The sequence below is a fragment of the Rhopilema esculentum genome, chromosome 15 (assembly GCF_057945365.1).
Source record: "Rhopilema esculentum isolate cy_ngs chromosome 15, ASM5794536v1, whole genome shotgun sequence".
NCBI classification, from domain to species: Eukaryota; Metazoa; Cnidaria; class Scyphozoa; order Rhizostomeae; family Rhizostomatidae; genus Rhopilema; species Rhopilema esculentum.
In genome coordinates this window covers 1,826,100-1,964,973 of record NC_142829.1, presented here as the reverse complement: position 1 = coordinate 1,964,973, position 138,874 = coordinate 1,826,100, and the positions used below count along the sequence as shown (strand labels likewise).

Genomic DNA, 138,874 nt, shown 5'->3' with positions numbered 1-138,874 from the left:
TCTCTCTCTCTCTCTCTCTCTCTCTCTCTTGACAATGTCAAAATTTCTGAATCGCTTCTACCAGTATTGAAGTCCATGTCCAGTCGCGTAATGTACTTTTGCCTTTGTCTACTTTTACTTCTTCTACCCAAGTTCTTTTCCTGTTAGCACTAAATTGTCCATTTGTTCAGATCTCATCACATTTCCCAAGAACTGCAGCTGTCTTTTCATAATAACTTCCATCGGGATTCTTTCTATTTCTGCTCTTCTTAAAACTTCTTCATTGCTAACTCTGTTTCACTACTTTTAGACTTGAATGTCTACTCTTTGCTAGCTCTACAAATCAGCAGAAACGACAAGATGTTTAATGGTGACTATAGGGACTATAGAGAGTCGTGTGTGATATGACTCAACAAAATACTTTTTTGAGATTTAACTATTGTTGGTTTATTACACACCAAATTGAGGCAATTTTTTAAATTTCAAAATTTTATTCACAAATTCACGGATAGTTAAAGCCTTTTCACGACATAACGCAAAGAAAACTCGTGTTTCACGCTTCACGTAGGATTCTTCCTTCACGAAATCACTCATGACAAATCGAGATTTCACGATTTCACGATTTCACGCACGAAAATATGGCCAATGTCGCATCACGTTCTTTCATGCTTTGACTAATTGTTCAAGCATCACATCCATACAGTATAACTAAACACACATAACATTTTAACACTCTGATCTTAGTTTTAATTTTTAGCTGCCTGTTCTTAAATTCAGCATTCATCCTGTTCATTATGCCATCCCTCATTTGCCATCCCATATATTTTCTGTATTTCAGTTACACGCCTTCCATCCGATGTTATCAAGCCGCCTAGACCAGTAAACTTCCCAACATTAGTTTTTGCTACACCTTTGATATACAAAGAACATTTCGTCGTTGTTTTTCCTATGATGTAATCCTACATTCTGTATTTTTTAAATTAACATTTTAAAAATATTTTAAATTAACATTTAAATTAACAAATTACCAAGACATTTTTTTAACTTTCTAACAGAACCTTGATCAGAATATTTTGTAGGTCTGCTTCATTTTCCGCAGTTAGTACAGTATCATCTGCATATCTCAACTTTCACACCTAGCATCTCCCTCAGAATGACTTGATTGTATAGATAGATTAAAAGGATGTGGGGATAGCACATATCCTTGTCTTTAATCTCTCATAACTGATGTCCACTATCTAGTTTGCGCCGTCAATTCTATTGGCTACACTCTTTTCCCAATATCATTTACTCATCAGTTGTTAATCCTTTCAATCAATGCTTAATGTATTTTCATGTTTTACTTTATCAAATAACTTGCTGTAATCATTGAAGCATAGATATTAATCTTTCTGAACTTCTTTAGCTCTTTAAGCCAGATTAAAAGATTGAAATTGCATCCCTAGTCCCCTTGCCTTCAATGTAAGCATTTTGTCCTTTTCATATCCCCTATCTAATCTTGGATTTTATTCTGTTCGTAAGTCTTTCAAGATTAATCATGTTATATGACTCATTAAACTGGTCGTCTTGTAGAGTTCATATTCACTTGTTCCAGGTTTTTTAGGGATAGCTATAAATACCGATTTGCTCAGGTCGGATTTTCCATCCTGAACAACCGCGTTATATATCGTGTTTGCAATTTCAGTTAGAGTTTTTTGGCGGTACAGAGTTTAAAAATAGCTTTAAAAAGGCAAGCATTTTATTGCATATTGGCTAAAAGCTTTTTGTTCTGACACTCCTCAGAGCATAAAACGTCAGAATAAGGGTCCGAAATTACGCGATGAAAAATATATACCCAGGCCAGTTGTGGAGCGAAATTTTTTCAAAGCCATTTTTAATTTCAGTTACTTTTTGAACTCCGAAACTTTCTAATCCTTTGACCGGCTCTATAGTGATATTATCTGGTTTGTTTCCTTTCAAATGTCATTTGAATCGCATACTGAACTTCTTTTTGCATTATACTTGGCCTGTCAACTTCTTTGTGGGTATTTCTCCTCTGTCATCTGAAAAATGATTCTCATTGAAAGATAAGATAAGATACCTAAAATTCTTTCTGTCATCTATAACCGTAGATAAAGATGTAACGATGACTTTGAAAAGGCAACATTTATGCTCCGTTTGTGTTATAGATACAGTATAGTAAGTAATAATAATTGATAGAGTATAGTAATAATTGTCAACTTCAGGAAAATCACAGTAATTTGCAAAGCAAAGAAACCTTCAGAAAATAAGACTAGTGAGTCGTTTGTTTGGGCAGACGACGAAGTTGAACTATTATTGAAAGCCGCCTATTTTTATATAGTTCATTTGATATGATTATTTATTTCAAAAATTAAAGAATGACTTTTTATCTGCAAGTAAGCTGTCAGGCTTTGCCAAAAAAGGATACCAGCAGAACGATTACTTCACCCGGCATCTTGGCTGGAGATTGTTTGTGTGTGACGTCAGCGTTTTCAAAAAGTTCCTTTTTCGCCATCCACACGTGAACATGAAAACGGCGTTTTCAAGAATTTCCACTCGAAAGAACGTTTTCACAAAGTTGTGTTTTGCGGGACCGAAAAAGCCGGCTACGTGTAGACGGAAGGAAGGTAAAAAAGGATAGAAATGATTGCGTTCTCAAAAGTATCCGTCACTGTGTGGACGGGGTTCTAAGCTAGCTAATACCATAAAGCTCTGAAATCGTTCCTCTGAAAACCAATTGCACTGCAAGATGGAGTTTGAATATCGCATTGCAGTTTTTAATCTAATTGGCCTTCCCTCGTCGTTGAACGTGTTTTTGCTTTTTCCACAGGATGGTGGGCCGGTAAAAGGGGTGCTGCAAAACGACTCTTTGATTTTTCCGCTTTTCACACTCGGTTTCTCTGTTCCCATCCGTCTTCATTATTGAACACGTGTCAGGGTATTATGCTTAGTGAGAACAGCCCCTCTTGTTCCCACGGGGGAGGAAGGATATTAACAACCCCGATGGGAGATGGGTAGCATTGTAAACATGTCAATAGGAAAGCCATGGAAAACTCGAGTACACGTGTTGGCAAGATAAAATGGTGATGCAAGGGGGTTGATGCGTTGTCAGAATAGACCAGTTGAGTAGGAACCGGGGGCAAGTACCCCATACTTCAGCACTTATTCACCCTATTTTGGAAAAATACTCCTTTGCCGAAAATTTTTTCTTTTACTCTTACTATTAAATCATGCCTCTTTTTAACATGCTCCCCAATTTTCAACACATCCCATGGAAACACAGCTGACTGAAAGCTTTTTATTCTCGCAGCCAAAGCCCTGAATTGCCTATTGAATGGAAAAGAACTGTTTATTACAGCTAGAAAAGTTATTGAAATTAACAAACTCTTGAAATCGAAGGTTAAACAACACTTTACCTCGAGCATCATGGAGAAAATAAAAAGCCAAATTAATGATGCAAGCCAAAAATAAAAAGCCAAAAATAAAAAGCCAAAATAAAAACTAGAAGCCTATACGTTATTCAAAACCCTAATTATGTTTTAAAAATATCTTGACACGTATACCAGGTTTCAAAAAAAAGTACACTGGAGTTGCAAAAGTATGGAAACGATGCCACATTGTTGAGGGTTAAGGTGTTTCGGTAAAGAGAGCCTTCTGTAGAAAAATATTTGTGCAATTTTAATTGCTTTTGGATAAAAAAAAATTTAAATGATTATTTTACTGTTTTTAAGGGGAAAATTTCAGAAACTCGTTGGAACAGTGCTTCAGAAAAGTTCTGGAAAACATCAACGAAGGATTCAAGAAATGCAATAAAAAAGGATAAAAATTTTGGAGCAATCTTAATGCGACCACCTTTTACACATTTATACAAAGATATTACTATAAATGCATATTGCTGAGAAGATTATTTTGGCAGAGACATCTGGCTTTAAGTTATTAATTATTTTACCAGGTGGAAAGTTCCAAGAGCTGTCGTTTAATGATGAAAATAGCTGTCGTGCTAGATAACATAGACAGTTCTGATGTATTTATCTTTATTCATTAATTTCAAAAGCACAGTGATGGTAGAACGACTTGATTTAATTTTATGATTACCATGTGCTTAGATAATGAGAAAATCTTGCCACTAAAATCATCTTCTCAGTAATTATTTCATTAACAGAGCGGTTTGCTTGAAATTTAAAAATGATCGTTCACTTTTCTTGAAAAAAATGCTACTTCATGTTTCATCTTATCAAATACTAAGACATTCTTTTACAGAATTGTCTTGAGCCATTGCTTCAAAGAATTTTTTCCTTTGAAGCAGCAAACAAATCATTAAATTTTCGCACTTGCAAAAAGACACCGTTACGAAAAAAGCTGCTTGAGAAAGTTGCTTGCCCAAAGAGAGAAAAGAGGTAAATTATTGTACTTTATTACGAAATAAATAAAAAATGCTAAAAAAGATCTTTCCAAGAGTCTGAACGGCGTGGCCAACAAAATCAGTTTTCTTTCATCCCAGATTTTTTTGAGCTGGCGACGCCACTGTTTGTAGAAAGGAAAAATGCCTACCCTAAAGAAAAACAGACTCTGAATAGATTGTAATTCTATATCTAAACATGCTATAGAAGACATGTTTCATTTCGTAATGCTCTGTTCACTTTTTGTTTCGTTTAAAGGAAAAAATGGTGAAAGTGAAGTGAAAAAACAAATTAAGAACATTCAGGCCTTGAAAATGAATTTGTTTGGTTGATGAGCATACTGGATAATCTTTTGACCCAGCATCCAGGTTCTCCAGGGCTCCTGGTCGAAACAACTGCCAACTTGAAGAAACAAAGAAGATGATTTGTGACACCTTTTCTGCGCATTGATTATGATTATGCCTATAATTCAAATGTCAACCGTTATTTTTTTCCGTTCTACTGATTGGTTGTTTGATTCTTTTGAAATTACTCCGAAACGAGACAACCTGAAGAACAAATTAATTGTCATACTCTTAGAGGTGATTTGATAAAAATTCTTTTACTTTACAGAAAAAGGCTATTATAGAAAGCAGTGGAAAATTGTTCAAGTGATCGAAGCATCATTAAAACTCGCTTGTAGTTAATTTAAATATACTTGCAAATGCCATTTTATACATTTACAAGATTTTCAAATGCACTTTTCTCCACTTATTCTGTGTGAAAAAACCATTAACTGTCCTTGAGAACAATGACATAGACTCGAAACGCTATTTAAATATTGCTTTCTCCTTGATGACTTCAAATGCGAGATCAGTCTCACTGTTGGAAGGGAAAAGAAAGAGCATCAACTTTTCATTTGACAAGGAACACGTCAACTTCTCCTTTTTATCAAGCTACTAGCCTGATAAACAGTCTAAACTGAGTTTGGTTTCCCAAAGCAGTCATGGCTTGTGCGACTCTCAAACGATCATATGATTTCGACCCGTTGATGAGCCCAACACAAAGATCGCCTAAGAGAAGAAGATGTGGTCCCCCAGTCGTGTCTTCACCTGTACAAACAGCCGATCCAAGCTCGTCTCCTTTCCACCAAAGGACTCCAAAAATCTCATCAGGTATTTCTTTATAATTAATCTCTAAGCTTTAGAAAGAAAACCAGTCGTTCTACTCTTTTTATTGTGTGGGTACAACAATCACTTTTCGTGCCAAACCCTAGGCTTGCCTCTTTTGTTTAGAAGCTAAGCCAAATTTTCTGAACGTCTCTCGTATTTAATATAATGAGGAATGGTTCTGAACCGCTGTGTTCTAAAATTTGCTTCCCTTACTGTCTACTTTTCAAAGTTTTACAGACTGGGTAATTGTTATCAGGACTGAACGACAATTTGAAATAGTGGCGTGTCTAGCAGCGGGTACAATATATGGGCCTAACGGGGGTGGCAGTTTAGCCCGACTGATAACATTTTCTAACTCAAATCAGAGACAACTTGGTTCAAGACACCTCAAATATGAGACACCTCAAATGTGAGACAAGTTTTCGAATATGAATTTTTTGACCTTTTCGTGACTAAAAAAATTATTTCGTTGACATCAACATCATGCCTGCTCTCTTGCAACTGTTAAATTAAAATAAAGTTCAAATCTTTTTTAAAGGTACAAGTTTTGATTTAATAAGAGCCCTCTATGATTTAGTACTGCCCTCACAAAAGGTAGTCAAAGATGTCATAACAAGTAAATGGTGGTGGTTGTAATGTTAAATGCATCCATTTCCAAAGGGAGATGAAGAGATCATTTGTGCAACACCATACTACTCCTACTGATGTAAGATTGTAGCTCCTTTTGTTCTTTTGAGGGCTCAAAGTTACCAAAGTGTAAAGTCCCTGTCCTGGTTAAATTAGGCATGCGAATGCATGGGCACGCCTCAACCCATGCCTAAAACTCACCAGTCATGCTTTTTATCACATAAGCCATGCTTTGACTGGCTATTCTTTTTTTATATTATGTTTCTTTTAATTTCTTGTTAATTTGCTAAAAAGTAGTTCTTTAATTTCTTTTGCATGAATTATCTTGAAAGCTTTTCCAGGGGCATAATAACTCTCTATGGCCCTGTTTCCAATACTCCATTTTCGTTTGCCTCTATTTTTAGATCATTCAATTTTGGTAAGCATTTATTGCCATGCCTGTGTTCAATTTGTTTGATATGTAAAAAGTAGCTTCTAAAAGCTACAAAAAAACCTTTTTAGGCATATTAAACGTTTAAGATTTTTATGTTCATGAGATTGTGTTTACTTTCAACTCAGATGAATTGAGTGCAAGTGTATTGGAAGAATGGAAGCGAATTCAAAAACGACAGAAATTGGCATCATCAATGTCTCCACCTCAAAATGATCAGTATCAACACCACAAAATGTTTCAACTCCAAAATCCTGCACCTCAATTCAACATGCCATCATTTAATTTCAATTCTCCTGGAAGCTACCCAGCACCTGCATTTACAGAAAATAAGTCATCTAAAGAGCAGCCAATGTTTACTGCAAAACAAGTTGTTATGCTTTGCGAAAGGTTATGGAAGGAGCGAGAAGAGAAACTAAAAGAAGAATATGATCAAGTATTGCATGAGAGGTTGTCAGGTAGGTAATATTTTATTTCATTGACAACTATTTGATGATATTGCATTGTTTAACCTATATGAAGGAAAAACAATAAGTTTCTTGAAAGTTTGCTGTTGTATATTTAAGTTGTTATAATTTTTGTAGCCATTTGAAGTACAATTTTAATTAACCATTTAAGTTTACAATGTTTTGTTTTGTTGTAGTACATTTAGGGCCTTTTCAGCCTATATATACATCTATTATTTTATATAAAAAAGTAGTCCTTCTCCCTTTGGAAATCTATGCTACACATTTGACATATCTTTTAACACAGCTCAGTTCAGTTCAGTTCAGTTTCATTATTTAAAATTCCACAAATACAATACAATAAATTAAAATACAGTTAATATAATTAAAGAATAAAGAAAGAGAGCAATTAGATAGAAAATAAATTAAACATATTGAATTCTTAAGTAAAATCTCTTAAAGAGGAACTCTCTAAGTAGGTAGACTAACGAGAAGAGCCCCCTACCAGATCTATAGTTCTAAAATATGGAGCTCTTTCAAAGTTAATACTGGGTCAAATCAAATGCACAATGATGAGAAATTTTGTGAAAAAAAAGAGATTAATTGATGACCAGTGTTATAAATTTTCTAGAAAATGCGTCTTCAGTTTTGATTTAAAAGTAAGTTTAGAGTTAGCCGTTTTAATATTATCAGGTAATTCATTCCAGAGTCAACATTTCATTATAAGGTTGTGGGGTTAAACTTCTTCCAAACACCTGGGGCATTGGTGAGAATTTGATCTAAAAATTGATTGAGAGGTTGTTAAAAGGTGATCAAGCTAATTTAATTCTGGCTGTGTTTGGCTTTGTTTTGTCCCTGGTCGAGGCAATAAGCACATCTGCTGATACAGAAGGTCCATAGCCTAGCATCAATTTCACAGCCTCGATTGACACTTCAAATGCTTTACCATCACTTGAACGGAATCAGCAAAATCTCTATGTAATCCCAACAAATTTTCTTGCTAAAATATCTGACTTTGGTGGAAGTAGTTCACTCTGAGATAGAACACCATATTCTAACTACCTTGAACTTTGGTAGAAGATAGCTATGACAATGAAATGCTCAACTAGCATTTACTCAAAAAATTTCATGTAGAAACACATTTGACAAAGAAATCAACTGTCTTTGGTTCAAATCTTTGTCTACATAATGAAATATACATGAAGTAGTCTAGGTGATTTGTTAGACAAAAGAACCTGTCCCAAATGACATCATACCAAAACTCTTGAAGAAGCTCATTTGGTGCACAGGGAGACAAGGTCTGGCTACTAAAGCAGCTCAAAGAGGATAGGGATTAATGCCAGACCTGGTATTTTATTGTTCTGTCAGGTGAGCTGTGAACATTCACCTCATTTCTAGGCTAGACATTTATAGGTTTTTTTCAAAGTAAGGAAAAGGTTAGGAAAGCAAACTTTTATCAATGTAAATATTCTTTCTGAATAGCAATTGTGCATGCTTGTTGAAATTGTTGTGATGCATGTCTAATGTTTGTAAGTTTGAAGAACTTTTGTTTTCTTTCTAGAACAATATAATTCATTCCTAAGATTCACACAAGATCAAATTGTGCGACAGTACAGTGAGCCAAGTTGTAGCTGTGAGTATCTCACCCAATTATGATAATCATTTAGTGAATTTTTTAAGGTTAATTCTGTACTTGGAGGGCTCTTAAGTTATAGCACAGATCCAAATCTTTCAGAAAGCAGTTTTCAGTCAGCTTAATCTCCTCTTCCAGGCCTTACATATCACTTTTTCATATCTTATCATCTATATGTTTGCATGTTTGCCAACTTTTTGGAAAATGTTTGATTGAGACTCTGATATCTTGTAGCAATTTGCTTAATAAGTTTTCCAATTGCTTTGGTAACTACCTACTGTTCACCTGCCACACATATTTAATGCCTCTTGTAAATTTTCTCCTTGTCGCTAACTTGTGACAGGTTGAGGCCACTCCCCCCCCCCCCATAGATTACTGTAAACTTTTCTTTTGTTTAACAACAACACACTCCATATACACTTATTAAAAGCCATTTAAAAGCAATGGTCTGCCATTTAGGGATTGTGATGTCTACACCTGCCAAGTACGCATGATGTTTGTCACTCCTTTCTTTTTCAAGAGTTGACTGTTTTTATGGTTGCATTTTTAAAACATTTTCTAAGCATGTTAAGTTTCCATTTAAAAATTAGAATTTTTGGAAAATGCATTTTTCTAGGACCTCTACAATCAACAATGTTTTTAAAAACCAGTGCTTTAATTGCCTTTGTTTTTCTAATGAATAAATATTTACATTTATTTTCTTAAAACTTCTCAATATAATAATATTCCTTTATTTCAAACTTGCTTATTTTCCTTGTAAAATTCCATGTAATTTTAAAGTTATATTCACAAAAATTCTCATATGTAATAAAAAGCATTGGTCTTTCTTAATTCTGTTATTTACAAAACTTCCAATTCTCACTAACACAGCAAAAGCACCATTGGACAAATTATTTTCTAGTACATTGCAGTAATCATAAGATTTTTTTCCTTTTTAGATGTGTCTTGAGAGATGGAAATCAGAAACCGGCTTAAATTACCTTGTAAAATAATGTAATAATCTTTGAGTATGGAAGATGTGAGGGACCATCTTTTATCATTTAAAGATTTGTTTATATTTCCACAGTTCATTTCTTTCCTTAAGTATATATGTTTTTGGTTAGTAAATATATTATATTGTTGTGTGAATTTAGTTGTCTTTTTTTACTGTTCCTTTTTGGCTATTATGAGTTTGATTATAAAAGTTTTAGAAGGATATCAGGTAGACCAGATGTGAATCATCACTACAAATAACTGTATTATCCTTCCTGAGAGTGTTCTTTTATTTTAACTGTATTTTTCATACATTAATTAGTCTATGGTGCAAAAAACTGCTTGGAAAATTACTTCTTTCCTTTTTTAGATGCAGTTTAGGAACTAAACATTATAAGCCTCATTTACCTTTGAGCTGAAAAAATTATAAGAGCAAACTTGGAATGGGACATTTTTAGCAGGATGGAATTGTTATCACAAGCAAATAGAGAAATTTGGTTCAATCAAGAAAATTTAATATTGTTTAACTGATTTAACCAGATAGATTTTAGCATATACTTGTGCAAGCATATCAAAAGTCCCATCACTTCAAAGATCTGTGAAGTAAAACACCAAAATTTTAATAAACATGAATTGTTTTTTTAATTTATACAACAAAGGATAAACTGCTTTTGACAATATCAGCCAAAATAAATACCTTGTGTCCGATCATTGTGCCATCTGGCAAAATTATTCATTAAAGTCATTTTTCATGATCTGCTCAAGTCATTTTTCCGGAAATTTTTTTATTGATAAATACGCTTTGCTGGTATAGATTTAGTCAATTGAGGATTTAAGACAATTCTTTAAAACAGACTTGAATTAAATTAAAATTATTTCTTTTTGCACAGCCATTCTCAACATGAGTTAAATGCTATCAAATTCAGTTAAATTTCATCTCAGTATCATGACAAACATTATATTTCAAAAACAGCAGGTTTAAGTTATCGCATATAACGTTAGCCTCTCTTCTGCAATGATCCCATTTATATCCCTATTCGTGAGCTGAGCAAACTCAAGATGTATCATATTAATGAACAGGTGCAAAAGCGTTTGTTTCCAAAAATGTGTGTGGGTGTTTGCAATGAAACAAAAGTGACAACTAACTGGATAAATATTGAGAAAATAGAAACTATAATATTTTGTTTAGTTTATGTATCTTATTATGTATGATATGGTAATGGTGAAAATGTGCGCTGTTGATTTTTAATGATTTAGCATTCAAATGATGCAAGCTAATAAGATCCCTCGTATTTTGATAATTTTTGCCAGGTCTTTTATGCCAGGAGTTGAAAAATGAGCAAACTTGACATTGAACAATTTGATCCTAGCAATGTTGCCACTGAGACCCAGGAAAAGAATTATGTCCTTTAAATCCTTTCTTTTAACGGCCCTAAAAGAGATGTACTATTTGATTTGCTTCTAGATCTAGGGATCCATAAAGCCGTTCATAAGAGGCCTCAGCTGGGGGTTCAGACCTTTGTCCTCATCAAAAGGGGGGCATTGTATCTTGTTTTAAGAAAAAGAAGTGACCATCTTATTAAAAAGGGGTAGCTACTGGGTACATATGGGTGTGACACCCCTTCCGAAAAAACGCTCTGCAATTAAACGTTTTGCCCACATCATCACCTCATTACTTTGGTTCAGGAAAAAATGACCGACCGAATTAACGTTGAAAAGACTACCAAATGTTCCCTCTGATTTCCGTAAGAAATTTATTTCGTCATCATAGTCGCTAAAACTGTAAATTTAACTTTACGTAATGTGTTTACTTGAAAAAGGCTTCGTCATCTTTGCATCATTATGAAATGTTACGTCATGAGCTTTTATCAAAACGAGATTTTCATTTCACGGTTATGATTTTAATAAAAGGCAAATGAGTATATTGAAATTTTTTACCAGATAGAGACAGCACACTATAGAGTTAACTGAAACACTTGAAATATTTTTAATTTGCATTTTTTGGGAATTAGGATGTTGCTTTTTGCGTGCTTTCCAGAAACTTCCTAAGTCATCTTCTAGCCTCGTATGAGTGACGAAAAAGCTTTAAATTCGTTGTCTTCTGGAGCATCTTCAAGAACATCGTGTTACGAAGTCGTGGCAAAATTTATACAAAACTTTTGAAACTATTAGCTTAATTAGCATTATATTTCGTGATGCCTCGAAGATCAGGTGGCGGTGGACGAATGTCTGCTCCTCGTATGCCAGCAAGGCCAGCGCCTGCTCCAGCACGATCAAATCTTCCTGCTCCTGCACCCGCTAGGCCCTCTTCTGTTGCTCAACCGGCACCACAGCAAAGCTCACAGCCTGGTCTGTTTGGGCAAATGGCATCAACAGCTGCTGGTGTTGCAGTCGGATCTACGATAGGTCACACATTAGGTATATGTCAATTTTACTTCACTCAATGTTTAACAGTTGCACTGAACTGAAAGTCCTCTCAGATTTAGATACTTAATATATTAGGTATGTCTACCACTTTATTACATAATAGTATTTTCTGTAACTTTTACTATTTTTGTTATGTTATGTTTTCATTTCTATTTATCTTTTACTTGTCTTATTTTATTTACTTATCCTTTATTCTTTCTTGTTGTTTCCTAATGTAAAACTGAACTTTTTTAAATAATGCCCTAACTTAACAATGTGACCTGGTCACATCCATGTCCTAGATAGCTCTATCTTGAGTTCTTTTACATTTATCTGTCAGCTGTTTTTTTCTTTATTCTTACATTCTTCTTGTTGATAAATTGGAATGTGTGGGTTAATAAAGGTTTTAATAATGGGTAAAAATATGTGTAGGCTGTTTTCTTATAATTAACAAATTGGTGCTGAAAAAAAGTTTTGAAAAAATGAGTTTGCCTTTTTGGAGATGAGAGGAAGTGCCAAATTGTCTACACCTTGTATGATGTGTAGAAGATCCAGACATGATATTATACAGGCATGCACCAAAACTTAACTACAAGAGGGATCAATAGTGCTATAAGCAAAGGTATTTGGTTGTTTTAGTAGTGATACTTAAGGATGAAAATTTAACAAAATAATCAGAGCAAAATAATGGTATCAGCAGTACTTGAGCTCACATTCAAAGTATGTAATAAACACTTGATTCTGTTTAAAACCATTGGATGGACAGTATTTATCATCTTTAAATCTGATAAAGAACCATCTTCTCAAATAACTCCCTAAAGCAATTGTACTATTCTAAGAAAATATAACAGACCCTCTGTGCTGACTCTACACCCTCATCCTATATTTGAAATACTTGCATTGGTTATTTGCCTTTCCTTTTCCCTCTTCATTGAGATTCTTTTGAGTTACTAATGCTGAGATCAGTGAATGGTGCATAGAATATGGGATCTTAAAAACAGTAAATTCTTTACCCAGGGTTGTCTTTACCTACAGAAAATAAAAAAATTTAGATTCACTTGCTCAGGTGTTTTTGCATGCATCAAAACATGCATTTGCCAAAAATTAAATATTCTGGCTAATAAGCTTCTACTAAGTTTTACTTATTTAGAATTACTAAGTGCTTTAATGAAACTTGGCCTAGCCAAAAACTAACTGAATAAATTGTCACTATTAATGACAATTGCAATTGATGGGGTTGTTCATTTTTATGCTTACTATTATTGTGCTGTTGTTACCATTGTTAATCTTCAATTCAATTAATTAGCAATGCCTCAAAAGCGGGGCCCTTAGCTTAATAGCCCTTCTTGGAGTTTATTCTAAGGAAAGTCATTGTATAACTGTCTTTGTATTAGCAATTATTGTGATTGATAAAGATTTGGAATTTTTAATGTAATATCTTCACTTATTATATTCAAACTTTAACTTGTATTTCTTGTTGTTTGAAATGAATAATTTTGAACTGTATGTAATTTGCATGGAAAACCCTATGGTAAAGATAATATTGGGAGCTTTCTAGACAATCACTTAGTTAATAATTTGTTTGAGATTTTTGGACCTCAATTTAAATTTAGAATTCAATTTATTTTCAATGTTTATTATGTTTTTTTCCAGGTGGTGCTTTAACTGGTGCTTTCAGTGGAGGAAGCTCACAACCTGCACAAGAACAACAACAAGCTGCTCCTGCAGAGTACCAGAGTCAGCAATACCCACAACAGTACCAACAACAGGCTTACAGGAACCCATGTGAATTTGAAATCAAGCAGTTTTTGGACTGTGCTGAAAATCAATATGATATATCACTGTGTCAAGGATTTCAAGAAGCCATGAAACATTGCAAACTCACAAACAACGTTATGTAGACTTTTAATCAATGTATAGGTATTCAGTGTGCAAAGTGGTGTTTCTTTCTTAGAAATGATTTAATCATAAACTTTCCAGTTGTTGTGAAACATTTTTGGCAATAATTTTCTTGTATGTGAAGGAATCAGAGCTATCAGTATTTGCCATGAAAGAGCAGTTTATTTCTGAAACTATCTGTAAAATCAGTTTCTCATCACAGGGCTTAACTTGGGGCTTACTCAAACAGAATGTTAGAAAAAGAGAAAAATTTGAAAGGGGGCTTAACCAAGTTTTTATGGTAAACAGACAATCAATGAAAGACAAAAGTGAAGCAAATACAACTTTGAACACTAAGAACAATTAATAATACAGCTAATTTTTTATTGTTTTATTCAAAACCAGCATCGATCCATCCTTGTTCTACGAAGTAATCATAAAGTTTTTTCGTCTTATTGACATCAATTTTTATCAAAGGTCTTGCTTGCTGTAGTCGTAGTGAGCCAAGTCTTTTCCCCTCTTTGATCAATGTGCTTTTGTGGTTTAAGTATTGAAGAGGAGGTAAACGTATCTGTGAACATAGAATTTTCTCTTCATCATTAAGTTGCTCTACACCAGGCATTCCACTAAGATCTAGAGGTGCTGCAGGTTTTCTAGACAGTTGGGGAAACATGCTTGGTGCTGCTATTACTTTGTCATTTGCTTGTGACTGTAATTGTTTTCTAAGCCATAGTTGACATGACATTGGCATATCAACATGACAAGAGATCTCACTCACCAGTGTCCGTTTTGTTTTGGATTCTTGTCTTGTGTTATAGAGTTTTTTAAAGATGCCAGCAGATTGCTTTTTTTTCAAGCCAGCTTTTCGATATCCTTGTAATAGTTTTATTTGTTTCATTAGATTACTTTGATGAATGATGCCTTGTAGAAACATTTCACACTTTTCTGGGCATTGAAACCTGGTGAAAACCCTCATGGCCTCGCGTATCATCCTTTCTTGCTTGTTGTACGAAGCCATAGAGTCTTTTAGTATATTTATCAACCCATATTTTCTTATCACCTGTTTCCTGAAATGCCGTTCCTTCAGCCTTGAATAAAATATATCTATTGCAGCAAATTTCAATTCAGTTGACAACTCATCATCATCATCATTAAAGTCTATATCTTTTATGGAGGTTTCAGCAAAATTATCATACTCAACATCAAAATCCCCACGACAGGGCATGTAACCAGCAATTTCAGTTGCCATATCTGACATGGGCATTGGTCTCGGTGGATCATCAGAAAATCTGAATGCAATTTCTCTGCGTCCACATTTAGGTGCCAAGGCCAGTGTCAAAGGAGGCAATATTGTTGCAAAAACATCCTCTGGACTGTCGATGTAGTTGTGCGTGTAATGTTGCTTACATTCCTCTTCGCTTTTCGTTTGTAACTGCTTAGAGACCTCGCTCCAGTTTCCGTAACCAAGATCCACTAGGCTATCTAGTAGTTTGAGCTCTTCTGTTGCACTCCAATCATCTTCAAGCAGAGAGAAATTACTCTGTCGCACTTCATAATCGTGGTCATTTTTATGGGCACCGAATTCCTTCCCTTTTGCAAAGCAGGAAAGACATAAGTCAACCTCTGGAACACATTCTACACACCTGATAAATGGCTCATGAATTTCTGTGCCACAGTATGGGCAAATTTTTCGCATCTTTATAACCTGAGAACTGACACAACTCTTCAGTGCTTACCTCGTGTTTTAAATCCTTATTACAGCCGCCATTATTAGTTTTTTTCGAGGCTAGACATTTGTGCACGAGGCTGTAAAGTTAAAAAAGGATTACAGCAGGAGGGCAAGCTGCCTTGAACAAAAAACAGAAGGAAAACATTAGATTCGATGATCTCAAGCTGCAGTTGCTAAATGAATTTATCGATGGTAGATACATCTTGAATGCAGGAAGCACTTGGGTAGATAAGCAGCTAGTTACGTCGTCAAACAAAGGTGTCATTCGTTTTCCCGCCTTTTGATTTCAGAAGATTAAGTGCTTTGTGTTCAATTTTAATTTCAATCCAAAAAGCAATCAAAATGGAGAAAAAAATGGCAACAACTGTCAAACCACTCTCCAATGACTACAGTTTTGGACCATGGACCATTCACACAGTAAAAGGAACCATAATGAAATCTAACGATATCGAGAGGTGAACTATTTAGATACCTACTTACACTTAAATTTGATATGTAAGAAATGGGCGTGGTAATAAGAAGGTCTCCTTGTAAAACTGCGACTGATAAACTCAAGTTAAAATCTCCTAGAGAAAACGTAGATTTAATGTGTTAAATGTTTGTTAGATTTAGGGTGCATTCCAAGAAAACAAACCCCATGTCACGGCTTCTTATATCAGGGTTTTGCCACTGACTGATGACAGGGGTAATAGAAATGAGCATTTTTAAGAATCACAGAAGTCCAAGCAATCACTTTTCCAAATGTCTCAGTGACCTAAGCTGAAAACTTGTACTGATATGCAGTTACACAGTCTGATTAGCCTCAGCCTTGAAAACGTTGCTGCTTATAATAAGCAATATAAGAAACCTTCCTCGTCAATCATTTTTAACTGCTTTGTAGCTCCTACCTTAGAAACCTAAACTGCTCATGACTGCATGTAGCTAGATTCAATATGTTTCCAATTCTCTAGTGTTTTTGCAGATGCATGTACCATGTCATTGTAGTGCTTCAGACCAGAATATGAAATTCCAAAATAAATTTAAAATAGTGGTATTTTAAGTTCTGTTCACAGGCCCAGTAGAAGGAGATTTGCTGCAGAAAAACTGCCTAAAACAGCTGAAAGATTTCATTTAAAACTGCTATAGAGTGCAGACTGGTGAAAAATTGTGAATATTTGCTTATTGCGTCATATGTGTGATTGCATATAGCCAAAATCCTTTATGTTTTCAATCTCAGATGTAGGTGGCACATCAAAACTATGTGTGCAGGCCAGTATGCAGAGCTTGACAGTTCTGCAATGAAACCCAGCACATGTACAGTCATTTCAGTCATGTTTTGTGAAATTTATAAACCCTATTAAGCTTTATATATAATCTATATGTATTTGATTGTAACAATAAGAAATAAACACATGATTACATTTTGTGTTTGTACAGTGTTGCAGCAGAGCTTGACATACCTCAGTTACCTGAAATGCTTTTTGTGGAAAACAAAATGGAGATTCTGCACCAAAGTGGATTTGGACTCAGTTTCAATGCAACTGATGCATTAAAAAGAGTTGATAACAAACAGGATTTAATGAAAGTTGCAGTTGCAGAAGAATGGCAGAGATTAAGGTATCAGTTTCTGCAGTTCATACTCCTCCAGCAAGCCTTTGCTTGTCATCCTGGTGATCACCTACTCCTCTACCAACACCCACATAAGATGATATTGAAAAATTGTTGAGAATTGATTTTCATCAAAATATGATCTGATCTGGCTAAAAAATTTTGTTTTTAAATTTCGGGTTATCATTTAGTAAACAACACACTTATGTCTCTTTATGGCACCAATGGTTTTCTTACCAATTTTGGAGGCTGTGGTGTCAGAAACTCTGTGACTAAAGGGCTGACAGAAGGGTGATTCCATGTTAAATCAGCAGCAAAACATTATTTTGACACCCACCATCACAGAATTGGCTAATTTTCTGTCTAAAACAGCCTTACCATATGACAAGCACATCTGTAAAAAATTTTCTTAAAATTCAAAACCATTTAGAAGTTATGGGGATTTTAATTTTATCAAAATTCTCCAGAAGTTGGCACATGGCGGCCATTTTGAATTCCGGTTAGAAATTAAAAATAGAAACCCTGAAGGATTATGTGTTTGGATGAATTGGTCAACAAAAACTGTACTATTTCATGTATGGGGATTCTGAATATGCTATTAAATTCACCATAACTATCAAACCTAACCCCCCATAGTATCATTTGTGCCCCCTGTTTTTTAATTGGGTACTTCCAATGTCATTTTTTTACATCTATTAAAGTCTTGATAAAAAAATTTGACAACACCATTGGAGGCCAAATTTGGCCAGGAGGTTCCTGAGACATTGAACTTTAACTTAAATGAAAGCTGTCTTGGTCTTTTTCTTCATTTTCAAGTAATTGGTATCTAAACTTTTACAAAATTCATAATCGCATTTGCAGACTTATGTTAAATTAATCATTGTCTTTCATAGCATAGAACATATTTTAAAAAACGATAGGCTATTTAATATTATGTCTCCTCAGTAAATCTTAAGTAAAAATTCATTGCAGGTTAGATTTTGCTGTGGAAGGAAAATCTAATTATATTTTCTTGAATCAATTTCTCTTCAGTTTCCTTAAATTGGTATTGCCGCCCTGTAGCAGTCATTGGTGCTGGAACTTTGCATAAAATGTCTAGTTCTGGTACATTACATATATCTTTTCTTTTTGGCCACGAATAAGATCTGCTGGGGTAGCTTGGTTGCATAAAATTGACAAGAATGTCTTTATTTTCATTGTCAACTTCCATAACAAGTCCAATCCAGTACTTCCCATCATATGCAGAAACAAAAAAATCTGATTCCTTTATTCTAACCTTTTGGTCATAGTCAATTCTAACCTTCTAAGGGACTAATTTTGACTGCAGTTGTGTCAAAATACTCCAGCCAACTCTAGGAGTGGGTTTCCCTTGTGCAACTCCCTTGTTTCACTAAGCCATTCCCTTGTGCAACTCATAATTTTCTCCCATTCTGATGACCCTCATTACCTGATATGTCAGGTTTTTTTGGTTGCAATAATTAAGAGTTTCAAGGTTTCATTTAAACTTGATATTGATTGCTTCTAACTCCATAGAGCAGATACAGACGGCATAAAAGAAGTGGTTAAGCCTTTTGATTGGACCTTTACAACTGATTACAGAGGAACAATTGTTTCCAAAGATCCTTCTTCTTACAAGGTAGAAAATATTTTTCATTTATCATTCTTTTATTATACTGAATTTTGTTCTTTAGTGTATAAACTTCCCTCAAGAGCAAAGACAAGCAGGCCTGGTCATGCTCTTGTGCCCCTCCAGGCTCTCCTCAAATGCTGAAGACAGTGGCGGCTTGCGGGATAAATTTTTGGTGGGGCTGATGACGTAATATTCAAAATCTAAAGCCATAGACACGGAACGCCAAGAATAATAAAAAGCCTTTCCATTCTTTACTACCTCTACTCAACAAGGCTGTCATCATTTTGAAAGTTTCGATTGAAAAAAAACAAGTGCCACTATTAATCATGTATAATTTTTAATAAGCAAAGTATTCTACTATGTGAAATGTTGGTGTGCTCAGCTTTATATACTCAAGTCCGCTGGACCGTTTCTCTCTTCACAAAAAAGGGGGGTTTATGGGGGATGTCTATAAAAACATAGACAACTTAAATATGGCCAACCCGTAGACGATATCCTTTGCATTGCATATCATGGCAATTAAAAAATTTTTAAAGAACAAAAAGTTCAAACTGTTAATAATTAATTTTCATATGCCGCGAAGCTAAAATTGTTCCAGTTGAAAGCCTGCATTGGAAATATGCTTTATGCCTTTAGAAGGCCTACCGCCTAGCCTTCCCATTATGAGCTTATTTCAAGATCGGCACAATTAATTCTGATAAAGATTTAACTTGTATGCTCTATTTCAAAGTTTTAAAGCTGAAAATGAGAGTCATCGAAAACACGCCACTCTGCTGCGTTCCACTTCAAGATCAACATTGCCTATCACATCACAACAACAAAAATCCAGCTACCGTTGAATTGAATTATTTGGGGCTAGTTGAAACTAGCCCCAAAGGAATGCAGATTCGAGCAGAATTGGCCAATCAGAAGGCAGTCATCAATTGAATAGTTGAGTCATAAGAGGCACTTGATTGGTGCATTCTCTGCTAGTTTGGGGCTAGCCCCAAAAGCTCGGGAGATGGTTTCTGATACGCGTGTTTGTTCAGTTTTCGAAAGAACCACGGGCAGTGGGACCTAAAAAAACTAGGGAATGGACAAACAGTGAAACTCAAAGCAACGAAATTATTGAACAGTGCTAAATTAATAATGGACGTTGATTTTATTTATGTTTATAAATCTAAAACTTATTTTTGGAAATCTTTGGTGGGGCTGAGCCCCACTAGCCCCAATACACGAGCGGCCACTGGCTGAAAAGGAGCTACAGATTGCTCTCTTAAATTGCTCTAAAAAGCAAATTGCAAGCCTTGAAATAAATTTTTCCTTTGTTTCTGTTCATATTCATCAACAAATGGCTCTACTAGACAATTACTAGCAGAGCTGTTTTCTGCATTTTCACATTTTCTTTAGAATTCTGAAGGTCAATCTGCCATAATTGAAGAATTAAATGAAGAATGGAAGTCTTGCATTTTTAAACTTTGGCAATATTTGAACTTACAGTAATACCACTGAGAAATATAATCTTATGTTTTGAATGGGTCTTGTTCATACTTCACTTTGGGATTCAAACTTTCATTCTCTTTTCAAAAGATGATTTATTAATGGCTTTGTTTAAGCTTAACTAAAAAATATTTAACTGAATTTTTAAAAATATCAAGGCTGAAGAAAAATTAAGGTCTCATTTTGAGAAATTGTTACATAATGGAAAACTTTCTTGTTAATTAGCAATCTTTTCACAAAAGATATTCAAAAAACTCAGATTTTTTAAAAAATGTTTTATTCAGTTTTGACTTATATTTGTGCATTACAACTTATCATAGTGATTATGCAAAGGAGCACAATTGTGTTCCATTTCAAGATGAAATGAATTCATCAAGATCTTTAAACTTTTTTAACATGGATTTCCATGTATACATAATAATTCTCAAAGCCTATTTTGACTTCCCTTACAAATGAAAGGGGGAGTAATTTTAGATATTTGCTCTGAGCCTCAGATGTTTGCATAAAATTTCTAATTAATGTCATTCATGCATCTTTAGCTGTCAATTCACCCATCAAACCAAGTTGATCCCAAAGTTGGCCAGTTTTGGATTCTGGCCATACGTTTGACACTGATTCAGGGATTAACAAATGATAAATTCCTAAATAAATAAATTAAGCAATTCATTGTTGCCTGGCTTCTAAAGATTTTCTCTATAGTGCAGCCGCTTAGCAGTTGAATTGTGCATTTTATGATACAAGCATGAAATTTGGTACAAGTACACAGTTTGACACGCTAATTAAGATGAGATGCAGACCCCACTTGAAAAATGCCCCCAAATGCTATTTTTAGACTGGGGTACCTGTACCCAGTCCTTTTTTGGTCTTCCTCCATATCTTCTAAACAATGCAAGTTATAAACTCGAAATTTAGTTTTCTGGCGTAATTTGACATGCTGATTAAGATGGGATGCAGACCCCACTTCAAAACGCCCCAAGAATCTATTTTTAGTCTGGGGTACCTGTACCCAGTCCTTTTTGCCTTCCTCCGTATCTTTTAAACTATGCACGTTATAAACCCGATATTTAGTTTCCTGGCGTAATTTGACATGCTGATTAAGATGAGATGCAGACCCTACTTCAAGAATGCCCTCAAAACTATTTTTAGACTGGGGTACCTGTACCCAGTCCTTTTTTGGTCTTCTTCCATATCTTTTAAACTATGCAAGACATAAATCTGAAATTTAGTGTTCTGGCGTAATTTGACATGCTGATTAAGATGAGATGCATACCCCACTTCAAAGACGCCCCAAGAATCTATTTTTAGACTGGGGTACCTGTACCCAGTCCTTTTTGCCTTCCTCCGTATCTTTTAAACTATGCACGTTAGAAACCCGATATTTAGTTTCCTGGCGTAATTTGACATGCTGATTAAGATGAAATACAGACCCAACTTCAAAAATGCCCCCAAAAACTATTTTTAGACTGGGGTACCTGTACCCAGTCCTTTTTTGGCCTCTCTCCATATCTTTTAAACAATGCAGGTCATAAACTCGAAATTTAGTTTTCTGAAGTACTTTCACATGCTAAATAAGTTGAAATTAAGAGCCCACTTCAAAAATGCCCCCAAAAGCTATTTTTAGACTGGGGTACCTGTACCCAGTCCTTTTTTGGTCTTCCTCCATATCTTTTAAACTAGGCAAGTCATTAACCTGAAACTCAGTTTTCTGACGTGATTTGACATGCTGAATAGGATGAGATGCGATAAAATATTGAAAACCCCCAAAAAATATTTCCTTAGACTGGGGTATTTTTACCCAGTCTTCCATTGGATCCTATTCTTAAATGTGGAAACATGCAAGTTGTAAAACGGGAGTAATTTGACGTTTAAAACAAAATATCTTATAACAAACCTGAACGGTTCTCAGGCCTGGACTCGTTCTATACGGTAAAAACATAAAGAAAGTAATTGTCCTGTATTAGGATTATTCCTAACCTACCACAGGTCAAACTCTGCAACTCTTAAACTATTTTCAGCATATACCGTAGATTTATGATGGGGATACCTTTTACAGTAAACTGTTCGTTTAGTTCTCTGAACACTGACCATCACAACTGCATAACGGTGAGCAAGGGATGTCATATTTTCGACACATACATTTTCCACGGCAGTTCTTTTTGCACGCACAATGCTTCAGTTCTTTCAAGGACTTTGAGGCCTCTGGGGTTATCATCCATACTGGCAAAATGGAGCCATTCACCTCTTTCCATCCCCATGCAGTTATATCTGGTAGGTTTTGGATACATAGTAAGGACTGTCTCCAGACATGGCTGAAAATCAAAGCCCAGTGATTAGTTATCAAGTATGTATCATGCTGTAGCAATGGGCAGTATCAAGAGAAAAAAGTTCTAGTAGACCTATTTTAGAATAAGTGACTTCAACAATAAACAACATAAAAATCTAAAATTTCATTGTATAGGCATGTACGTAGCAATTGGTCACTAGTGTGATCTAATCTTACCCTCCTTGAAAAGCTGACCGAAGTGCATGTTGATGCAAAGCATCCTCTGTTGGTGGTATGCCTTCAACTGTCCTCGATTTCTTTGTAAAGAGAAACCTCCTTGCTTCATTCACTGAAAGACACTGAGAAGACCGATCGTACAGCAAAACCACGTACCTCTGAAGCAACGACATATGTTCATTGGTAACTGTATCAGGAGCATTTGAAAGAGAAACGAAAGTTTCTGTTATCTCAGGAAAAGCCTTCCAAACGTCCCAGGCAGTGAGTTTGCCTCTTCCACAAAATGAAGATAACTAATCACTGGGCTTTGATTTGCAGCCATGTCTGGAGACAGTCCTTACAATGTATCCAAAACCTACCAGATATAACTGCATGGGGATGGAAAGAAGTGAATGGCTCCATTTTGCCAGTATGGATGATAACCCCAGAGGCCTCAAAGTCCTTGAAAGAACTGAAGCATTGTGCGTGCAAAAAGAACTGCCGTGGAAAATGTATGTGTCGAAAATATGACATCCCTTGCTCACCGTTATGCAGTTGTGATGGTCAGTGTTCAGAGAACTAAACGAACAGTTTACTGTAAAAGGTATCCCCATCATAAATCTACAGTATATGCTGAAAATAGTTTAAGAGTTGCAGAGTTTGACCTGTGGTAGGTTAGGAATAATCCTAATACAGGACAATTACTTTCTTTATGTTTTTACCGTATAGAACGAGTCCAGGCCTGAGAACCGTTCAGGTTTGTTATAAGATATTTTGTTTTAAACGTCAAATTACTCCCGTTTTACAACTTGCATGTTTCCACATTTAAGAATAGGATCCAATGGAAGACTGGGTAAAAATACCCCAGTCTAAGGAAATATTTTTTGGGGGTTTTCAATATTTTATCGCATCTCATCTTATTCAGCATGTCAAATCACGTCAGAAAACTGAGTTTCAGGTTAATGACTTGCCTAGTTTAAAAGATATGGAGGAAGACCAAAAAAGGACTGGGTACAGGTACCCCAGTCTAAAAATAGCTTTTGGGGGCATTTTTGAAGTGGGCTCTTAATTTCAACTTATTTAGCATGTGAAAGTACTTCAGAAAACTAAATTTCGAGTTTATAACCTGCATTGTTTAAAAGATATGGAGAGAGGCCAAAAAAGGACTGGGTACAGGTACCCCAGTCTAAAATAGTTTTTGGGGGCATTTTTGAAGTTGGGTCTGTATTTCATCTTAATCAGCATGTCAAATTACGCCAGGAAACTAAATATCGGGTTTCTAACGTGCATAGTTTAAAAGATACGGAGGAAGGCAAAAAGGACTGGGTACAGGTACCCCAGTCTAAAAATAGATTCTTGGGGCGTCTTTGAAGTGGGGTATGCATCTCATCTTAATCAGCATGTCAAATTACGCCAGAACACTAAATTTCGAGTTTATAACTTGCATAGTTTGAAAGATACGAAGGAAGGCAAAAAGGACTGGGTACCCCAGTCTAAAAATAGATTCTTGGGGCGTTTTGAAGTGGGGTCTGCATCCCATCTTAATCAGCATGTCAAATTACGCCAGAAAACTAAATTTCGAGTTTATAACTTGCATTGTTTAGAAGATATGGAGGAAGACCAAAAAAGGACTGGGTACAGGTACCCCAGTCTAAAAATAGCATTTGGGGGCATTTTTCAAGTGGGGTCTGCATCTCATCTTAATTAGCGTGTCAAACTGTGTACTTGTACCAAATTTCATGCTTGTATCATAAAATGCACAATTCGTCCATTTTTTGAGGTTAAGCGGCTGCACTACTAGAGCCATTTGGAATAAGTTATATTTATCAATCAATTTTAATTGAGGAAGACATTTTCTTTGTAACCTGAACAAGGATAAGAACAAATCTATATTCCCATATGAACTTTTCTTATCAAATTAATCTTATTATAAAAACTTGCATAACCCTACCATATTATTTTTATATTCAGTTTGAGTTTTGTGACATTACTTTTTTTGTTATTTCCTGCCTAAGATAATCAATTTGATTAAGAAAACACTTAATGATAAAACTAACAAATCTAACTTTTATATCGGTTGAATTTTTCATATTGCTTTCAGCTGGTATGCCATTGTTGCAAGCTTTCTGTCATCTGACTGACATGGCTCGATCTGCTCTGTATTTGTTGGATTAAAGTGTGCATACACATTAAAGTAGTGTATGAAAAGTTGTGTTAAACTGTTTAGATGGTATTATTGGATTAGATAATACAGAAAATACCAATGTTTATCAACTAGGTTTCTTTTAGTAGCATATTATCTTGACTACAATTTGCAGTAAAAATGTTCCTTTTCGTGGATTAGTAATTGCCATTAGAATGTAATACAGTGTTGTGCTTCTAGAATCAGCACCCTCTCTCCTTTTGGAACTCTTTGCCTGATAGAAATGAAATGTTTGAATAAATACTTCCCGTCATCTACTCTAGGTACATGAGACAACAGAGATCATAGATTTGAACAAACTAAAGGTTAAAGAGCAAATATATTTTTATGAAGATGTCATATTATTTGAGGATGAGCTTGCTGACAATGGAATGGCATCACTAAATATTAAGATTGTAAGTCAATAATTTTCTTTTTCTCTATGTATAATGAAGGAATGAATTTATTTTACTTCTAAGTAAATTAGTAGCTTGTCTGATGTTCATATATAGTTCAAGCATGTCATTTTGTCTCCCTATTGCACTTCTCTAGAGTATATGGTCATGTTATGGTCAGGGGGTAGATTCAGAAATAAAGGCAGTTAGAGGGGAGTTTCCCCAGAAATTTTAAGGCAACGCCCTTCTCCCAGTCATCATCAACCTTAATGAGTTGACTGCATGGGTGTTGAAGAGAAACAGGGAATGGTATGAAACCTCGAAGCCCAAACCCTGGAAGTGCCCACAAATAGTTCATTCCCTGTGAAGGTTAATAAATTTATATCTAATGGAATCCTCTTTGGAGCCCTACCTCTTCTCGACAGCCCTTATTTCAACAATAGTTTATAAGCAGTTTATACAAAACAACAATGGGTAGCCAGATGGAGCCATTTGTCTCATGCATCCATCAACAATTGAATGAAGCACATAATATCCAGCTCCGTCAACAGTATATATCAAGCTCTCATTTTAGATTATTATACCTCATTTACTTTACTTTATTCTGACCTTTATGATAAGGGCTACTTAGCTACATTCTTGGCCAGTCGAAGGTGAGATTTTCAAACCGCCCCTCTGTTCCCCCAGCTCAATTTTGATAGCCCTGCTATTAAAGGGTGTTTAGCGATATCAACATGAGAAATTTGAACAACGATAATGGCTTCACGGTGTATGGCATATCTCATTGGCTCCGTTCATTTACGCCATGACAGTGCCGTCGGAACGAAATTCATATTGGGGGGGGGGTGCCCATTGTTTCCCTTCTCATTCAGTACACTGTTCACTGTTATAAAGGAAACATACTACAGTTCAACAGTTATTGGGGTGCTCTAGCCCCCCAGCCCCCAGCCCCCAGCCCCCTTGTTTCGACGGGTCTGCAAGACCTGATTGGCTGACGTCCACAAAGACAGAGACTGATTAGCTTCCCTTGTCAGATAAATGCGAGCAATGCATCTGCAAACTACGTCTAAAAGTTCAAGCTTCGAGTCACTTCAAATTTTTTACAGTTGCGTTAGGGTAATATTTCCATGGCCATAGACTAATTTCCTATAAGTACGTTCAATGAAAATGCAACGAAGAGGTGAATTAGAGGAGTAGAGCCATGCATGATTGTCAAGCCTATAATCTGACAAACACAATTAGGTCTGTTTCGTCCACCTGGCTCTGCTTCTGTACATGACTTTAAAGGGGTAAACTGTAGCCCTGAAAGGCGTCCAATCAATTATTTTTATCCGTATATTTGTGACTTTTGGAAGCTTTTCTTTTATCAACAAAATATGAAAATCGTTTACTTTTTTATCTTTTTCAGCGTGTTATGGCGGGTGCTTTCTTTGCACTTCTTCGTTTCTTTCTTAGAGTTGACAACGTTCTTGTCAGAATAAATGATACAAGATTATACCACGAGGTTGGTTACTAATGCTTTATTCACAATTATTTTTTTCTAGGTAAGATAAAACTTGTTATTTACAAAACTTTATCTTGGTAAGATAAAGCGTGTTAACAATCTTTTGGTGGTACAAAACTTGAAAATGGCTTTGAAAACGAAAATGGCTTTGAAAAAAGCAAACATTTGAGTAAACTAAAGCTTTTTGTCTGACACTCTTCAGAGTTTAAAACGTCAGAACATATATCGAAAACTCTACGCTAGGAAATATATATACCCAGTTGTGGATCGAAATAGGCATGTGCTCGCGTTTCTGATTGGTCAACCTCTACAGTCATGTGCTCGCGTTTCTGATTGGCCTATTTCGATTTTTGGTAAATCTGCAAAACACTTATTGCTACAACTTCAACGTTTCAAATTTGAGTCCTTAATTTATGCATGGAAAAACCTAGGATACGATTTTCAAAACAAGGTCTGATATGAATAAATTTAATTTTGTTTTATCAATATCATTTCCAAAGTATTTAATTGCAATATGGAAGCCTTTACTTTGGAAACCCGCTCATGGAAGGCGCAGCAAGAGAAGATCTGCTCTAACATTCATCGACCAACTAACCAAAGACACCAACGTAGCCAAGGAGCAGCTACCAGGAGCTATGGACGACTGTTACTTGTGGGGAAACTACGTGATAAATGTTCGACTGCGGTCGCCGTGATGATGATGTTATTTAATAAATAATTCAAATATATTCATGTGAAGCATTTAGTAAAAGCGTTAAAAATTTCGGAACAGATCTTCAGTTAATTTGCTTTGAATTTCACTGTTGTAAGACAAATTCCTAAAGAACTCCGCATGGTTGTTTCAAATTTTCTTAAATTTTTGGTTAAGTTGCTTTTATCAAGTATTTTTTAACAGTTTTTCGTTTTTAATAACTTCAATCCGCAGATAGTTATCAATTTCTGCTTACCTTTTTGTCATTATCTGACGTTTTATTTAGATGAAAAATACCTCAGTATGCCATATTTGTGCTTTTTCGTGCTGTTTTGAAACTTTGTAATGTCTGTTGTCTGTAGCTTCTTTGAACCCCTTGATTACAATAACCAGTTTTATCTGTTACCAATTGCAAATCAAGCATAAGAAATCCAGTCGCCCATCAGGGTTGTCGGCTGTTACACTCTTTATCATTTCTTGCAGACGGGCACAAACTTCTTACTACGTGAATATTCTTCAAAAGAGCAGAAATTTTCAAAGCTAAAGGTATGAATAAATTTTAACTTTCTTCTCAAGAAGTTACGTTTCGTAACATCTGTTCATTCTTGTCATCTCCACTTTCCTACTTTTCATATCTAAATTCCTTACCTAGGGAGGAAATATCAGCCAAGGAAGTGCTTGAATTTGAACAATATTGTTCCCTCAGAAGATATTGTCACATCCCTAATCAAATAAGATCTTGCGGCTACATTCCCTAGTCATAGGAAGCAGCGATTGGCCGTTGGTGCATCGGCACACACGGAGGCTTGGAACAAGAATTAACGCATAAACCTTAAAATCAGATTATAGATAATACAATTCCGCTTGAATAAGAACCCATGATGAAATTGAATTCTGCAACATCCAATGTAAAATTTAATTCTACGACATCTAACATGAAATTAACTCTGATAAAATTTCATTTGATCACAATTAAAACACCGGAAATATGGTTGTTTCTATAAATTGTTTATGTGAAAACTTACGAAATGTATCAGTGAATATTCAGTTTTAAACCCAAAACCTTAAACTTTTCATTAGAATATTGAATGGCTGCGCAACCAACTAAATGGAAAAGAGTATTAGTTATTAACTCTCTAGACCACTGGCCATAAAAGGTCACCATATTTGTTCATTGGCTTATGCTAGATTTCTTAATCAAAGGCTTGTTAAAAATTAAGCAAAAATTTAACTTTTCTATCACTGTTCTGTGACGTTTGCCCAGACCCCCTGTCTATAAAAGTTTGCCACTCACAAATAAACACTAGATGTATTGATTTAAAAAACATTTGCATAAAGGGAAGGGGGTAAAAAGCTTAGAAAAATGCTGTCATGACTTCAAGAAACAATCTTCCTGCGGTTATTCTAGAATTCTTTTGCAACGCTTGGTAGAAGAGCTAAATAAAAAAGCAGCTTCAAATTGTTGTTTTTCTTTCAATTTTGGTGTTTTATTTTCAGAATCCATTTGGCAATCCAAGTGATCTAGCAGAGCATTTAGAATATAAAAAGGAACTTGTTGAAAAAATCGAATTTTTTGATAGTACAAATCTTGCTACAAACAGCAGCACTGAAGATGGCTAAGAATACGAACATCAATATGTGTGAGTCATCTTTATCTACACATGTATGTTTGCTGCCTTAATTGCAAAATACAACCACGATTTTGTACATATTTTTCATATTTAATTGGTATTATCCTGTATTTCTCTGATACTTCAAGGTATTTTAAGTATGATGGTATATGGAGGCTTTAACACACATCCGACTGAATGTTGTAATTACTAATTATAGTACTTGGAGTTTATCGTTTTCTTTTTGTTTTTAAGAAACTTCAGAAACTCAGGAACGCCAGTGAATTTAATCGAAAACTGAAGTGCAATCCACAATTTATTGCGAATATTCGGAAAATGTTTCGTAAAATTAGGGAAATTTAGTGATTGCTAAGAAAAGCAAAAGTTTAGGGATAAATTAATCTTGAGGGAGAATAAATGTTCTTTCCTGAAATTGTAGGGGATCTTTCATCTAGAGTTTCTGTTTTATCCGTACGAAACTTTATTATTGTTGGGTCTTGCCCAAGTTAACGTCCCTAGATCAGTGGGAGAATTTGACCTTTTGGAACGATTAGGCAAGTGAGGGGAACTTTCCGAGTTTCTTTTTTCGTTGGCCTTTTTTCTTATGACTCGAGTGGATTACAAAGTATCCAATTTTCTATATATATATTCTGAGTCCTGTCCAATCTTTTTAGGGGGAGGGGGGCAGCTGCCCCCTAATCTCTCCATAATTTTTACCCTTGCCTTAGATTCGTTTCTTTGGTTTGAAGCTAATACGCAGTGGTCTAGTGTAAATATTCTAATGAACAATGGAATGATAATATTTAGGATGTTTAGGAATATTAGCAAAATTCATAAAAGATCCTTGGCAACAGGTTTCGTTAATCGTCTGACTTTTGGTCAGTATTTTAAGTTTATAATTCACTGATGACAGGCTTGATTTATGAATTTGGTGCCTTGTATCGCTGTAAGATACCCACAAATGTTTTTGTGTGGGAAAATGTTCATAAGATGCTCAGTTGTGAAATTGTCGGGCAGTTTATACACACCTAGTAATGGCTAAAAAATGTTAAGAATCTTGTCTCATTTTGTTGTGTGTCGGAGAGGAAGAGACTTTGTCTTGAAAATGGCTTTGAAAAAAGCAAACATTTGAATAAACTAAAGTTTTCGTCAGTTTACTCAAATGTTTGCTTTTTCAAGCCATTTTCAAGTTTTGTACCACCAAAAGATAATTTGCAAACTTTGCCTTCTTAAACGCAATACAGTCAGATCTGTCTAATTCGATCTCATGTTATTTTCACGAAGACTAAACGTTATCAGTTCTGTTGAAAATCACCTAATAAACCCTAACAAAAACCCAGTATAATTATTATCTCGATAATTTGAACTTTTCCTAATTCGGCAATTTTGTTAGTCCCCGCAGAAAAACTACGTTTCTAGTTAAAAAATTTTGAGAAATATGCTAGTGATAAAAGTACTTCACTTCATTAAATTATCTTAAAAATTACGTTATTGTCATTTTTGGCTGTTTTATTTAAATAGTTTGCTTAAATATTTGTTGGGGAGATGAATAAACCAATATTCGAGGAATCTTGGCCTGCCCTTTGCCGAGCTCTGAAAGACCAACGGCATTGTCTATTTTCTGTTGTATTCTTTTTAAAAGACCAAATAGGTTGACAATTCTTTATTTAAAATTTCTGTGTATGTTGCAATTCTATGGATAAAGGCTTTATGTAGCTCTTGTAGTGATAACTGAGGGAAACACCAGGATTTTTTTAAAACTTGTTTGAATCCAACACTTAATAATTCGAACATTTTGACGATCCCCCAGAAATTTCGAGTTACACAGAGTTGAATGTAATAGCAAAACCCTATCTGTTGCCGGTTTTTGATTATTTTTGCCGATTTTTTGCTTATTTTTGCCGATTTAGAAAATTTCAATTTAGTAGCTTTGTGGAGGCAATTGGACATCGATGACTTCCTAGCGCTAGGATTATTTTAACTGGTTAGTCTATTCGCAACTTTCAGATGCCTCATCATCTTAAACGCAGCAGCTACTATACCACTCACGTACGTCTGATACTCGCGTATCATTCAGGTTTTTGTAAATCAACTTTAAGAAATGATTAGTAAAATCAAATCAACACGATGATTAACCTTCAGATTTTCCAATCATTTAGAAAATTTGATTGTTACCTGAAACTTTGAGAAGCTTCCGGGGAGACATCCTTTTCATTTTATGTTAATTCCAGGTATCTGTTTAATGCAAAAGGAATGGCAGAATCGTTTACCAAGAATTCTGTGGATTGCAGTCTAATCCTACTTAATCGTGCTGTCGGATTAATCGTGCTATTGGATAAATTATCGGATTAATTAATCTATCGTTTTCTTTTGATAATCTTATTTGATTACAGGAAAGTGTAATTGGCCTTTCTAATGTTTGAAGTGCAGTAAATAAAGTTAATTGGATTTTTGTGTGCAAGTTAGCTTAATTGGATTTTTGTGTACATGTAAACTTTCTTAAAATCTGTTTCGAAATGAGTAGCCCGTCTGTCATCTAAATGATTGTCTGGTTTTGAAAATTTTCTAAGGGGGATTATGTAATGATCCTGCTAATAAACTGGATTATTAATTAATCCTTTCTAGCTATCATTAAACTCATCACGGCTATTGATTAATTGTATCTTGCGGAGAAGAATGGAAATAATTTTCGTCTGGTAGATGTTCTTCTTTGTAGTGTTTACATAAAAAAGTTATAAAATCAAATGCTATATTTTTTAAAATGTGCTGTTATCTTCAAAATATTTGCCCCTTTCCGTTTTTAAACGAGATCTGTGTACATAGAAAACAATTGCTAGTTGTCCTTCCATCAAACTTTGAGATAACGTTCATAGCCTCTTATATATCAACTGGATCTCTTCTACATTGTAAATCTAACTGTCTAATGGAAATGCCCAGTGTCCTCTCACACTCGTTTGTAAGTGGTCTGTGTGCTTCTTCCCTTGGTAGCTTTTCTCCCAAGGTGTAACCCAGCGGCTTGATTACACATGCAGTAGATTGCCACGGTGTTACTATTCCCAGAAGGGATTGATTGTGTAGCAGCATTCTACTGGAAACGGCAGTAATACGTTAGCAACCTGTTAGGATTTGGCTGTCTGTTCCTACAGATTCTGTTGACTTAATTATCTTTTGGGATGTATTTAAGTGCTACTACCGCTTCCAAGTTGTCAGCCTTTTCAGTGTGCGATTTCGGACACACTCTGGACGTGAATACTTTGGATTTCATGAAAAAGAACCATACTGTGAGGCCGAGAAGAAAGACAAAAGCAACGGGCAGACCGACAGAAAGGCCTATCTCTTTGTCAGATAGTTGTTTTCTTGGTGTAGCTTGTTTGTTTCTTAAAGTGGCTGTTGGAAGCAAACGAGAAGAATATGATAACCTCCGAGTATACTGAGCTTTGTAGCTAGAGATTCCTCCAATTTGCTGCAATGTTGTTACCGTCAATTTTGGAGTTTTCAAGGTGGAGGCAGAAATGTAGGATACCGTGTGCTGCATCACTGGCTCTGTCTGTTCTGTGGTATGCGAAAGATGGGATGTGCTTGGAGTAATTTTTGACGGGTAAGTAGAACTTTTCGTTTGTTCAAATTTTGTCATTGACATATCTGAGGTCTTCAAAACGTTGTCACTGTGGGTAACTTTGGTATTGGGTATCCTCGAGCTTCTTTGTACATTTGTGTCCCAAGATGATTTTTTTAGCTCCGAACTCGTGTGTGAATAAATTGATGACTTACTGATGTTATAAGCGCTTTTGTGAACTGAGTCAGGGTACAAAATGTTGCTTTCTGTAGACTTGCTTATGTAATTAGTTCCTTCCTTCACTGTGTCAGAATAGAATTGGGTGTTTTTTGTAGACTTGCTTATATAGCTGGTTCTATCTTGCACAGAGTCAGAATAAAAACTGATGCTTTTGGAATCCACCGATCTGGTGCTGCTCAAAACTCTAAGAATAGAAGATATCGTTGCAACAGTCAAGGTAGGTGCGGAGGAGCTTTTAAGAGTTGTTTTACCAAGAGCTTTAGAAAATGAGGACGACGATGTTAACAGAGAATCGGAATTGTATTCTGACACACTGCTGCTCGAGCTCTGTAGATTTTTGCGTTGGGAAGTGGAAATTTGGATCATCTTCGAACTTGAAATCGCAAAAGAGGTTAACATCATCGCTTCGTGTAACGCTGAATATATACTTGTTTGTTGGAGCTTAGAAGATTCAATGCTCTTAACTATTGTTGAATTCGCTGAAACCCCAACAGCAGCCGATAATGAAGCCTTGCTTGATTTTAGCAACGATAAAGTTGATTGGCCAAATGTGCTCAACGCTAAGTCGGAATGGTAGAGGGTTGACCGAGATATTTTGTTGTATTGTGATGTCAGTTGTATAAGGACATCAGAATTGAAATACGTTGATGCTTTAAGGACTTGCATTGAGGATTGATTTGTCTGTGACGTAATCACACTGTTGGTTACTGAATTCAAAGCATTAAACCAACTGGAGGTTGCTGCAGGCTGTTGGTTCAGGGAAGAGGTTGCTGCAGGCTGTTGAATCAGAGAAGAGGTTGCTGCAGGCTGTTCAATCAGGGAAGAGGCTGAAAAAAGATAGTACATTTATTATTACTTGCCTTAAAGTGGATTTCCACTTGATTCGCTCTGGTCGCACGACTGAGCAAATGCACATTCGAGCATGCGCAAATTTAACTTCTTCTTTCGCTGCAAATACGCGATCAGTCGTGTTCGCTGATTTGTCGATTCGCTTTGGCTCTGTATATTCGCTTTGGCTCTGTAGATGATGGCTAACATTGCCAAATAAACAATTTCAACCGGAATAGTTAAACCGAGCAGTGTTCCCGTACGATAAATTAAGTTCAAGATAAACAAAAGGGAAACGAACTGGTTAAGGTTCTCTCAACCAGTCATATTAGAAAACAGTTAATCTACAATGTGATTCCAATATAAACGATTAAAAATCGATATCCATAATATATTCTCTAGACATATACAATTTTAATTCCGTACACGCGTTCGTGTTCCAATCGAAAAAGAAAACAATCTCCATTCAAGCAATCCAACAATCACAATCCTATCAATGAATCCCTCCCCAACCTCGATTAAATCCTTCACATACTTCACGGAAATAAACTAAATAATACTCATTATTTACTACGCGTCCCCTACAGAGTCTCCATGTTTTCTAACAGTAGAAGTCGCGCACCTAGAGCAAATCAAGTGGAAACTGGCCTCTTCATAGATAACACCAGCATATGTAACACTACACTTAAAACTGTAACCATAGAGATAATTTGCAACCCTGTGGCCATATATTAGCCAATACAAATAGGAAGTGGACTGGGTTTGAGTAACCTGATGTCCTTGGTTCCAGGGACGGACAGAAAAAGGCGAATCAACAGATACGAAATTGACATAAGCCACCTGTCAATCATTATTAGCCAATCAATGAGCGATTGAGTGGAACCACACTCACTGATTGGTCGATTCTTGATGTCGGTTGCCTTTAACGAAAAGGAATAATTGATCATGTTTGAAGCTTCCTCGAAAACGCAACTACTGCTGCCCTCAGTATTCTTACTTGAAATTAAAGACTGATAAAAGGAACTGATCAACTTACGGCGTATTCGAAGATCTGTATCGGACGATATCTCCACGCCAGCACCATCAAACATCACCTTGCATCTAAAGACCCCTTGATCAGAAAGTATTGTACTGTTGAACCGCATTGTCATTTGTTCATGGTAGTCCAACCGGTCTCGGTAGATACCAATCCACAAATAATTGAATTTCGGTATTGTGATAATGTACTGATTGAAAGTCTCATATTCCGGGAAGTACTTCTCAAATTGAATCCGGAAGATCGGATGAATGCTCGGGACCGTCCATCTTAGCTCTACTTTCTCCGGCGGTGTGAAGTAAACAACAGGGCCTGGCGTGTCAATGAATGTGTAGTTTGCTGCCGTGTACCCTGGAAAAAGATACGATCAGAAGTGTCATTATGATGGGAGTAAACATGAACGGAAGGATTGGGGGGGGGGGGTGCACTAGGATTTCATTAACATGTTGAATCCTAAAGGATCCTGGCATCGTAACGAGCATGACAAAATCTAAGGGGGTAGATGATACCCAGTTACATTAAGGAGATAGATAGTACCAAGTTAAGAAATCTTCGCAGGCCATTTTTTTTTCAAGCCCCTTCCATTACCATCCTGAATGGAATGTTATGATTTATGGCGAAGCATATTTGTGCAAAAAACTATAATGGCGACATGTTTCGGATTATTGGTAAAGCCCGATCGTCGTTCCACCTAGCAGTTTTAGAATCTATCTACATAAGCACGAAAAAACCGCTACTGTGTAGACAAAAGGAGTTCGTTTTCACCTTAGGACTCCACTGGTAACATTCTAATAGGCAAACGGCACTGATTGGTTAACCTTTACAGTCATGTGCTCGTGTTTCTGATTGGCCCATTTCGATCCACAACTGGGTATATATATTTCTTAGCGTAGAGTTTTTGATCTATGTTCTGACGTTTTAAACTCTGAAGAGTGTCAGACGAAAAGCTTTAGTTTACTAAATGTTTGCTTTTTTCAAAGCCATTTACGAAGCATAATTATTAGATGTGAGCGAGTAACGTTAATTTTTCTGTTTTACGACAGGTGAATTACTTTGTGTGTTCCCTGCGATACAGAACATAATGAGAACCTTACCCATCAAATTTTTGGCAGATAAAATAGGGGCAAAATATTAGTTAAGTGGTACCAAATATTTGGTTCTTCGAATAAGCTTTATTTTCATTTGCTTGCTTCTCGCCATCTGTTGGTCCTGCCAATCATTAATTTTACTACTAGCAGTTTTTCCCGACATATTTCCTTTTATTTCTTCAAAAAGGTGTGTAACGGTTTGGATTTTATATTTATTCAATTTAGTAATGTTCCGGTTGCGTGTTAGAGTCACATGTTCTGTTAAGTCCTGTTGTGTTAGTGAACAACGCCTTTTTATGGCAATGTGTTTGTCTTTTAACATGTAGTGTGACGCTCGTATTGTCCTGTTAATTAGCTTCAATTTATGTTAATAGTATGTGTTGATCACGAATCACGATATAAGTTAGTCTTTCTGTTGGATCATTTGAGAAAACATCAAAGAACGATATCTTTTGTGTGCTACTTATTCAGGGCCTATCCCATCCCTCCACCCACGGGCTTGTTATACACCGGTTATTCACCTATTCACCGTCATGAGAAGAATCCTGACCGTTACAGGTGAAAATTAAAATTCGACGATTTCCTGCGCAAGAGATGGCTTTGCAACCACAGCTTATTGACGGGGTTATGCCAATCAATTTCACTTCAAGTAGCAAATATTTTCGACTCGACTTTATCTTATCATTTACCAGCCACATAGATCTTAGTATTTATTTTCATCCCTGCTATCATCCCCTATCTTTTAGCTGAATGACCAAGTAATTAAAAGCAAACACCGAAAAATTCGAGTCCAAGCACTCATGCCCTAGAAACGAGATTTTTATGGACCCGCCGCCCATCAAAGACGACTTCAAGGATTTTCTGCTTAATTGCTCGGTATCTTTTTTGCTTTTGTAAGTCTCAGTCATCTTTCATTGTTTTCGATTTTCGTCGCAAACTGCTTGTGTTTTGTGGATTCTTTCTATTGCTTTACTTTGCTGGGTTCCGTGACATAGCGGCGCTCCTGTTTAATAGTGGAATCTAGAAATAATGAATTTTTCAATAAACTAACAGCCTTATTCTTAAGTTCAAATTGCGCTCAGTATTACCCAGCATGCCATTAGGTATGCACAACGCCTGCTTAAATCGAGCAAAAAACTCAGAATGCAGCAAATTGTAGAGAAATTAACGTATTAGGATAGGTGAAAAGAATTTAAATGCCTCTGACTGATTTGATTATATAAACACATTTTTGTTTGCCTGGACGTCTTGAGAAAAAACATTGTCCAATGTAGTTTCACGTGTCTAGCCTAACTTTAGTCAGGGGGTCATGTAATGGCATCTACTAAGGAATTATTTCCTTGTTCAGTACATCAGATCTATGTAGAAAAGAGTCATCTTGTATCCTCGGCTACAGAATGTTTCTTTTAAGTTTCAGAAATAAAAAGAAAGGATGTTTTTAAAAACCAAAGCGCAGAGAGAAAGGCATTTCCTAAAATGAGCTTAACCGTTTTTAATAGAATTTCAAGTCTCAAACGTACTAAAACAAAATAGTTCATTAAAAATATTTTCCAACCAGGTCCAGCTTAAGAATAAATTCAGAATGAGCTTAGGCTCAAAATGAAAAAATTGTTAGATGAATTGTATTGAGGCTAGAAGTAAATTAGGTATTCTTATATAAGAAGTATGTACAGGGAGATGGTTAATTATCTTTGATATATACAACATAGTTATACTACAGCAAAAATGATCACCCCACTGACCTAAACCTAAAACTAGTAGTTTTATGATAGGTTTTCTAGAAATTGCATAACACACGAGCTTCTTTTCTCACCTTTCGTCAACCCTATTTCAGTTAGCATCTAATTTGCCCGACTCAACACCAACGTGAGAAGACATCGAGCAAGCAAACTTATTTATGCAATAATCGAGTTGACAAACCCAAGGAACTAACAGTTTGGAGCCAAAAACAAATACACATTCATGTTTACAAAACAGCACAAGGATAAGTTCAAATATTACTGTGAATAGTTCAGACTTTTAAGAAAGGCGGGATTTGTTCAATATTTCTTATAGTTTTCTCACAACAGGGGCAGTTCACTCTTCCAAATAGTTCGCGAGATTTCCACCAAAACAAAAGGATTTCCAGGGACTTTTAGATTAAACAGGAAACATTCCCATTAAAAATAACGAGATTTTCCTGAGGTGATTCGAAGTTACACAAGAAAAACTACTCTGTATGAGTAAAAAATTGTGTTTGGATTATGAAAATTTGAATTTTCAAACCTATAGATTATTCCTTTGTTTTTTGTGCTTTGACTTCTTTAATACATTTTAATCAGACAGACATCAAAACATGTTTTGTAACTTTTCGGGAATCTGTCAGTTCCTGTCGTTAGGTATCGTTTCCGTGTGGGTAACCGTTATCATCTGCAAGTTTTCTCTATTTTATTCTGACAGACGCTTTTTTACCGTCCTTTCATCGAATTATATCATGTTTCAAACAACTGACATGTTTTTAACTATTGGAATGCAGGGATGATGCAAGCCTCAAAAGAGAGGACATGAGAGCGCAGCCATGAAGTGGGGGCCCTTACCATGAAAATGTTTGAGAAACAACATCTAGAGGGCGTCGATAAAGGCCAAGACCCAAGCACATCCATATTTCTACTTTCCTCGTCAAATTTAGACCAAAACACAGCCATAATCCTGAGATATTCTGAAATATCCTGAAGACTGTGGGCTGGAAATGTCTGACCCATGTCTACCCCATTACCACGCCCCTGCTGGATCTTCATAAGATGTCGCCAAGATTAAATTCATAAGAGCACGAGGAACAGATTGAAATATTTGGGGCTCCTTCATTTCTCGTGCCTCTCAAAGTCATGCGTATTTACTTTTCCTCGCTTCTCCTTCTTAGCATACCCTCACTTTTTATTACTATAATCTCCTCACAAATCTCCTTTCCAGAAAAAATAAAAAAAACTCAATGAACCCAAGCATCTTTTATAGTCAATAATTTGGAAAAGAATCAGAAAACATCTCTTAAATGCTTTCAAACTCGCAAAACTTTTTAGGTTTACTATAAATGTTTTTCTGCGTGTTCAAAGCGTGCCACTAAGAGACTTCTTTCTGAGAAGTACTTTTCTCGCATAGCTATTAAATTAACTATTCAAGCATTCATCAACACATGGCTATTATATAAACGTAATATAATGCTGATACCTGTGCTCAAGAAGATCAATGCAAGTATTCCTCGAAAAGCCATTTTGATTTTCCATATGACAAATTTCTACATTATCTGCAATCGCATGCTATTGAACCAAATTCCAAATTATTTTTCCTTTTTAGCAACGCTGCAGAATCTTGAGACGTAAAGTTCTTCCTAAGAAAAGCCAATATTGTCACCTAACATTCGCCTGGTTGTGAAAGTGCCTTTGTGTCAAAGAGCCTGGGTCCATCGGAAGTTGTCACCCATGTGACCGATTCTGTATTTGAAATTCACTTGAGGTTGGTACGTAGAAATCAAGTGCACTCGACAAAGGCTGTCTTGTCTTAGTTGTACTCCACAGCTTTCTTGTTATTGGCTCCCAACATCCGATATGCTTCAAGCATGCAAGGGGTGCTATCATCGAATCATCGATCTCACAATCACAACCTACTGGATTTACTAAATAACAAAACCTTCTACATCCGCTCTTAAACCAGTATTTCATTAGTTCTTTCTAGCTCAAGTGGTAAATCCTTTGATTGAGTTTTGCAGGAGACTTCAGAGCAACAAGCTGCTGAATGCAAGCTTTTGTAGCACGAGATACGCGAGCAGGGGGGTTGACAAAGGGTAGAGAGTTTCGCATTACGAAACGCATTCTCGACAGACGATTGATATCGAAAAAGGGTTTGACGAAAACGCTGGGAGAACCCTGAAGCACAGATTCTCGACAATTGCCGATACTCAAAGGGAAAGGGGGATTGTTTTGGGAATTTGAAAATTTCCGTTATTTACAAAGCCCTTTTTAAAGGGTTAGAATGCGAACAGAAAACCTTTTTCAATTTTGTGCAAACCACCTATATAAGCACTTCATGGGTTCATGCAATTCTATAATATTTTTTATTATCCAAGTAGCCTTTATAGAAAAAATTTTAAAAGCCATTGGTTTATATTAACAAAGACACTACACTATTTCGTACAAGAACACGCTTTGTGTGAACACCGTGGCTCGGATCTGCCAAAAAGTTAGAAAAAACTAAGAGCATACGTAGCCTCAAGAACTTTTCTCTCGTGTTTACAAAACAGAGCAGGTTTTATAAGCTAATCAAATATATGCTACTAAAACTATCATGCAAAACTGTTCTTTAGTGGTCTTATGTGTAATTTAGAGCAATGTTAAAAACACCTGACTCTCAAGCTATCACTGAATATGTCGTGAATTCAAATTCTGTATATTCTCTTTTTATAAGAACCAGTAAATTCAAGCTCAGACTGGATGTTTTCGATTTTTATCGAAAATTTTAGACTTGATTGTTCTTAAATTGTTCTTAAATTAATAAGGCGTAAGTAGTGTAGTTGCTAACTCTTTCGCTCTAGGTAGATTTTCAGGCCTCGTTTGCAAACAAAATGAGTGAGATTTCAGATTTGTCGATTAATTTGAAAATTAATCAAAAATCATCTATACATGGCTAAAAATTCTCTTCTTTTGAGATTAAACATTATTCAAAATTACATTTTGCAGCAGCTTAGCCACAGTTTGTTTTTAATTTGCTCTTGGCTTTTGACCAATTTTGACGCATATGTTCTTTCTTACACAGTAGGATATAAAATGACCTCAAGCTTACATTTTATGACACACTTCAGTACAAAGTAAGCATTCTGCCCTGCATAAATGCAGGAATCTATTTGGCATTTCTACACCAAACGTTTTTTTCGCAATAACCTTTTTTACCCCCAGCCTGAGCATACGGGATCAAGGTGAAATCATCAATTTTCGCAATGGAACGTGAATGTTCCTTTTGAAACTAGATATTAAGTCAAGAAGACTTAAAATGTCTCAATTTAGTTGCCACATTTCTATACAAATGCTTTGAAACAAGATTGAAAGAACAGTAGAACAATACTGATTCCCAAGATGTTCAAACCCCGGATTCTAATTATTAGTTGATTATATAGATTTTTCGCTGTAAAATAGCTTTTTGATATTGCGTATATTTAATTTTTTCGTGCTTTCGTGATTAAAAAATTGTACTATTCAAAATTGAGTTGATATTAACGTTTGACAAGTTGTTGTAGAGGTAATTCTATTAACTTTTATTGTTATTTTTATGTTGTAATTAGGTTAGAGGCCATCTTGGCCTAGATACCTTTTTAATAAAACAAGAAAAAAAGAAAAAGAAACTAGTGATAGTCTTAGCATAACCTTGTGACGACCAAGCCTGAAACCCAATTCAAAAATATTAAACTAAACCTAAAATGAAATATACCCAAAGTTGGTTGTTAAGTTTTCAAATAGGCCACATGTTTCTGTTTTGACAAAGCTACGAAGCCGCTTTAGAACTTGTATCAGCAATAAAACTTTTGTGGATTTTTTAGCATTTTCTTGCCTTTTTCGTCTGACACTCCTCAGAGCATAAAACGTCAGAATAGGTTCCGAAAAAACACGACGGAAAAATATATACCCAGTTCACAAGACCGTTGACCAATCAGTGCCGCGAGCCATTCGTGTTTTTTCGGAACCTATTCTGACGTTTTATGCTCTGAGGAGTGTCAGACGAAAAAACTTTAAGTATGTTGTAAAATGTTTGCTTTTTTTCAAAGCCATTTTCAAATTCTGTACCGCAAAAAAATTGTTCACATTTTCTTGCCATATGCTTATTTTAAATGGCCCTGAATATATTGTTCAACCTACCTGTTGTGGCATGGGCGTAACTTCCCTCAAAATAGTCGGCCATATTTTGTGGACTATTTTGGCTTAAGATTGCATTTCTACTTATTTGTTTTCTTCTATTTGCGATTCTTGTCCATTTTCATAGAAAGCAATAATCCATAGAGAATCGTTTTAAAGGTAAAAGATAATATTTAACAATTCATCACAATATATCTAATTTCAAGGTCTTATCTTCAAATTTTTTGCTTAATAGTTTCATATTTAATTACATTATATCATTGCTTTAAACAAGATATTCTCTTCATTTAGAATCTTGAAAAATATTTAGAAAGGAATAAACTTTGTTGGACTTTTTTAATTTTTTGGAATAGCACAAAAAGAGGCGAAAATTTCTGCTCACTCTAAGATTATTTTTATCTAACGCTGCCTCAATTCTGGCTCTTTGTCAATGTAGACACGTAGCCAAATTATTGTTGTTAAGCATGATAAGGTCGTGAAAAATTGTGAAAAAAGTCGTGAAAAGAAGTCCAGCTCTCCTTCACGTTGTAAGCCTTCCTTCCGTATTTCGAGTAGGGGGGAAAGGGATGACATGTTTCGTATGATTTAAAAGGAAATAGCGTTTAAAAGAAAAGCGATAGATTGTACGGCAAAAAAAATTAGCTCATCTATTGGCTCTTTTCTGACTTATCTGACCAATCAGCTCTCGCCAAAATCTCACATGGTTGAAGAGTCTAACAATAACAAAGTCACGTGTGGACACAAAACCCAAATAAATGTTTACCCGTCTACTTCTCATCTTTTTCGGACTATTCATCTACTTCCGGTGCTAGAGAGCATTGATTGGCGAAAGGACGCCAATCATGTGATCATTTTTTCCTATTAGCTACATAGTGTCTGTTTGATTTCAGTAAACGAATGTGCAGCCATTCTTTTTAACGATGCCTGCTTCAATGCTTGCTCTCAGTTCCTCTTAATCCCCTTGAGCCATGCTGGTCAATGCCTTGAGGTTTGCCACTTCCATCATATCAACTTCGTTACCTTCTGCTTCGTGCTCTTCCTCTTTTTGTTCTTCTTCTAATTCATCTTCTACTTCTTGCTCTTTTTTCTTTTCTTCTTATCTTCTTCTCCTTTGTCTTTCCTCCTTCGTCTTCTTCTACCTTTTTTCTTTCTTATTCGCTGCTTATTTTCTGACATTCTGTTCTTCTCGTAGTTGTTTTTGCTCTTAATGCTCTTCTTCTTGCTCTTCTTGCTCTTTTTCTTGCTCTTCTTCTTCCTCTTCTTCCTCTTCTTCCTCTTTTGGACCATTCTTCTCATTCCCTTTTCTTTTCACCCAACTCCCCACATTTGTATATCTTTCTCTGCAAAGTCGTTTTTCTCCCTTTCCCATTTCCTTCCTGTTCTCTTTCTTATTACACATAAAATTTTTTTTAGTTCTTTCTTGTCATACATTTCTCCCTCAAATCAATTTTCTCCTCGTTTTCCCTCAAGGATCCGTGCTGGGGCCTTTTCTGGAGGCATGATGTGTATTTGTATATAAAAGAAATCTACATGCACTTTGAAAGCAAATATTTCCATTTATTTGCTGGATTAATGGTGGTGGTACAAAACAACGAATAATATAGATAAATCTCTTTCTTGAAGATGAAACTGCGAGAATAATACTATGTTCTTTGTAAAGTAAAGCATTTATCGTTGTTATCGTTGGTTTTCATGATGTTTTTATATTATGTGTTCTATTTTACTGTATTACTGACAATAATCCATTAACATATGTAAATGGCTTTGAAAAAACCAAACATGTCATAACATACATTCTTGAAGCTTTTTGTCTGGCACTTTTCAGAGTATAAAACGTCAGAATAAGGGTCCGAAAAGATACGAGGGAAAATAAATACCCAGTTGTGGATCGAAAAAGGCCAATCAAAAATACGCAACGTTTTACATTCTGAGAACTGTCAGTTGAAAAAGCCTGAATAATATTTGGGAACTGTTTGCTTTTTGGGAACTGTTTACATACGTTACATACATGGATTATGGCCAGCATAAACTATGATGTTTTTCGCGGTACAGTTAAAGCATTACGGCCGACAACCAAAATATTTTTATAAACATATAGAAATGACTGTATTAAAAATAACGTCAGAAGTAACGTACAATCATGTGTAAACCAACACAGTCATGGCAGAGAGGGTTAAGAAGCAACATGTGCTCATTCTGAAACTCAATACATCTGCACATTGTAATTTATACACTATGAATATTTGTTTCTCGATCTGCAAACGTTTTGATTTGGGGACCCACTAGGATATTGGGGGACTCAGACCCCCTGTTCCCTTAATGCATCCCTGATCTACATTAGTATTTTGTTAACAAGCGACACGTGACATGCGCCTGAAACCATTCATTGGGGCTCGCTTATATGGTTTGCAACAAAGTTGAAAGTGCCCTAGAAAGCATTTTTGGTCCGTACATTGACTATAACCTGACTTGCATATCTATAAACAGTACGTAATAAAATGAAAACTTCTTTGATAGAGCTCATATATTTGTCTCGTCGAATTTAAGGCTAAAATGAATGTTCCTTTGGGAGCAGTTAACAAAATTTGAGTATATGAATATTTCCTGCCCGACTTTATTTGTTGTTAAGGTAAAAATAAAATGGTTAGAAACGCGGATAAGTCGGAATTTTCCTCGAAGTTCAATGTAATTCTTTTAACTTGATAAAGTGTGATAGTGTAATGAGAAGAAGTATTTGCTAGCACTCACTATGAAACAGTAAGTTTGCTTTATTAGCTTTGGTGTTAGGGTGGTTAGATTGGCAAGGTAATTACGTTATACAGTTATATCCATGGCAGAAATAGAGATTATCGGCTGTAAATTGGAAATCACTAGGCCTAACTGAAAAGAAAAACAAAAGGCAGGATGTCAGTTGTCCTGAGTTTTAGTTCAAAATACAGCCAAAGCTAATTTAGGTGTAATTAGCTTTTGCGAAAATAGATTTTGACCCAGTTGATACTGTCCGTCAAGAGAATGTATGAGATCAACATCAGTGTTGCTTTGAGTAAATGTTGTTTATGTTCCAAGTGTCTATGTCCAGAGTGTTTATAGCAGTGTCCGGAGCTATTTCAAAAACCATGCCGAGTCTCTATTATAGTTAGAACCTGGATTATATTTGTACCCTGAAACCTAATGGTCTATATATGTGTTAATCATAGTAGGGTTGGAAATTTGAAAAACTTCTGATCTTAATACGGGCCTTTGCTGTTAAAGATTAAAATGAAGCACGGGGCATTTTGGAAAACAGACATGCAAAAGAAAGTGCTGTGAATGGAACGGTCACTTCAACAGGAGCAATGAATTAACCGGAATTTTTTTAAAGAAGCCGGGTGGCCACTGTAAGATAAGAACTTTCTTGTCAGAAAAAGTTTCTACACTTCTTTGCTTACGTCACAAAATGACAACTCAGGGATTTAACTATCCCTCCAATTTATCAACGTTTTTGCTAAATTCTGATAAATGTTGTTACCTTTAATCGAAGTGTTTATGCGCTTAACCCTAGTTACATTTTCACAGAAAAAAATGAAATATTGACTTTATGCACAACTGTAGTTTTAGAAGGCTTTGAAAAACTGTGAAGATTTTATGTTTAAGTATCTTTCTTTAATCGAAAGTTCAGGTAGTTTCGTTTGAACTTCCCATTCATATCCTTCTTGAATTTTTGCTTTTGCCATCGGGAGCAGGTCCTTTCACATCTATTTCGAAAATTTGCGAAAATGTTTCAGGAACGTGGCTGGAACAGTCCTGCTGCCTTGAAGTAAAACCATGCTTTGTTGGGATTTAAATTTTTCAAATGAGTGCAAGCAAGCAATCTTAAAAAAATTATTAGCATCAGAAAACCCTTTTATGGGTGGTCATTCCTGTTTACCCTTCACTTTTTCGCAATTTTGTTCACATTTTGTTTGTAGCTATAACAACGCGAAGCTTATATCTCAATGGCAATAAGATAGGAGGTGCATTTTACCAAAGCTTGACAAGGAAGCGGCTTAAAGATAATTTTGTAGGATTTTACAGTAAGTTTAAGGTGAATGCGAGTGTCGGATTCAGTCGGCGTACAAAGGAAAAGTGCGTGTTAGAACGCAACAGAATGATAAAGTTTTAGACAAACAGTATGACAAAGAAAAGACCAGCTCCTTTCTTTACTTCTTTAAACCTTGCAAGTGCTTCCACGTGACACCCTTTTCCTTTGTGGTTGACAGAAGGCAAATCATTGGTTAAATTAGGACTAGTACCCATAAGCTGCAGTTTTGCAGACCAACGCTCCAACCACTTGGCCTATTCGTTATTGTTTCAACTGCACTTGCTTTTGCACAATTTACAATTGCTACGAGATTAAGCTGCAGAAAACTAGCTCTGAAATATTTTCCACAAAATATGCCAGATACCATTGTTTGTGCCAGTGTAATTGAAAATCTACAAAGTCTGATTTCGGTACGTTTTTAAAATGAACGTAAGTGACTAATTAGCAACCAATAACTGCTTCAGGTTTCCACTATACCCCTTGGCAGGTATGTTCGTTTTCTCAATTTCTTTAATTAAAGTTGAGATCTGTTTTAGAGAATAAGTGTACTGCTAATTCAGCGATAAATGTTTGGTTTTGCTCAAATATCACCGTTGCACAAGCAAATGTTATTTTCTGCAAAATATTAATTTCTCTAAATTGCTTCGGCCTTTAATAATATCCTTATTTCTTGGTACTTCGCTTAGGAGATCCTCGACTGGCCTTTTGCTCTCAAAGTCATTTGCATCACAAATAATCACAATTCTCCTCATTTCTTATCTTCTGTAAACAAACCTCGTGATTTTTTGTGATGAGTTGATTAAATTGGTGCAGCTTCGCATTTTTTATGAGCAAATCGTCTCTTAGCCAAATGAGAAAACTAAATTTTGGTTGTCAACTGGCTTAATGAAATCTCTTGTTTGTGATAAATAAATTTGACTGTAAACAACATGTGGATGTATTGTTTGCTCGTCTTGCTGCAGTTGACGACTATATAAGACAGGTTGAAACTGGATCGCCAGGCCTAGCATAAGCGTTCACGAGTCAGTGTCGATCAGTTGCACTGCACATGTCCTACTGGAAATTATATTCTGTCTTGTGGTCTATATATCCGATTTATATTACAACTCAACATTTAATCCGCGAATTATTCAACATATGCTGTTAAGATCACCAAATTTTTTCCAGAGCTCGTACTTTGTCAACCTCGAAAGACGCTGTTTATCTATGTTGATGATGTAAGACCAGGTGACCGTTTATTAGTTCAACTCATCCCGTGTAAACACTTGAAAATTTCCGATACCTACAGCTTGAAAGGAACCTGTTACAGACGAACTGGCCTAGTCTTGGCAAGATGGATTCGCTAAGAGGTGCAGCTATTGCGCTTAAAAAGAGCCCAAGGGCTGTTCGCAAAAAGCTTGATAGAATCACTGGCAAAAAGGAAGGTTCGTGTTATTTTTATTTTAATGCAGAAAAAGTAAACACTTCCTTTTATTTGTCATTGTCGGAGGAACTAAAATTGAGTAAGATCTGCTCTATATTACCAAGATTTTATATCTGCATACTAATTTTTTTTGCCATCTTGGCAAATGCGTTTTGTACTTAGAAGATGTTTTGTTTGTCATATGAGAAAACATCGTTTTTGAATAACCTTCATAGGTTGTATTTGGTTTGACTGTGAAGAATTTTCGTTGGTTTGATACAGAACTCATTATTATTTTAAAAATGATATTTTATCCTTTGAATAGAATTAAAGACAATGTCGATTTTGTGGGAATTATTTCACATAAATTTATATTTGATGATCGCCGCTATATTTGATCATCGCCCGTCCAAGTTAATCCAGCAAAGGTTGCTGTGACTGGAAAACGTATTTCAGGGGAAGATTAAAAAGTAGATTTTGACCCTAAGTTAAGAAATTGGCATGTTCTCAATGAGTTAGGTAATATTTGTAAGTTTTGAGGAATGTGCACTCTGGTATTAAGTAAGAGGACGTGCTTATGAATTTTTTTCAGTGGCACAAATATACGTGGTTTCAAAAGTTCAGTATGAAATGGATAAACTTAATATAACCAAACAAGGCGATTATTGGCACAAATATAAGGTGATTATTGGCACAAAATACTCGATAAATCATGCAGGAAACAAATTGGTTAACAGTTTTAATGTCTTGTATTTCCGAGTTAACAAAACATTGAGGACAATGAAGTAGGCCTGCCAGAAGTCGATACATTTGATCATTGTATTTCGAGAAAACAAAGAAATATTTTGCCGATCCTAATTTTGAACCGGTCTTCCCAGCAAACTTTGGTGATCATAGATCTATCGCAGAAACGGAAACATTTCCAATTTTTAAAGGTGAAGCGAGAAAATTTTTTCTCCTGATTCGTGATTTTGGCCCATTTTCCATCCTGATCTGATAAAGCACATTTTATAATGAAATTAAACAATGAATTCACCGTGAATCTTTCATAGCAGGTACATATGCAAATATTCTAAAGTTTATCTCATGGCAAGACACATGTGTATTTTGAAAGGGCCTTCTGAATGTATAAAAACTTGTCACTTTTGATTTGAATTTCTGTTGACAATTTAAACAATAAATAGAATCGATCAATTCAAATATTTCAAGCTATTTGGTTTTGAAGCTGAGAGTTAAAGCTAGAAATGATACAAAAGTCTGCTTAAAGAATAATCCTTTTTACATAGCTTATGTAAAATTTCTACTCGACTCAACTGTGAAAGAGTGAATATGTTATCCTGGAGCGACAATCAAATGAATGCAAGAATAACCTAGTAATTGCGTTAAAGCCCACAACACCGTTTAAGCTTAACAAAATTAACTAAATGCAGCTGTAACGAAAATCACTGTTTACCTGTCTGTCATAAAGTGATTAGTACCGTATAGACAGAGCTGTACTCACATTTAGTGTATAGAACAGAACGGTTCTAAGTTGATACACGGGGTTTCAAGATTATTGCGAACATGATGGAACTTCGGCCATTTTTCATGTCACCTGGGTATAATGTGAAAGCAAGTAGAAATACCCAAGCATGTTTGAAATCGATTCACAGCACAACTAGAATAATGTGAAATTAAGACTGAAAATATGACGATCAACATATGAAATAATCATCAACATATTCTTTTGTAAAATATCCCTTCGGTCTATATTCTAGAAATTCTTCCTTTATGTTTTGAGGTTTTATGCACTGAGGAATGTCACTTGAAATCCTTTAGTATATATATTTCAAACTGTTTACTTTTTTAAGCTGTATTCGCCTTTTAAAAGCTATTTTGATTTTTGTACTTTCAGGTAAAAAGCTTTTTCAGAGCCTGGATGATGATGTTACATTTTGTGTCAAGGTGAGCCTTTTTATTATTGAGTGCCAACCTTTACCAGCACATTTTTATTTTCATAGTACAAGATTCTTTATACATTATTCGTTCAGCAGTAGGCCTATGAAAGTCTTCCAGATTCACTTGGAAACTGTCTCAATGTTAACGAGAATTTTTTTTAAGAAGAAATATTGAAAGACATTTTTGGCTTTTACTTTGTATTTTTATGAGTTATTTTTACTTTCAAACAGGGCCCTTATTGATAACAATACTCGTGGCATTGATAAGGTTTTACCCTGTATAAATATTACACTTATTATTAATGATAAATTTGAAACAAAAACTTTCGAGGCATGTTTTGTTTTTTATCAAATTTCCATAGGTTCTGCAATGTTTTTGGTGTTTTCCTTGTTCTATTAAATTGTTTTGCTTATGAGAGGATTCAAAATTAATCATAGACAAACAGTATCGTTGAAGAAATATTTAAGCTGTTTCTGTCGTCTTATTCAAGCAACTTGGAAGCATTGACTTGCGTGGGGAATGTGATTCCACCATGACAGAAACTGCGGTCAGGAATCTTTTGACGGAAGCAAAAAAGGTTTGTTTAGGCCTTTCTAGATACGGTTTGTTCTTGTAGGCTGTTGTGGTGCTCTCGAACATGTCATATACGGCTGGTTAACAAGTTTTTTGAATGCACTCATTATTTAAATGCAATAATTTGCATCGATACTGTTCTGCTATCGTTTGGATTTTCTCGTTGATTTTTACGGACACTGGAGATGACATTGCAAATCTCATAAGTATTCAACCTCGATTGCATCATAGACAATCAGCCTCTAACTGACAGAGGGTATTAAACACCACACGGGGGTTTTTCTGATTCCATTCACGGCTGGAGAAAATTTTGCCTTCTACGGCTGGAGAAAGTCCAAAAGTTCAAACACATGAAGAGAGCTTTTTTATTTAAAATGTCTGGGTTTCAAGTCCTTCCCATTTTGTACTTAATGCTGGCAAATGTTAACTTCTATTTATTGTCTTTTGAATAATAGAATTTATTAGCGGGGGCGCCCCATTGCAGTTTCCACAGTGTTACAACCCTGATATATGCATTTTAACGGGAACAACTTTGTGTTTGAAGTCGCTTTGAATAAAAGTGAACTTTGCTAAAAGTGAACATAATCATGTGATCACTTGCAGGCCAGAATGGAATCCAAGAAGAAGTTGTCAAAAACACTCCTTACCGTGGCAACAGACAAAATCTGCGCAGAAGATGCGACTACAAAGGTGAGTGGTTGTAGGTATGAGTGTGAGCGGCAGGGGGCAATTACCTCATTCCATTTTTGCCACGGTCCACATGATCAAATGGCACCGAAGAAGGGTAGGTAGTCAGGGGGCTTAACCATCTTTGTTGATGCCGCAAATTTAAAGAATTGGCAAATTTCTACTTTTGCTATTATTTTTTGCAGCATTTTTTCAAGAAACCCCTTGTAATTTTGATAGCATCACACTACTGTAGGTAATGTGTTTTCAAGCCTGTTTTTAAGAGCTGAAATGAGGCAAAAGGGCGTGGTCACATAATCAATGTCCTATCTGTTACTCTTCCACTTTATAATACTTCGCACTATCACTAACAGTAAAAAACAAAAGACTTAATTTTCTGGTACGTTGTGCAATAATTAGGCAATTTTTGGAATTTGAGTTAACAATATTGTAGTTTCCTTAAACATGCACCGTCTTAAAGGGAGCTAAATCAATGCTTCGGGATATGTAACGCCTTCATTTCATTTTATAAATTTTATGCAGAAATTGCTATATGAAATAATGCAATGTATATCTTTTCTTTGATGCAGGAATTACTGTATGAAATAGAGTTACAAAGGTATTGTTTTTTCAAGATTTTCATCCTAATACACAAATGAAATGTCTGAAATTTATCTAATCCCATTGTCTTTTTCCTCCTCTTCTGCGTTTTAGCTGACGCAGCAGTATTATATCCCTTTCTTGGTAAAGCAAAGCCAAAATCAATATTTTGCCATTTCTCTTAAAGGGCTAGACAATTAACCCAGGAACATCATTTATTATAAACTATACAACAATGATCAATGTATTGAAGGTTTTTCTCACTGCGAATCAAAGCAACATATTTGCTGGTTACATAAGAACAGACAATCAAGAAGATGCTCTGATATATCATATCAATATCAACTACCTTGCCAAAATATTTCATTTTTATGAGCATGCCAAGGTATTAAATTTTTCAAAGGCAAGGTATTCGTAAAATTTAACACTTACATCAGCACACTTTGCCCCCTCCCAATGAAAGTGTTCGCTACTGAAATTGAAGTCTTAGATACGTAACTGTCTTTGACTCCCTATTACTCACCTATATTCTTAAAATATTTTTCCACCAATGTGACTATTTTTATGGTCGTTTGCTGTATGCACATGTGCAGGGAAGAGATAAAGTACTCTTTTAGCTTATAAAATCTTGAAACTATTGTCGTTTTAAATTATTTTTTGGTATGTTCTGCAAGATTCAATTTGAATGTATTGCACTAGTCTAATTTTTTGACAATACTTATCTTTCGTCTTGCATAGGGTGTCACGGTGGCAAATTGACGCACAGTATCCACAGGTCTTCTCCTTCATTGAAGATAAGCAAGATAGCCCGGTGTGCCACGCATATATTTCACCCAAAACCTCTGTGGTAAGTTTCAAATGATCTTGTGCCACGTGTGTTTGGGGTCTAGAGGGCCGTTGATCTTCCAAATAAAGACTTATTTCAAAGGAACCTTGAGATTTTAAAGTATGAAAAGAGTGTTGCGAAATGTATAGGGAGATATTGTCTCAAATTTCATATCTGGAATTTGGGTTTATTTAAGGGCATTGCTATATATGCTTCTTGTCTTTGTAATGATCTGAAGAAGATTTCGTTTAATCAATCGCAACTAGGTTTCTGTCTATACTTATCAATGCCCTAGGAAGTATAGAATTATTGGGGGCGCCATTGTTCGAGAGCAATAGGAGAAAATGGATTGCTCATTGGATACAAAGGAGTTTCATTATGTTTGGGGGGCTCATGCCCCCAATATTCATAGTAGCTACTGTCCTACTTATCCACCGTGCTCTTACACAATCAGGCTCATCACTAGGGGTGGGCCTGTGGGACGTGACCACCCCCTTGAAAAAATTTCATTGCAAAAACGAGGAGTTTTTTGCTATTTAGGGGTGCATGGTCGGCAAATTTTCAAATTTGTTGGCAAATAAAAGATGGCTTCCCTACTTTGTCGGAAAAAGGGAATTGGAAACCCCTCTTGAGCACAATAGTTAGCGACAGGCCTGTACACAGCTCCAATTTCAAGTGTTTTTTTTCTGCAGACCGAAGATGTCACCAAAGCTGTAGCCACAGCCTTGAAATTCATCGAAGATTCAAAAAAGGTAAAATCGTGATGTATTTGCTTGAAAAAGTTCTCGTTTTGCTTCAACCTTTTACAAATTTATGAAGGATAACAAGATCTTTGACTAAGAAGTGCACAAGTTTGGATAAGTAAAGAAGATATGATATCATGAGATGAAACACTTGCTATTCCTCCCAAGATCAACGTTTTTTGTTGTTGATAAGATGCAAGATTTCTTGAAAACTGAGACCGCGCCACACTTTGTTTAATTGTCTGTTGATTGTGAAGAAAGTTTTTGCTGTGAAGCATTAGCTTAATTGAAGCCCTTGTTGAACGTCGAACTTTCGACAAACTTAACTAAGCAATCAAGTTTTTCGAGACAATAGCGCAGCCATAAAACAGGGCCTTATTGACACATTTAGCATTTTCTTGTAGTACTTGGATCCAAAATCCCAAACCTTTTAATGCATGCAGTAATTCTTACCCAAAATCAAAACAGTTCCTAGCATATATTGATATATGTGCAAGTATCGAATTTTTAGTGTCTTGAGTAGTGCTTGAATTACTGTACACGTAGCGTAAGTCAGTTCCCTAAGAGAATTTCCAATGAGGAAGTTATGGCGGTATGGAGGGGGGGGGGGCTTGGGCGATGTCGTTGGAAAATTCGGGCTTTCGTCTGATAATTGACAACCGTTTAACGGGAATTCTAAGCTAATCTAAGGGGCGTAATTGCCAGATTTTCTGCTCGCTTCGCTCGCAGGTGATCTGATTTTCCCCTTTTTGCCTCATAGGTCTCTATAACCTCTCTGTTCCTTTTTGCAAAATTTGAACAGCATAGCTGATAAAATATTAGCCAGTTCTAAATAATCAATCAAACAATATATGACCAAAATCAAAACTGCTTGTCAATTGTATGTTTCAATTCCGCAAAGATTAGCCAAAATTTCCATCGGATTCTTCCAAATAGAAGTTATTTTCAAACGTATTTCTCGCTGATGAAAACAAGATAAAATGCATAAAAAGAATGTATGACTTGTCGAAGGTGTAATCAGTCTACCTCTTGTATCATCAATTGTCTAAGATGAGATATCGATCTTGATATCAAAAATCATAAATGGATTAGTCTTCTTGCTACTTAATTATGGGGTGGTTAGCAAAGACTTCTAAAGAGTCCCGTCAAAGAGTCAACTATTTTTATCAAAATGTGCAGTTTCTTTAAAACTAGACATGGGCCATGATGTTATCTTGTCGGAAAATTGTAGGCCTTCCCACCTCCCAAATGAAAGCCTGAATTGATGCCACTGGGAATTTCCAATCTTCCCAAATCGGTAAACAAGTATGCCTGTTTTTGGCACTTGGTCCTGGCACTTTCTCTAGTTATTGGCTTTTGAATCTCGAAATTTTCACTCTGTAAGAGACATTTTATCATCATAAAAAACGACACATAGAGCCAATTTCAAATGCTAGTTATTCATTTTATCAGTTTTTACGCATCTTCATGAAAATTTTTGGCATTTTAGTATCATAATCTCTCATTAGTACTTACACTTTTACACAGGAAGGGATTGTTAAGAGAAGAGATGACATCGATAAAGAGCTAGACCGAGAGGCAGAAGACCTATATTCTGATTTGGGCAGCGCCAAAGTACTTTCTGTAGGGCAGAGTACTGATGATGTCGACGTTCGGACTCGCAGAAGTGATAACAGTATGGATGCTGAGACTGACGCGAGAAAAAAAGAGATCAATGTTTTCAATGATCTTTCCAGTTCAGATGATGAAGCGCAAGGGGACCCCATGAAATACATCTATTCCAACATTGGTCTAAAGGTAATATTGTAACTTGTAGATTGCAAAAAATACCGGAAATATAGCATGCTACCTATGGTTGCGAAATACCGGATGCTATATTTGCGAAATACCGGATGCTATATTTGTGAAATACCGGATGCTAAAAAGTATGCTATGTTTCCGGTATTTCGTGCAATCTTCAACTTGTAGATATCATTTTGCCAAAGAAGATAAACCTTTGAAAAATAGATTAGTAAGGTCTAACATAGGTTTAACAAGACCTATCCTCTTGTAAGATTTCAATTTCTCTTTTAATGTTGTAAGAGCGAATATATCTTTCGGATTACAGATTGGTGACGTGATGATGTTTTTTACTCTACATTTAGAATTGTTTTGAATGTGAAAGAATACCATGGAATACATCTTGATTTGCAAAATAAGTAAGATTTATTGCCTGTGATATGGACGGTGCAAGAACTGAATTTGTCCAATAGATATCTGCTATTTGAGAACCAAAGCAAAATTAGAGCGATCTGGTAGATCAAAAGCCTTTACTCTTACCCTGGAACATATCTGGAAATTTTGAAAATAGTCAATTTTTTTCTACCCTTGTTAAAGGAAAGAGAACAGTAAATTCGAATTCGAAGCCTTTGCCTTTTTTGATGCCCCTTTCATTTGTGTCATGCGTTTTCTTTATCTATGTGAAATAGGCTCCTCCTCTTTCTAACACTTTTCTCTATTTTAACGCCTTTCTTTAGAGACCAATAATTCTATCTACGCCCTGAGCGTCAAATATAGTACCATCGCACCTACCTTTGCCTCCACAACAGAAAATTGCCTTTCCGTTTTTAAAGACTTTTTGCTGTAATTTTTCAGAATGAACATTCTGGAGAAAACATGCTTTTTGATGCAACAGATCAAAATGAAGATTTTGAAAGGTATGTGAATTGTGTTTATATATCAACAAAGTCCAAAAATGGTTTGTAAGAGCTTTAGATACTACAATAACAAATAAGAAAGGTTTCTAAAACAGTCCAGTCAAGGACTAGTCATGTTTCTTCAAGAAAACCCCTTGAATATTCCAAAACTTCTCTAGATATAGTGCACGCCCAACTGTCAATGTTTTGTACCCATCAATAAATCCTACATTGACATAAGAGACACAGAGAGGTACTGTTTTTCAAATGGCTATTTGCTTGACTTGCCGTATATCAACATTGCACGAAAAATGTATCAGTAGTTTGCAAATTTCGATAATTTGAAGGGACATTATAGAAACCAGTGGACAGGATGTAAAAAATATTCCAAAGACCATGAGCCAAGAAAATAGATGGAGAGTGGCTGCCCTTTCTTTAGAAATGTCGCATAGCCCAAACAAATTGCAATTTACTCCCAAATGCTTCTGCTTTTTTGTACAAAATCGAATTTTTGACCAGACAGGCTTGTTAATCGATCTCATGGAAATCAACATGGTGCAAACATTTTTTCTACCCAAGCGTAGAGGTTCACTAGTCGACTCCAGTCGGCATAAAAAGTGGCACTGAACGGGTGTCACTCAAGGCTTCATTTTGTGTCCTTGGTTTCAAATACTTATATTTATATTTAGCAATGATTAAGTGTTCAGCCAACAGCAACAGATGTATAAATTGGATTACCGCAAGTATACTTCAACGCAATATCGCTTAAATTTATCTTTCATTACTATCAGAAGGCGTAATAAAAGAATTATACGATTGAATTTTAGAGTGTTGGAAAGTTTCCAAGAAATAGCCTAATATCATGCTATTGATATGGGAAAACCTTATGTCTGTTTCCATATTTGCATATTTGCACAATGAGATGCTCAGTAATTGTAGCTAACAGAATACTTCCCAAGATGTTTTTTATTTCCAACCGTTGGTCGCTGACAATTATGTATATTCTTGAATTTAAAGGCGTCTGGCACCTGTATCTTTTTGTAAAAAATCACTTTTCTGTTATTAAATGTGATTTTATAGAGACATTATATTGGTCGAGTTTCGAAGAAAACGATTCTCAGCAGCTTGTGCTAGAGACAAACGTGCTAATTTCTCTGTAGAGAAACGTTTTACCGTGAAATGACCTGTTTATTTAGAAAATCGTATCTAAAAGGAATATGAAAAGACCAGGGGTATAGTGCTATCAATGTACCGAGAGGAGATCTTGCGAAAATTGCTGCGAGAAACAATAGCAAAAGTAGAAATTGGCTACTTTTCGGCAATAACAAGGGTTGTATAGCCCCCCCCCCCCCCTGGCAAGCATTGATTCAACGTGCCTGGTTGCCCAAAGTACGTGCTCCTCGGTTTTAATGGCGTGCTTCGATTTTCCTGCAGCTCGAACACTCAATGTTTCGTGTTTATGATCGCTGATATAATCCATACTGTTGCAGAAATGGTCAAAAAACAACGAAAACGAAGGAAGAAAAATCTCAAATACACTCTTTTCTTTTTATAAGAACAATTTTATAACAACACAAGCCTCAAAATTTGTCAAAATTTAAGAACGAATTATAAAGCAAACTGAGACTGAGCTTCTGCAAAATGCAATTTGGAACAACGTTTTATCTCAATAACGAAAAGTTTTGTCATGTTTGGGTGCTTTTTCGGCGAATACTCAACCGTGTTGCCAAATGAAGGTTGCCTCACACACTTAGTTGGCAAACGAGGCCTGAACACGTACCTAGAGTGAAAAAATAGCACCCTATTAATATAAGAGTAATTCAAGACCAATCCAGCCTCCGATTTTTGAGAAAAAATTAGAACAGTCAGTCTGAATTTAAATTTACTGGTTCTTATAAAAAAGAATGTATACAAACTGTCCTTCAAAAACCAAAGTTTCAGTTGAACAACGTGCATAGTTGTCAGGTTATACTGCGATACCCAACAGCAGCCTAAAAATAGTTTGAAAATAACAAGTACCAAAGCCTAAAAAAAGCTTTTTGTGATGTTCTAAAGTTGAAGTAGCACCTTATTCTACTCAGCACGTGAAATTACGCGAAGAAACAATGATGGTTTAGTTTTTTTTACTCAGTTCTGCAAGACCTTTTTGATAAAATTATCAGATTTGAAAAGTTCGAAGGTCAAAATTTTGCTGACCGTGCATTTTTCACGCTTTCTGAAACATTGCTTTCGCTCATTTACTGGAATGTCCCCAAGACTTAAAATGATCAGTGGTCTTTACTTTCATGACTTAAACTTTAAAAATTTCGGTTAGGCAGTTTGCTAGATGGCTATGAAAATTCCCAGTATATTATGTAGGATTATAAACGAAATTACGGACTTGTCGTCACATTCAGGTTAGCCGTACTCGTCCGAAAAAACCTTAAGTGAATCCCTGCCCCCCCCCCGAGCCACCCAAGCCCCCTGAGCCCCCTGAGCCCCCTAGCACTATATCCCTGGAAAAACATAGTCGTAATGGAACGTAAACGTAAAGGAAAAACTTTTTTTCCATTCTGAAGCTTCTTGTAGTCTTTGAATTACAGTAATGCTTACATCCATTCAAAATAATTGCAATCCTGCCGAGTTTAATTTTTATTGAAATTTTGACTTTGTTGAAAATTTGACTTTTGTTATTGTATAAAAACCCTTTGGATTTACTTGTTACTTAAAAACCTACATGTCGGGTATTAATCAAATTTTTAAATTCTTTTTATACCCAAACAGGCTGAGTGAACAATGTTTTCACGTTTTAACTGGGTGGATTTTTTCTGTAAAATTTTCTTTGTCGCTCAGTATTCCAGGTACAAATACAGCTGGTAACACTGGGGTTGTTGGCATACCCAGCCTCGAAGAAAATCACAAAAATCACAAGATTGAAAATCCACCCACTGACAATCTTATCAATTTTGATGATTAAATCTACTGAATTAATAACAAGCTGTTTGAAATATTTGTAACAAACGAGTGGCATTAATGTGTATCTGACCTAAAATATTACGTTTCAAATTCACAGATTAAGGTGAGAGCAGTTTTTTCAAAGGATATACGTTCGTATTTGTAGCAAAAATTATAGATGGTATTCTTTCTATTCAACCCAAGTCAAAAGTCTTTGACCACTAACGTCAGTTTTTGAAGGCAAATTCAGCCAACCTCCTCTCCTTTTAAAAAAGTGTTGGTTCATTATAGAAAAAAGATAAGCGATTATAGAGTAGTCTCCTCTTGTTGCCTGCATGATATATTTATAGACTGTCAACATTGTTCTAGAGAGGGGGGAGGGGTGAAAGTGGCTTTATTCGTGAGAAGAAGCGAAAGTAGAAAAACATAACGTGGGTGTCCCAAATAATTTTGGCATTGTGGTAAAAGTTTGTGTCAAAATAGGATAACTTTGTAAAGAAAGTATTACGCTCTGCTCAAATACTAACTCGGAAACATTCATTTCATTTGCATCACCACCAAAAAGGCTAAATTTCTCCCACCCATTCGGATAATTCAAGCAGGAAAAAAGCTTCTGTGTATGTTATTAGCTTTATGGCTTTTCAACTGTTTGATGATATATTGATGATGTTATTTATAGGCAAAAGCGGTCCTCTTTACCTACTACAACACGATGACAATAAGTAGAAGTAAAATAGTTACTGAAAAAATATGGCAATAAAAAAGAAAAGATGAATAAGAACCTGGATGTGTAGCTCTTTTCTTCACACAAAGTATAATATATTTCACACCTTTTGAACGCATGTTATATAAATAATGATAGCCAGAATATATTTTTCGCACATCTGCAATATTTCCCTGTCCAGAAAGTTAGAAAATTGAATACATTTATGCGTTATTCTTTGCTAAACATTTGATAATTTTTCTTCATTTAATAGCAATACGAAAGTTTTTAAAAATTTGACGAGCAAACAGGGATATCGGATCCATTTTGCAGTTGGACTTTGAGGGGTCCAGGTCAAGCGGTGCTATGTCTCAGAAAATGGGACACTTTCCAAAAGTTTTAAAGCGGAAACTTCTAGAAAAAGGGCATTATCCTAAAATTTGAGGGGACACATGTCCACGGTACCCACCCAGTTCCGATATCCCTGCGAGTAATTTATAACAGGAAACAGTTTATTCATTCTTAGGCCATTTTGATAAAAATTCATGATGTCCGTTATAGAAGTAGATGCTAACAAAAGGTCGGTGCTAGATAAAAACAAAAACTCATTAACAATGATTGCGAATTGACTATTGTTAATGTAGAATTTATTGAAATTGCATTAAATGTGTGTTTGATATGACAGTTTTTGGTGTAGTGTATCAAATGTTCTGGTTTTTTGAATTTATAACTCATTTTCAATTTATTAGCTGTTTAAATTTCTGCTTAGAAGTCTTCCTCTGAAAATTTTTACAGTTTATCACCATACTAGATGCAAAACGAGAAAATTTACATTATTTTTCCTACAAGCATCTATCCTCCGTTCTAAAATCTGTTTTTAAAACTATTTTCGGATTTAGTGATCTTTGCTGATGTCGGATTTCAACAATTATGCGTAGCGGATTTTCAGCGAAAAAACCCGGATGCTGGATCGAAAGATGGTTGCAGATTTGTTACATACAGATTTACAGCACCATAGTATTTTCATTATCGGATATTCAGTAATATCAAAGAGGTTTTTAAGAAATTTGTGTTTAGAAATTAATGAAGACGAAGAAGTTAGGTGAATTTTAAGAACCATAAAGCGCACATCGTTACGTATGATCCAAACCGCTAGCCTCCAACTCTACATGGGACACAAACGAGGTCATATTCCATGAGAAAATGGCGGCTTCGGATGGCTCGGAGGAAAGGTCTGACAAGTTCGATAGCTTTTTGATAGAGGTAATATTTGATAAATTCATGCTTTTATACTTCTTTGGAACTTCATTTTGTAGATTATTATCTATGCCCACATGAATCTGTAGAAAACGGGATGAAGGTGAAAATAAATCAAATTTCTCTTATTTCATTACCCAGAATTCTGAACGTTCTTGGACAATTTTGTCATTTTTATAAGTATCCTTCAACCCTCTATTGTGTTTTTTTATTTTGTTCCATGTCGCTTCTACTGCTCACTGTAGTGTATTTGTTTAAGTTATGAAACTGAATCAGAAACCATGTTGGGGTAGTTTTAGACAGTATACCATCAGATTCTTCATCACATTCAATCCTGACAGTCATCCTAATATTCCTTGTCAAAGATGAAAATGTTGTTACTGGCTATGTGAGCTCTTCAACATCCATTACAATGATATTGTTTTTGCTGCATACAGGAAGGCTTGTACAGCATGAAGCGTATTTTGGTAGACCGCCTTGAAGATTGGCACCTTATGCTATACCAAGGCCATTTTGTTAGGGCAGTAATAATTGATCTTTCAAAGTTTTTTCACTGTGTTCTCACAATCTGCACTAAACTGTTTGCATATGTGTTGTACAAAACCTGTGCGTCTCTACTATTTTTCAAATCAGCAATGAAGCAATCTGTTAAAATAATGAATATCTACAAAGCCTTCCAGGCTGTAATGTCAGAAGTTCTCCAAAGGCCTTTCTTAGGATCCAAAGATTTTAACATACACATGAATAACTTTTTCCTCTTTATCAAGACTGATATCCTGCATTATTTTGTTTATTGTCAACAACACTTTGTCCCATTTTCTCTAAAAATCTAAAATAACTTTTTAAAAACTTGGAATCTAAATCAGATATTGCCTTGTAATATGTTCAAGAACAGTACAGTGATGATGAATCCTAAAATATTCAACAAAGGTACCTAGGGCATAAAGTTCTTTATTGATGGAAATTGTAATCATACTTATGTTCAGTTAATATCTTTAAACTTCCACTTATGATGCAGAAATGCTATGTCACAAGATACTAGACCCCCAAGAAATAGTTTCTAAAAATAGTTTAAACTATGCTCTTTCAAACAAGCAGTTTTAATTCACGAAAGGAGTTAAATGCCACTGAAATTTAAGGGTCCAAAAATTAGCACCTTGGCCAAAATGTCCTTAGTAATGCTCTTAGCAATGTGAAAATTGCATTATTATGTCAAATTTCTCTGAGTTTCAGTAATCGCTGAGGAAGAGGAGAAAAACATGTTGCTGCATTTCAAATGCAATGCTCTATTTGTAGCATGAATTTTTCTCCAGTAACTTTGCCAAAGTGGAGGGAAATATGCCAAAGTGCCAAATTGGAGTTGTATGCATGTAAATATGCAGCAACCAATGAAAAGGAGTAACTATAATAAATTGATTGGCTCTCTGTGACTATGTCTATAAACGAGGCAGAAAAAAGTATGAAAAGTGCAGCTGAAGAGGTCATAGCAAAAGAAAAGCCCATTACTGTTAGCTTTGGCAGCTCTTGGCAGAAGCCAGGTAATAATGAACCCCTAAATGATGGTGCATCTGCCGTCTTAGTATTAACTGGCAAGTTTCTGGATTTTCAGGTGAGGAACATGGTTTGGTTTGTGAAACAAAGTTGGATTGAGGTATAAGAGATGTTTAAAAGATCAGAGGAAAAACATGGCCTTAGATATATATCCTTTGTAGGTGATGGTGACTCCTCCACAAATCAAACTTTGTCAAATCAAAAGCCCTATGGTACAGAGGCTACCATTATTGAAAAGTAGTATGTGGGCCATGTGCAGAAGAGGCTAGGCACTAGACTAAAGTAATTGAAAACTGCCTACAGATAAAAGAAACTAGCTGATGGGAAGACTATTGGTGGAAGGGGTAGGTTGACTGACAAGATGGTTATTACAGCCTTGCCATCTGCAAAAATAAGAATTATTTGATTGGCATTTTCAATGATGTCACAGCAGATCTTTACCATCTTGTATCCTCAAACAAAACACCACAACATCATTTGTGTCACAAGGGCATGGATTCTTGATGTGGATGGCAAAGGGGTGTACCATATAAAACAGAATAGTACAATCTCAAGAGATGCTTACCCAAGGCAGTTATTGATGCTCTCAAACAAATATATGATTGGCTAGCTGATTGTAGTCGGTTTTCCCAATGTCTTCACTCATACACCTGGAACGCAGAATGAGTCGGTAAACAATCTGGCGTGGAAAAGATGCTTAAAGAAATATACCAGGGAAAGAAGGTTCTAGAACTGTGTACTGTAAGTGCAGTAGCCACATAAAGTGATGGGAAACCATCAGTTTCCAGAGTTTTAGGGGTGCATGGGAATAGTGCCTTGCTACCACACTACAATGGGGATGTTAAAAGGAAACAAAGAAAGAATTGCCAACGCTAGATGGCAACCAACAGAAGAGTGAAGGCTGAGAAGCAAGAAGCTGAGGGCTATCAAAAAGGGGCTATGGGACACGAAGAAAGAAAAAGTGGGGCTTATTTGTGGATCTTGGACCTGTATGAATGAATAATTGACATTTTTTACAAACTCAAACATTGTTTTGAGATTTTCTCAGTTTTTCAAAATCAAACATTTTTTATACTTGTAACAATGATTTTCTGGCATCTATTGCTATATCGTCTTGAAACTTTCAGTAGTTGTTTAATATCCTTCTTTGGTTATCCAACAAAAACAAAGAAAATGATAGTACAACTCCAAAATCACATCTCCATTTCTTTGCTTTCTGAGAAGGTTTCCATAGCAGGAGGAAACTGGTTTGGAGAAGGATGGATACTTTGCTCGGCTTTACTGATCTCTCATTTTTTATAAAGATTATTTGCAAAATCTGCTTTAAACTTTGTGATGCTCTGAATTTCCCCCAATCTTTTCTAACTTCCCTAGTTGCTTTTAGTTTCAAAGACTGATATACACCTTCTTGTTTGGGTGGGGGCAGCCCTGATAAATCAGTGTAGCAACAGCCATATTTTACAAAATAAAAGTAAAACAAAATATTTTACTTATGCAACATAAGATTTTTTTGGGTGGCCCCCGTCCCCCGGTATCTCGGTTCTTGTTTAGCTATCTTGCTTAGCTTTTTTCCCTATCTTGTTTGGCTAGTCTTATACACCTTTGCCAATGAGTAATCAAAGTAAGTTCTAAAATGTATATTTTTGTATCATAAAAAAACTGTTTATCCAAAATTTTCATATCTGAAATTCTCGCAAACTCTTCCAAAAGTTTTCGCTGACTTTGTTTTTCGGAAACTTTACTGTTCCTAATGCTTTCAATGTTATCTTTATCTCTTTATCACCAAACAGTTTAAACCCTTTCTAAATCACTGCTGGTGTCAGCTCTGATGATGTCATTTTAATACATTTAGTTCTCCATATGATAATTAGGAAATTTGATTTTCCATATTTTGCTGCACCTGCCACTAATATTTTTCTCTCTACAAAGACAGTGCATGCTTTTGGGTCCTCTCATTACTGCTGCTTATCAAAGAGCTTTTCTCTTTAATACGAGGCAGAAACCTTTCGTATCAGGAAAACAGGAAAATGATTCCAATACTTGATTATTGCTGTTTTAAAAGACTGTATATTTGCTGATCAAATGACAAGAGTTTAATAGACAAGTGCATGCCTGTGTTGTCATGATGCATTCACGTTTTACAGCGCAGCAACTTTGTATGCGTGACTTTGTAAATTTGTCCCAAAAAAGCACTAGATTCGTGGCACATTTTCTCTTTAAATTTGCAAACATTAGGTCAGGAAAACCTCTCTGCAAAATGTGAAAACATGAAAACATTGTCTCCTAGTTATTAAGCCATGACAGCAAAGAACAAAGTCTCAAACGAACAGAGATGTCTTCTTCTTTGTGTCAGTGGTTGTCCTAGGAGCCATAGGCTATCCAAGCTTTGTCTCAACCAAAGAGCAAGCAAATTAGAGTCATGTGGAACCATTTTTGACTTTCAACGAATGAAACTGTAGCTCAAGCGATTTGATTTTGGCTTCTTGTAAAAAATTCAGAAAAATTTTGAAAACAATTTGTCAGAGCCGCTCATTCTTCCTTCGAACATTTTTTCAATCTATAAAAATCATTACTCAAAGAATAGAAAAAAGGTTGGGTTTGGGTGAGGGCATTGTTTGTTTTCGCTTTGCATCTACATTTTCAGCTCCAGTGTTTAAATCTGATGCATTTTTCTTTCATAAAACTCTATGTATATACCTTCTTTGTTTTTGTAGGTTAAAGCAATAGAAAAAAGGGATTCAGAGCTGACTAGTGATAAGCAAATCGAAAGACTTACAAAATCTGGATCAAAATATCTAAACCTGAATCCGTACGAGGTAGAGTAAACATTTGAAAGATTTCACCTATATTTAACAGTTGTTCAACTTGAAATAAAAATGGTAGTTCTAGCTGTATTTTGATATTTGAAAATAGAGCGGATACTTAAGTACATATCTTCCGACATTCCTCGGAGCATAAAAGACATGTTATAATTAAAGGTAAGAAGAACGTTTGATTGGCTCCTTGTTTTTGACCAATCGTCGTCCTTTAAAGTCTCACCATGTGTCCGCCTCTCCGTGCCATCTTCAAATTTTGTGATGCCTAAGGTTCGTTTCGTTTTCAATATTTTGTATTTTCAGATGCTATTTATGCAAACAATTTTGATAGAAAAAAGTAGTAGCGGAGACTCTTCGACTCCAGATTCACAACGGTGAGAAAACACGGCACTGCATGTTAGATATCCCTGCCAGAAAATGTCATTTAGACTCTAAAAACATACTTGAATATTCAGCCCATCGCTAGCTATTGTGCTCAAAGGGAGAGGGGGGGGGGTCAAGTCCCATTTGCCGACAAAGTGGGTGAGCCTTCCTTTGTTTCCCGATAATTTTTAAAATTTGCCGACTAAGCACCCCTAGATGGCAAAAACTCCTCTTTTCACAATGGATTTGTTTTCAAGGGGGTTGTCACACCCTACCCGCCCCCTATAATGATGGGCCGGTAAATATTATCACGGATACAGGATCTTGTTAGAAACTATCACAGTTTCAACACTTGCAAGTTACAGCTATTCCTTCTAGGCGTGGTACAGTATTAGAAATATGCAGTTTCGATAATAAGACTACGTTCTATTAGTCTCACTGTTCTGGTAATATTGAATCTTCTCTTGAGGCGAATAATATTTGTACTTTCAAGCTTCATTTAGCATTGAAACATATCCTTAATATATTTTTAAAGATTTTCCATTGAAGCAACTTTTTGCAGTTTAGCTTGCATTATATTTTCTTCTTTGACAATGCTTCTTTTTTCAAACAGGTTTTACAGGTCCCTACTGATGCCAATGAAGAAGTTATCAAAATAGCCTACAAAAGGGTAAGATGTTCACTGCTTTCATTTTATTGTAATTGCATCAATTGGCTCTTCGTTTTTTCAAAAATCAAATCTGATCAGACAATGTACGCAAGCTAAATATAAATATTTATTTAGGAGTGGATCGAAAGTAACATGATAGAAAAAGGCGCGTTTGATTGGCTCCTTGTTTCAACCAATCGATAACCTCATACGAAAAGAGCACAATTTAAAACTGTGTCTACTAAATTTTAGTTCACTTTTTTTGTATACTTTGAGACAATCCTAGTAAAAAGAAGGCTTACTTGCCTAATGATTAAAAATCATTCTGTACTATATTTTGATATCTTATGAAGAGTTTTATGTATATATTTTATCTTCTGTTTCTAGTTGTCAATATTGGTTCATCCTGATAAGAATTTGGAAGATCGTGAAAGAGCACAAAAGGCATTCGAAGGTGAGTCAAAAGAAACTTTTTCCAGGTCATTTACTTATGTTAATGATTTTATATATGAACGTTAAGGATTTTTGAAAAAATGTTCTACGCGTTCTACAGATGTAGATATCTTGGTTGAACATGGCTATGATTGATCCTGGGGCTCACTATCATAGCTTTTAGGGGCAAAAGGCCACGAAATTTTCTGTATTTATCATAGTGCAAGTTTCAAGCTTTTAGTTACTTTAATTAGAATGAATTTGAAAATAATTTCATAAATTTATTGCTAACTTGATTATATATTACGGGGAGTTTATTGAATGATCTGCAGTTAACGATTTCATTGAAATATTTTCATCTTTTTAGCTCTAAGCAAGGCCAACAAAACTCTCAAAGACGGAGATCAAGTTAAAAAAATTAAGCATGTTATAGAAGAGGCTGAGGCCACAGTTGAAAAACAGGTATAAACCTACATTGCTGTTCTGATCAAACGAAGCGAGTCAATTGATCATTTTTCCTTCTTTAAAGCCAGAATGAGCCAAAATAGAGGTGTTTCAATAACTTATCTTGCAGTCGTTTTAAGAACTGGAATTTATGTACTGGTTTAGAGGAGGGTAGGGGGGGGCGTCATGAATGAAATGTTTGGAACATTTGATTTTTAGAAATTTTGGATATCGTGTTTGTTCTTGGATACTGCCCGCCAACCAACTGTTAATTTAATAATTTTGACAACTTTTCTTAAAAAAACAGAATTGCTTCAAAGCTGTAATTTTCTCATAACATTCCATATTATTTGATTTCCAATATTTACTGGAGTTTAATATAACCTCCCCATGGCAGCCTGGCGAGATTCTTGCTAGATAGAGGGAAATATTTTGCTAATGAAAGGAATGAAATATAATTTAAACTCGATTCACATCATCAAAAAATAAGCGCAAGCAGCAAAATATAATGGATATTTGAATTTTTATTTTGACAGCTGTCACAGTATTCTTATTGGCTCAATTCAATGCGTTGTATTATACATTTGTTTTATTCTTTGAAAAAGATGCGGTGGAGTTACGTTTTACTGTTGTATATTTATTGTTGGATAACTGCTGACCTTGTTGACATTGCCTTTATTTACAAAACTTCTTTGTTTACGCCATGTGTAGATTGATGCCAAAGAAACTTTTTAGCAGTTTAAATCTGACCCTTGAAGGAAGAAGTATTTTTCGTCCATGATTAACCTGTATACTGTACGATCTCAAATTACTTTAACTTATTCATGGCAGCATTTGTATCTTTTCAGCGTTTGTATCTTTTTTTAAATAAACCTTTCTTTTAGCTAAGAGAAAAACGCAAGGAGGCTAAAAAGCTTAATATTGATAGCATCGAAGAAGACACAGACCCAGAAAAAGTAATGTACACTCCTTTGCACATTTAAAAAACTATAATCTTTGGTTTTCTTAGAACAATTTCTCTTAGTTTGAGATTCGCTGTCTTTTTTACTTTTCGGTATTTTCTGTGAATTTACCTCTCTTGTTAGGGCCCCTTTTCTTCAAAACATCCCCTGTTTTTCTTTCTTTTAGATATCATATAATCCGATCTTCTCATGACATTTAACGTCCTTTCGTTGACCTCTTTGTCGTGGGATATCTCCCCTTTTTTAAGATTTCTTTTACCAATTCTTCTGTAAGTTTTTGAGATTCAGCAAGCAGTCTTTGAGCTCTTTGCATCAGATTCTACTTTCTTTTTGAAATTTTTTGAGAAACTTTTTGATTATTTTGTTGGTCTAGGAACCTTTTTTCGCATTATCCCTGCCCCAGTTTCCACTGTTCTTCCCTTTCAGAGTTGAACATTTTCTTTAGAAAATTGTGCCATTTTGATTGCAATATTGACCTTACCCATAAATCATTTTATGGTGAAATCGTGACAAAACATAAGTCAACTTGCTCATTTTCGATCGTGGGAAAATAACCCTTTTAAATACAATTTTACATAGCAATTTTACAATTTACCCTTTTCCAACAGCAATACCAACGTATATTTTAACATAACACATAAAATCAGAATATTATGTAAGATTTATTTTCAGAATAACAATATTTTCAGTCAAACGTATCAAGCTATACTTTGTCAAATTTCTGATTAGACTACACTTCCCGTATTTACCATTTGAGATTAACGAGAAATACTTAGCGATCTTTATTCTAAGAAATGTGCTGGTTTTTTCTTCTGTTTGTTGTTTATAGATCAATATTTGCACAGCTTTGCTTTGTCAGCTTCTTAAATTGCCTACGTATGAAGCTTGAGAGATATAAAACAGCCTTTATGGAATTGAAATTGGAAAAAATTAGAAAAATTGAAATCAAATTATTGCTTTTGGAATTTTCGAGCCATGCAAATGTTTTTACTGATTCTTTTCTTGAAAACAAATAACAATTATATTTGATATTTCCCGTAAATCTTTAAACTTTTATTGATAATTTTCTCTCTCGAGTTTATCTGTTTTCTTTTGTAATGTGGTTTGATATATCCGGAGCACATCGATAATACAATATCGTATTGTCTTTTAAACCGTCTTATTTTTCAAGCTCGCGCCAAGTCAGTTTTTTATTCTTGGGAATATGAATGAATAGCTCAGGAAAATTTGACATGATTCCTGTTTTCTACAGCATCCTGATATCAGTTTATTTCTTTCAAAATATTTTTTGATCCTCACTTTCTGTAACGCTTTCGATTTTCGTTTATGTTTTTTAGTACTACAAATTCAAGAGGGCAATAACTGCAAAATTATTCGCTGATTACGAAATTAGGAGGTTGCAACTCGAAGAGAGGACACAGAGTGAAAGGTGATAATTTTTGATCTTCTTTTATTTTGCTTTTTCGCATAGCATCTCAGTTATTCTGCTTTTCAGTTAATCAGTTAAAACTTTAGAGTGATAATGTTTACTAATAATTATTGAAAAATTTTGTTTCGCAAAGAGAGGAGGATTTTCACGATAATCTAGATCAATAGATTTGAAGAGAAAACGGAACTGTATCATCACAAATTGCACCCCCCTTCCCCATCCCTGGACCCTCTTTCGAGTATAAAAAACCCTTTTTCCTGCTGTTCAGACCCGTCCAGACCCGATAAGAAGTTTAGGAGCTGAAAAACATTACCCTATCTATTTAGTATATATCGTTTCTATTGAGTTTATTTTCAATGATAATTTTATTTTGTTGATTAGGAAAAGGGAAAGAGAAGCAGAAATCGCCGAGGAAGAAGAAGTGAAAGCCAAAAAGGAATGGCAGAAGCAATGGGATGTGAGTTTGTTTTTTATCACGTTTTATTCTTTTAACGATCACGAGCCAAGTGCGGCAGGACTAACAGAATAGAAGGTGCAATGTGCTTTGCAGCTAGTTGTTAAGATCCTTAGTCTTTGCTATTGCCAGTTATGAAAACATGGAATCAAGGAGCCCCGAGGAAGCCCTGTATGCCAGAGCGAAATATCATCAAGGAATAGTTGCTTTTGTCGTTGCTCGTTACTTTTTCGGTATTTGAAGTGTTCTTTGTTTAAATTTTCGGGCCTGTTTCGCTGCGTTTAGAATCTTGTTTGTTTCCGTGGCCTTTTCATCTCTTGCATATTGCATTTCATAGTTGATTATCTAATTCGCTTTGCGGCCTTTTTATGGCTTCTTTGCGCTCTGTTTACATTATATGGAAAATACGATAACAAAAATTGGGAATTTGTTGTTTTATATCAAAATTATAAAATACAAAATATAGCATTTAATAGTATTATTTGTTGCCTGATTAATGTTTGTTTGATACTCTGGGGGAGGCATTCTGTTACAAACATTTAAAAGGCATTGGCAAGTTTAACATGACTTTTAGAAATTATTTTGTTCCAATTTTTACTCTCCATTTCGCAACAGACTCTCATGGTCCCTTTAGATCATTTTAAGTTTAGGTCAGTGCTCTTTATCTCATTGCTAAATACTTTTGCCTGTCAACCTGTCAAAACTCTTATCTGTGAATCCTTTTTCGAATAATCCTCTAAGTGAATTCTTGTAGGTTTTGGCATTTTTCCGTCCCTCTGCAACTGGGATATTAAGTTTTTTGTAAACAATTGAAAATTTCACACTATGTCAAAACTTCTGCAATTTGTCAATGAGAGTTCTTCTTCAGAGCTCAAATAAAGCAACAATGCATTCTTCCTTTTTCATCCGATTCCTGTCTTGTGCTTTCAAATTGCTATTCCTGTGCAAAACCCGTAGAACTTCAGCAATACGGTATTCCAAAGCAATTTCGCAACCTTGTCTCTTTCTATCCTGACTGCTTTTGAATAATGTTATAATTGGTTTCAGTATAAGTCAGGGTTTGTGTTTTGCTGCATCTAGCAGTTGTTGTTTCTACTGGTTAGCATATTTAAAAAGTTAATTCATTTAAAAAATTAACTCGTTTTTTAGAGGTTAAATTTCACATTTGTCAACCGCGCAAAGTTTGGAGTCACCATTAATGTTGTACTTTTTTGCATAAACTTAACAATGGAAATCACAGCACGGCTTCTTACTTGCATCCCTTTTATAAAAATAGTTCAATTGTTCTTTACATTCTGAACAATATGAACCAGAACATTCGACTGGTTCGCATGCTAAATTCCACTATTCGTTGTGGTACCCTATTGTTTAAATGCTTTGGTAGGTTTTTGCATAACCAAAATTGCCATGCGTTAGTGTACCCGGACCGTTTTGCATGCTAAGTTCCACCATTCTTTTTGGTACCCTATTGTTTAAGTGCATGGGTACGTTTTTGCATAATCAAAATTGTCATGCGTTTGTGTTACCGGACCAAAATGCATAAGGTTACCGAAACGCATATGATACCGGCAACCGGCAAAAGTCCACCGCTTTCTTACCAAACCTTCGCCGTCTTCTTTTACCCTTACTTTAGTAAGACTGTACAATCTTTAGTAAACTTGTATATGTAAACTTATAAATGTGAGCCTGCTACTTCAATAATTATTGAAAACCATGGTAGTCGGTATATATTTCCAAAGTTTTTTCTTTCTTTATTTAATGTTGGTACAATTTCTATCTATGCATACTCAAGCTTATTAAAACCAACTAATTCAAATTACCAACGCTAAATATAATGTAAATGAAATATAACCGATGTTGCATACGTATTCCTTGCAATGGTTACAACACAATTAAACGATGTAAATTCTGAGATTTTTTTCTTGAATATTTGTAAAGTACTTCATCTCACCGAGGAAGAGGATGTTAGAAGGGTTTCCCAGTGAAATGTATTTTAATGGGCCAAGTTGACTAAAAGATAACTGATTGTTTAACTGTTTTCATAAAGATATGCAATCTTATCATTCTTGCTCCGGTTATTGAAAATTTTCACCGTTATTAAAAATATTATTACGCTTTCCAGAATTTATTAGTCCGAATGCAATAATTACGCGGGCCACTGTCGATAATCTTATTGTTAATGTAAATAAGTTGTCTATCTGTCGCTGTGATGAAAATCTTCTTAAAATTCCTTGGACACCAACACAGATAAAAAATGACCTTCCCCAGATTTTTCAGTATAATACATTCTATTTATAATATTTTTGAATGTACACCTCTTTCAATTTCCAATTTATGTTCTCTAGAAATCACTACAAAAGGAATAAGGCTGTTTATATTTTACAGTTTCACTTGCATAAAGGAGAAATTTTTCCAACGATATCCGATGATTTCAAATACTTTCTTTTCCATTCAAGACATTCTTTCCTTCCTTTGCCATTTCTTCTGTCATCGACTGCTTAAAGCTACGGAATTTTTTGATGGCCTGGTTTATACGATTAGAATCTTTGAGGTTGTCGCCCTGCTTTGAACCATTATTAGAAATCTGCTCCACATTCTAAATCTGGCATCCCACTTTCACGATATGAATGCAATGACGTTTGCAAGATGAAATAAAAAACACATTACGAAGTCTAATCAGGGTTTGGCAAAATGCTAAATATCTCATCATCTAGATGAGCCTTTCTTTTTGTCCAAAATCTTAATCTTAAATCATTCTAACTTTTCAAACTTGCCTCTTCTTTTCAGCGCTCCACACGGAAATACCGTTTTCTCCAATCATATGTCCTCGAGCACTTCAATCCTTTAAAAAAATTAAAACCGTTGTTCTGTTATTTTTCTATTTTATAGCTATGACATCCTATTCTACGCAAGTATATATAATTCTAGGAAAGGGGCAGCGGTTGTCGCTGGGCAGTGGCGGAAATTCAGGCTTTCATTTGGCCTAAAATTTTCCGACAAGCTGACATCTTTGATCATGGCGCATTTTAAAGAAATTGCACATTTGATAAAAAAAGGTGATTTTTGACGGGACCCTTTTCCTGACCACACTATAATTAAGTAGCAAAAAGAACAATCCATTAATGATTTTTTATATCAATATCGATATCTCATCTAAGACAATTGATGATTTAAGAGGTAGACCGATAACATTTTTGACAAGTCGTACGTTCATTTCATGCATTTATCTTGTTTTTATCAGTGGGAAATGTTTGAAAATAACTTTTATTCAGAAGAATGCGATGGAAATTTCGGCTAATCTTTACGAAATTGAAATTAATTATACAATTCACAAGCAATTTTGATTTTGGTCATATAATTTTTGTTTGATTATTTATTTAGTAATGCTTTATCTGCTATGCTATGTTCACATTTTGCAAACAGGGCACATACAGGTTATAGAGGCCCCTGGGGTAAAAAGGGAAAATGCAGATCACCTGCGATCGAAGCGAGCAGAAAATTTGGCAATTACGCTTCTTAGATAAGCTTAAAATTTTTTTTTCAGAACGATTTCTTGGAGTAATTTCGACACGTTAAAAGGTTGTCAATTATCCAATAAAAGCCCGAATTTTCCGACGAGCCCCCCAAACCCCCATAATTTCCGCCACTGTCGCTGGTAATCGAATACTATTCTTTGAATGTTTTTCGAAGCTGTATCGTTGAAATCCTTGGTCTTTGTGTAATTTTGATAGTGACATCACAAACACTGGCACTGCTTCCTTGGTTGCTTAGATTAAGATGAAATGATTGCAGATTCATCTAAGTTTAGAGCTATCACATCTGGTAATAAAGAAAAACGCATAGACCAAATTAAAAAAAAAATAAATGTGACTTGGTTTGGGTTTGTCTTGATCGAATTTCAGCTTTGATGCTGTCGATATAATTTGAAAAAGCACCCAAGCAGTTGAATTCTCTTTTAAGACCATCGAGATGTATAAGCGACAGAGATTGTAAACTATCTTGTATGTCATTTCAATAATTGCACATAAATATGGATGTTCTGTGGTAATTTTCTTTGTTATCAGGGTGTTCGATATCAATAGTCCCAATCATCAAAAAAGATAGACGCCATATCACTGTTGTCACGTACTGGAATGTCAAATCATAATCATCACAATCGTGACACTTGGAAATTCCCTGGTAAAATATCTTCAAAAGCATAAATATAGAAACAAACTTTCGTACAACCCACACTGGTCACCAATTTGTTGCACGGGTATTCAGCGCAATTTGTGTGGCTTTGAAGTCGTGTTGGACGTCCCGGTAACTTTGGGGCCCGGCGCCTTTTGTGACAGAGGAGCGAAGGTAGAGTAAGTGTGAATCTGACGCTAAAAGAAGAATTCATTCTTTTTATTATCTCAACATTCCAAACCATGGTCTGAAAATCCCAATAACCATACGGTTGTGATTGTGAGACGACAAAGAGCAGTGAAACAGACTTTGTAGTTCTTTCTTTATTTTTCAAGTGTAAATTTACACTGCACTATAGAACCCGGCAGGCTCAAGGGCTGCCAAATGTACCTTTGAAAATGGCTTTGAAGAAAGCAGCATTTTACAGCAGCTTTTTTCAAAGCCACTTTTAAATTTCATAACCCCAAAATTTATTCAAATATGCCTTTCTACATGTTGCTGAAACTCTTACTTTAATCCAGCTTAATCCAGCTGATTTTCTCTCATCTTCTTCATCAGAACAACACTGATGAAACCTAAGTTGTGTTAGCAACATGATCCGTATAAATGTGATACTTGAGGTAAATTGTATGTAAAGCTGCGTTAAAAATAAAGATATCACGTCCATAGATATCTAGCACGGCACAAGTGTTTCTTTAGCACAACGATAGCTTTTTGTTAAATTTTCAGCCATTTAGCATCTAATGGTCAAATATTTCGCGCCTCTATACTTTACGTAGTGGGTCATCGTTAGCTTTAGAGACAACGTCGATTACTGTTTCCCTTTGGTTCTTTGCAAGAATCAAAAGCTTAGCTGACAATAGAGCTGCAATGGGCTGGTTACAACTCAATGGATTTTCGCATGACTAGATTTTAATCCTCTGTCGTATATCAGAGATATTTGGTTTCGCTCCAAGCAGTTACAAAACGGGGCCGTTAAATGGAATCCCTCAACAGATAACTGTGAAAACAAATTTGTGTCATGAAGGCACTCGATAGAGATATATGTCAAGGAAAAAATCGTTTTATAGCTTTGTAAAATAGCCGTGGTAACGCGGTTCTCTTTTGGATTACAGGAGTTATTATCAAGTTGTAAATATCTTCTTTGGTTAAGTCAAGTGAAGTCAAGTTAGAATCATCTGCGTAAAGACAAGAATGTTCTGTAACAGTTTCTCCCCGATGGTTTCAGAAAACTGTAGCTATCAATGTTTGTTTTGTAGCCCTTTTTTAGGTTCTGGATGTCAGTAAAAACAAAATATTGATGAAGGGATAATTGCTTTGTGAAGAATTTTCCATCGCACGTGTGCCTGTAGTATATTCTATATACGTTTTCGCTGTTTTATTATGCTATGTGGGACATGTTTGTCAAAGGGGTTCGAAGTGGAGTGACTTCAAGTAACAGCTCTATCAGTGAGACTAGCATCGAGTACCTAGTCAGAAAGATGGCAGACAATGAATTTTTTGCCTTATCGAGCCTATTTTTGCCTGCCTTAAAAATGGATTCTTGTGAAATTGAATGTAAGATGAGCAGGGATTTCAGGACAATAGAAAGGCCTTGCTATCTCATATTACGACACTTTTTGGCTTTGCATTTAAAACAACAGAAACACAAGCAAGAATTGTGAAATTTTTCCAATTACGGATTTGAAGTCGATCCGTTGTGAAATTAATCTGGAATCGAGTCATCGATGGTCATGTAGTCGACTCGTTCTTGCATTGCTAACTATTCGCACTCTCTCGTGAAAAAGGCAATTTTTTTCTTACCAATTTTATACCTCATCCACTCGTGTTTTGCGCTCCTTAACCTTAAACAGCAAATTCAGTGGTGTGTATGCAGGCGTCTTGTATCAACCAAGGAAAAGGAAGCATTTAGAAAGTTGAGTTCACCAAAGAAATCATTCGCTGCCTTAAGGCAACGTATACCCCCCCCCCCCCCCATACTCTTCTCTTATTGTATCCTTGTACCTCTTGTTCAGATGCATCCTTTACAACGTAAAATAAAGAAACCGTATGTGTAAAAAAGGAAGTTCGTCATATGAAGAGTATTTGCACTAATTAGTGTTTTTGCAGAATCTACAAAAGTGGATTGAATTAACCATTTCTCTGTTTTATTGTCACTTAAGGGACCGGTGACATTTCTCTTGATAGAGCTGTGTTTTGAGTGGTTATCGGGTACCTACAGCTCTGGCTAGATAATGGATGATGGGCGAAAGCTCAAGGAAGCTCTGTCTTCTTGTAGCCAACACCTGTCAAATTACTGCTCATCAAATAGCCATATTTGTGATAGCATCTGTTTCTTATTAAAACCGACGACCATCGATATCGTATTAGAGTCAAAATTCGATGTGGTCGGTGTGTGCCAAAACAGTCGCAAATTAGTCTTTCTGTCCCATTGGACAGGCTCATACACCCACTCTCTTACCTAGGGGCTTTTATCGAGAAAACGGTGGTGAATACCAACCTAATCTCGTTCGCTGCCCTGTCAAAGGCCTTGGTTCTGTCTCTATTGGTTTTTTCAGTGACAGAAAACACAGACATAATCATCAATATAAACACGATTTCATTCCATTTATACAACCATAGATCACTATCTTCAATGGCAATCTGTTTGATTACATGATAAAGTCGAGAGGATTTCCTATTTCTCAGACCGGGCTAGCTCTCTGAACATCTTTCCTGGCGTCTTGTCAATGCTTTATGATGAGACAGTTATCTCAGGATCAAAAGCCTAGCCAATTGGATAACTAATTAATGTGATGTGCAGCAAGTGTCTTTGGTCCATTGCTTGATATTTCCAAAGATATCTTGGGCTTTCAGGCGACAAAAGAAGCCCTTTTTTACAATAAAGCCTTTTCTAGTGTACGATTCATTTGCGTCTAAATGAATGAATACTTTGCTTGGTGAATGAATGGGTGGCTTATACCCTACGTGGCTTCTTTTTTTGGGCGCCATTGCCCATTAGTATGGTGCAGTTCAGTAACACACGAAATAGAATTTATTGAAGCCCCATGGGTCTAAACAGGGACAGGTTTACCGGGGGGTATGGAGAGTACAATATCCCCCATTATTTTTTTGTCTTTCGGTAAATGTAGAAATCAGTAGTCATTATAAGAATAATTAAACAAATTACTTGGTCTATCTTCTTATCTTCTTTATTTTAAAGCTTAACACTGAATTTTAAAAATGGACGTTTCCGTCATTTTCCAACCATCTGAAGGATGTTGCACCAAAATAAGTGCGCCACCCTCATTTCCCTGCGTGCAGACTTTACAAATAGAGCAAATTGTAGTTTCCTAGAGCTATTTGTAAAGTCTGCACGCAGGCTACCTCCTCACAAGCTCGCTTACAATCACGCGTGGTTTGACCCTCTGGTTTCCGAGACCTGGGGCGAGGTCTTTAACTATTACGTTCCAAGTATCTTTTTTACACAAGTTGAATTTAATTTGATATTTAGTAAGTAAAAAGAGTAATTTATGAAACACATGTAAAGTTTTCGCCTATGACAGCTCACCTCTCCCAGTCAATTACACAGCCTTGTCTTCGATGTATATCTTTTGAGGAATGAAGTAAAGAATGCCATGAATCGTTGGTTTGTTTAAACGCCAATAGAATGAATGGCTAGATGTGTTTGACCTAGATGAAATGAAATGGGGAGATTTGTTTAATACCATTAAATTTAGATTATGCAGGCAAGTGATAAAGTTAAATCCATGCTGAATACGGTTTGATAGATGGAACTTCGTTTTGTCGTGTAATTTTATTGTAAATAGAAGAGAAAGATGCGAACAAACGGAAACTAGATGAGATATTGGTTTGTCTCTTCATTAATTCGCAAAAAGAAGGATTACTTGACTGAAGTTTTTAGAACGAGAGGATCTTAATTCAATTATTCAATTATTAAGAAAAAGTGGATTTATTTTACTCTATCGTCAAATCCAAAATGAATTTTAATGAACTGAAATCAACGCTGTCCAAGCTGGATTAAAGAAATCTGATACAACATAATCATAATCTCACTTCTAGCTCGTATTCCTCGACTGCTTGTTCTCCGTTGTTTTAACGAGGAGCACAGAATTGAAAATCTTCAAGGCCAAAGTGAAATTTCCCCAACTTTTTCACAGCGTTATACTGGAATTTATTTGAAAAATACAGTATTTTGGTTCCCATTTTTATTTAGAATATATTTACCTACAAAATTTGTTTTGGCAATCACGAGAACCGAAAATATAAAACTGAATGTGATAAATGCAAATATTCAGGAATGCCATATGTGTCTATCACACCATGTTCTTTTCTGGTTCCTCAGCTATCACCGCCAAGATCAAACATCATACAGTACAAATCAAATTCTGGCATTTCTTTGCACATAACCCCCGGCATTACATTTTGATTTATCCGTTCCATTCCTGCAAATGGCTTGCTAAAATTAACCCAACTGTCAAAGTGTGAATTGCCGTACTTTTTCATACGGAGTCGCAACCCTTCCGCTCATCAAAATAAACTCTTCTTTTTTCGGTACACTTATCAATTCTGTCACTCGCTTTTTGGCCCTTTGAGAGAGCAAGTGTTGATGATATTAGCTAGTTTTGTGCCTGTCGGCTCGCCCCATAACGTAATCTTTCTGATGATCGTCTTTCCTTCTTTAGTTTCGGCAATTTGATTATTCAGGAGCGAGTCACATGTTCAGCATGCCATACATTCTTCGTGCGCATAAGTTTTACACAAGTCTCCATCCAGTGCGTGACGCAGCATCAGACATCTTTGTGACATCCTTTTTTGTATCCACGTTTTCAAGATTTTGCCCAAGTTCAGCTCATTTTCAAAAACTGTGAAATTTCATCAGCTTAAGCTTCTATAAGTATACACACATCTTTTACAAGTATACATATTTTTTACAAGAATATCTTATTTTTTCTGTGCTTCGATATTCTTGATTTTTTATTTCGAGCCTAAGATTATTCTTAAAGTACCTTCAAGCGAAACAAGGTATAACTGAGTCGCGTTATAGTTTTGATGGCTCCAAGGCCGGATATTTCAAAACATATAGCGTTAAGCTCGCATTTGTTTTGCTTTCCAAAAAACTCAAATGAAGAAAAAGTTTAATTCTTGATGAAGCTTAAGCCTTGCATTATTCTTAAATTATTCTTAAATTTCAGCGATTTTGAGCCTTAATATTCTAATAGAAAACAAATTTTTTTACAAAAAGTGTATAACTCAACCTCCCTCTAGTTAACAAGAAAAAATTCTCATTTTCTTTGTTGCTATAAAGTTCTAAAGTGATGACGTCACAAAAATCTATTTTTAGAATTTTTTAATTTGGATCCCATAACCTGAAAGAGCATCATGAAATACCTCTAAATTTGCAAAATCAGGCAAGTGTATTACGAAATGGCAGAGCTTTGGCCACATGTTTATTGGTTCTCTCCTCACCAAACCTCTGTATTTTGGTCTCTGCTCATAACTTTATGAACAGAGCCAAAATAACAGTGATTCGTTAGCAAACTTCAAATTTTTCATTAGCAATATCTCAACCAATTTTAGACATATTTGGCCAATTTTGCGTATTTCAAAGTATTTCATTGTGATCTTTTACGCTTTGTGGTTAAAATTAAAAAATTCTAAAAATAGGTTTTTGATGACGTCACACTTTAGAACTCTATTGTGTTTAACATGCTCTACAGCGTTGAATATTTATTGTTTATGCTTGTAATGATAACTGAAATTTTATAACTTCACAGTATTTTATTGTATTGTATTGTATTGTATGATATTGTATTATATTGTATTGTATTATATTGTATTGGATTGTATTGTATTGTATTGTATTCTGTAATTTATTTGATATTATTTGCTACAATAGTGGAAAAGAACTAATTTATTTACATAAGAAGCAATTTCAAGGACCGCAAGGTTCATTTATTGCAAAAATAACATGTTCCCGAATTCTTTGAATAATGTTCGTACTGGTTGTAATAAGTTTTGAAAATCCCTCTCTCAGTGGAAGCGGAGGCTGATGTCGCCGGTCAACCACACAATCTCGAGGTCGAATGAATAAATAATGTTGTTCATTGACATACCCAGTATGCCTGGCTTTTAGCGTCGTAAGCTGTAACAGAAACATAGGCAAATATTTATGATCTAGTTCCTTTTTCTAATCAGCGGACCTATTCAAGTATTGAATAAATACCCATTCAGTGACCTATCACCAAAACCTGTGTGAATATTCGTTGACAGATGCTTTCCTATGCTACATTTGCCGCTCTGATAACGCACTATCTCCTTGCTGGAGAGTTACGAGAGGAATAAAAAATTACTGTAATAAATGAGCCGACCCCCGTCTTTCAGTCACAGAGCGTGCGCAGTAGTGATTGATGTCCATGCGCATGCGCCTTGTTTAAAGTTTGGCATAAGATTAGAAAGTGTTTTTAGATAAATGGTAAATTTATTGTAACTGTCAAATGTCGGTCTGGGTTGTGATGGGGGTGGAATTTCCAATTGCTTGTTCAGTATTAAGGAATGTAAAAAAATGTGAAAATAAGGACCGCCATGTAATTTATGGAAGCATCCTTCCAAAGGCGGGGTTTCTTGAACCAGCAACACATTCAGGGCTCAATCATCAGCAACTTATAAATTGATTTTTTAGCATGTTTTTTATTTATCGAATATTTTAACAGGTTTTTAAGCCTGCACAGGCATAAAAATTGCGCTTCAGCCCACTATCTTTTTCAAAAAAAGGGTTTTCAATTAGCAAAGAAGAGAAGCCCTTCAATTGCGTTAAAACGTTAGCGATTTCTGGGGTGGAATTTTAGAAAAAGGGGGAACTTTTAGGCTGGGATCTGACCCATGTGTCCTCTTACAAACACATGTCCTACTTCTCCCTTCCAGATCAAGGATATCGACCTGAAAAGTTGGGGTAATGCCTGATATTCCAGCAAATAGCGTTTGGCCCATTTTTTTCGAATCTTTGCTTGTATTTTATGTTTTTATCTTACCTAGATTTTTATAAATTATGGCAATGGTTTAACAGCCTTGCTCTTTTTACAGGAAGGAAGAAACGAGCGTGTGGATAGTTGGCGCAGTTTCCAAACCTCCAAAAAAAAGAAAAAGGAGAAGACCAACCGAATGAAGCCTTTCAAGCCCCCGTCACTGAAACCTGAAACAAGAGACTAAACCTTAAGGTTAGTCAGGAAACCGGGGCTACTGTAGTTATATTTGTATGTATATAAGGTTTGTTTTTCTGAAGCATGATAATTTGGTCAGTAGAAACAGCTTCTTTTTTTGGCAAATATTTTCAAGCAATGTTAACTTCACATCTGCGTAATACCGCTTCAGCCTCACATCAGCGTAATATCGCCTCAGCCTCGCATCAGCTTAATTTGGCTTCAGCCTCACATCAGCGTATTATCGCTTCAGCCTCACATCAGCGTAATATCGCTTCAGCCTCACATCAGAGTTTTGTTGCTAAATATTTAAAGATGATTTTGCCTAGTAAGGAAAATAACGACCATCCGAAATGTTTAGCATTTTTGAAGATTCTAGTTTGGGTTTTTTCAGTTTTACTCCTGATTGCATATTATAATTCACAATTCCTTTGTAAAATGTTTCATGGGTGCCAGCGCTGGAATGTTTTGGTCTGTTCATTCAAATTCATTATTGATAAACTACACTATTTCTATCCTTTATTCATGCTATTGATAAAATTGCGTTAAATGTGCAGGTCACTGTCTGAAAAGAAAGTATTTAATCGAGAGAGGTGGTCTTTTCTTACCATGCTCAGATTTCTATGTCTTAACGAATTCTTCTAAATGACAAAATTTTATGGAGCTATTGGAACGATTCTGCATTTTGCTCCAACTTTGAACTGACCTCCTTCCCTTCGCCCAATTTTCCAGCATACAATTCGTGCTATTTGGATATTTCAAGTGATCTTTATTTCATATTTAAGTATTTTTTCCCCAGAGGGGTCACTTGAAATTTTTATATACAGGGGGGCGTCTATCTTGCAAAGCTGCGTCTGTCTGTAGCGTCTATATTTCAAAGTTACATCCGTTAGTGATGGGTAAGTATTTTCTTTGTGATCTGATACTTTTCGGTACATGATTTAAAAGCATACCTTTTTTATATTTATTGGTCCAACTAACACATAAGTGCCTACTTGGTTATAAGTGCCATGCTTGTTCGGCTACCCACGTAGTGGGATGGCATTCGATAATCGGATGACGAAGGAGGAGAGTGAAGAATATCGCGTTTATCATTTGGAGATGCGATCAATCGATAATCCTTAGTTTGGATTAGAATGTAACGAGGATTTGCCGAATCCTTTCCGCTTCTTGTAATCATTTGATAAATGACAAGGACGAAATGCCATTTGAATAACTCACTGTTCATGAGTGACAGTGGCACACAAATCTGCCAGTACCTTCCTTCTCAAAAAGATCTCTCTGCACCGAAACGTGACCCGGTGGCAAAAAAGGCAGCACGAGGACCTGATTTCCGAATGTCGACTCTTTCTCTGTCGTGTTTCATGGCTTCCATGTGAGTCGTTATATAGATTTAGATAGATCTCGTTATGCTGAAAATGGGTGGAAGTAAGCGCCACGAGAGAAGACGAGTCAGTCCAGTGACATTTAAAGGTCACATTTTATGGCTTGCGTTTATTGTGTATATTTTTTGTGATCAAAGTTCCGACTGATGAATTCGTGACATTACTGCAATGGTAGGCTCATGCGAAATTGACAATGACGTCAAATCAACGTAAAATTTGCAGCAATGTAATATCCCTCATAATTCAATTCAATTATCGAAATTCAAGTGCTCTTAACTGTCAAACTATGTGGAACATTAAACAAAGAGAATTCATAATCATCTGACTTGACTTCACTAGAGTTGTCAGTCAAAAAAGATAGCCAGTTTTTGCTTGAGAATTGCTAAAGAGCAAAATTAAGGATGTTTGCTCTGCAAGCTTTGCTTGTGTTATTTAAAGAACCCAGACCAGAAATAACCTTCTTAATAGGCAATATAAAAACGGATGGTGAAAATTTGCGGAATTCTGGCAAATTGCATTTTATCCTTCTAATTCGGAAATCTTTGGACAAAGACTTAGGGATTTTTCTTATGATTAAATGACATCAGTATTCAAATTTGCGACAAATAATCGGTATATGATAGCAATTGGGCTTTTAAACCAATTTCTACCTTGCCACTAAAGCTAGAATTACGTGAATTTGAGGCTGTTTAGTCATGGCGGCTATGAGTGAACGAGTCTTAACAAACTGATAAGTAAAAATGTTTACGCAAGATAAGACCTATAAGCTTTATTAATCTTGATTTTCTTTAACAAATCACAGGTTGCTTATGTTGAATGTAACATTTTGGTTGTTCAGAAATGGAATTCCCTAAATTCGTTTTGTTTCTGTTCTTCAGTGTAGACAGAAGCAAATGTGCCCATTGAAAAAAGAAAAGGCTGTTATCAAAAACAAATATATTAGACCACAGCATGTTTCCACTACATTCTTAATTTCGTAGTTATTTGATCAAAAATAATCAATTTTGCGATATCTTATGTCTATGTCTCCAATTTTGAGAATGATCGTAGTTTTAATAGTTATCGTAGGTAATGAGAAGGCGTGCATGGAACTCTATTCAGATCCCGTTTGCGGGTAAAGTGGGTGAACCATCCTATATTTTACCGAGATGTCTGAAAATTTGCCAACGAAGCACCTCCACATGGCAAATATTTCCTCTTTTTGGAACGGAAATTTTTCAAGCTGGTTTCACACCTCTCTCTACATCCCACCATGGCGACGGTCCATCTTTGAGTCTCCTATCACTTTAAGGTACAATCACTGCCAAAATTATTTGGAACGCGCAATAATTTGCTCTGTGCTTTTCTATTTTTCATTTGTTTCCCAAATACTACTACTTCCGTCCCTCTATCCCTTCAAAACAATGTTGGAAGTATCGAAAAATATCAAACAAGCCACTACATAACCCCATTATTTTTTCTATTGTAAATCAACATTGTTCTTAGGAGAGAATGGGATTGCTGAATTTGCCTTTGAAAACTCACATTAGTGTTCCAAGACTTTTTTGCAGTAATTGTATATCATTTACTTGCGATTCGAGGAAGAACATTTTAACATATTGATCGACGGCATCATAGCTATAAACATATTTTCCCCTGAAGACAAATTTGCTTACCATTTGTTACCAATTGTTATTGACTTGCTGGGTTTTGCAGACCAACTTTTTTTTCCAACTAACTGATGGTGACTCAAGGGGAGATGCTCAAACTTTTTAATACGGGGAGGTCTATCTATAATTATCAAAAATAACCTAAAAATAACAAAACCAAATTTATTACACCCGAAATTATTAGCTAAAAATTGCTGATAAGATCTAAAATATTCAATATGAACTATATAAGACAAATAGTCATAGTAATTTCGACTGTTTCCTAAAATGACCAGTTTAAACACATCTGTTCTTTTATTCCCATTTTTGATATTTTTATATGTTAGTTGAACCAATTTTATGTTGAAACAGGTACCCAAGTGTATCCAGTGGCGGATTCAAGGGAGGCAACTAGGGGCAGTTGCCCCTCCCTCAACGAGTTGAAGCAAGTCTGGCGCCCCTTTTTTGGCAATTATGCGCCCCTTTTGAAAAATGAGAATCAAGTGAAAAAGTTTCTGAGACCGATAAGTTAATTTGCTTCAAGGATTACCTCAAAGTTATGTTGTTTATTTCGAAAATGGATCTGAAATTGTTGTATACAGCGTTCTCTCGTCACCAATTTTTGCAAATATTTTAGCGCCCCTACTACCAACTGCCCCTCCTTCAAATTTGCTCTGGATACGCCTCTGAGTGTATCATATCATAAGGAAAATTCTTACCCCATAATTATCAGAATGGACCCCTTTATAAATAGGTTCAAGGGACCCCCCCCAGGAGTGGTGTCACAGCCCCTATCTTCGCTCCTTCGTATCACAGCAGATAAAGAGTTTCTTACTAGTGTGCCACTGGTAGAGTTTCCTATAAATGCTTGCTGAGACATGCATGTCAGTTAAATTGAATTTTTGCCGACAACACTTCCGAACATTTACAAAATAGCGACCTGTATCTTAAAATAGTTGATAATTTTCGTTAGTATGACTTAAGACTGACAGTTATCTTTTTATATACGTGGTTTATTTTTGCTTGAGTTAAAATTTCAATTTTAAAAATACTTTATTGCGACGTGGTAAAGCTATAAGTTCACATTCGTGTCAACTCGACGATAGTATTTCTGTCAAAGACTCCACACTTCATTGATTGCACTAAAAGGATAAGAGTAAACCGTTTTGGATATAGCATATAAATCTATGCTTTAAGTTTGTCGAAAGACAGATAATTTGAAAAATGTCCATGTAACATGAGTATCTTCCGGATTAGCACTCTAAGACAGTTTAAATTAAGATTTGTTTAATTGCTTTGATATGGTAGGCATTGAAACCGTAGAGATCCAATTTGTAATCTGAAAGTAACAGTTAACTTTTTAATTGTTACAAATAATTGTTGTGTGAGAGAGAATACTTTAGACTGTAATACGTTTGATGTATGGTAGACTTTGATGTCGTTTTCATGTAACTTGCTTTCTCAAGCACTGGCAAAACAATGCAACATTTGCAACCTGGATTGGCACGCAGAAGTTGGATAGAATTGAAAGTGAAGAAAATTCTGTGCGAATAAATGTAATACGATCATTGTAATGAATTTGAATGTAATATAGACATGAATTTGAGAGATAAAATGCCATAAGCCTAACGTGAAATATTTGAGCACCTTTTTGGCAAAAGTTTTTCTTTGCTAAGAAGTTTGGACTTTTTAGAGCATTAAATGTTATTTGAAAGCATTAAATGTGAATGTAATTCATGAAATATCACTTTTTGTGACATTAATCTATGAGACTAATAGGCCATGATTATATCTTTTGCTTATTATAAACATTTGACTTTAACCCCAAAAGGTCAATTTAAAAGACCCTCTTAATAAAATGTTCGGGGGTTTCTCACTGGCTGTCGATTTTTGGAGGTATTGTTTTCATTTGTATGGTTACACGATGTCTGCATTATTTTGAAGATAAAATCTAAAACGGCAAATATACAGTAATTGTAGTAATAGCGGTAGACTATAAGTAAAACCTAGAAGAGACATATATAAGGGGTTAGATTATAGACTCTGAGTTGGTTACATGAAAGTGATAATAAAATTGACTTTATGACGTGACCAAGTTATGGAAATTACCTATGCTATCCATAATCGAAAATTGCTAATCGTTGTCACTAATTGATTTGTAACTATCTCTGATTTGATGTAACGAACTGGGCAGTATTGCACCTAATCATAAGCTAAATATATGGAGTACACGCGTACAAGCAAGTTATAGAAACTATTCGGAAACCACGACTCCCACAACGTTCATTTCTGGTCACATTTCCCTTTATATGGGCCATTCAAACCTGTTTATCTTGCATTACCATTTCTACTGTTGCATTCGTATCTAGAGATGAGTGCACGTAACCGAAACCACTCACGTGCCAAAGATAAGCATTATATGCAGATTATAAGCACACTTTAGTGATTACCAACCATTTTTACCTAATTGCACTGTCTGAAATCCTTGGTGAAAGTGATTTTTATTACTTAAATGACCCTATTTCGTTTCCACGCTTTAAACAATGACCCATCGCCTTGTTCTATATTTTGATAAGTTTTGACGTTTGTGAACGAAATTTGTCTCTGAACAATATTTTGAACGAGCCAGTCTCTGCTGACAAATTGTCTCTAAAAATACTTAGCTGCTAAATATTAGAAAGACAAGTTAAGCGTGTCTGTTGTTCAATAATGGTTCAAAGAATTTCCCTTTTGAGTAAAATCCGATTTTATCAACAAACATCCTTTGAAATTACAGGAATACAAAATCAAATCCTCTTTTTCTTACCATCCAAACTCCATATTTTTAACTGACAATCTATATGACTCTCGTAAAAAAATGTACAATTACATAACAATTTTTTCTTATCCATGATCTTCCTGAATCAATTGAGTAAAATGGATTAACGGATTTATCTTTCCATATTTTTGTCAGGTTTTTGGCAAAGTAGGCCGTGTTTCAGTGGTTTTGGCTTGTGTTGAGTCTGCCATTTTATGTCTTCTTTACTGCTTCCCAAGGCTCGGTCCTTAAACCAATTCTTTTCCATCTTTGTATTCACAATTCAATAGTAGATTTGGCTCTGGCGATTCTGTACACTATCGAAAATGCATTCGATACTGTTGCTCTTCACTATTTTGCTCCCACATTTTGCATGGATAATTCGATTTAGGTATTGCTTCAAGAAATGCACCCCATCAGTACCCTTTTTCAGATCCCTCTAAAAATAAATGGTTATGAAGGTATTATTTCCTATCCGCTTCAACTCTTTCTTCTACCTATTCTACAACAGTTGAAAGATTTAATATCTCGATATTTGCGTTTGTAAAATATTTCTTTGAAACAGAAGTGCAGGAAAAATAATTTTGGCTACCTCTTGGTTCCCCGAGAAGAAATATCAGTTCTTGCTCAAAATTAGTTGAAGAATGACTTTGTTTGCTCGCAGTACGTCCTCATTCAGCGAGGAGGATATCGAGGGACAAATCACTATAAGGAAATCTCACTTTTGTTGGAAATTTCATTGTTTTATGAGAATTTCAGTAGAGTTTGTTTTGGTGGAAAACCCTGTACGCCACTTGCAAGAGTGAATTTTCCCTCGGAAAAAAGGTCAGAACTCATGCGAGGCGTTAATTGCGAATAAACATCTATTTTGAATCGTTGTTCAATTGTAAATCACAAGTTACTTCTTTTTCTTCCTAGAATGAGAGCCCAATCTCTTTCAATTTTAGCAAAATTCATGGTTAAGTTTGTTTGAAAGGATAACTCTATTATGTTTTATTATATAAAGATTTTGGGCTGAAGGATCTTTGTAAAAAAGAAGATATGATTAGGCAAGGCTGGGCGAGAGCAAGTCAAGCAACTTAAGATGCTCGAGATCCTGTATGAAAGAATGGACAGTGCGTTTGCACAGCTACTTCTTCGCTGTCTTTTCTGTCTCTTCATTCTTTATCCTAAATAGAACACTTTATTAGAACATGAGGTGCATGTACAATGCTTGCATAACTTATCTTGAAAATGGGAAACCGTTAAGCAAAAGTGGATTAAATTGCCTCAACCATAGTATCCGATGCCAATATACCTAATGCCAGCTTTTCAAGACCACAGCGGTCATTTCCATGGAGATTGAGAATGTCGCCACTTCCTTCGATGGTTGTTTGTTATTGTATCCGTCAGTTTAAGAACTTCTTTTGTGGTTCGGGGTAACTCATATGAAAATTACCCAACCGTTAACCTACATACACGTTACTCTTTCTTCAGACACGTATATATTTGCATGCAGGGACTCTTTCCTCGTGCTCGTAAAAAGTGTCTCTTTTTCTGAGACATTGCACTTTGTTTGTCCCGCCAACTCTGGCTTCCAACTCTGGCTTCCAAAATGCTTTCAACGTCCTTGTATGCAGGCAGTTTTTTGGTTAAATGGCATTGTTGGAGATTTGGCCCTGGTCTCTATCGCCGCATCTGAGCTAGCAACAGTAGTCTCTATATAACGGACACCGTCCGGATCAGTATAATGTAGAGGTGTCCGTTTTGTATAGGTTCCTTTAAGGCCGGTTTGACCATTTGTGACAAAAATATCTATCCATTGTTCAGTGGTATCATGTCTGTTCGTAAAGGTCCCACTTTATGGCATATAAGATTATAAAGAAGTTAAGCCAAGAAAGCCTTTGGGGTAAGTTTCAGCAAAGATCCCCGCAATCAAACTCTGCAATGAGGTACTGTAGAGAATATTGCTGAATATTACTAGAATAAATACAGAGCGTATGGAAACGTTTTAACTGTTTTTAAAGTTGGAAACAACGTTCCAATTGATATTAGAGAACTCCCCACTATTTGTCGCTTCAAAAACAACTTAAGGTATGCTTATATTCGTCATATTAAACACGACCCCCTGGAAAAACAGCATTTTAGATTGTGATTATATATTTTTTTTAATTCAACTAATGTATTTATACTTAATTAAGATTGTATTAGAGTAGCTGGAGGGTTGCATTGTGTATAAAAAAATATTTTTTTTTATTTATATCTAATGATGCATGCACACTAAGAAACAGTTCAACGTGGTGAAATAATGAAAGACTTTGTAATGTAGCATGCAGGGACTAACACAAACGCAGATGATGATCCGGTTTTCTCCCATTTGCGATACTCCACTACTTCGATCCTCGATGCTCCATCTCTCCGCTTCCACACTTCCTTCTTCCCTTTCGCTCACTGATAACAGCAACAATAACTCTCGCTCCACTCCCCCACAACTCTACAGTCTACAATCCACCGTTTCACCGATACCCTGCATCCCACTGTTCTGCGAGAGAAGCATCTTTTTATACATGGGCTAAACCCCACCGTTCTTCAATGTATGGCTGAGGTTAGTGCCTAAAAGTAGGCGATTCTTCTTCTCCTTACAAACTTATCATCAGGCCATTCAATAGCAAAAATAAATTCGTGGATAGGGAAAGAAAATCGCTTCAAAGTAAAAGCTTCTTTCCTATCCAATTAATTACGAAGGATGACCAACTCTTTCTTAAAATGCGGATGTGCAAGAAGGAAACTCGTTAGATGAATTGGGTTAGTCGCATGTTTGAAAAACGTAATGCAATTTCGCGTTTGTTTGTGAGGCAAGATGGCTTCCTGTTTTTATCGCCGAGGCATGCATCATCGGAATGGGCGTGTTGGTGTGTGTTGCATGTCATATAGCAGATATTTTGAAGATTTTGGAGACAAACGACGTGTTATGAGGCACTAAAAAATTTGTTGGACTACAAGGGGCTCAAATTTTTTGTGTAAAATGACAAACACTTACAATGCCTGCCAAAAGTCTTGGAACACTGACATCAATTTCCAAGGTCAAAACCAATCATCCCCCTCTCCCCCACGGAACAATGTTGGTTTACTATCAAACGGACTAGGATTTTAGGAAGCACTTTCTTTTGCGCTTCTTTTATGATATTTCTCTAAATCATCAACATTGTTTGAGGGGGAAGGGGGCGGAAGTAGCAAATTTTTTTCATGAAAGGAATGAAAGATATCAAATGCAGCGTAAATTGGTGGGTGTTCCAAGTACTTTTGGCAGGCATTGTAGAACAAATGCTGACAATCTACTTTTGGAAAATGGATCATCTCCGATCCTTTGGAAAATCGTGTTTATATTTTCATGTTATGGAAAATCGATTTACGGTATCTACCATTTGCGTCCAACCCTCGAAATATCTACTCTTTCTCTGTATACCCTTTAGCGTTAGATAGAAAGGGGAGAAAGGGATTATTAGTTGGAGAGAGTTCTTTTAAGTTCGCTACCTGAAACATATTGGGTTGTTTCTCTCCATAAATCTATTCACTATTGGAGTATCCAATCGACAGCATTTTTATTGAAAATGGGCCTTACTGTAGTTGGATTTTTTGCCAATATTGGATTCGGGGAGAAAACAAGCTACACAAGTTGACACAGATAGTGTTTTTGAGTAATGAACTTCAATTTAAGATATGACCAGGGGCGAAGCCAAAAAAATTTTTTCCGAGGGGTAAAGAAATAATTTTTGCCGACAAACAGGGCGCGTCTCACTCTTTAAAGGCGTGGTCAAAAATAAATAATGTTATATGCTGCTTTTATGCGTTTCTGTTTCAAATTTCATACTTTAGTGCCACACTTTAAAGTTTAACTACTACAGAAATTTTTATACGTTGCAATTGTTGCAATAAGGTTACATGAAGAGTACAAAAATTGCTTCTTTTGCCCGGCAAAAATCCTTAATGTGCCGACGCTCAAAGTGTTTGGGGGGGTACCGCACCCCTCCAACCCCCCCCTTTGGGGACGCCCCTGGATACAACAATGACAACATTGCACAGCTAAAACGACCGGAGAGTATCATTGCTTTGTCGACAAAAAGGTACTGAGCCATGCGAGAAAATAGCTTTCCATATTGCATTTGAGGAAAGGGTTCAGTGTTAAGGGATTCCTGAAAAGTACTTAGCCTTTGCGAAAAGACTTGGGGAGGCAAGCCCTTTTTTATATAGAGAAGAGGAAAATAGTCTATTACTTAGTGCAATGTAAGGTCTCTGGGATTTGAGGGCAGAGGTGTATTGCCAGGGGGCTCAGGGGGGCTAAGCCTCCTTGTTAATGCCAAAAATTGGCAAAGTCCTACTTTTGCTATTGTTTTTTGCAGCATTTTGGCAAGAGCCCCCCTTGTTATTTTGATAGCACTACACCAATGTTTGAGGGGTAGCTCTTGACGTATGATTCTAGACACCGCTGATGAAAGGAAGTAATGAATCGATTACACTTTTTTATAAGAACAATTTTATAAGAACACGAGCCTCAAAATTGGTCAAAAGTTAAGAACAAATTAAGAACAAGCTGAGGCTGAGCTTAAGCAAAATGCAATTTTGAACAACGTTTTTTCTCAAAATCGAGGATTTTAGCGATGTGTCGGTTCTTTTTCGGTGAATATCCAAATTTGTCAGCAAATAAAGGCTGTCTCACTCATTTTGTTGGCAAATGAGGCCTTGCACCACCCTAGAGTGAAAAAGCTAGCACTCGCACTGCTTACACCCTATTAGATTAAGAACAAATTAAGAACAATCCAGCCTCAGATTTTCGAAAAAGATTAAGAACAGTCAGCCTGAACTTAGATTTACTGGTCCATATAAAAAAGTTAAAACTCAGAATCAAATCGAAAGATTGCCAAAGATTTTTATCTTTCCAGATTTTCTGTTAGCAGCACCATTTCCGTAACAATTCATTTTGGTCTGGTGTAGTTAACAGACTATTCATATCCAACTATTGCTAATGCAGTCAGTTTTTAAATTTTTTGACAGCTCTAAAAATATTACAATTTAAAACAAAGCTTCCGATCCTACTCGTTGTGTACCTTTATACGTAACTGGAAGATGTTGCGAAGAATATGCCCAAGCACAACAAGAAATATTTCCGATGACGCATCACAATGTCAAAAAATGAAACCTGTATGCATCGACTCATCTCATCCTTTATTAGCATTTTATTATTCATCTTTTTAGTACATATTTGAAAGTTTCCTAGTAATTATGTCCAGATATCTTATACCCAACCTTTGATAAGCTTTGCGCACACAGCAGATTTTCGTCACAACAGACGAAATTTTTTGTCTTTTACGACCAACATCTGTAGTTGGCGGGGTCAAAGTCGAAATATTTTTACTTTTCGCGATGTTCTTTGAGACAAAAAATGTTTGATATTTATCAAAACTGAATTATGTGAACTGAACTGATATTTATCAAAACGTGAACAAAATTCGTACAGTTAGCGAAGTAGAAGGACAGGTGAAGTTGAAAAACAGACAAAACCAATCAAAGTTGTATATTTTGTTCACGTGATCTTCTTTGAGCTCTTTCCCGCCAAAGAGGAGAGCAAGCGTTCACTGGAAAACCATAGCAAAGAGAGAGGAAATCGAAAAACGGTCGTGCAGTGCGCGGATAACAAGTTCTACAGTGTGGGCTATGCTATTTTTTGTGTTATGAACTCGCTTCATAGCCAGAAATGTAGAAGGTATTGATAAATTGGAGCCACAAATTTTAGAGAGACACCTATCTTTGTCACTAGTTTTGACAATAATCCTAAAATTGGTACTTTCTCCTCTTACTTCTGAAAAAGCACTAGTTTAAACCTGGGATGATGGTGCCTCTCAACCTCCTTATTCCACGTTTCTGTACATAGCCTGTATAAAACTGTGTATGGCTCTCAACACACATGGATCCATTTTCGTCCTTCAAGTTATGTACCTGGTACGGAAACCTGAAGACGAAATGCTGCAACTGTTCAGAAGGGCGAACTATTTTCACTTTTATTTCCTCCTGCTTTTCACTTGAAGTAATGCGGTATGCATTAAAACCCTGGCAATACACGCTGTGAGTTTTTAATTGAGTCGAGTTACTGATTCAAACTGCGGGGATAGTGAAAATGATAATGTATGAAGGAGCTTCACTGCGATTGATTACTTCTTGAAACTGCTCTTCCACATTGGCCACGGGGACGATTTAATTGCAAGAAAGTTGCAAGCTCGATCCTTTCCAAACCGAGCACCGCCGCAAGTATATCTAAATCCGCCCATTATTATCAAATTTGTCCAGATTATCCAAAAGTGAAAGATTTAATTGATAAGGGTATTATCTAATTCTTAATCAATAAATCTTGATAAATCCGATCTAGAAAATCCTTTCTAACTCGCGTTAACAAATAAAGATTATTTCCTTTACGGGAACATAAACGCCTCTCTTTTTATAGATGTCTGATGCTATATTTTTAGCTTTCGAAGATGCTTGAAAAGTTAATGCTTCAATGATACGAAAGTAAGAGATGATGTTAAGCCGCATGAAGGCGAACCAATTGTCACTCTCTAAAACCCTTTTAGACCTTTGTCTACCGTTAGAGGTTTCCATATCGTTTATTACTTCTCTAGGGTGAACGGAGTCATCTTTTGAAGAAGTGGAATCTTTTCTATTAAATATTGTTGTAAATGGCTTTGAAATAAAGCAAACATCAAAGAGATCAGCCTTGATCTTGTAGGTCTCTGTTAAAACAAGTGATTCTGCCATCGGTCAACATCTTTTAGATACCCAGATTGTGCAAAACTCTATAATGACGATATGTTTCGGATAATTGGCAGAGCCCGGTCGTCCTTCCATCTTGCAGTTTTGGAATCTATCTACATAAAAACGAGGAAGCCGCCATTGTGTAGACAGAAGAAGTTCGTTTTCTCTCTTGGACTCCAGTGGTAATTTTTCTTTAGGCACGCGGCACTGATTGGTATATATTTTTCATCGTGTTCTTTCGGACCCTTATTCTGACGTTTTATGCTCTGAGCAGTGTCAGACGAAAAAGCTTTTAGCCACTATGTTATAAAATGTTTGCTTTTTTCAAAGCCATTTTCATGTTCTGTACCGCCAAAAATTGTTCAAATATTGTTGTCTTTGCCTTCCTAGAGAGCGATGCAATGAGAGATAAATTTGCTTTACCATACTAAAGGCAGATATAGTTGTTGAATCAAACTTCCAAGCACACAGCGGCTGGTGTGAATAAATAATAAAACCCCTTACCCCCCCCCTCCCCCGTCCAAGTTTTTGCATATGTATCAAGTAGCAAAGATATCGACATAAAGCGATGGGGGAGTGGGGGTGCGAAGTCTCGCCACTTCTGCCAAGGTTTGTAATTATCCTATTTCTACTTATAATTATTGGTTGAGGCTAGAGGTGAATGTCTCAAAGACAAGAAATAACAGTATCTTTATTGATCGACATCCCTAAATTCAAAGAGCAAAGAAAATTTGCACAGGGAAGTTTTGAAATCGTTTCCAGAAAGATTCTTTTGTACGTAACAATGATGCAATGTGTGGACTCAAAAGTATCAGAGACTTCTGAGTTGCTCAACTGTTCATTGTGCAAGTCCCGACTCTGTTTGCTTATTATCGCTTTTTCTTCATTAACTTGAGAATTCAAAGTATCGAAGCCATTGTCTCAAAGTTCTTGTGAAGGTGCGGGTGGTCACTCTCTAATTCTAGATCATCTGGATGGCACAAAGCGAGCGACAAACATGGCACCGACAAAAACTTCAATCATGACAGAAGTGAGTGTCTGAGAAAATGTCGGAAATTCGAACAGTAATTTTCCTTATTCTTGTTTGACACTAGCCAGTTATTGAAATTTAATTTGTGTTTTAAGGACTAGATTTTGATTATGTGAGCCAATCAGAATATAATTGGGAGAAATTAGAAGATATTGGTCAGACACATCCGAAAATCATATGCTCTGGCAACAACGCGGGTCATTTATACGTTCTCTTTGACAACGTCTTTCTTTTGACAAAAGAAAATAGTTACTTTTGTTCCGTACTCTTTTCTGCCATCATTCCATACTTTTATAATGAATAATTGTCTTTTAGATTTGCTAACGTCGAAAATATTTTGCCAAATTTTGCTGGAAGTGTTTATTGATGAAACCACTGTTTACTTGTGTTGCCAGGTATGAAAATATGCGAGTTATACCTTCCTTTACTCGCATTTTCTGCTGAAGATTTTGTTTCCCAGAATATCTTAAGGCAAGACAGATGGTCCACTCGTACCCAGTCTTAGTGCTGTCTACTGCAACGAAATCTAAAGATTTTCTTTCCTCGGGCCGACGATGCCAGCTAAATTCAGAGGCGTTTTCCACTTGTAATTTTAGGTATCGAATGACATGAAGTTTACTTAAGAGAGGATTTACTTTTGTTGCTTTAAAAATACCTTATTTTGGATTTCATTTGTCAAATATCAAGATATCTTAAAAGATCTAAAATTTGGTTTGATAAAGTAGCACTTCGGGCCAAAGAAGAGAACGAATAATTTGTCTTGGCACCGACATGATGTAATTGGGTACCTTAACGTTTCAGAAGTATGTGTCATTGCTAGAGAGGTCGATGGAGCATATTTAAGAGTAGGGGGCTCTAGAAAAATGGGGGCACATTACGTAGTTGGGTTAGGGGGTGGGGGCTACAGCCTAACAGCGGCTGAGAGACTAGCAACGTATCTGTCGCTTCCTACTATTATTCAGTACCCTATTGTCAGGCACCGCGGAGTGTTAAGAAAAGTGGGGGGTCTAAAAAAAGCGGGGGGCTAAAACCGTATAAAAGGGGGCTTTACAGGGAGTTTATTACTTGATATTTGGCATTTTTTTGCGAAAAGTGGGGGGGGGAGCCTTGCCTGATTGGGAAAAGAAAAGCTCTCCAAATCACATGCCCCCAGTCCTCTTTCATCACATTCCTGGAAGAACAACTGAATCTATGAAGGAGTAACGTGCAGAACAGGCTGAAACTTCAACCTTCTGATCCTAAACAGTTTCTGTCTTAAAACTTACTGCATTTTGGGCTATAAAACATTCTTGCTTTATACAGAAAAGGTGAAGAGGAATGATACTAAAGTAATTCACCCCAGGTTTCCTTAATATTTCAAATCACAAAGTGAAACAAATATTATTTGCATAATATTTGGCTATTCATCAGTCATGCTTTTGGGACAGTCAGTTTACTCGTCAATAGAAATCTCTAAACTGAAGGCCGTCGCTAAAGGGGTTGGGGTGCTCAGATCCCATTTGCCGACAAAGTTGGTGAACACTCTTTTATTTACCGACAAATCTGAAAATTTCTGACGAAGCACTTTTACAATGGAATGTTTCTAAGGGGATGTCACAGCTCCAACAGCAACCCATATCCCCGTAGTAACGGCTCTGCTCTAAACTAACTTTTATCAACTCTTCAATGTTTTGCATAAAATTTATTTGCTTTTAAAAGACCTTAGTAATGTGTTCAGCCTTAACTGTTCCAGACACTTTGGCCTTGCGCTCGTCTGCCATTCTATATTATTGACTAATTTTTCCAATAACCAAACTGCTCTTTTATCAGGAAAATCATTATTAAAAAGAGGTGAATATGAACCACGGTTGTAGTAATACTGCCAACAAGATTTGTTAATACCAAGCATTGATCAATGTTTTACACAATATAACCGTTTTTTAATTTCTCAAAACTTCTTATCTTTATTCCAACATATCATTTGCAGGCCCTGGTCAATTACGGCATCAAAAGGTTTAGAAATTGCTATCAATGAGTGATCTGTTCACCTCTACAGGCAATCCTTGGTTTGTAGACAGGTCCATTCATGGACACCTCCCATTAACGGATATAAAGCCTTGTCCCAAAGCTTCTTTCCAAATGGCAAATTCTGGCACAAAAACCCTTTTTAAATGGACAACTGCATCAGCTATTTCCCTGCTACGGACACCACCCTTCAACTGACAACTCACTAAAGCGGACACCTCCCTACAACGGACATCTCCCTATCAAGTACACTTTTCATAAAATCAACCACACTACGACAAGACCCTCCCTACAACGGACACCTACCTTCAAAGCAGAACTCACTAAGACGGACACCTCTCTCTACAACATACACCTACCTTCAACGGACATTGTATAAAATTTGGTTATTCGTGACAGTTCAGTTGTTGACAGTTATGCTTTTGGGACAGTTTAGTCGTTGATAAAAACTTTTGTCAACTTTTCTATGTTTTGCATAAAATTTATTTGCTTTTCAAATAACATAGTCAAGTGGTTTAGCCTTAACTGTCCAGACACTTTGGCCTTGAGCTCGTCTGCCATGCTATATTATTGACTAATTTTTCCAATAACCAAACAGCTTTTTAATTAGGAGGAGCATTATTAAAAAGAAGTGAATATGACCCATGGTTGTATTAACCTTTAATACTGCAAACAAGATTTGTTAATACAAAACACTAGTCAATGTTTTACATAATATAACTGTTTTCAATTTCGCAGAATGTCTGAATTTCATTTCGACATATTATAAGCAGGATCTAGTGACTGACGTTATCAAATGGCTTTGAAGTTGCAACCAATCTTCGCTGTTCACTTCACAGTCAATCCTTCATTAGAAGAAAAATCCATTCATGGACACAGTCTATCAACGGACAAGGAGCTATTGTCCCGAAATCCCTTTCCTGTAGTCAAATCCTGGCAAAAATTGTCTCTGGTAAATGAACAGCTCCCCACATTGAACAACCTTCTACAACGCACGTTTCCCAACAAAGGAAACCTCCCAACAACGGACACCTTCCAACAACGGACACCTTCCAACAACGGACAACTCTTTACAACGGAGACCTCCTCACACCGGGCACCTTCCTACACCGGACACCTCCCTACAGCGGACATCTGTTTTAACTGACGCCTTCTTACACCGGTCACCTCTCCACAACAGACATCTCCTTACAACGGACACCTCCCTATAATGGACACCTATTTTCAACGGACACCTTCTTACACCGGTCACCTCTCTACAACGGACACCTCTCTACAATGGACACCACTTTGCAGCGGGTACCTCTCTACAACGGACACCTGCTTACAACACACATCATCCTACAATCGAAGATATTTCTTGTCTCATCTTATCTGTCTTCTGTCATACGTTAATTCTACAGTATTTTGGAATTTATATGATAAAAGACATCTTTGAAATTTATATGATGGAAAACAAGGTTTCAGAAGAGAGCGATTTTCAATTCAAAAGCAGATTCATGATAACAGGGGGTGCCTGGTCTTCCTTATATTTGAAGTCTTAGTTCTAAATGTACAATTGATGAATACGACATCCTGTTTACGTAAAGTATGACAAAGTACATTCAGATATGTGCCAACTCATTGTTACCTTGATATAGTTATTTGCAGAAGGTATAACAATAGCTCTTCAGTTTTCTGGTTCAAAGTCAAAAAATTAAATGCGCGTATGCAATAAACAAACGAAACCATTGAAAATGAAAAATGTACGATCATTACTAAAATGGATATGCTAAAAAGATATTCTAATTAAATTCTAATTAAGTTTTGAGCAGTATAATGAAATTGTTTAGGTTATTCATAGCAACATAAATATGTTTTTTAAAGATTAGATACACAGTTGCTAGCAATAAGGAATGCCCATGACTAGCATTTAGTTACAATGAAGCAGTTTCAAAATCACAAAATATTTCATCGCAGAAAATTTCACAAAATGCTAGCACCTCCACCTCTCCCCCAACAATATTTTGTCTTCAGATTGAACTGAATTACAAAGTTGACCCTTCTCGTAACATGTCCTCTATCCCCCCCCCTCGCGTGGAAAAAATGTTTCCTTTCTAAGAGGTTTTTGTAAAGCTTTTGAAAGAGTGCCCTTTTCATTAACAGATCACATAGTGCTTTTTCGTACCTTTGCTCAACTCTAACTTCAAAGTGCTTTTGACAACCCTGTTTATCTATGAAGACGAGCGATGACAAAAATCATCAGCAATATCAGTAGAAAGGGGGGGGGGGGGTATATCGAGATTGTTGCCGTCAGTATTTTCCAACGCCTTGGCAATTTTAGTTATAATTACTTCTGTTAAGAACAGTTTTGTTGCATTACATTATGGATTTCAATGTTTACACGGTTTGTAGGTGTATCAGTTAAAAATCAGATGGTATGCCGTGATCTTTGTGTGAAAATTAAGTACCAACTTGGGCTACTTCGAGATCTCTAAGTCATCATTAATTGAATATTTAAAAATGTTACCTTAATATTTTGTCAAAAGAGCAAATCAATACCTTGGAAATATTTTAAAATTAAAATTTACTTATTGAGATTGCTTCTGTAGTAATAGAATTAGAATATATGAAATGTTACTAACCTACGTATGTAAACAGAGGGACATTGGAATTGTAAACATCAAACCCTGCCAGCAACCATCTGGGAAGAAACACTGAAAGTAACAGAACATGTCGGAACAAACAACGGAACAATCGGTTGCAGGGGAAGAAAACATTCATTAAGATTGCTAATATTTTATTAAAGATTTATTTTGTTGCCAAGCAACTTTCGAAAGTGTCGAGATACACAATAATCGCGGAAACAATTCGGATAATGAATGAGCTCGAAATGATTATGTGATTATGGGGACATTTTGGAAAAAAATTGCTTTTTCTTGTTCACAAATTTTTTGTGGCAATAAAATCGATATTGGCTTCAAACTTAGTTGGATTTTTCTTTGTTTCTAGCAATAACACAGGTCCCCTAAAAAAGTCTCCTGATTTTTCATACCTTTTCCTTTCGAAAATCATAGATATTCTCGTCTAAGGGTGCCTTGTTTAAATCATAGATATTTGCTGTTTTATTTTGTCAGCCAATGGAGTGATACAAGGAGCTTTCCTCGGCTCTATTTTTCTCATAAGATAACTATGCCAATAACTGAAAAGGCTCCAAAGCCATATGGCGCCGCAGTGATGGCACCAACATTCAAAGCCTTTTGTGGTCTTGTGCCAAATTTTTCCTATCTACGTCACTAGGCATTTTGATAGTCACCAAAAACTGGCTATTTGAACTCATCTCTGATATAATTTTCTTTTAAATGTCTGGAGTGACTTAGTGCAAATTTATCTTAATGTAATCTGTTTTATCAAAATGTTTTAGATTATTATTGTTTTGAATAAATGATACAATGTTTATTTATCTGTGTATATATACTTCTAACTAGTTGCCAAGGGGCTTGAGAGAACCAAGAAGGTTTTCGAACACAGTGCCTTTTAATTTATTATCTAAAAGACCGGTGTTGCGAAGGCCGAGGTGTGATATTAAAGAAAAGCCATTATAAGAACGAATATACAATACATCATTGACAATGTTGGTCCCTAGGAGAGGATTAGTCTCACACTGGGACAATGAGAAGCGCCTTTTGCCCCCAAATCACCTTTTATGACTGCTCTTTTCAAGATGCACCATCCATTGACGGTGGTGTTCTCCTTGGAGGCACTCTAACGTCCCAGGGGTCAAGTGGAAACTTCGCATTTAGCGAACACATTTCATGCACCAACTTGTGAGTCAAGTGAGAACTTGGAATAACATCAGGATATGTTAGGCCTTGTAAAAAATGGTTCCTGATTTACGATGTGTGTACATTTTTGGAGAAGGACCTCTTGCGGAGGAAAAGCCACCAAAGGACTAACATATTGATTGCCCCGGTCAAGTATTGAACGCATTTCGTTAACTCGATTTAAATCAAACGCCACATTTCCCACAACCAATTCAAGCAATTATGAACTCGAATTCCCCTCATAATTTAATCAAAATCTGTTGAAATGGCCGTCTTACGTGTCGAAAAGTCCTTTGTCTTTTAATTGATTTTCCGTATGCCGCGCTGTCAGGGGGTTGCGTACCCTCTTTGGTGTGTGTTAAACCGAGAAGTTTATAAAACCACGCGCCAAGCACAGTTTTAAATGCAATCATTTTGAAGGAAGAGTGAATACATGTTACCATGAATGTACCAACGGCTTATCTTCTCGCTTTCTTATTGGCTTTCGACTACAGTGTTGGAGAAGACTATTCGAAGTTTTTCGATGGCTTACCAAACGAAATACATTCAATTAAGGACAGGGTTTCCAAAAACAGATTTAAACGCACCGTTGCCGAGTTAAGTCAAAGAGTTGTTGGAGGGATTGCAGCAGAGGAAAATAAGTTTCCCTGGATTGTTTACTTTCACGCCATCTCTAAGAAACGAAGAAATGGCTCTGATGAATATGGATCAGTGACAAATTTTTGTGGCGGATCTCTGATACACTCCAGGTGAGAAATATGTTTTCGTCAATGATTTAAAAGCGATGCATCATTTTAATAACGGACCATATAGAATGTTGATCTTTCATATAAACAAACATCTTGTATTTTTGCACTTAGTATCAAGAAATTCTAGTAACAGCTTTAGAATGAGTACTTTTCCAACACGAGAGGAAAATCAATTCTGAATCGTCAACAATTCAAATTTGTTTTGAAAACTTCCTTTGAGTGGGCTGGTTGTAATTGAAAAATGCCACACATCCGTGAAAATGTTTATTGTCCCGTCTTGTCATTGCTGTCAACAATTTTAAAAGGTCCGCATTGGCCCTCCCTTCCGACAATTTGCAAAATCTAAAGAAACAGCTTTGAACAAATAATGTATAATTTTTGAAATGGCTTTTCACATGGAATTGCGATTAAAATCTAATGCGGAAATACGAACTACCGTAAAGGAAATGTTGTTTTTTGTCAAATGGCTGATTGCTCAAATGATCGCTTCGACAAATATTGAGATATATTTCTATGCAAGTCGCCTCTTAACTATTTTTAAAAGTTCTGATTTTAAAAGCCAGTTTTCGATGTCATTAAAATTTACGACATTTTACTTCAAAAAGTAAAGAGGCAACTTTTTAAATCTATTTTTCATGAGACTGTCGTTATTCATATATTTCCCAAAAGAATTTTTCTTGTAACATTTTACCCGTGAAAATTTTACCTTTTACCTCATCTGTTGTTTCTGAAAAATAAAACGGTTTTCTAAAATCAGATTTTCATTTTATTCAAAATATTTTTTATATTTTAAATTCTATAAAGAAATTCAAATGCGAGTTGAATAATAACGATACTCAGGCAAATTTCCTAGCAATACTAAAAGAAATAATTAAGACATTTTTCATATGAAATTATGTGCGTTCAAGTTTCGTTGCATTTCAATTTTTTTAAACACCAATAGCATAAACCACACAATTCTTGAATATCTTGAATTTGCTAGGGCAAACTTTCATGTTGGTCCAAAGTTTCAGGAAATTTTGATAAACTCGATTTGTTAAGATAATTGAATTATATATATTTATAAACAAGAAGATTTTCCTCGAATTGGACTGTGGCACCGACATCAAGTAACAATAACTATGTTTCAGGGTTTCTATTGAAAAATGGTCAAGTTTTATTAAAAACTGAACATGCATGCTATATTTTTTATTTTTTTAATAAAAATATACTATCATAACTGCGAAGTTTTAGCAGTTAATGTACTTATTTACGTCTTAACCCTGGTCAAAAGTATTTCAAGAAGATTTATTTGTAGCAGAGGAGAAGATATATAAATGAAATAAGAGATCATGAGCTATATGTAAAAAGAAGAAGTTTATGATCGATGCCAAAACGCATCGGATTGCACGCGCCACCCCCTACAGGTGATGTCATTTCCAGGAGGTGTCTGGATCTGCAGGGGCATTCCAACGTGTCTGGCTGGCAAAAGCTGCGAGGGGAACTGGCAAATGGAATGTTTCAGCCCAGAGTGGTGTTTTCAGTGTTGTTGAAAAGGATGTTATATAAATGTGTTTGATTGTACCATATCGAGTTTTCGAGCATCGGCGCCGAACGACGAAAACTGGTTGAAACAAGTCTAGGTATATTTTTTATCTACGAGCAACAAAGAAGGGGAGGTGCTAACATACTGTGCTTCAAAAAATTTTGTAAGTGTTCTGGCGGGCTTTACTCGATAAACTGACAATTCTTGGAAGCTACAGCCCCCTAGGATAGACTCCATTCATACGGGATGAGCTAGCCCGGTTGGACGGGCCGTTTTTCAAACCCACCTGTTTTTAACCCACCTTCATATGAAAGTTCTGTCAAGCCAGGTTGAGACAAAATCTGAAAGCTATGAAAGATTTTCAAGTTTAAAGATGCTGAAATAAGTTTTTTATTAACGCAAGCTTCTATACAACTGGCATTCAATTTTTGCTGAAGTCATGGATTTAAACCGTCGAGTAGATCTTTGAAAATCGCATCGTCCTCGTCCTGAATTTGCCTATACAATTGCGTCGCGGCCAGCCGGGCTGGCTGGCGAGTTTATTTGCACATGAAAAATTTTCTTCCCTGCTGACCGAGATCTTGGTCAGGCTGTTTAGCCTGCTACTCGTATGGAAAAAAAGTTGTTTTCTTTTCAGGGGCTCCGATGCAAGTTGGAAAGAAGGAAAGCCAAATGCAAATTTAAGATCAATTTCAAAAAGGTTTTGCAAAAATATTGTCTTGCAAGAAAGTGGGGGTCCATGGCTCCCTGCCCTCCCCCCGTCTCGGAGGCTCTGGTGTTTATCACAAATTGCAAATAACTTATTCAAGTGGGGAGGGGCCCGACCCCCTATCCCCAAAATTTTCGCTACTGGGCCATTTTGTAAGGTACCAAGAATTAAATACTTGTGTGGTTTTCCTGGTTAAACAATACTATAATTTAATATTTTGTCCTGTAGCCTCACTGGTGTTTTATCGGTACGAAAGGCTTCTTTCTGTAGTTTCGTCTGAAAAGGCCCTCTTGTCAATTTGGGCCAGAAAATATTTAGTGGATAAAGACACGTTGGTTGGCTTCTTCATTTCGACCCCTTTGAGGGTTTCTTCTCTTAAAAAACTAATTTCCTAACGAAGAGCTTGGTTTCCCATTAAGCCGGCTTAAAAAGGCCTTGTGCAAATTGGTTCGTTGTTTGGCGTGGAAATTGTTTTGCTGGAAATTAATTTTCTATGACTAGCCTATGGCTCAAACAAGCGACTGCTTTGTTTCTGAACTTATTTGATTTCAATTTTTAAACGAGAATTGAAATTTTATGTCAATAGCGGGGTCCTAAAAGAATGGACTTGCATTTGTCTCCCAAAGATACTTGCTCGACATTTTGATTACAAACCAATTGCTTCCTAATAAAGCTACCACAAAGTGTAGCTTTATCTGAAATCTTATGACCACACCCTTAAAGAGTGTGACACGCCCTTTTTGTTGGCAAAAAAACAGTTCTGTACCCCTCTAAAAATATTATTTGGCCTCTTCCCTGTGTACGAGGTGGAAGATTCTTTGCGATACATAGTTTTTTCAATTCAAAAGTTCAAGTATTTCCTTGAATGGCTGGGTCGAATGTTCAGTTCCCAAGGATTTGGATTTGGGCGTGGCCAGAATTAGAGACAGGCAATGGTTTGATCGAATATCCTTATTGCAAAATGACCTTTTATTTAAATCCTCAAAACACATCCTCTACTGTGGCAATGGCCCTGCTTTTATCCTTAATTTGTCTTGAATAACGTGAAATCCAAGTAAGTAGGAACAATACACAATACACAATCACGATGGTTGCACTCACGCAATATGCATTAATCTTTGTTTTATACAACTGGTGTGACGTCATCTCTCCAATCCTCCACAAAGTTTCTCTGAGCAACCACTTTGAGGAAGGCCAATAAAAGATGCATCCAGGCCCTGTCTCATTTTCATTGTTTTTCTGGTGAATCTTTCTAGAGCTTGCGGGTTTTGTTCGAAATGTTTTTCTAGAATCTTGTGGCCTAAAAATACAGTGGCTTTCATGTACCCTTCCCGTAACATCTTAGTAGGCTATTGTCTAATTGATGCTTGATTCAAATGACAATAATCATTTGTCACTTTCAGTTATGCTATATTGAAATTACAGAAGTATTTCATGTCTCGTAAAATCAAATGCTCAGTTTTTTAGGCCTGGCCTTAAAGTCACTGCGCTCAAAGATTCCAATCACTTCTATTAAACGCCATTCGTGTTTTCGAGAGTTTATCTTCTCGTTCCCCTTATATTTGAGATCTCGGTATGTTTCTTGTTCTTTGACCTGTTAAGTGACAGCACGTGATTCAGCAATATTCTTCGGAGTCAAATGTTCAGCAATTTTCTTTTCCCGTGACTTCATCAATTGTGTTATCAAATAGGCTTATGGTTTTACAGCTATCTAGCTTAATTTGCTCAAGATAGAATGAAAAGTGATTTAATTTCATTCAATATAATCGATTGCCTTCTGAAAGAGTCCCATTTGTCGAGTGCTTCATTACGAAATAGGCCAGGTGTTAAATATCCAGTACTCTTAATTTTTTAATGCCTGGCGCCGCCTCTTCCCAATGTTTCCAAAGAACGGAGATAGCGACATCATCAATTTTGTAAAAACAAGCCCCCAAGTTGTCTAATTTCAAGTAAGAAGTAATTCATGTTGAAAATATCTCTGCAATTACTTTGGTACCAGCGTCCATTTAGTTATAAATACTATCTACAACCTCATTACCCCTACAACTTGACGCAAACCCCAACTCTGAATCTTCATATAAAGAGGTATTAATTAGCGGACCGATTCATTCGGTGGTCGCCATGTTGGATTGAGATATAGTTCGCAAGCGAGGCACAATGCGGAGCGGTCATTGCATGTGGTATTTGGAGAAATAAGATTACATTTTTATCTTTTGAGATTCATATCTAGCCATTTATTTATCATTTTTTATACAATTAACTTTTTAAACGAGTTAAATTTAGCTTTAGAGGGTCATGCTACTTTTCAAACGTTTCTCCTGACCACCAATGGGATTTTGCCTTACCGAGGTCAAATGCAACTAATTTGCAAGCGAATGTCGAAACAGCTTAGGCCCATGCACGGTGTCTTGGCATTCAACCGAACAACAGATCCACTTGTGTTATCTATGAATTTATTTCCTGATTTCTTTGGGCAAAGCTTGAAACAAAGAGCGGATTCAAGAAGTCAGTTTTTAGCAGTTTTGCCCCTACGATACACCATACTTTGGGACAGAAATCATGGCTTGTTATCTTGTGCCGTTTCTTTGTGTTTTGTCCCTCTACACTAGTGGCTTTCTTGTGTTTCTCATTACTAACGAGCAAATGTGTATGGTTAGCAACATGATAAAGCGTTGACAGTCTCTAGCTTAAAAACAGTTGAATAATATTTTAAAGATATTATTTTAAAGCAATCTTTTTGTGCTACAAAATATAAAAATGGCTGAAATGTTTTCAGTAGGCAAGCAGCACTGATTGGGTAACCTCAACAGTTATGTGATCGCGTCTCTGATTGGCCTATTTCGATCAACAGCTGGTATATATGTTTCCTAGAGTAGAGTTTTCGATCGATGTTCTCACGTTTTATACGAAGAGTGTCAGATGAAAAGCCTTAGTATGTTTTAATATAATTTCGATATAATTTCAGTTTAAGCTAGCAAAATAATTCCAGAGCTTGTGCCGAAACATTGAAATAAATTGTCGCTTAGAAAATGTGATTGAGTAGAACACCGTCAGGGCTCCTGGCTTTGTAAGGTTTGATCCAATTCAACAACACTTTGATTTGCGTTCATTTTCAGCAGCTTCTTTGTCTTAACATGTCTTTGTATTTTAATTCAATCTTGCTTATTTTGTTGCATAATGTTATAGAAATGTACAAACTTAAATGTACTACGTTTTTTTCATAACAGATGGGTCCTCACAGCTGCTCACTGCCTGCCAAGCGGAGAACAGACCTCAAAGGTCTGGGTCTACATCGGAAACATATTCTCCCACATAAATAAAAGAAAGCATAGCGAGAAAATAAAGGCGAAAGCTATTTTCATTCACCCGAAGTATGCTGGTACGGGGTTTAAAGGTAAGATAACTTCATTGTTTAATAAAGGCAATAAAACCAGGCATATCTACTAAGCATAGGACTTTGATCAGTAGTTGAAAGAAAGCGAAATCAACTGGAATGTTTGTTAGGCCCTGGCCAAACGAATAAAACATCATCCAACATTGTTGCATAAAACATGATTAATAGTTTGGGCACCATTTTTACGATGTTTTACGATGTTTTACGTTGTTTTACGTTGTTTTACGATGTTTTTTGGTTTCCATCAAGCATTTCGCAAAATATCTCTTTTGTTCTCATGTTTGATCAACAATGATACGTTTGTTTGGACACCCCTTTAAGCATTTGTTTTACTCACGCAAGCGCAGTAGGTTAAAATTCGGCAAAAAACGCAGTAACTGTAGGAAGCTGTGCGACAGTGCTTGACCATCACAGATGTTTTAACAGGTTGTTATCCGTTTGACCAGGGCATAAAACATTTTACAACAAAGTGGTCAAAAATGTTTTGTAATGTTTTACGGATGTTTTATTCGTTTGGCAAGGCCTCTACTCGATGCTTATTTCTACTGCTCAAGCCAAGCCTCGTTTTCTGAAAACCTGTAGCCTCGTTCTTCAAATATATCTAGAGACTTGCTACTATCTAATTCTGCACAAGCCACCACAATTCCAAAGTTGGAAGTATGACTTATGCTCTGCACCAGTTCCTTTCTCTTTTATGCCTGTATGCGTGCTTGGAGCTTGGATATCTTATAGAATAATCCTTTTTTTCAAGGGGGATAGTCTATCTAACAGCTATTTTATAACTGCTCGATTCACCTCAGATTCCCGCCTAAAAACTGAGATTTCAGTTGCTAGCCAAATTTTTTCCCCTAAAAACACGCTCAGTGTTTGTCTTTTTAGTGAATCTGGGGCTCTAGAAGAAATCTTAGAAGCTCAAGAGATTCATGACAGTAATCCTACATTATCAGGCTTGATTATCTCAGGTTTATCTCAATCTCTCGATTTTGACATTTTATCATTATGATTATGATCACCATAAGACATCATAAGCCATGATCAGTTCACATCACTAATCGTCAATATCGAGGCCTTTATAACGTACAAGATATGGATGAGAGCATATGCTTCGCCAGCCCCTCTGTTATTTCTTTGTTTTAGACAATCAGCTATTGTTCCCTATTTTTAAATGCAACGACTTGGCCTAAACTGAAATCTCTTATAAAGACCACAACTCAGTCTTCAAACCTCTTCCACAAGCAGCCTCGCCAGCCATAACAGCAAACAATTGCAACAACAACAGTAAGACAAACTATAGCTGACGCGGAAAGACATGTGCATTAGGTTTTTTTAGTATCAAATTCATGAAAGTTTAAAACAAATCGAAGCAACGATTATTTAAACGGCCTAATTACAATAGAAGCTTGAAAACCCAGCGTAATATTCTAAAATGAACACTTGTTTGTCTCTTCGATATTACAGTTCAAGGTCGCCGGACGCGAGTTTTAACAGGGGGAGGGGCCAAATTGAATAAAAAATGGCAAAACATCTATTTTTCCGAAACATTGGTTATTGCAAAACGGTAAAACTTTCATGGTAATTTAGAAATTTTGGGAAAAAGTAAGACAAAGTGCACAAAGCAAGAACTATGTTTGGCAGACATGGCTACGTGCTCCATTCAGGAGGCACGCACCCTTAGGCATACTTAATTATATAACGCCTAATATGGACGCTGAAGGTTCTTGCTGGTGTAAACTTTCGTCAAAGGATGATTCATATTTTCTTTATAATATGTGTACGCTTTTCTTTTTAATTCTTATTTTAAGTTGAGATGCCTTCTGTTAAGCGACAGGCACACATCCTCCCCCCAGTCTGGTGACAGGTGAATTATACTCGACAATTACTCAGATTAATTACAACACATCAAGGTAAATATAAATCCATACTAATGCAATCAAACATTCAAAAATAATTAAAACTTACAAGATAAAGGGAAAATATAATCAACAGAACTGAAAGGAATTGCCGAAATTTCAGGCTCTATCTATTTCAAAGCAAATTTTCAGTCTTTATCTCTTTTAAAGCGAATTTCCAATCTCCCTCTACTTCAAATTGAATTTCCAGTCTCCATCTGCTTCGAAGTGAATTTTTCAGGATTTTAACCTCTGTCTATTCCTAAACAAATTTTCCGTGTCTATGTATTTCAAAGCAAATTTTCAGTCTCTATTTACTTAAAAGCAAATTTCCAGTCTCCGTTTTTTTCAAAGCGAATCTTTGCCTCTACCTCTTTTAAAGTTAACTTTCAGTCTCTATTGGCTTCAAAGCAAGTTCATACGTTCTATAACAGGAGCTTGTGTTTTGCCCAGCGATGCCTAAATTTATGTTGTTTTACTTAGCATTTAAAGGAATAATATCTGGCTGCGAAAATATTACACGCAATATATTAAGGCATAAAGCCAAAAAGGGCATATTTTAAACTTTTTCTAATCAAGGTGTGCCTATGTCCCGTGTCCTCCCCTCTCGGCTCTGGCAGCCCTGCAGTTACAGACGTTTTAACTGCTTTTGAAAAGTCACGTATTTATATTCAAGTATGGACGATAATGGCAACGTCAGAGCTTGAATATGTTCACACACTGTTAGGATCCATTCGTCTGAATTTCCAGGCTCGAGTTGTCTGATGTGCAATTCACCCAGCGATTTGAGAGAAAATGTGATTTATTATTGTCTGGTCTGAGGTCGATTTTTCTATTTCTCAAAACTTAATTTACTTGTAGGAATTTCAGAAACATACAATCGCTCATACAGATCTCAAGCTATGGGCTGTCTCTACGAGATTAAACCGTTTCAAATATGAGATAGGAACGACCAAAGTTAATTGCAACTGGCCAGTTTAATAAAGAAGTTATTATTGTGTTGTCAAGCCCTGATATAATGTCATCTACTCTCTTGTGCATTCATGGTTTTCAGAGTGCCATTCCATCTCTTACTTAGTATTGTTTCATACACAAATACCATTGCTGAGGATTTTTTTCGACAATTTTCTCTATTTTCAACATTCTCTGTCTTCTCATGTCTTGTTCTTTCTTCTTAGTCACGTGAAGGTGCTCTGTCTGGCTCCGAGAGCTTATTAAGCGTTCCTTAATTGTCTTTATTTCTTCAATTATTAGTCAATTTATTTGTCATTATGTTCTGCTGATTTACTTGTCAGATTTTATCTTCTCAATTTCAAAGACATTTCCCAACACATATTAAAACTAGAGCTCGAGATTTTTGCAATAAACTTTCAATTTTTCCAGTCAAAATTAATCATGTTCCCTCAAGTGTTAAGAGAGCTTAATGAAAAGATAATTTAATTGCTTCTTTCCCTGCAAATGCGAACGCCTAACACGAATTTTCGCTATGTTTTATTTTCATTTCAAATGTCTCGCCTACTCTTCTCCAGGTGCTGATCTTGCCCTTTTGTACTTATCGCGACCGTCGAAGCACCAGACTATTCGGCCCGCCATGTCGCCGGCGGACGATGAATGGAGCCGACCAGGGACAGAAGCGGCGGTAGCAGGCTGGGGGTCAACATCGACATCATCAAAGGATCTGTCACGTGTTTTAAGATACGCGAATGTCAAGGTAACTGAAAATACGTGTCTGTCTTTCCCGTTATTTTTTGTGTACCCAGGGGACTTGCCATAGCAAAACTGCAGTATTCTTTAAATTTAATTTATTTTGAAAATTTCATCTCGTTACATTGGATTCTCGTCGTCGTATTGCTTTGTTCCTGAATATCTTTCGTATTATTACTCATTGCAAGATTCACAGAATCCGGCGGACAGCCTATCCTAAACTGCTTTGACTACAAAGTTGTTTAAAATCTTATGAACCTCAGGGCCAGTTAGTTTTGCTTTTGAATATCAATGCTTTTATCAAAGGAAAATTCATCGACAGGTAACCCAAATATCACTGAACTATCAGTGCTCTTAGAATTTACTAAATGTTGGTAGTTGACCATTTTTTATCACTTTGTTATGGCTCATCATTTCAGGTTATTCCCAGATCTCGTTGCAACCACCCAAAGTCATTCAACAACTCGGTCTTGTCTGATATGATATGCGCGGCTGGTCGGAACCGGGATGCGTGTTACAGTGATAGTGGCGGGCCTCTCATGGTAAGGACCGGGTGCGGAAACAAAGATTCCTGGGTACTTGTTGGAGTAGTGTCCTGGGGAAGAGGATGCGCATTGGCTCAGTATCCAGGTATGTAATACACATGCGGTTTTGGTTTCTCTAAAAGTTCTTTATTATAGCACAAAGTAAATTATGAAATTGCCTCACCTTAAAAAATGGTTTATCCAACATTGATATGACAACAGCTCAAGACCGAACAAGTTATAAACTTGCAAATCTGGAATATAACCAAGATACGGGACACCCAATCTTTGGTCAAGTTACATGTTCTTGGAAAGTGTGTTTACAGGAATGATGCACTAATCAGAAAGTTTCTTATATGAACGAATGGAATGGAGCACTGAACGGGATAATTGTTTTCAGCGATAGCTAGAACAGTCAAAGTTGTTCCTAAATTGTGCTTACAAAAGAGAAAAATAGATCAAAAAGTGTCACTTCAAAAATCTTCTGATGTGATCCGAGCTCATTTTGTACAATGTAGACATATACCTAAAATTATCTCCAAACATTTAGACCTCAAATAGTTGTTTTTAGATTTATGAGTAAACTTACAATGCTGTGAAAAATTTCCGTATGAAACAAGGATTTCGAAGAGTTGAAAGTTTTGAAAAAGTAATATTTGAACAATGTGGGATTTTGAATTCGGTCGTCTTTGGAATTTTCTCATCTTTTAAATTTAGTATAGTTCGTATTTGTTTCAAACTTTTCAAATACACAAAATAAGCCAATAGTTTCTAAGCAATAGACAGGTGTGAAACGATAATGGTTATGGTGTAGAAAGGGCGTCTTTGATTGGCTCCTTTTTGACCAATCGACGCCCAATTACTCCTCTTATAACCAAACGCTATAAACGTTGATACAACCAAACGTTGTGAACGAAATAACTTCCTTTATCAACGCAAAACACGTTTTTTATGCAAGCAAATTTAAGAATGCCTGATAGAAGGATAGATCTTTTATAAATAGGAAACAATTTTCGTCAAATATTTTCGCACAATCTGTCGTTGCTGGAAGGCCTGTGATATTATGGCCAAATCGAATTCATTTTCAGAATTGCGACATCTGCAATTGTGAAGTGGCTGTTCTTTTCTGCGCAGTTAGAAGGATCTCATTGTTTGTGTTTCTGACCTCACTGTTTTATCTTTGATAGCCTGGTTTACATTTTCCTAATAGCGGAGTTTTTAATTTCCTCCTTTCTAACCCTACCATTTTTAAATTTACTCAGTTGTTTCCTGCTTTTTGCTGAAGTTAAAATTGTCATATTTACAAAATATTCATTAAATATTTCTGTTCAGAGACCTTGAATTGACAATCAAATCGCTGTCACAAAAGTGAGACAAATGCTGACATTTTTTTGGCGCGATAATTCATTAATTCTGTTTACCAGTTTTTATTTACTGCGTACTAAGTATGCCGAGCCCAACATCGGCATGAAAACTTGTAGAATATATTTTTAATGGTAGGAACGCCGAATTCGCTTTTCCTGCAAACAATTTCAAGCTTTTCATGTCTTATCGATTCTTTTTGCTCTCACTTTGAGTTGCGTGTGCCAGGATAAATTGAATTATCACCGGTGTTTTGTTTTTTGGTCTGATGATTAATTTTTTTTTAGTTTTTTATTCAATCTCACAATCAGGAAGTTTACAGTAAGGTCTCCAAAACTGCGTAAAAGAGATAACAGAAAAGAAGAGTTCATTAGCTAAAATGTAAATACAGGAATTTTGTAATCAAACCTTTGATGAGCCGGGTAGCGAAATACAAACGTTTGAATCATAAAATAATTTATCCATATTAAATAGATATTTCATTCATCTCTAACAGGCTATCAAACATACTTCGTGATAGGGACTTTTGACAGGCCGGGAAGTCCCTTATCTGTAACACAATAAGCAGAAGTCTATTTCGTTCTTTGAAGTTACCTTGTTCTCATTGGATGTATGTCATGATGACTAATCTCCACAAAATCAATCACATAGCTAGTTTCGTAGAATCTTGTATTATGTAGAGTATCAAATCAAATATTTCACGGAATTCTCATAATGCGATGTTATATTTTGCTGAAACTAACTGAAATAAATTTAATTTAGGTTCCTGTTTAACAATGTTTAAAATCGCAAATAGAAACCTGTTATTTTTTATAATAACAGCAAATCGGCGTAAGACTTAAATGGTTAAAAAAAGGTTACAATGTTAGGATTATGTAAGCCAAATGATTAATTCGAACTTTTGAAAATTCTCATAGTGTTATATCGAAATGACGGAAACTGAATGTAATTTTTGAAAGGAAATTTGAGTTCCCAATGTTTTACCACTTTCAGTATTTTAACGTCATGACGATTTGCTATGACTTGTTGTGACTTGTTAAGATTTGACTTTTTAACTGAAAAATTTGACTTATAACGATCTTATTATTGCTTCGTGATTCATTTGCATTTGTAACTCATTTTAGCCAGGGTCGAAGCCAAAAAAATTTTTTGGAGGGGTAAAGAAGTCATTTTTGCCGACAAAAAGGGCGTGTCTCACTCTTTAAGGGGGTGGTCAAAATATAAATACTCTTTTATGCTGCTTTTATGCGTTTTTTTTCAAATTTCATACTTAAGTGCCATACTTTGAAAGTTTAACTACTACAGAAATGCTTATACGTTGAATTTGTTGCAAAAAGGCTACAGGAAGAGTACAAAAATTGCTTTATTTGCCCGTCAAAAATCCTTAATATGCCGACACACAAAGTGTTGGGGGTACTGCACCCCTTCAACCCCCCCCCCCTTTGGCGATGCTCCTGTCTTTAGCAAAGTGAAACATTTTATGACGCATACCAAGATCTGTGTGTTGCAAATTGCGGGCTTAACCAAATCCTTCTTCTTTGTAAACATTAAGGTGCTTTTTATGTAAAAACTTAGTCGTTTGAGTTCTTTTGTAGGTGTCTACGTGAAAGTTTCTGAATATGCCAGCTGGATTTATGACATCATTAACCCAGGTACAGTCAATGGACCTACTTCACTTTTAAAGTATTTATCTGGTATATGCTTTGTAAAGGAAGTTGTATTGATAATTTGACAGTCGATTATCGTAAGAGGATATTTGGAAGAAAGTTCCAGACCACTCTTCCAGACTATACTTGCGATGGTTTTTCTTGGCGCATGTTTTAGAGAAATTTAGCACGAGTCTGGATACCTAAACGCTCATTTTAGACGGAATTCATATTCATTCCCCGTGCTTTTTGGATAGAATCCATTCAGAAAGTTGCGATTGCCTTTTAAACAGCCTTACCTACTCTTCCTCCAGCTATACCATCTCAAACATAAGTTTCAACTGCCACTAAAAATGATATTGCACCCATTAATATGTTTCACATCGGTTTGGGTGTTTTTCTCGAACATAAGGCGGAGCTAGGGCAATGCCTGGGTGGAAATTCTTGTGACAAGCAACTTAGATTTTCCACTGTTCTTCGATGTTTTACCTCTAAACGTGATTTTTATACTAATGATTATGGTGTTTATAAGAACTTTGCCAGTGTATTATAATCTCGAAAATTAAGTGTCAGTGATTTCTTTATGCGATAATTGCCAAAGAAGTACCGGGGCTCCTTTGCTTTTAAGATATGTTGAGAGATTTATATTTTAGTGGGCTATAAACTTTCTGATTTATTGTTCACCCCTCGCAATCACAGTTTGTTCTCAGATTTTTTCATTTTACATAGAACTCTTCGCGAGGTGGCAGTTCTTGTCTGGGTCAAGTTAATATATCTTTCCTTAGGCGACAGTTGTGTATTTCAACCGTTTCCTTTCCTTCTTCTCGCAAATCACTTTTTAGTTCACACTCTGTCATCCATTTTCCCCGTCCATCCATCCCAGACGCCGTCTTGAGCAAAACGTCGCCTTCCAAGTTTGTTTGCGCACCAGGCCCTTTTCCGTGCAATAGAGTTCCTAATTGACGACGTCACGAAAATACATTTTTAGAATTGGTAAATTTTAGATCTCATAACTTGAAAATGTATAGCGAAATCCCTTCAAATGTGCAAAAAGCCTACGAGAGAAGTAAACGGGTTTTCTTAACTAAGAAGGTCATGCTATCAAATTTGTGTATCCTTGAAGAAATTATAACCTTTTTGAACTTGTCTTTTAAAGCTTCTAGATCTAAATGCCGAAAAGTACTCAAATCTAAAATTTTCACTATTTCATTTTATCAATAAGCTGTTTTTCTATTGCCATGTTTCTATTGGTTCTTTGACTCTATGTATTAACCCTTCTTAACCAATCAACGTCGACTATGGTATTGATCGGGTCTTAGGTGATGTACAGGAACAAAACAGAGGGCGACGAGAATATAATATGTTTTGAAATCCAATTTTATAATGAATTAAATGTCCAACTAATATTTCGCCTCGGCAGCATTGCTTTATAAAAAACACTGAGAGTTTCTTTCGTTGTCTGTTTTAAGAGTTGTTAGGGTCTATTTTACGTTCAGGTTTATTGGAGATGTAAACTTGTGATCTCTGAAAAATATGTCATATGTATTCAAACTGCAGACGCCTTTTCGTCTCGTCTTAAGTCAAGAACACCCCATAGTTACCCCTGCTGCAAGCCGAACAACAACTTTTATGCCCACAGGCCTTGTGTTGTCACGTGGCATTGGAGCTTAGCTTGCCGATGTTGTTAGCACAAAATTCTATTTTTAAGCGATACGATCAACACAGAATGCCAGTGAACTTGAAGAGGATTTGCGGGCGAAGATGCACGCTCACCCTATAATCTTCTTCCACCGTTGATGGCTTTGACCCGGTTTAGCAAGAATTTTCGTATGCGTACAAGCATTGCATCAAATTAATAACCGTTCTTTATTTACAGTGAAATTGTTTTCTATAATTGGGTTTAATGTGTTTGACGGCATCAAGTTTCAACGATGAATATCTCCTTGTTGAGGGAAAATGCGTGATCTTAGATTAAGCAAGAATTAAATCAAATTGAATGTAGGGCTGGCAATCAGCGGTAAAGTCTGACGGTGGATCAGGAAATGATAAATAACAATCTTATTTAGAAGATCAAAATTAATATGAAAATAAAGCGTTTTCAGTTTGCATCTTAACTTTGACTTTCAGCATCATTTCCTATTACCCCCTCCCCCATCCAACTCCACTACATGGGGTAATCTATCTGGGATGTGATTAGAAATATATGATTTCTATTGATAATGCATTTAAAGGGCAAGAGAATCCGTTGTTTTAGTTACTGATGCCGTTAGCGGTTTTATCTCTACGGTGTGCCGAACGCTGGACAGCGATCTGATTGGAGCTAGGGGTGAAATATTCGGGGCATAGATGCTTTTATTTCATTTTCCCAGAGGTTTCAAGAAGTTTTTTATTTTCCTCAAGATATTTTAACTTCTTTGTTGCCTTAAAAACTACCAGGGTTGGTCAAACCCCCCTCTTCAAAATTCCGCGAGCGTTAAGCCCCCAAGCCCTCACGTTGTTGGCGCCATCAATGCAGAAGTAGAAGCTGTGGACTGTTTAAGGACTCTGTTGAGGGGGAGGGGGGGAGAGAGATTCTATGGCAATAATTGATCTTCGTACCGGCTGGGTTTCGGTTAGTTTCCACTTCAAGTTTTGCATAAATAGTCACCGCTGGCTTGCAACATTTCCCCATTCACTCCGCCATTTTATGATGGTGAATATTAAAGTTCACTTGCCCCTGCCCAATCCAATTTTAGAAGAAGACAGAGTAGCATATTTTGTCAGAAGCGGGGCTTATCACTTCAATATTAAATCTGACCTTCTGCTCAAAGATCATTTGTCCCATTTTAGAAGAAATAAGGACTTAGCACACCGTATCCCTCCTGGCACCAAACCGTTCCTTAGGATTGCCGACTACCATATTTTTCTTACCCATATTTTGCTACATATTTTCCCTTGCGATGGATGCACCAACTTCCCCTTTCCATCTAGTATATCATTTTTAATTTATAGCTGAAAATAAAAAAAATCTTAAATTCTGAACTGCATTCGCGCCATGGCTGCCGGTTCGCGCTTCATTTTGTTTTTTCCGTAGCCCTAAAACGATCGAGTTTGCCTGGAATTAATTGATCAATAGCAAACCGAAGTGTATGGCATTGAATTTTGGAAAAGGATTGCAATCGTCACTAAACAACGTGTCTTTATTTTCCTTGAGTACTGCTGTTGATCCTAAACGGCTTGGAACCAGTTCCAAAAACATTTTAGATCCAATAAAAGGGTTGTTTTGAAAAAGTCCGACACCCTCAAGTGAGTTAATACCCCTAAAATCTGTTATTGTGTTTCATTACAAAGGACATAACGAGAGGAAATTGACCAAAAGATAGCACAGTTTTATCATCGTAATGTTTCCTATATTTTTAGATCCATCCACGACTGTCTTTTCTTTTTTGCAACATAACATGATGTCCCATCAGCCTAAAGGCAAATTTACAATGGCGCTTGAAAATAACCACGGTTCTAAAGAGAAGTCTGCTTCAAAAAGAGTAATTCAAAAACTTTGCTGACGTTGTACAGGGAGGGGGGGGGGGGGGGGTTCAAGGATAATTTCTGTTTCCTTCTAGATTCAAGGCTAGATTTAAGGCTTACATCGCAATCAAAATGAATGACCTTATCTTTGAGTATTGGTACGGGAGCTATGTTTACGGGATATCGTCGAGTCAAAGAGGGTCAGAAGGAATACCGTGGGTATAAAAATAAGAAAGGCATATCTCCATTTCGGAGCATTTATCATGCAACTGGCTACCACAAGCTTGGTGCTATGTATAAGCAAAACATTGTTTTGTGTAAATTTAGTCTCTTGGTTTCAGAAATATTTGTAGGGTTTTGTTGATTTATTTCGATTTTTGGCTTGATGTGTAGCTAAATAAGTCTTTCCCACCTTTGGTTTTTGATTTGGACAATCCCATAGGTGTTCAGTTAGGTTGAGGCTTTAGTTTCAGTTTTAGTTTTAGTCGGGATGAGGCTTCTTCATACCTCAGATATTGTTTCATTTTATTCTGGCTATTGGTAGCCTTCGGCTAACATTAAACGAACCTTGTTGCTAAGACCCAAACTACAGTTTTAATGTGAACCAGTCAGAAATCAGTCTCTCGATTGTCTGTCTCTCGATTGTCTGTCTGATGTCCCTTATACTTTGACGGTTGAATTCTCTATTACATGGCGCAAATCCCGGCCAAAACCAGGCCAATGCACAAGGCTCTACTGGGACACCGGAGCACTTTTTTGAGTGGGGAAGGTCTGTTGGACTCTAGATAAGTTTACAAACTGTTATAGAAGTTAGCCATCTTTATTTTCTTTGATGCCACAACCTTAACAGCATGCATCAGCAAAAACCTTAATAACCCTGACCTCGGCTTGCCTGCTCTGGTTACTTTCTGCTCTCGAAAGAATTCTAAAGTAAATCCTCTCCTGGCCGCGTGAAGAATCTACCATAAATCAAAGTCTTCGTCTTACGTTTTTCGAATTTTCTTTGAACAAAACAAAACATATCATATTTAATTTACAAAGTACCAAAAGTTCGTTCGTAGTTCAGTTTTCCTTTTCCTACTTCCTCCTCGTGTATCTAAAAGTCCCGGATGCACCCCCGTAGCGTCCAATATTTCCTATAGTTCTCACCATCTTGAGTAAACTCAGCAACAGATCAATGATGCAGGACATAACCTATAAGGACTACTTTTATCATAGACATTTCTCATCTATTTTAACAAGCTTCATTTTTCTCCTTTTTTCAGAACCCCTCATTCCTTTTCCTATGTAGGGCTTCGCTATGGGCCTTTGCCGGGCTTTTCCCTAGCATCAAAAACTAGCAGAATAAAGAAGATGATTACTCGTCAATACATTGTTTTTCTACATCATCAAATTGTCTACCGGGTTTCTTTTTCCTAATTCTTAGTATTTTTACGAGTTAAAAGGTTAAACAAATGGTACTTGCAGTACATGAACGCCAGCCGCTTTCTACGTGTTTGATTTTCTCAGACCACACAAGGCACCACTGTCAACTCTCCTTGATCTTTGTCTTTTTTATCCTTGAGTAACCAATTTTTGCTTTTCTATTCAAGGACGCAACAGCAAGCATTATAACAACTGCTGTTTTTGCTCAGCGAAGGTATGGCAGCTTTTATTATCCATCCTGTTTTGTTTCTATGTGTATAGTTGGTTATGATTTATCACAATCAGGAATTATTTTTATCCTAAAAGTTATTCTCAACCGTAGTCTAGGCGATTATGTCCAGTCAAGGCGTTTTGATATCATGCAAGGTTAATGTTTTATTTGGTAATGCTTTGAAAATGTTTAGGTTCAGAATAGTAGAGTTTGTTATTGTTGTAAGATTGAAACTATGCAAGCTTTGGAGCATATTTTTGAGACTCTAAAATCTAGAACGACCTTAAAACTTAACACCTACTTGCAGCGAAATATTATTTTATAAAAAGTACATTAAATTTTATAATTTTCTATCAAATGTTATCAATACCAAATGTCCTTACCAACTCATCTTTGCAGCTTTATGTTCTCTCGTTTAGTGGACGGGAGACTCCAATAAACTGGGTGGGTTAAAAATTTCCAAAATCGCAACAAATGGGATCTGGGGTAAGACATTTCTGGGTGGACTTTTTCAAAAAGATAATAAGCGTCGGGGAAATTTTTTCTGGACTCAAAAGATGATTGTTTTGTTGAAATTGAATGCTTCATGGAATTTCCAAACTTGCTTAAAGAAACTTTTAAGTACTTTTAAAAGTATTTAACGATGAATGAAATTAAGTTAAATTGAATTTAAGATTGCTTATTTGTTATTTACATTTTACAACAGGCTGTTCTTCATTTAAGAAATGGAATGAGAAAACGAAAAAAGAAGGTGAGGATTTCTCGCAAATTATAACGATATTCATTCCAACATCGGGTCTCTTGAATTAAAGCACTTTCTCTGCAGAAATGGAATATAAAGGCTGCATGAAACTTTTGTTTCATTTCTATGAAGCTTACTTTATCTCCTATTAACAGGCGAGAGAGACGTGATATTCTGCTGACTACGATAAAAGCTTTCTTCTACAGCTAAGAATTGTATTTTTTGACTTGAAAAATAGCTACTGCTACGTACAGAAGGATAAAACTATTTTCAAGTCATTACGAATTAAGTTATTAGGCCAGAAGTTCCCCTTGGTGAACCAATTTGCCTAAGAGTACTTGGCTTTGGTTCGGGGTGTATGCTTGCTTGCTGGAAATGATTTGCACTGGCAAGGCCTCAAACTAATATTTTTAACTCTTAGAAAGGTTTTATTAGTCATGACCGGTATTAGAAAGGAAGGGAAGTTCCTTATTTACATATTGGAGACTTAAACATATACTCGAATGCTACAGAACTGCAACTTCTATCATCGGTGTCCACTTTTAGAAACGCCAATGGGTGAAACTGTGTCTCCACGTGCGAAGGCAAGGTTATGCGCAATACTCTTTTGTACGTGACGATTTCATAAAACCAAAAACTCTTTTCAATGCAATTCATTTGTCAAAATAAAACATTTGTAACTGAAATAGTGAACAGTTGCCTGATGATCGCATTAGTCGTGAAACTTGGAGTAGCAACCTGGAATCGTCCTGTTCTATACACCCAATAGCGTAACTAAAATGTTCTACAAAGTATAAAAAAGATGACGAATTGGTGATCAATAGATTCAATTCCAAATGATTCGTCTAACAAAAGAGACTGCAAAAAATGATTCGTCTAACAAAAGAGACTGCAAATATTGGCTGAAAAGACCCTTAAAAGCATTTGAAGACTTCAGTATAGTCTTAAAACGACGTTCTTTCGCCTTGACAGGTTTCAGCTTTTCTTCTGACACTCTACAAAGTATAAAAACGTCAGAACATAGATCAAAGCACTACGCTAGGAATTAGATATATCCAGTTGTGGATCGAAATTGGTCAATCAAAATGCGAGTAAATGACTGTTGTGGTTGCCCAATCAGTACCACTTGCCTATTGAGAATGTTACCAATGGAGTCCTTAGGTGAAAGCGAACTCCTCCTGTCTACGCAATGGCGGCTTTTTAATTTTTATGTAGATAGATTCCAAAACTGCTAGATGGAAGGACGATCGGGCTCTGCCAATTATCCTAAACATGTCGTCATTATAGAGTTTTGCGCAATCTGGGTTGTCTAAGTAAAAGATGTTGACTGATAGCAGAATCGCATGTTTTAGTTGTAGTTTTAGATCTGCAAGACAGAGGTGGCCATTCTCTTTTGGGAGGTGTTTTGTTTCTAATGCTAGAAGGAACATGCTGTTTTATTCTATTCCCCAATCTTTTTTCAAAGCTATTCTCTTTTAGGTTACAATATCTGATGATATGATATCTTTGCCATACGGCCCCCCTGGGCCAAGGGGGCCTTCAGGACCTCAAGGAGAGGCTGGTATGCCTGGAGTACCGGGGGCTCGTGGAGAGCAAGGCTTACCTGGAAGAGAGGTGAGAAACGTACTTTTTTTATATACATTTTGATTGAATTAGTATTGCAAGGTTTTGATTGGATGTATAAATTCAGCAAAGTAGAGAAGTCATTTTTTTGGCCAATATGATAGAATCGTTATGGTGCCCTGACCTGAAGCTGCTGTTGCAGCCATGGGACTACCATTCGAATAGATGAAACAATATTTTGTTAAGACAGTTACTAATTTTGCATGCTCAATCAATCTGATGCTCATCTTTGATGCAATATTTCTCATATTTATCTGGTGAATGAGCTGATTTGTTCTTTATCTTCAGGGACCTCCTGGCCCACCTGGAGGAAGAGGTCGCGAGGTAAGCCGTGTTTCTTTGCTTCTTTGTGCATTATAAGCTAGGGCTTGACGTTTTAGTTTCTATCTTGTCAGATTCAAATGTGTGTCCATTAACGTCGGTTTTTTTCTTTAAAGGGGTCTCCTGGTAAGCCGGGCCTTCCTGGCCCACCTGGCAGATTGGTATGTATCACCTCTTTACTCTGTTTATGAAGATTTCCACGATGTGACCCCCCCCCTAATAGCGAGCAGTTTCTTTTGGAAACCCATCATTAGTTTTTAATTTGCCCCCTTCTCCTTCGAATATGCCCCCATTCTCAAAGTTTAAGTTTTCCATAAATCCCCGCTTTTGAATAAGCTCCCACTCTAATGTTATTTATTTCTAACACTCCTACATCCATGATTTTATTCCACTTTAAGTAACACAATCAAGAAAGGGAAGCATTTTCACATTGTTTCTTGTCCTGGTGAAGTATAGTATAGTATACTCGAATTTGGCAAGACTTCAATTTTCTCTTGCACAAATCTCAATTTTTGCTTCTGACGATACCCGATTCTCCAACAAATAGAACTTAGGCCGGCCAGTAGACAATGGATTCTTTTGCTAAAGCCCTGCTAACGAGATTTTTTATACAATAGCTCGTTGTGCAAATGCTTCATAACTTCTTTTGTCCAATATACTAGGCAAAGATTCTGTAAAACGTTGTCCTTTTATAAACCCTTTTACAAACAGCCAGCTTTCAATATCAACAAAATATTAGCATTCGATGACTTTTTAATGAAATATTAGTATTAGCGTTAGTGTGAATTTTTAACTGTGCTTATATTCATATGCAATATTTCACAACACTTTTGATGTCCGCAGTCGAGTAACCGACTAGAAATAACCGCAGTCATATTTAAACTGTTATTTAACTTCTACCATCTAACCCCCTAGCCAGATCACCCAAAGATATCCTACGCTTTTCATGTTTATTGATTTATGAAGACTTAATTGTTATCTTAGCCCTTCTAGCCTCTTTAAGTGATTTTCGTTTCCCCGGTAGGTTGGCCTTAACGGTAAAAGCTATCCGACTTTGGACGAATTACTTGATCTTGCTGATGAACTCAAGAATCTAAAAGGTCAGCTCCAGGACATGATTAGACAAACAAAGCTTGGTAAGTTGTCTTCAAGCCCAGTTTATCTGAAAATGATTAAAATCTGTCAGTCCCATCAGGCTTTCAATCTCGGAAAGATTTCCCCAAGAGATCGACTCAGATTACGATGATTCGATGATTCAGATAAAGGTGGTCTCAAAGGACTGATGACATTCATTTGGGAGAAAAATCCACTAAGCAGAGTAGAAAAATCGATTAGAGTCTTCTAAACGGCCAAAATTCACCACCAAAAGCTTGAAAAGCCGTACTTGTCTCGAATTAAGCGAGTTTCTTCTTTGTGTTTATGAGTTCAAATCAGATCCTTGCTAAAAATCCTCGCTATACTGCCACAGGTTTAAATGTTATGTTTCTTGTGCCGTTTGATTTCACTAGCTCAATACTGTTAAGCCTATTTTGCCCAGATAAAAATTCAATCGGTTTCTTTTTAAATCTTAATTCAAAGTCGAAATTTTACCAGACGTGAAATAACTAGAAGGCAAACATTTTTCAACCAGCTTTAAATTCTGTGTGGATATCCGAATCTCCAGCTGATTTCATAAAAAATTAACCATTTAAACGAAAGGGAAATAAATAGATTTTTTGGAAAACCTTTTATGCATTACTTCTTTATTGGTTATAATTTCTTTTATATCTTTTTCTTTCTTTACATACCACTTTTCAGATCTGTTTTAACATTTAACATTTTGTTGCTCTAAAGAATGTATCTGAGAGCGATTTGTTGCTCTAAAGAATTGAGGCTCATTTTTTATAATAAAATAGTTTATACATACTATATATTGTTCCTTTTTTTATCTTATTACAGTGTATTGCTGTGTTCCTTGTTCCCTAAATTATTTACACCGCCAGTGCTCACTTGGTGTCCGTTGGGCAACCAACAGTTACTTTATTATTATTTGCAATTTTATCTTGATATTGCCACGGTACTAGACTCTCTATTTTTCTACCAATTTTTCTCAATTAGGCCGCACTAAAGACTTCCCTGCACGATCGTGCAAAGATCTTCGCCGACAATCAGAAGGCCTGCTTAATTCCGGGAGGTACTGGCTGTCACCTAAAGATGACGGTCTTCCCTTTGTTGGTTATTGTGATATGGATACGGAGCATGGTGGCTGGACCTTGGCCTACAGTTACACTTTCACTAATTTCCAGAAGTTCCGTGGCTCAGACAACACGATCACACCAGTACCATCCTGGAGCAAAACAACGAAACCAAGGGACCATTCTATCACTGTCTCTACTAAAGCACCTCAAGGTTCGTATAAACTAGTCAAAGCTTCCTATTTGTGGGAAATATTTTATGCACCCATTTTATATTTGGACGCACTAATGTTTGCTAGAATTTACTCGATTTATTGAAAGTTTTAAATTTTGATATAAGAAAATTTAAGATTTGAATGCTTATCTTTTGACTGGAGTTCATAGTTTATAAAAAGGTCCCGAAATTTTAAAATGTGTAACAACTTTCAACCTCTTCATGCTTTTGCTTCACTTTTCCCAGCCTAGTCATTTTATCAAGATAGCCAAGGGTGAATGTTTTTTCTCCGTGAAATATTTTACAATTGGGGCTGGCTAGCTGGGAACTCAAGCAATTGCCTGTTTTACTAAAGTGTCATCTCCTACCAAATTTGCAATATAAATACGATTTTGGTTAGTCCGGGGGCCAATATTTTCTGTTTACTGGATAAAGTTACTACTAAATCTGGTTCAAGTTATTGGCATTAACTGAATGGCTGTTAGTATGATGGTTTAAAAGCTTTTAATAGAAAAAAATGCAGAGTTTGAAATCATTCCACAATATGTCATATGAAATTCAAGAGAACTTATGTAATGACGAACAGACTTGCAAACTTTTTTCAAATTTCAGACTTGCTTTAAATTTAAACATTCGTTTTCATGCTTTTTTTTGTAGAATTACACGATTACGGAGCCATTGACTATTCTTACTGGCAATTCCTTGGCAAGGAGATGTTAATAAAATCAAATATTAATGATTGGCTAATTTGCAAGTCTAAAACGAACGCAACGATATTTGAACCAGTAGACAAACGTCAGAGGTACGTCTACTACCCAGTTAATTGTCGGAACATAAAGGATGTTACTGTCAAATGTGATCAGAATGCACCGGACACATTAGTTTGGACTGAGTTCGGGTTGTCCCTTATTGTTTTCAAGAGGCGGTTTTTACGAGGGACGTTTTATAGTTGGGATACGGAACGGACCGGTTGGCCGGTTCATGATCCGTGCGCGTCGACGAGACAGAAACACAACAAAGTGGTGTCCCAACCATTTGGTGCCATTTTTATCAGGTGATTTGCTGGGGTGGTATCCTCCAGAAATGTTTCCAAAATCATCAACATAATATAATTGCGCAGATAGATTCAAGCATTTATATCATTCCGGAGGATCAAGATGTAACGCCCGCCATGATCGAACCGAGCGATGTTGCTGAACGATCAATGGCACATTCTTGTGCGTCACCCCCGGTATAAAGATAGGTGTGTCAATGAAAGGATACAACACAGGGGTGTTAAACTTTGATCCTCCCTCCGCCGAAGATCAAGCAGTATACAGCATTGGGATATATCGAAGTCGACATTTCGGTTAACTTTTTTAAGTTTTTGTCACCTGCTTTTATTCAAATCAATAGACGCCAGATACAACAAATGTTTTTAAATAGCAAAGTTTTTTTTAAAAAGTCTTAATGCTTTTGCTTTTTTATATGTTAATGATTGTCTCTTTTTAAATACGCTTTATTTATAGTATTCCGTTCAGTTTTTTCCCATTCTTCGAGATCGTTTTCATATTTCATACTGGCGTTCGTTGGTGAAGCTGTTGCTCTGTTGTATTAGCCCCTCCCCCTATCTCAAAATGAGTTTCACCTGCTTTATCATAATTTATTCATCGTTGTTCTGAAACTGCGACTTATTCATTGGCATATTTGCGTTGAAAAAGTATCACTTCTACAGTAAAGAAAACCAGTCGATTCGATTGTAATATCAATACTTTTTACTATTGGTATTGCAAAGACTTTTTATTTATTCAGACAAAACAAATTTTTGCAGTTCTGAACTTGCTGCAGAATATTAGCCAGTGGCATTAGAAAGACCCTCTTAAGCTTCGATATTAAAGTGAACTGCTTTTCTGTATGATGAGGCTCATCGACCCCTTTTAATGTTGGTTTTTACCACAATGTGTATAAGCAGATAGAATTAATGGGAAACAATTACAATCAAAAGAAGTTTCGTAAGTAAAATTCTAATAAATAACTTTTCATTCCGTCATTTTAGTATCTGAATTTTATAGATATTTTGAATTTCATAATATTTGCGTGTTTGAAGTGGCGAATAATGTAAATATGCATTAAATATATAAATATATATGTTATACATTTTTAATATTTGCTATGTCTGAGTTTGTATTGCGTATTTCCGCATAATGCTCTCACTAGATTTCTTTTAATCAAAGATTCTAACTCAAAGATTTTTCATCAACACTACCCAAATTCACCAGAGTCTATAGTCTGTGATCACCATAGACAATTCTTTTCTTTCAAGTGAAATTCCGTAGAAGTAGCCATTATCCTTCACGGAGAATGTGTGAAAAATGAATTAGAAGCAGCCTTTATACTACGCTACCGTATGGAGCGATTTTTGTACCGGAGAGGGGGTAAATATCAACATAAATTCGGTACACATGATGAGGCTTAGTGCTGATGATAAACATACTGATGTGCAAATAGTGACGGAGATAGCGAAAAGGCAGGCAACACGGAGCGTTAAGAAAAGTGGGGGTCTTAAAACGTGGGGGGGGGGCAACCGAATAAAAAGTGGCATGACTGGTGATTTATTGGCATTTTTTTGCACTTTTGCAAAAAGTGGGAGGCCATAACCCCCAGCCTCTCTTCTCCGGAGTGCCTGAAAGGACAATGGGGTAAGCATCACTCATTTTATTGAGAAGACTGTGCGAAACAAAATACTTTATTGCGAATATTCTTAGTACTTCTCTGTCTGTTCGTGAAACTTGTAATTACCATATAAGGATATTGGCAAGGTCTCGTCAACTGACCCCCTTTTTTTAAAATGAACCTTTGCTACTACTCAACCATGTTCCTACTAGCTTACACAGAATAGGTTATACGCTGGTTAAACAGTTAATATATCAATGCCCACGTCAATGGGAAGCGAACTACGTCTCTCCTCCGCACAATTATCATTTCTATGTGAGCATACTTAAATCCCAAATACTACACTTTATAGTCCAATACTGATGTGAATTCCTTGGTACAGACATCGTTGGACGGTTTTTTTCAACCAAACAATTAGGCTTCTTTTAATCTTTCAAGAATTTAGAACGAGAGTTTACCGGAAAGTCAATTTGAAAGCGTACCATGCTAACTTAACCGACCATTTTGGCAACCATTACCATATCCTTTTTCAAAAATACAGCCATTCGCAATGGCTCTTTCAAACTAAATGTGTTATGTCTAAGAATGCCGGTACCCCTAGCTGTCGAAATTCGCATTTTAATTACACTTGAGGGAAGTGAAAAAAGAAATTTTTGACCACCCCCCTTCCCCTTTGCCATTTATGATCACTCGAATGTCCGCAAACATTTTCAGCCTCGGCACAGATTAAAGAGCTAAAATTGCTGAAAAATTAACTAAGATTTCTAGAATGCTGTCTGTTACGATCTGCTATTCACAATCATTTTAAACTCGTATTCACATAAGTCAAAGTTTTACATCCTCATATGCTTGATTTTCAGAACTTATGTAAAATAATTTTCAGTTAAGATAAACTTTTTCTATATTCTATGCTTTGGGATATGTGCTGTATTTACTACATGTCAGTGCCCATGGATGACCTTAGAGGCTGCTCGTATGTATTAGTACTAACCCTATATGGTAAATCGAACGCGATGTCCATTACTGTAAAGCTGTATTCCCTGTGTTTCAAAGGATTCCCTAGAAGGGGATCTCACTAACAACCAATCAGTCCGTTATGCTTTCCAAATAACAAAGACTGCATTCTTTGAAACCCCAAGTGGGAATAGTCAGGATGAAGTTCCCCGCCATTTTCTACAACAAGATTGAACAAGCTGGACTCATTGACCATTGAAAAGACCATTGAGTTGAACGAAGATATGCTCAATAAACGTGTGATTCAAGTACTGAAAAACATTGGCCATCTCACGCTGAGCTTCAGTAAAGTATCTTTATGAAATCCATAAAATATTATAGAATATCTGGTGTCTGCTTCACGACCTGAAAATGAAAAGGAACAAGAAATGGTGAGTGAGAAGTTACCTGGCCTAGCTTTTCTTCCAAGCACGCCTCTAAGCTTCCTTTTCTTTAGGACTGGAAATAATTCTTTGCCGGTGTCTTGAGTGTCTTAGTTATCTTTTTAATTCACGACACCGTAATTTTGATTAAATCAACTAAAAATCTTGAGAAGTATGAACGCAAGAAGAAATTCAGCTCACGTAAAAATCTTTGCAACATGAACAATGAAGAAATACATTTTACAACAACATCGTATCAAATAATAGTTCATAAGTATTTAACTAATTATTAATTTAATTGCCATTCGCCTGATGGTTAGGCAAGCCTGATTAAGAAGAACATGAAAATGCTATAATTCATAACTTTGGTCTGGCTTATGAACAATCTTATCAAAACCTAATTGTAACTAAAGAGAGCTTCGTTTAACGAACTGTAAATGACGGCCTTTTTTAATTACACTTTTTTCATAATGTTGTATATTAGTTTTTCCAGACTCAGAATCATGCAATTTTAAGAATATTGTAGTGAATATTGCTCAGCCTCTGCTGTAAATTTGTGTCTCATTTTGCTCAACAGTTGCCTGTTTTGCGACGTTCAAAAAAGGTAATCGCAGAACTGACATATTTCGTTTTTTTTAAAATGCGTAGTTTCTTATTGAGGGTGGCTATGTTCCCCTGAATCAAATCAGATTTAAAAAAATACTTTAAGAATTATTTTCAAGCTCAAAACGAAAACATTTTGAGAATGTCGAGGCTGGGAAAATGTTATCGTAATTTATGACAAATCTAGCTGCAGTTTGTAACCCACGTTCACACCACTCCGTTTTCATATGAAAACGGAGTCAAACTCGTCCAATTTTTGCCTTGCGCTTAAACTGCTCTGTGAAGTGATTTTGTTCAAACAGATTCATTTGAAAATGCAGATAAATACGAATACTTGTGAATACTGTGCGTATGATGGGGTACGCTCCGTGTTCAATGTACACAGCCAAAATAGAGACATTTGAATACTCTACAACATAAATGGCATGCCAAATCGCAAACATTTTAGAATGACAACAAAAGGGTTTTTTACGCAAATCTTATTCACGATTTCATTTCATCCAATTTTCTATTTATAGGGCCAACTTTGTGAGAGAAATCGCGAAAGTCTCTGTTTAAGAATGAGGCTACCAACATCGTTTTTGTTGGAGCCGTGTGAACACTTACGGTATTTATAACTTATTCACTTAAAAACGGATCAGTGTGAACGGACGTCATTTTCATCAACGAAAACGGAGAGAAACGAATAAGGAGAAATGTGAACGAAGCCTTGAGCTATCATCATTAGTAGCATAGCGTGCGTTAGTCCAAGCTGAACGTTAGTCCAAGCTTTAGTCCAAGCTGAACGTACATAGCGTTGGACTAGACTCTCATGTTACAAGACACAAGCCCACTGGACACCTTTTCCCTACTGGTGAGAATTTTCCAGTTGAATATTCGCATGGCAAAACAAAGTCAGGATCTCATATGTTAAAACCCTAAAATGGATGTTAAACCCCATTTTAGATAGGAACAATTAATTTACATTAAAGTTAAGCTATTTAGAGTAAAACTCCTTGTCAAGGATCATGTCAAAAATCTAGTATAGATGTACACACAAACATTTTTATTTATACATTCAAGTCCTGCTCACACTCAAAAATCTAGTGAAGGCTCAGCCTTGGTTTTATCCACAATACAGAAGGATAACTCGACAATATGGAGGTAAGCAGAGTTGGCTTTCTAACCAAAATGTGTGAACAAATATGGATCGAGAGATTATTCGAAACGTTTAAACTTTGCCGTCAAGTATGCATAATTTTCAGAAACGAATAAACGTGCAAGAAAGAATTCAGTTTTCTGAATTACGACAATGTTTAATCTTAGTGTATGGTCTTTGACTTTGGATCATATCAATGCACTACAACAGTTTGATTCTTCATGTTACACTTCGGTTTTTTCAGGAAGTTAGAACAACTAATAGAAAACAGCTCGTTGTTCTCATCCTAATCTGTTAGCCGATTCATTTGTGGGCCTATATAAAGCTGGTAACATTTGAAACTGAGTAGTCCTTACATCGATTCATCCATAGCCAATAGTTCCGTTTCGTGATAACTCCCATGGCTAGGCTTCACTCGAAGGGATGTTGTATCTCGAGTATCTTGATTTTGGAACCGGACTTCTAGGAGAGTTTCCTTTTCTTGGATTGAACCTCTCCGCAGCCTTTTCCTTCGAAACTGTTTCTGCATGATTCTTCTTATTAGTGATCCTAGGAGAAGACAAGCCGGATAGTCCAGTCCGAGTTCGGTTACTAGTGCCAAGGGGCATTGCTTCGATCCTGACCACCTCATCGTCCATGCTCATAGCCTGGTTGGTTTTACCCAGGTCATTCATGCTGTGTGAATGGACCATTTGATGTGGAATCGTCAATCCCCGGGAACGGTCGTTTTCTTTGTTTGTGCGAGCAGATTTCGGGACTGCTCGTTTTCTTTCTTCGACAACCATATTGGGAAGTGCATCGTCCGGACTTATCACGTGAACAGTTCCATATTCGTCATTATCGATTTGGACGATGCTCATGACGGGGGTTTCCTCATCTTCAATTGACCGGACTGGGTACTTTGATGACATTTTCATTGGATCAGGAGAGTGCACCTGGGCATGTATCTCTATAGAACTTGAGCTGTGACTGCTCGTTCTTCGCAAGCTTTTTATGTCAGAGTTTCTCGTTCCGTAAGCACCTGCGCCTAAGCTGTAACTATCCTTGAATCCTTTTGAGTATGTATAATGTTGTCTCGGATCACGTGCGGAGTATGGGCGACGAGCTTCGATTTCATCGTCACTTTCCTCACAGCTCGGTCGCAAATCTTCCTCGGATTTCGAAAGGTACCGTTTCGCCTTGGATTCAAGTCTCTGCGCGTATCTTATCCTATGCTTGCTAACGTTGTTTGTTTTTTGTCCGGTTTTCTTGCTTTCTAGTTTTTGGTTACTATGTTCTAGTTTTTTGCCAAATTTTGCCATTTTCGGATCGATTGTTGACTCGGCAAAGTCTTTGGGCACCGACCTCGGTACTGGTTTCGGAGGCTGACCGGTTGCGGCTAGCAGCGTTGAAACAACCCACGTGTAACGTTGAAGTTCTGTTTCGCATTTCAAGTAATAGCTACCGTGACCATTATTCAATGAAAAAGGGAATCTACGCTTGGATCTAGGAACCATGGAGCACTTTGTCCCGTTTGGTAACTCTAACGTTTTCACAAGTTTCGTAGGTCTTGCGCCCTTTTCTACTGGCTCGTAGAAGAGTAACCACCTCCCTCTGATAACGGCCCAGTACTCCACCCAGCTATTTAGGCCTTCTTTCTTCAGCAGGAGATTTTGATAATATACAATGTTGTCATAGGCATTCTTACTTGTCGCAGACGATTGCATCTTGGCCTTACCACCTCGTTACCTTCAATAAATCAAACAAATTGCTCTTAAAATATTGATTAACTCACTTTGCCAATACACACGAAGAGCGTAAACTTAGATTACATTCTCAAATGCCTCCTGATCTTAACCTGCAAAGCAAAGCATAAATGAGAACCAATCAATTGGCCTAAGTTGTCAAAAGGTGGACGCACACCTGGTACAAGATATTGTATAGATGAAAATAATAGTGTTATTAGTTCTTTGTCGTTTGTTCGTTCTCATTTAAACACAAAGGGAAAGTTTAAGCTTTCCAAGTATTTTCGAAGTAGACAAAATAATTTAATAATTATCCCTTTTTTCTGCTCTTGATCAGCATTTACTGTAATATCGCGGAAAATCATTGAACTTACTGAAAAATTGTGGAAAATGGTTGAATTTACCGCTTGAAAAAACTTGACCATAATTTACAAAGCTAAGAAAATCTTTTTTTCTTCCAGAAATGGGCCAGGTCTCATCCATCTTTGTTTCGGAACTTTTAAAAATAAGTTGTTCTACACTCAAAATAATCATTGTCAAAGCTGTACGAAAAATTAGACGTGTGTGATACTTACATAAGTGTTTTTTTCGTCTGCTGGCACTTGTCAGAGTATAACACGGTGAATAAAGAGAATTACTAAAGAAGTTCATATCAAGGTGCAGGTCGAAATCACGTCAGAGGAAGGATCATGTGTTTTGATTGAAATAGGTTTCCCGCTGTCCAGACACAAAACATTAATGGCAGGTAGAATAGCAAAGAACAGATGAATTAGCTTTTAAATTGAAAATGTTGGAACTGAAAATTCGGAACTGTCAAAACTCCTAACTGCACACGATAGTCAATAAATTTCTTGGTATATCATATTAATTTGAATTCAGTTAATTCCAAAATTCAAACGAATCGTTGTATACAATCAGATGATCGAAGAAACGTTTATTAGAATGTTAGATCTATGATTTTTTATACACCTGAAAAGATTTTTGTCGAGTTGAGAATAGATGTCAAATGAAGTCCGTTGAATAATGTTTCACAAATTCATATAAACAGGACCGTTGATTAGAATATGTTATATGAAATGAAACAAGCTTATGCCAGATATGATGTTTGTTTACCAACCATCGGCTGAATTACAATTGAAATAGTTCTACGGCTAACATCTTGCGTATCAACGCAGATTGAATTATGCATGGGCTTTGAACGTCATACGTAGCCTTTGGCTATTCCATGTCGTTGGAATAAATGAAAACAAGAGTTACAACTTTTGCGTAGATATCTCTAACCAATACAGCTACGCAAAACGTAAATCAGAATTTTTAATGTAACATTTTCTCCAACAACACTTTAAGCAACAGCAAGCTCACATGTTTTTCTAAACTTTAAGAAATGGCTTTGAATTTTGAATTCTAAACTTTGAATTTTCCTGATTTAGTGCAACTATTCAAAAGTTTTATCATTTATTAGCAAGACGATCAAATAAAACCATTAATGATAAAAAGCGAGAAAAGTTGTCAGAGTTTAGCAATTTGTCCAAGCTTAGCAAGCACTTGTCGTTGCTTTATCTATTCTCCTCTCCTGTTGAGCAACGGAACTATGTATAACTTGCATATGAAAAATTGCTAATGTAAGAATGCATTTGGTCTAAATTATATCGCAATGCGCTTTGCACCTAATGAAAAAGATTTGTCTTCATATCCATTGCACTAGGAAATTCTGAACTCTTTCCGAGTTTTTCGTCTGAAACATTCAAAGCTCATCGAAATGCCTTCAAATTTGCTTTGATAAACCATGGCTGTTGCAAATAATTTTCTTATCTGAACATTAAATAGGTCAAAGAAAGCGAGAGACATCTCAACCATACATGATTAGCATGATAGTATCAAAATCAACTTTATTGAAAAACATTGTGCTCAGTACTCACTCACTTTAATGAAGCCCAGTATGCCTGAGCGAAAAATTAATTCATCTAACTTCATTCAATTCATCTTCTTGTTGAATTGAATATCTCATCGTAATTTTGACTTGTACAGTCATATTTTTGAAACTGCAGTACTCACCTTGGGATTTCAGCTTTCAGCAAACACGTACGTGGGTTTTGAAGATTTCTTGAATTCGGCGATTCCGCTAAACCAGCATCTACAAAATGAATGCATGAAGTCGATAAATATCCCAAATTAAAACCTGTTTATTTCAACGCTAAATATTTCATGACGATGCGGTCAAAGCTCTAAGCCACTCTCTGTTTTCAGGCCATCGCAGCTGTTTCTGCACAGAAAGATGTTTGAGCAAATCATGGCTCGCTCACGAAGATATAAGAAAGAAAGGGAATGCCGTCTTTACTTATCGGCACTTTTCAAGCATTGAAAAAATTTCATTCTAATCCACCAACACATCAATATCTGAAATAAAAAGGATTCGCTTTTAAAACCACAATAACTTGAAAAACCTAAGTATTCAAAACTCTAAACGAACTAAACACATTCTGGTATAAAACTTATACACATTTTTGTCTAAAAGATTTTTGTATCCTAAAGCCCTTTAGGACCCTAAAAGATTTTGAGCACTATAAACGCTTTTGACCGAGTACTTATGAATGAATAGCCAATAAATAAACGAATTTCGTGAAAAAAATGATTATCTAATACCTCAAACTATTATTTTAAGGAATGTTTCAAGACATTAATCAATTCACTCTTTTATATTTTATTCTTTCTCACATCTACATTACAGATGTCCTTTCAATTGATTAGCAATCAATTTTTAAGATGCATAAGTACACACTTTTTTATAGATATAAAATATGTATTTTTTAATTCCACTTACAAAATACTAAAATATTTACAAAAGCTTTATTTCCTTTAATTGTATTTTTTCAGCTCTAGGAGAGTTTAAAATTTAAAAAAAGAAGCATTCATTAATTTTCATTTATACTTAACAATTTTAACTTATACTCTTAAATTTTTACAATAAATATTACCACTTCCTCATTAATTATTTAAGTATTCTAATATTTCTACAAGATATGATTTTTAATTGGCCTGATGGAATAAAGAAATCGATGCACAATATTGTAAAACAGCACTAATCCAGTTTATAACAACAACTTTACAATGTCACTCATTTGTTATGACAAACAGCAGCACTAATCCAGTTGATAACAACAAATTTACAATGTCACTCGTTTGTTATGACAATGTCGACGTCATATGACGTCAATCATTCTACATTACAATGTCAACATCATATTATATAACTCATCAAATCTGACAACAGCATCGTCAAAATATCATCCATTCAATATGAAGATATGATCATCATAAGTTGTCAGCCAAAAAATCACATCATAAGATCTCTTTCACCTCGGATGGCAATGCCTTTGTTAAGTTTCATGTTTAAGTTCAGTTTTGAAGATAAGTCAAGTTGATAGGTAATCAATTTAAACCTCTATCTTTGATGCACAAGAAGATTGGTTAGAAACCGTTTGAAGAGAGAGATTTTAGGCCTGCATTTCTGAATATGCTACGTTGCTGTCTCATGAAATATTAACCAAACTTGGTGCTACATAACTACAAAAAACCTTTGTGGTTTCTAAACTGTCGAACGTAAATCACGATTTAAATAGTCAATTAATTATTAAATAGTTTTATTTTGAAGAAACATCAATAAGATATACAATTTCGAAATGACGAAGATAACCAGCTGCTTACAATACCACAAGTTGTGCATATTTATCAGGAATTAGCTTTTGGGGCATTTTAGCATAGCCTCCTGTTCAGTAGCTACGCAACTTCGAAATGTTTTGCTTGTCTCCAAAGATAGACGTCTACCTACATAAACCATAGAGGTACTGTGGCTTATTTAACTAGCCTCCTTAATCTAGCAACTAAGATCCTATGGACCTTCGGCACGTGAAGGCTTTATCAAGTGAAAATCACAAATGCTGATCTTTAAATTTAAGAGAAACCGTCGGCAAGTTCGAGATGAATTTCATGTTTGATTTTATTGCTACCACTTTACCATCAAATATTTTATTGAAGGTTCACTGTGTTAAGCACAGAATGATTCTATATCGTTTGCCATATTCCTTAATTTCTGGTCAGCTCTCACGTTATACCTGAATATTCGTTTGCAATTTAGTTTATTTTGCTGTTCTGTCTATTTAAAGAAGAGAAGATCACGTGCTTTGAGTTTGTCAGAAGGTTCAATGATCTCACAACCTTAAAGCAGCAAGCTTTGAGTGCTTCACTGACCTCAAGTGACCAAACAGATTCTTTTATGCCAAATGGAATGCTTACGTTGATTTTGAGCAAGAATTAAACCAAGGAAAACCAATCAATACATGAATGTTTGTGTAAGGCAAGAAAAAAATAAGTATTCTACCCATGCATTGTCAGGGTCTGCAAAGATGTAAACGGTATGAATTTTAATTAGGCTGGACTCATTTTCTTAGTAGAAAAATTTTTTAGTCCTTAGTAGAAAAACTTCTTGAATCCAAGGCAGATGCAATATATGCAGGGTTGCATCAATTGGTGAAATAGCGGACGCTAAACTTTTAGAGATGTGGCTCAATCTAGATCTTGCCCGAATATTTTGCCTCATTGAGATCAAATTGTCAAAATGGAGTCTGGAGTGCGATAGATTTTGCCCGGCTAAAAAGCTGCAGCCCCCTTACCTCTCATTGTTATATATCCGATACGATGAACTATTGTTTTAACTGACGTATGTCACCGGGCCTAGAGGGGGCATGCCCCTTTCCCCTTATATAGAAAGTGTGAATAGGCCCTGCTTTTGAAGTTGCCTCGCTATGGCTTCAAAAGAATGCAAAACTTCTTTGGAATCGGTAATGCAAAGAATTGAAACCCTCTGACAAGATGAAAGTTTGTCTCAATCAAAAATAATAACATATTTATGGTCTTATGATTATTCTATTTTTATTCTTTATTTTCATTATAAAATGTTCTGTTTATTGGTCTTTAATATTGCAATTTTTGATGAAGGTTGCACATTTCAGAAATCAAATATTCATAGAATCTCAAAACTTAGTTACCATTCCTTGTGCAAGGTAGCGCTACTGAATTTACTTCAAATTGATTGATTAACTGTAACTTTTTCAAAGCACTCTACTTTAAAAAACACGTGCATTTTCAATCATCTTTTTAATTGACCGTCTGCACAAACACTTCCGATCTTTCAAAAAGATTTCCCATTTTATGTCGAAGTCTGCACGCTTATAACTATCAATAATTGAACATGTTTGCTATGCAGGTCTTACAACTGCTTCTCATAAGAGCTGGAATATGCCAATATATCAAGGTATCTCTGCTTGCACTGCAGTGCAGAACCGCGTGTCCTGCTCGCAGTACCTTAGTATCTTCAAGCTCATAAGAGATCATCTCGGTCTAAGGCGACAGCTTAAAAGACTGTCCTTTGCGATGTATTGTAATGCATGGCAATGGAAAATATGATTAAAATATTGCAGGAGGAATAAAAGGAATAGTGGTATGAAAGGCATGACGTCATTCGAAATCAAGAATTCGAACTTGTGTTCATTAAATGTGGAGCATTGCAACATATTCTACTCATAGGTCAAATCAAATCATTGACAACATTGCACAGTCAATTTTTCTTTGTGTTTTATCGAATCTCCTTGAAAGTCACTTCTTGCCTAATGAAAATAACTGATCTAAGTAACATATGAAAAGTGAAACTTTTATTTCACAATTTATAGGGAAACAGAGCTGCACTGTCGGTAGTTATATTGTAAAGACCGAGATTTCATGAACGTAGCTGTTAATCAAAGTAACCATAACAATAAAACTTTATAGTTTATAGCAGTTCATTAAGCTCAAACACTTACATGTAATACTGTAACGAGCCCTTCTGGAAAATCAGCAGTGGCTTGAGGCTGGAAGAACATGCAGAATCAATGGTCTGGCCTAATATCAAACCGCTGACTTAATCTAAACACAATGTCCATAACCTCCAGTTTCGAGACAGAAAGGAAATCATGAAGTTATGTTTTTGTTCCCACTTGAGATATTCAAATTTGCAGGTGGCCGATGAATTATGTAAAAGATCGGTTCTCAAACAGAACTTGCTTTCTGAAAAGAGTATTTGCCAATAAGCCACCAAGAGGCTTTTTGAATATGGCACCTTCCATTACCATGGCAAATCATGAATATATGCGAGAAGACAGAAAGTTAGGTAGACCGTCCGCCGTGTTATCTCAATATCGTAATAACGATAAACATTCAAGAAGAAACAGCGCAATGCGAGGACAAAAAATGCAATATTAGTAAATGTTGGTTTGTCGATCAAATCACGAAGCAAACCTGCAATAAGAAACATATTCTGTGTGTTTGCTTGAGATCGAAGCTATCGGGGAATATTTTTGCTTGCATTCATAATATCTTGAATCTGCACTGAGTCAAATGCTCTGAAGAATATCAGAAATTTAAATGCTAAATGCTTTTCATGTAGTCTCAATACATTTTTCTTTGAAACTTTAATGACTTTTAATTTTCATAGCAAAGTATGATGTCAAAACTTCAGTAAAGATCTAACAGATAAATGAATCGGTTATGTATTGCCATTGAATGAAGAAAGGGAGGCTCATAAACAACAGATGTAAATAAAAATTTTGACAAATGGAGACTTGAAGCCCTAGCTTCCATCACACTCCAACCTCTTTTTATCAAACCCATTTCCTCAAATATCCCCTCTGTAAAACGTTTCTTTTCGCATCATAACATTCAAAACACTCTAAGTTACATTTAAGTATTCTATGACTGTGGTTGTTGAAAAAAACATGATGATATCGAGTTTCAACTTCGACATTGTTAGTCACAGTAATGTGAATAATAACATTTAACTCAACAAACTGTTAACTTGTGAAAGAACGCTTATCAATTCAACAACAACAACTTCTTCGGAAGTCTCAAGAAGAAGAACTCTTCAAAATGGACCTATCTGTCTACAAGAAATCTGGTGGAAAACATCAAACATAAAAAAGAAAATATTTCTACTGTTTGAAGAGAATATTTTTCATGAAAAAAAGTGTTGGCATTATAAACCATTCTTTAAATCTGCTTAACAGAGGGTGAAGATTGTCCTGGGAGTTTTGCAAATGATAGCAACAGATACATGTCTGATACTTTATCAACGTGTTTGCTCAATATTTGAAGATTCGATTAAAACATATAATTGTGGGAAGACTTGTGCAAAAGTCTTGTTGTCCTTGAGTCAGTTTAACAAGTGTTCACGTATTTAACGTGTGAAATACACTGTGTTTTTATGTAGCCTGGCCAATTTGCTTTAAAGGTGTTGAAAGCAGTTGAACAGGTGTCCGGTTGTTTGAACAGGTGTCTGGATGTAACAGAATCATCAAATCACCTGCGTGATAATTTTAAACATCTTCTGTATTTTTGTTTGTTTGTAATATCTGGCTTACAATGAACATCAGCTGCTTGTAAGTTGCAGTTCCGGTCTCGTTTTAAAAACCAAATAGTATTTGAATGAAGAGTTTTCTGGAAACCAGGATATGATGATGCAGCTTTTGG

General features: G+C 36.1%; 9 protein-coding genes across 11 annotated transcripts; 6 read left to right on the top strand and 3 right to left on the bottom strand.

The window, feature by feature from the left end:
* Positions 1–5,198: 5,198 nt before the first annotated feature.
* On the top strand, positions 5,199–9,794 carry LOC135685265 (akirin-2). Its single transcript, XM_065201135.1, has 4 exons — positions 5,199–5,533; positions 6,716–7,045; positions 8,595–8,666; positions 9,605–9,794. Exons 1-4 carry the CDS (start codon positions 5,365–5,367, stop codon positions 9,613–9,615), a joined length of 582 nt encoding a protein of 193 aa, XP_065057207.1. The 5' UTR covers positions 5,199–5,364; the 3' UTR covers positions 9,616–9,794.
* A 1,805-nt stretch (positions 9,795–11,599) lies between these two features.
* LOC135685266 (coiled-coil-helix-coiled-coil-helix domain-containing protein 2) lies at positions 11,600–14,097 on the top strand. The gene is made up of 2 exons (XM_089112744.1): positions 11,600–12,056; positions 13,698–14,097. Exons 1-2 carry the CDS (start codon positions 11,834–11,836, stop codon positions 13,943–13,945), a joined length of 471 nt encoding a protein of 156 aa, XP_088968870.1. The 5' UTR covers positions 11,600–11,833; the 3' UTR covers positions 13,946–14,097.
* Positions 14,098–14,201: 104 nt separating this feature from the next.
* LOC135685262 (transcriptional adapter 2-alpha) lies at positions 14,202–15,718 on the bottom strand. The gene has a single exon (XM_065201133.1). It carries the CDS (start codon positions 15,616–15,618, stop codon positions 14,314–14,316), a length of 1,305 nt encoding a protein of 434 aa, XP_065057205.1. The 5' UTR covers positions 15,619–15,718; the 3' UTR covers positions 14,202–14,313.
* Positions 15,719–15,755: 37 nt separating this feature from the next.
* LOC135685263 (TIP41-like protein) lies at positions 15,756–37,671 on the top strand. Of its 3 annotated transcripts, none has more exons than XR_016144627.1 (8): positions 15,756–16,106; positions 17,068–17,247; positions 18,772–18,874; positions 25,293–25,424; positions 26,812–26,907; positions 28,082–28,144; positions 29,096–32,806; positions 33,133–37,671. XR_016144627.1 is itself a non-coding variant. In XM_065201134.2 (7 exons), the coding sequence occupies exons 1-7, from the start codon at positions 15,994–15,996 to the stop codon at positions 29,216–29,218; spliced, it is 810 nt and encodes a 269-aa protein (XP_065057206.2). In that variant the 5' UTR covers positions 15,756–15,993; the 3' UTR covers positions 29,219–37,671. The 3 variants fall into 3 exon arrangements, 1 of the variants encoding a protein (XP_065057206.2); XR_016144626.1 differs by having other exon boundaries at positions 29,096–33,800; positions 33,831–37,671; XM_065201134.2 differs by having other exon boundaries at positions 29,096–37,671.
* On the bottom strand, positions 32,366–39,689 carry LOC135685192 (uncharacterized). Its single transcript, XM_065201034.2, has 3 exons — positions 39,161–39,689; positions 34,869–35,219; positions 32,366–33,831 (listed from the first exon to the last, which is right to left on the bottom strand). The coding sequence occupies exons 1-3, from the start codon at positions 39,201–39,203 to the stop codon at positions 32,366–32,368; spliced, it is 1,860 nt and encodes a 619-aa protein (XP_065057106.2). The 5' UTR covers positions 39,204–39,689.
* Positions 39,690–47,185: 7,496 nt separating this feature from the next.
* Positions 47,186–59,697, top strand: LOC135685193 (uncharacterized). Its single transcript, XM_065201035.2, has 10 exons — positions 47,186–47,316; positions 49,189–49,238; positions 49,723–49,809; positions 50,409–50,495; positions 51,062–51,090; positions 51,810–51,918; positions 52,590–52,649; positions 54,168–54,437; positions 55,275–55,336; positions 58,148–59,697. Exons 1-10 carry the CDS (start codon positions 47,226–47,228, stop codon positions 58,269–58,271), a joined length of 969 nt encoding a protein of 322 aa, XP_065057107.1. The 5' UTR covers positions 47,186–47,225; the 3' UTR covers positions 58,272–59,697.
* A 411-nt stretch (positions 59,698–60,108) lies between these two features.
* On the top strand, positions 60,109–81,268 carry LOC135685194 (dnaJ homolog subfamily C member 8). Its single transcript, XM_065201036.2, has 9 exons — positions 60,109–60,215; positions 64,475–64,576; positions 65,553–65,609; positions 65,976–66,042; positions 66,388–66,482; positions 67,349–67,420; positions 68,764–68,855; positions 69,237–69,312; positions 80,563–81,268. Exons 1-9 carry the CDS (start codon positions 60,156–60,158, stop codon positions 80,686–80,688), a joined length of 747 nt encoding a protein of 248 aa, XP_065057108.1. The 5' UTR covers positions 60,109–60,155; the 3' UTR covers positions 80,689–81,268.
* An 18,837-nt stretch (positions 81,269–100,105) lies between these two features.
* LOC135685232 (uncharacterized) lies at positions 100,106–125,976 on the top strand. Its single transcript, XM_065201100.2, has 13 exons — positions 100,106–100,857; positions 106,319–106,485; positions 109,904–110,085; positions 110,498–110,708; positions 113,560–113,616; positions 118,707–118,753; positions 119,457–119,501; positions 120,972–121,106; positions 121,404–121,439; positions 121,553–121,597; positions 122,461–122,572; positions 123,534–123,824; positions 124,482–125,976. Exons 1-13 carry the CDS (start codon positions 100,550–100,552, stop codon positions 124,880–124,882), a joined length of 2,037 nt encoding a protein of 678 aa, XP_065057172.2. The 5' UTR covers positions 100,106–100,549; the 3' UTR covers positions 124,883–125,976.
* Positions 125,977–128,049: 2,073 nt separating this feature from the next.
* Positions 128,050–137,471, bottom strand: LOC135685233 (uncharacterized). Its single transcript, XM_065201101.2, has 3 exons — positions 137,173–137,471; positions 133,373–133,451; positions 128,050–131,321 (listed from the first exon to the last, which is right to left on the bottom strand). The coding sequence occupies exon 3, from the start codon at positions 131,297–131,299 to the stop codon at positions 129,998–130,000; it is 1,302 nt and encodes a 433-aa protein (XP_065057173.1). The 5' UTR covers positions 131,300–131,321; positions 133,373–133,451; positions 137,173–137,471; the 3' UTR covers positions 128,050–129,997.
* Positions 137,472–138,874: the final 1,403 nt, after the last annotated feature.

Bases quoted from the DNA above. Each gene is read 5' to 3' on its own strand.
- LOC135685265 (XM_065201135.1), top strand. From the start codon at position 5,365: ATGGCTTGTGCGACTCTCAAACGATCATATGATTTCGACCCGTTGATG. The intron at 5,534-6,715 runs GTATTTCTTTAT...CTTTCAACTCAG, and splicing joins GACTCCAAAAATCTCATCAG to ATGAATTGAGTGCAAGTGTA. The intron at 7,046-8,594 runs GTAGGTAATATT...TTTTCTTTCTAG, and splicing joins ATTGCATGAGAGGTTGTCAG to AACAATATAATTCATTCCTA.
- LOC135685266 (XM_089112744.1), top strand. From the start codon at position 11,834: ATGCCTCGAAGATCAGGTGGCGGTGGACGAATGTCTGCTCCTCGTATG. The intron at 12,057-13,697 runs GTATATGTCAAT...GTTTTTTTCCAG, and splicing joins TACGATAGGTCACACATTAG to GTGGTGCTTTAACTGGTGCT.
- LOC135685262 (XM_065201133.1), bottom strand. From the start codon at position 15,618: ATGCGAAAAATTTGCCCATACTGTGGCACAGAAATTCATGAGCCATTT.
- LOC135685263 (XM_065201134.2), top strand. From the start codon at position 15,994: ATGGAGAAAAAAATGGCAACAACTGTCAAACCACTCTCCAATGACTAC. The intron at 16,107-17,067 runs GTGAACTATTTA...GTGTTTGTACAG, and splicing joins AAATCTAACGATATCGAGAG to TGTTGCAGCAGAGCTTGACA. The intron at 28,145-29,095 runs GTATGAATAAAT...TTTTATTTTCAG, and splicing joins AGAAATTTTCAAAGCTAAAG to AATCCATTTGGCAATCCAAG.
- LOC135685192 (XM_065201034.2), bottom strand. From the start codon at position 39,203: ATGGCTTTTCGAGGAATACTTGCATTGATCTTCTTGAGCACAG. The intron at 35,220-39,160 runs GTATCAGCATTA...ATCTTTTTCCAG, and splicing joins ATTGATCTTCTTGAGCACAG to GGTACACGGCAGCAAACTAC. The intron at 33,832-34,868 runs GTAAGTTGATCA...ATCTTTTTTCAG, and splicing joins TACAGATCTTCGAATACGCC to CCTCTTCCCTGATTGAACAG.
- LOC135685193 (XM_065201035.2), top strand. From the start codon at position 47,226: ATGGATTCGCTAAGAGGTGCAGCTATTGCGCTTAAAAAGAGCCCAAGG. The intron at 49,810-50,408 runs GTTTGTTTAGGC...GATCACTTGCAG, and splicing joins TTTTGACGGAAGCAAAAAAG to GCCAGAATGGAATCCAAGAA. The intron at 50,496-51,061 runs GTGAGTGGTTGT...TCTTTGATGCAG, and splicing joins CAGAAGATGCGACTACAAAG to GAATTACTGTATGAAATAGA.
- LOC135685194 (XM_065201036.2), top strand. From the start codon at position 60,156: ATGGCGGCTTCGGATGGCTCGGAGGAAAGGTCTGACAAGTTCGATAGC. The intron at 66,483-67,348 runs GTATAAACCTAC...CCTTTCTTTTAG, and splicing joins AGGCCACAGTTGAAAAACAG to CTAAGAGAAAAACGCAAGGA. The intron at 69,313-80,562 runs GTGAGTTTGTTT...CTCTTTTTACAG, and splicing joins AATGGCAGAAGCAATGGGAT to GAAGGAAGAAACGAGCGTGT.
- LOC135685232 (XM_065201100.2), top strand. From the start codon at position 100,550: ATGAATGTACCAACGGCTTATCTTCTCGCTTTCTTATTGGCTTTCGAC. The intron at 110,709-113,559 runs GTATGTAATACA...GTTCTTTTGTAG, and splicing joins CGCATTGGCTCAGTATCCAG to GTGTCTACGTGAAAGTTTCT. The intron at 122,573-123,533 runs GTAAGTTGTCTT...TTTCTCAATTAG, and splicing joins GATTAGACAAACAAAGCTTG to GCCGCACTAAAGACTTCCCT.
- LOC135685233 (XM_065201101.2), bottom strand. From the start codon at position 131,299: ATGCAATCGTCTGCGACAAGTAAGAATGCCTATGACAACATTGTATAT.